Raw genomic sequence first — 144,179 nt, forward strand, 5'->3', positions numbered from 1 at the left:
GGACTCTGACAGGAGCAGAGCTTCAGGAGCAGAAACAGGGACTCCCACCGGAGCAGAGAACGAGGATCAGGCGCAGGGACTCTCACAGGAGCAGAGCACGAGGATCAGGTGCAGGGACTCCCACAGGACAGAGCACGAGGATCAGGTGCAGGGACTCTCACAGGAGCAGAGCACGAGGATCAGGCGCAGGGACAGGAGCAGAGCACGAGGATCAGGCGCAGGGACTCCCACAGGAGCAGAGCGCGAGGATCAGGCGCAGGGACTCTCACAGGAGCAGAGCTTCCGGATCAGGTGCAGGGACTCCCACAGGAGCAGAGCGCGAGGATCAGGCGCAGGGACTCTCACAGGAGCAGAGCTTCCGGATCAGGCGCAGGGACTCCCACAGGAGCAGAGCGCGAGGATCAGGCGCAGGGACTCTCACAGGAGCAGAGCACGAGGAACAGGCGCAGGGACTCTCACAGAATCAGAGCTGCAGGATCAGGCGCAGGGACTCTCACAGGAGCAGAGCACGAGGAACAGGCGCAGGGACTCCCTGAGGAGCAGAGCACGAGGATCAGGTGCAGGGACTCCCTCAGGAGCAGAGCACCAGGATCAGGTGCACGGATACCCTCAGGAGCAGAGCACCATGATCAGGCGCAGGGACTCTCACAGGAGCAGAGCACGAGGATCAGGCGCAGCGACTCTCAAAGGAGCAGAGCTTCAGGATCAGGCGCAGGGACTCCCTCAGGAGCAGAGCTGCAGAAACAGGGACTCTCGCAGGAGCAGAGCTGCAGGATAGGGTGCAGGGACAGGAGCAGAGTGCGAGGATCAGGCGCAGGGACAGGAGCAGAGCTGCAGGATCAGGTGCAGGTACACCCGCAGGAGCACAGCTGCAGGAGCAGAAACAGGAACTCTGACAGGAGCAGAGCTTCAGGAGCAGAAACAGGGACTCCCACAGGAGCAGAGAACGAGGATCAGGTGCAAGGATTCTCACAGGAGCAGAGCGCGAGGATCAGGCACAGGGACACCCGCAGGAGCAGAGCTGCAGGAGCAGAAACAGGGACTCTGACAGGAGCAGAGCTTCAGGAGCAGAAACAGGGACTCCCACAGGAGCAGAGAACGAGGATCAGGTGCAAGGATTCTCACAGGAGCAGAGCGCGAGGATCAGGCACAGAGACTCTCACAGGTGCAGAATTGCAGGATCAGGTGCAGGGACTCTCACAGGAGCAGAGCACGAGGATCAGGCGCAGGGACTCCCAAAGGAGCAGAGCTGCAGGAGCAGAAACAGGGACTCTGACAGGAGCAGAGCTTCAGGAGCAGAAACAGGGACTCCCACAGGAGCAGAGAACGAGGATCAGGCGCAGGGACTCTCACAGGAGTAGAGCATGAGAGTCAGGCGCATGGACTCTCACAGGAGCAGAGCACGAGGATCAGGCGCAGGAACTCTCACAGAATCAGAGCTGCAGGGACTCTCACAGGAGCAGAGCACGAGGATCAGGCACATGGACACCTGCAGGAGCAGAGCTGCAGGATCAGGTGCGGGGACACCCACAGGAGAAGAGCTGCAGGAGCAGAAACAGGTACTCTGACAGGAGCAGAGCTTCAGGATCAGGCACAGGGACAGGAGCAGAGCACAAGGATCAGGCGCAGGGACTCCCACAGGAGCAGAGCACGAGGATCAGGCGCAGGGACACTCACAGGAGCAGAGCACGAGGATCAGGCGCAGGGACTCCCTCAGGAGCAGAGCACAAGGATCAGGTGCAGGGACTCCCTCAGGAGCAGAGCACCAGGATCAGGCGCACGGACACCCTCAGGAGCAGAGCACCATGATCAGGTGCAGGGACTCTCACAGGAGCAGAGCACGAGGATCAGGCCCAGGGACAGGAGCAGAGCGGAAGGATCAGGCGCAGGGACTCCCACAGGAGCAGAGCACGAGGATCAGGCGCAGCGACTCTCAAAGGAGCAGAGCTTCAGGATCAGTCGCAGGGACTCCCTCAGGAGCAGAGCTGCAGGAGCAGAAACAGGGACTCTCGCAGGAGCAGAGCTGCAGGATCAGGCGCAGGGACAGGAGCAGAGCGCGAGGATCAGGCGCAGGGACAGGAGCAGAACTGCAGGATCAGGCGCAGGTACACCTGCAGGAGCACATATGCAGGAGCAGAAACAGGGACTCTGACAGGAGCAGAGCTTCAGGAGCAGAAACAGGGACTCCCACAGGAGCAGAGAACGAGGATCAGGTGCAAGGACTCTCACAGGAGCAGAGCACGAGGATCAGGTGCAGGGACTCTCACAGAATCAGAGCTGCAGGGACTCTCACAAGAGCAGAGCATGAGGATCAGGCACATGGACAGCTGCAGGATCAGGTGCAGGGACACCCACAGGAGCAGAGCTGCAGGAGCAGAAACAGGGACTCTGACAGGAGCAGAGCTTCCGGATCAGGCGCAGGGACAGGAGCAGAGCGCAAGGATCAGGCGCAGGGACTCCCACAGGAGCAGAGCACGAGGATCAGGTGCAGGGACTCTCACAGGAGCAGAGCACGAGGATCAGGCACATGGACTCCCACATGAGCAGAGCTGCAGGATCAGGCGCAGGGACTCCCTCAGGAGCAGAGCTGCAGAAACAGGGACTCTCGCAGGAGCAGAGCTGCAGGATCAGGTGCAGGGACAGAAGCAAGAGTGCGAGGATCAGGTGCAGGGACAGGAGCAGAGCTGCAGGATAAGGCGCAGGGACACCCACAGGAGCAGAGAACGAGGATCAGGCACAGGGACTCTCACAGGAGTAGAGCATGAGAGTCAGGCGCATGGACTCTCACAGGAGCAGAGCACGAGGATCAGGCGCAGGGACACCCGCAGGAGCAGAGCTGCAGGATCAGGCGCAGGGACACCTGCAGGAGCAGAGCTGCAGGAGCAGAAACAGGGACTCTGACAGGAGCAGAGCTTCAGGATCAGGTGCAGGGACAGGAGCAGAGTGCAAGGATCAGGCGCAGGGACTCTCACAGGAGCAGAGCACGAGGATCAGCCGCAGGGACTCCCTCAGGAGCAGAGCACAAGGATCAGGCGCATGGACTCCCACAGGAGCAGAGCTGCAGGATCAGGCGCAGGGACACCTGCAGGAGCAGAGCTGCAGAAACAGGGACCCTCATAGGAGCAGAGCTTCAGGAGCAGAAACAGGGACTCTCACAGGAGCAGAGCACGAGGATCAGGCGCAGGGACTCCCTCAGGAGCAGAGCACAAGGATCAGGCGCAGGGACACCTGCAGGAGCAGAGCTGCAGAAACAGGGACCCTCATAGGAGCAGAGCTTCAGGAGCAGAAACAGGGGCTCTCACAGGAGCAGAGCACAAGGATCAGGCGCAGGGACTCCCACAGGAGCAGAACACGAGGATCAGGCGCAGGGACTCTCATAGGAGCAGAGCACGAGGATCAGGCGCAGGGACTCCCTCAGGAGCAGAGCACAAGGATCAGGTGCATGGACTCCCACAGGAGCAGAGCTGCAGGATCAGGCGCAGGGACATCTGCAGGAGCAGAGCTGCAGAAACAGGGACCCTCATAGGAGCAGAGCTTCAGGAGCAGAAACAGGGACTCTCACAGGAGCAGAGCACAAGGATCAGGTGCAGGGACAGGAGCAGAGCGCGAGGATCAGGCGCAGGGACTCCCACAGGAGCAGAGCACGAGGATCAGGCGCAGGGACTCTCACAGGAGCAGAGCTGCAGGATCAGGCTCAGGGACAGGAGAAGAGCGTGAGGATCAGGCGCAGGGACTCCCACAGGAGCAGAGCACAAGGATCAGGCGCATGGACTCTCACAGGAGCAGAGCACGAGGATCAGGTGCAGGGACTCTCACAGGAGCAGAGCACGAGGATCAGGCACATGGTCTCTCACAGAATCAGACCTGTAGGATCAGGCAAAGGGATTCTCACAGGAGCAGAGCTTCAGGATCAGGCGCAGGGACTCCCTCAGGAGCAGAGCTGCAGGAGCAGAAACAGGGACTCTCGCAGGAGCAGAGCACGAGGATCAGGCGCAGGGACAGGTGCAGAGCACGAGGATCAGGCGCAGGGACTCGCACAGGAGCAGAGCACGAGGATCAGGTGCAGGGACTCTCACAGGATCAGAGCTGCAGGATCAGGCGCAGGGACAGGAGCAGAGCATGAGGATCAGGCGCAGGGACTCCCACATGAGCAGAGCACGAGGATCAGGTGCAGGGACTCTCACAGGAGCAGAGCACGAGGATCAGGTGCGGGGACTCTCACAGAATCAGAGCTGGAGGATCTGACGCAGGGACTCTCGCAGGAGCAGAGCTTCAGGATCAGGCACAGGGACTCCCTCAGGAGCAGAGCACGAGGATCAGGTGCAGGGACTCTCACAGGAGCAGAGCACGAGGATCAGGCGCTGGGACTCTCACAGGAGCAGAGCACAAGGATCAGGCCCAGGGAAAGGAGCAGAGCACGAGGATCAGGCTCAGGGACTCTCACAGAATCAGAGCTGCAGGATCAGGCGCAGGGACTCTCACAGGAGCAGAGCTGCAGGATCAGGCGCAGGGACTCTCACAGGAGCAGAGCACGAGGATCAGGCACAGGGACTCCCACAGAAGCAGAGAATGAGGATCAGGCGCAGGGACTCTCACAGGAGTAGAGCATGAGAGTCAGGCGCAGGGACTCTCACAGGAGCAGAGCACGAGGATCAGGCGCAGGGACTCTCACAGAATTAGAGCTGCAGGGACTCTCACAGGAGCAGAGATGCAGGATCAGGCGCAGGGACTCTCACAGGAGCAGAGCACAAGGATCAGGCACATGGACACCCGCAGGAGCAGAGCTGCAGGATCAGGCGCAGGGACACCCACAGGAGCAGAGCTGCAGCAGTAGATACAGGGACTCTGACAGGAGCAGAGCTTCAGGATCAGGCGCAGGGACAGGAGCAGAGCATGAGGATCAGGCGCATGGAATCCCACAGTAGCAGAGCACGAGGATCAGGCACAGGGACTCTCACAGGAGCAGAGCACGAGGATCAGGCGCAGGGACTCTCACGGGAGCAGAGCACGAGGATCAGGCTCAGGGACTCTCACAGAATCAGAGCTGCAGGATCAGGCGCAGGGACTCTCACAGGAGCAGAGCTGCAGGATCAGGCGCAGGGACTCTCAGAGGAGCAGAACATGAGGATCAGGTGCAGGGACTCCCACAGAAGCAGAGAATGAGGATCAGGTGCAGGGACTCTCACAGGAGTAGAGCATGAGAGTCAGGTGCAGGGACTCTCACAGGAGAGGAGCACGAGGATCAGGCGCAGGGACTCTCACAGAATCAGAGCTGCAGGAACTCTCACAGGAGCAGAGATGAAGGATCAGGCGCAGGGACTCTCACAGGAGCAGAGCATGAGGATCAGGCACATGGACACCCGCAGGAGCAGAGCTGCAGGATCAGGCGCAGGGACACCCACAGGAGCAGAGCTGCAGGAGTAGATACAGGGACTCTGACAGGAGCAGAGCTTCAGGATCAGGCGCAGGGACAGGAGCAGAGCGCGAGGATCAGGTGCAGGGACTCCCACAGGAGCAGAGCACGAGGATCAGGCACAGGGACTCTCACAGGAGCAGAGCACGAGGATCAGGCGCTGGGACTCCCTCAGGAGCAGAGCACAAGGATCAGGCGCATGGACTCCCACAGGAGCAGAGCTGCAGGATCAGGTGCAGGGACACCTGCAGGAGCAGAGCTGCAGAAACAGGGACTCTCATAGGAACAGAGCTTCAGGAGCAGAAACAGGGACTCTCACAGGAGCAGAGCACAAGGATCAGGTGCAGGGACAGGAGCAGAGCGTGAGGATCAAGCGCAGGGACTCCCACAGGAGCAGAGCACGAGGATCAGGCGCAGGGACTCTCACAGGAGCAGAGCATGAGGATCAGACACAAGGACTCTCACAGGAGCAGAGCACGAGGATCAGGCGCAGGGACTCTCACAGGAGCAGAGCTTCAAGATCAGGCGCATGGACTCCCTCAGGAGCAGAGCTGCAGGAACAGAAACAGGGACTCTCGCAGGAGCAGAGCTGCAGGATCAGGCTCAGGGACAGGAGCAGAGCACGAGGATCAGGCGAAGGGACTCCCACAGGAGCAGAGGACGAGGATCAGGTGCAGGGACTCCCACAGGAGCAGAGCACGAGGATCAGGCACAGGGACTCTCACAGGAGCAGAGTACGAGGATCAGGCGCAGGGACCCTCACAGAATCAGAGCTGCAGGATCAGGCAAAGGGATTCTCACAGGAGCTGAGCTTCAGGATCAGGCGCAGGGACTTCCTCAGGAGCAGAGCTGCAGGAGCAAAATCAAGGACTCTCGCAGGAGCAGAGCTGCAGGATCAGGCACAGGGACAGGAGCAGAGCACGAGGAGCAGAGCACGAGGATCAGATGCAGGCACTCTCACAGGAGAAGAGCACGAGGATCAGGTGCAGGGACTCTCACAGGAGCAGAGTATGAGGATCAGGCGCGGGGACTCTCACAGAATCAGAGCTGAAGGATCAGACGCAGGGACTCTCACAGGAGCAGAGCTGCAGGATTAGGCGCAGGGGCTCTCACAGGAGCAGAGCACGAGGATCAGGCGCAGGGACTCTCACAGGAGCAGAGCACGAGGATCAGGCGCAGGGACAGGTGCAGAGCATGAGGATCAGGCGCAGGGACTCGCACAGGAGCAGAGCACGAGGATCAGGCGCAGGGACTCTCACAGGATCAGAGCTGCAGGATCAGGCGCAGGGACAGGAGCAGAGCGTGAGGATCAGGCGCAGGGACTCCCACATGAGCAGAGCACGAGGATCAGGTGCAGGGACTCTCACAGGAGCAGAGCATGAGGATCAGGTGCGGGGACTCTCACAGAATCAGAGCTGGAGGATCTGACACAGGGACTCTCACAGGAGCACAGCTTCAGGATCAGGCGCAGGGACTCCCTCAGGAGCAGAGCACGAGGATCAGGCGCAGGGACTCTCACAGGAGCAGAGCACGAGGATCAGGCGCTGGGACTTTCACAGGAGCAGAGCACGAGGATCAGACCCGGGGACAGGAGCAGAGCACGAGGATCAGGCTCAGGGACTCTCACAGAATCAGAGCTGCAGGATCAGGCGCAGGGACTATCACAGGAGCAGAGCTTCAGGATCAGGTGCAGGGACAGGAGCAGAGCGTGAGGATCAGGCGCAGGGTCTCCCACAGGAGCAGAGCACGAGGATCAGGCACAGGGACTCTCACAGGAGCAGAGCACGAGGATCAGGCGCAGGGACTCTCACAGGAGCAGAGCACGAGGATCAGGCTCAGGGACTCTCACAGAATCAGAGCTGCAGGATCAGGCGGAGGGACTCTCACAGGAGCAGAGCTGCAGGATCAGGCGCAGGGACTCTCACAGGAGCAGAGCATGAGGATCAGGTGCAGGGACTCCCACAGAAGCAGAGAATGAGGATCAGGCGCAGGGACTCTCACAGGAGTAGAGCATGAGAGTCAGGCACAGGGACTCTCACAGGAGCAGAGCACGAGGATCAGGCGCAGGGACTCTCACAGAATCTGAGCTGCAGGAACTCTCACAGGAGCAGAGATGAAGGATCAGGTGCAGGGACTCTCACAGGAGCAGAGCATGAGGATCAGGCACATGGACACCCGCAGGAGCAGAGCTGCAGGATCAGGCGCAGGGACACCCACAGGAGCAGAGCTGCAGGAGTAGATACAGGGACTCTGACAGGAGCAGTGCTTCAGGATCAGATGCAGGGACAGGAGCAGAGCGCGAGGATCAGGCGCAGGGACTCCCACAGGAGCAGAGCACGAGGATCAGGCACAGGGACTCTCACAGGAGCAGAGCACGAGGATCAGGCGCTGGCACTCCCTCAGGAGCAGAGCACGAGGATCAGGCACATGGACTTCCACCGGAGCAGAGCTGCAGGATCAGGCGCAGGGACACCTGCAGGAGCAGAGCTGCAGGAACAGGGACTCTCATAGGAACAGAGCTTCAGGAGCAGAAACAGGGACTCTCACAGGAGCAGAGCACAAGGACCAGAAGCAGGGACAGGACCAAAGCGTGAGGATCAAGCGCAGGGACTCCCACAGGAGCAGAGCACGAGGATCAGGCGCAGGGACTCTCACAGGAGCAGAGCACGAGGATCAGACACAAGGACTCTCACAGGAGCAGAGCACGAGGATCAGGCGCAGGGACTCTCACAGGAGCAGAGCTTCAGGATCAGGCGCAGGGACTCCCTCAGGAGCAGAGCTGCAGGAACAGAAACAGGGACTCTCGCAGGAGCAGAGCTGCAGGATCAGGCTCAGGGACAGGAGCAGAGCGCGAGGATCAGGCAAAGGGACTCCCACAGGAACAGAGCACAAGGATCAGGCACAGGGACTCTCACAGGAGCAGAGCACGAGGATCAGGCGCAGGGACCCTCACAGAATCAGAGCTGCAGGATCAGGCAAAGGGATTCTCACAGGAGCTGAGCTTCAGGATCAGGCGCAGGGACTTCCTCAGGAGCAGAGCTGCAGGAGCAAAAACAGGGACTCTCGCAGGAGCAGAGCTGCAGGATCAGGCACAGGGACAGGGGCAGAGCACAAGGATCAGGTGCAGGGACTCCCACAGGAGCAGAGCACGAGGATCAGATGCAGGCACTCTCACAGGAGAAGAGCACGAGGATCAGGTGCAGGGACTCTCACAGGAGCAGAGCGTGAGGATCAGGCGTGGGGACTCTCACAGAATCAGAGCTGAAGGATCAGACGCAGGGACTCTCACAGGAGCAGAGCTGCAGGATCAGGCGCAGGGGCTCTCACAGGAGCAGAGCACGAGGATCAGGCGCACGGACTCTCACAGGAGCAGAGCACGAGGATCAGGCGCAGGGACAGGTGCAGAGCGTGAGGATCAGGCGCAGGGACTCGCACAGGAGCAGAGCACGAGGATCAGGCGCAGGGACTCTCACAGGATCAGAGCTGCAGGATCAGGCGAAGAGATTCTCACAGGAGCAGAGCTTCAGGATCAGGCGCAGGGACTCCCACAGGAGCAGAGCACGAGGATCAGGCGCAGGGACAGGAGCAGAGCTTGAGGATCAGGGGCAGGGACTTGCACAGGAGCAGAGCATGAGGATCAGGTGCAGGGACCCTCAGCTGCAGGATCAGGCAAAGGGATTCTCACAGGAGCTGAGCTTCAGGATCAGGCACAGGGACTCCCTCAGGAGCAGAGCATGAGAGTCAGGCGCAGGGACTCTCACAGGAGCAGAGCACGAGGATCAGGCGCAGGGACTCTCACAGAATCAGAGCTGCAGGAACTCTCACAGGAGCAGAGATGAAGGATCAGGCGCAGGGACTCTCACAGGAGCAGAGCACGAGGATCAGGCACATGGACACCCGCAGGAGCAGAGCTGCAGGATCAGGCCCAGGGACACCCACAGGAGCAGAGCTGCAGGAGTAGATACAGGGACTCTGACAGGAGCAGAGCTTCAGGATCAGGCGCAGGCACAGGAGCAGAGCGCGAGGATCAGGCGCAGGGACTCCCACAGGAGCAGAGCACGAGGATCAGGCACAGGGACTCTCACAGGAGCAGAGCACGAGGATCAGGCGCTGGGACTCCCTCAGGAGCAGAGCACGAGGATCAGGCGCATGGACTCCCACAGGAGCAGAGTTGCAGGATCAGGCGCAGGGACACCTGCAGGAGCAGAGCTGCAGAAACAGGGACTCTCATAGGAACAGAGCTTCAGGAGCAGAAACAGGGACTCTCACAGGAGCAGAGCACAAGGATCAGGCGCAGGGACAGGAGCAGACTGTGAGGATCAAGCGCAGGGACTCCCACAGGAGCAGAGCACGAGGATCAGGCGCAGGGACTCTCACAGGAGCAGAGCTTCAGGATCAGGCGCAGGGACTCCCTCAGGAGCAGAGCTGCAGGAACAGAAACAGGGACCCTCGCAGGAGCAGAGCTGCAGGATCAGGCTCAGGGACAGGAGCAGAGCGCGAGGATCAGGCGCAGGGACTCCCACAGGAGCAGCGGACGAGGATCAGGTGCAGGTACTACCACAGGATCAGAGCTGCAGCATCAGGCAAAGAGATTCTCACAGGAGCAGTGCTTCAGGATCAGGCGCAGGGACTTCCACAGGAGCAGAGCACGAGGATCAGGTGCAGGGACTCTCACAGGAGCAGAGCGCAAGGATCAGGCACAGGGACAGGAGCAGAGCGTGAGGATCAGGTGCAGGGACTCGCACAGGAGCAGAGCACGAGGATCAGGCGCAGGGACCCTCACAGAATCAGAGCTGCAGGATCAGGCAAAGGGATTCTCACAGGAGCTGAGCTTCAGGATCAGGCGCAGGGACTCCCTCAGGAGCAGAGCTGCAGGAGCAAATAGAGGGACTCTCGCAGGAGCAGAGCTGCAGGATCAGGCGCAGGGACAGGAGCAGAGCACGAGGATCAGGCGCAGGGACTCTCACAGGAGCAGAGCACGAGGATCAGGTGCAGGGACTCTCACAGGAGCAGAGCATGAGGATCAGGCGCAGGGACTCTCACAGAGTCAGAGCTGAAGGATCAGACACAGGGACTCTCACAGGAGCAGAGCTGCAGGATCAGGCGCAGGGGCTCTCACAGGAGCAGAGCACGAGGATCAGGCGCAGGGACTCTCACAGGAGCAGATCACGAGGATCAGGCGCAGGGACAGGAGCAGAGCGTGAGGATCAGGCGCAGGGACTCACACAGGAGCAGAGCACGAGGATCAGGTGCTGGGACTCTCACAGGATCAGAGCTGCAGGATCAGGTGAAGAGATTCTCACAGGAGCAGAGCTTCAGGATCAGGCGCAGGGACTCCCACAGGAGCAGAGCACGAGGATCAGGTGCAGGGACTCTCACAGGAGCAGAGCACGAGGATCAGGCGCAGGGACTCTCACAGGAGCAGAGCTTCAGGATCAGGCGCAGGGACTCCCTCAGGAGCATAGCTGCAGGAGCAGAAACAGGGACTCTCGCATTAGCAGAGCTGCAGGATCAGGCGCAGGGACTCTCACAGGAGCAGAGCTTCAGGATCAGGCGCAGGGACTCCCTCAGGAGCAGAGCTGCAGGAGCAGAAACAGGGGCTCTCGCAGGAGCAGAGCTGCAGGATCAGGCACAGGGACAGGAGCAGAGCGTGAGGATCAGGCGCAGGGACTCCCTCAGGAGCAGAGCTGCTGGAGCAGAAACAGGGACTCTCGCAGGAGCAGAGCTTCAGGATCAGGCGCAGGGACAGGAGCAGAGCGCGATCATCAGGCGCAGGGACTCCCGCAGGAGCAGAGCACGAGGGTCAGGTGCAGGGACTCCCTCAGGAGCAGAGCACGAGGATCAGGCACATGGACTCCCACAGGAGCAGAGCTGCAGGATCAGGTGCAGGGACTCCCGCAGGAGCAGAGCCGCAGGAGCAGAAACAGGGACTCTGACAGGAGCAGAGCTTCAGGATCAGGCGCAGGGACAGGAGCAGAGCGCGAGGATCAGGCGCAGGGACTCGCACAGGAGCAGAGCATGAGAATCAGGCGCAAGGACTCTCACAGGTGCAGAGCATGAGGATCAGGCGCAGGGACTCCCTCAGGAGCAGAGCTGCAGGATCAGGTGCAGGGACACCCACAGGAGCAGAGCTGCAGGAGCAGAAACAGGGACTCTCACAGGAGCAGAGCACGAGGATCAGGTGCAGGGACAGGAGCACAGCGCGAGGATCAGGGCAGGGACTCCCACAGGAGCAGAGCATGAGGATCAGGTGCAGGGACTCTCACAGGAGCAGAGCATGAGGATCGGGCACAAGGACTCTCACAGGAGCAGAGCACGAGGATTAGGCACAGGGACTCTCACAGGAGAAGAGCTTCAGGATCAGGTGCAGGGACTCCCTCAGGAGCAGAGCTGCAGGAGCAGAAACAGGGACTCTCGAAGGAGCAGAGCTGCAGGATCAGGCTCAGGGACAGGAGCAGAGCGCGAGGATCAGGCAAAGGGACTCCCACAGGAGCAGAGCACGAGGATCAGGCGCAGGGACTCCACAGGAGCAGAGCACGATGATCAGGCGCAGGGACGCTCACAGGAGCAGAGCATGAGGATCAGGCGCAGGGACTCTCACAGGAGCAGAGCACGAGGATCAGGCGCAGGGACCCTCACAGAATCAGAGCTGCAGGATCAGGCAAAGGGATTCTCACAGGAGCAGAGCTTCAGGATCAGGCGCTGGGACTCCCTCAGGAGCAGAGCTGCAGGAGCAGAAACAGGGACTCTCGTAGGAGCAGAGCTGCAGGATCAGGTGCAGGGAAAGGAGCAGGGCGCGAGGATCAGGTGCAGGGATTCCCACAGGAGCAGAGCATGAGGATCAGGTGCATGGACTCTCACAGGAGCAGAGCACGAGGATCAGGTGCAGGGACTCTCACAGGAGCAGAGCACGAGGATCAGGCGTGGGGACTCTCACAGAATCAGAGCTGCAGGATCAGACGCAGGGACTCGCACAGGAGCAGAGCTTCAGGATCAGGCGCAGGGACTCCCTCAGGAGCAGAGCACAAGGATCAGGTGCAGGGACTCCCTCAGGAGCAGAGCACGAGGATCAGGTGCAGGGACTCCCTCAGGAGCAGAGCTGCAGGATCAGGTGCAGGGACTCTCACAGGAGCAGAGCACAAGGATCAGGCACAGGGACTCTCACAGGAGCAGAGCACGATGATCAGGCACAGGGACAGGAGCAGAGCATGAGGATCAGGCGCAGGGACTCTCACAGAATCAGAGCTGCAGGATCAGGCGCAGGGACTCTCACAGGAGCAGAGATGCAGGATCAGGCACAGGGAATCTCACAGGAGCAGAGCACGAGGATCAGGCACATGGACACCCCCAGGAGCAGAGCTGCAGGTTCAGGCGCAGGGACACCCACAGGAGCAGAGCTGCAGGAGCAGAGACAGGGACTCTGACAGGAGCAGAGATTCAGGATCAGGCACAGGGACAGGAGCAGAGCGCGAGAATCAGGCACAGGGACTTCCACAGGAGCAGAGCATGAGGATCAGGCACAGGGACTCTCACAGGAGCAGAGCACGTGGATCAGGCGCAGGGACTCCGTCAGGAGCATATCACGAGGATCAGGCGCATGGACTCCCACAGGAGCAGAGCTGCAGGATCAGGCGCAGGGACACCCGCAGGAGCAGAGCTGCAGGAGCAGAAACAGGGACTCTCACAGGAGCAGAGCTTCTGGAGCAGAAACAGGGACTATCACAGGAGCAGAGCACGAGGATCAGGCGCAGGAAGAGGAGCAGAGCGCAAGGATCAGGCAAAGGGACTCCCACAGGAGCAGAGCACGAGGATCAGGTGCAGGGACTCTCACAGGAGCAGAGCACGAGGATCAGGCGTGGGGACTCTCACAGAATCAGAGCTGCAGGATCAGACGCAGGGACTCGCACAGGAGCAGAGCTTCAGGATCAGGCGCAGGGACTCCCTCAGGAGCAGAGCACAAGGATCAGGCGCAGGGACTCCCTCAGGAGCAGAGCACGAGGATCAGGTGCAGGGACTCCCTCAGGAGCAGAGCTGCAGGATCAGGTGCAGGGACTCTCACAGGAGCAGAGCACAAGGATCAGGCACAGGGACTCTCACAGGAGCAGAGCACGATGATCAGGCACAGGGACAGGAGCAGAGCATGAGGATCAGGCGCAGGGACTCTCACAGAATCAGAGCTGCAGGATCAGGCGCAGGGACTCTCACAGGAGCAGAGATGCAGGATCAGGCACAGGGAATCTCACAGGAGCAGAGCACGAGGATCAGGCACATGGACACCCCCAGGAGCAGAGCTGCAGGTTCAGGCGCAGGGACACCCACAGGAGCAGAGCTGCAGGAGCAGAGACAGGGACTCTGACAGGAGCAGAGATTCAGGATCAGGCACAGGGACAGGAGCAGAGCGCGAGAATCAGGCACAGGGACTTCCACAGGAGCAGAGCATGAGGATCAGGCACAGGGACTCTCACAGGAGCAGAGCACGTGGATCAGGCGCAGGGACTCCGTCAGGAGCATATCACGAGGATCAGGCGCATGGACTCCCACAGGAGCAGAGCTGCAGGATCAGGTGCAGGGACACCCGCAGGAGCAGAGCTGCAGGAGCAGAAACAGGGACTCTCACAGGAGCAGAGCTTCTGGAGCAGAAACAGGGACTATCACAGGAGCAGAGCACGAGGATCAGGCGCAGGAACAGGAGCAGAGCGCAAGGATCAGGCACAGGGACTCCCACAGGAGCAGAGCACGAGGATCAGGTGCAGGGACTCTCACAGGAGCAGCGCACGAGGATCAGGCACAGGGACTCTCACAGGAGCAGAGCTTCAGGATCAGGCGCAGGGACTCCCTCAGGAGCAGAGCTGCTGGAGCAGAAACAGGGACTCTAGCAGGAGCAGAGCTTCAGGATCAGGCGCAGGGACAGGAGCAGAGCGTGAGCATCAGGCGCAGGGACTCCCACAGCAGCAGAGCACGAGGATCAGGCGCAGGGACTCCCACAGGAGCAGAGCACGAGGATCAGGCGCAGGGACTCCCTCAGGAGCAGAGCCGCAGGAGCAGAAACAGGGACTCTCACAGGAGCAGAGCTTGAGGATCAGGCGCAGGGACTCTCACAGGAGCAGAGCACGAGGATCAGGCACAGCGTCTCCCTCAGGAGCAGAGCACGAGGATCAGGCGCATGGACTCCACAGGAGCAGAGCTGCAGGATCAGGCGCAGGGACACCCGCAGGAGCAGAACCGCAGGAGCAGAAACAGGGACTCTATCAGGAGCAGAGCATAAGGGTCAGGCGCAGGGACTCTCACAGGAGCAGAGAATGAGGATCAGGCGTAGGGACTCTCACAGAATCAGAGTTGCAGGATCAGGCGCAGGGACTCTCACACGAGCAGAGATGCAGGATCAGGCACAGGGAATCTCACTGGAGCAGAAACAGGGACTCTGACAGGAGCATAGCTTCAGGATCAGGAGCAGGGACAGGAGCAGAGTGCGAGGATCAGGCGCAGGGACTCCCACAGGAGCAGAGCACGACGATCAGGCGCAAGGACTCTCACAGGAGCAGAGCACGAGGATCAGGCACAGGGACTCCCTCAGGAGCAGAGCAGGAGGATCAGGTGCGTGGACTCCCACAGGAGCAGAGCTGCAGGGTCAGGCGCAGGGACACCCGCAGGAGCAGAGCTGCAGGAGCAGAAACAGGGACTCTCACAGGAGCAGAGCTTCAGGAGCAGAAACAGGGACTCTCACAGGAGCAGAGCACGAGGATCAGGCGCAGGGACAGGAGCAGAGCGCGAGGATCAGGTGCAGGGACTTCCACAGGAGCAGAGCACGAGGATCGGGTGCAGGGACTCTCACAGGAGCAGAGCACGAGGATCAGGCACAAGGACTCTCACAGGAGCAGAGCACAAGGATCAGGCGCAGGGACTCTCACAGGAGCAGAGCTTCAGGAACAGGCGCAGGGAATCCCTCAGGAGCAGAGCTTTCAGGAGCAGAAACAGGGACTCTCGCAGGAGCAGAGCTTCAGGATCAGGCGCAGGGACAGGAGCAGAACGCAAGCATCAGCCGCAGGGACTCCCACAGGAGCAGAGCACGAGGATCAGGCGCAGGGACTCTCACAGGAGCAGAGCACGAGGATCAGGCGCATGGACTCCCACAGGAGCAGAGCTGCAGGATCAGGTGCAGGGACACCCGCAGGAGCAGAGCCGCAGGAGCAGAAACAGGGACTCTCACAGGAGCAGAGCTTCAGGAGCAGAAACAGGGACTCTCGGAGGAGCAGAGCACGAGGATCAGGCTCAGGGACAGGAGCAGAGCGCGAGGATCAGGCGCAGGGACTCCCACAGGAGCAGAGCACGAGGATCAGGTGCACAGACTCTCACAGGAGCAGAGCTTCAGGATCAGGCACAGGGACTCCCTCAGGAGCAGAGCACAAGGATCAGGCGCAGGGACTCCCTCAGGAGCAGAGCACCAGGATCAGGCGCAGGGACTCTCACCGGAGCAGAGCTGCAGGATCAGGCGCAGGGACTCTCACAGGAGCAGAGCACGAGGACCAGGCGCAGGGACAGGAGTAGAGCATGAGGATCAGGCGCAGGGACTCGCACAGGAGCAGAGCATGAGGATCAGGCGCAGGGACTCTCACAGGATCAGAGCTGCAGGATCAGGCGAAGGGATTCTCACAGAATCAGAGCTGCAGGATCAGGCGAAGGGATTCTCACAGGAGCAGGGCTTCAGGATCAGGCGCAGGGACTCCCTCAGGAGCAGAGCTGCAGGAGCAGAAACAGGGACTCTCGCAGGAGCAGAGCTGCAGGATCAGGCGCAGGGACAGGAGCAGAGCACGAGGATCAGGCGCAGGGACTCCCACAGGAGCAGAGCACGAGGATCAGGCGCAGGGACTCTCACAGGAGCAGAGCACGAGGATCAGGCGCGAGTGCACAAGAGCAGAGCACGAGGATCAGGCGCGGGGACTCTCACAGAATCAGAGCTGCAGGATCAGACGCAGGGACTCTCACAGGAGCAGAGCTTCAGGATCAGGCGCAGGGACTCCCTCAGGAGCAGAGCACGAGGATCAGGCGCAGGGACTCCCTCAGGAGCAGAGCACCAGGATCAGGCGCAGGGACTCTCACAGGAGTAGAGCTGCAGGATCACGTGCAAGGACTCTCACAGGAGCAGTGCACCAGGATCAGGCGCGGGGACAGGAGCAGAGCGCGAGGATCAGGCGCATGGACTCCCACAGGAGCAGAGCACGAGGATCAGGCGCAGGGACTCTCACAGGAGCAGAGCACGAGGATCAGGTGCAGGGAGTCTCACAGGAGCAGAGAACAAGAATCAGGCGCAGGGACTCTCACAGAATCAGAGCTGCAGGATCAGGTGCAGGGACTCCCACAGGAGCAGAGCACGAGGATCAGGCGCAGGGACTCCCACAGGAGCAGAGCACGAGGATCAGGCGCAGGGACTCTCACAGAATCAGAGCTTCAGGATCAGGTGCAGGGACTCCCTCAGGAGCAAAGCACGAGGATCAGGTGCAGGGGATCCCTCAGGAGCAGAGCACCAGGATCAAGCGCAGGGACTCTCACAGAAGGAGAGCACGAGGATCAGGGGCATGGACTCTCACAGAAGCAGAGCACGAGGATCAGGCGCAGGGACTCTCACAGGAGCAGAGCACGAGGATCAGGTGCAGAGACTCTCACAGGAGCAGAGCTGCAGGTTCAGGCGCAGGCACTCTCACAGGAGCAGAGCTGCATGATCAGGCGCAGGGACTCTCACAGGAGCAGAGCCCCAGGATCAGGCGCATGGACTCTCACAGGAACAGAGCACGAGGATCAGGAGCAGGGACTCTCACAGGAGCAGAGCTGCAGGATCAGGTGCAGGGACTCCCACAGGAGCAGAGCTGCATGATCAGGCGCAGGGACTCTCACAGGAGCAGAGCCCCAGGATCAGGCGCATGGACTCTCACAGGAACAGAGCACGAGGATCAGGAGCAGGGACTCTCACAGGAGCAGAGCTGCAGGATCAGGTGCAGGGACTCCCACAGGAGCAGAGCTGCAGGATCAGGCGCAGGGACTCTCACAAGAGCAGAGCTGCAGGATCAGGCAGAGGGACGCACTCAGGCGCAGGGACTCTCATAGGAGTGCTTTCTGAGTATGGAGGGCTTTCTGAATGTGGAGGGCTTTCTGGATTTGGAGGTCTTTCTGGATGTGGAGGGCTTTCGGAATGTGGAGGGCTTTCTCAATGTGGAGGGTTTTCTGAATGTGGAGGATTTTCTGGATGTGGAGGGCTTTCGGAATGTGGAGGGCTTTCTCAATGTGGAGGGTTTTCTGAATGTGGAGGATTTTCTGAATGCGGAGTACTTTCTGAATGTGGAGGGCTTTCTGGATGTGGAGGATTATCTGAATGTGGAGGGCTTTCGGAATGTGAAGTGCTTTCTGAATGTGGAGGATTATCTGAATGTGGAGGATTTTCTGGATGTGGAGGGCTTTCTGGATGTGGAGTGCTTTCTGAATGTGGAGGGCTTTCTGATTGTGGAGGGCTTTCTGGATGTGGAGTGCTTTCTGAATGTGAAGTGCTTTCTGAATGTGGAGGATTATCTGAATGTGGAGGGCTTTCGGAATGTGGAGGGCTTTCTGAATGTGGAGGGTTTTCTGAATGTGGAGGATTTTCTGAATGTGGAGTACTTTCTGAATGTGGAGGGCTTTCTGATTGTGGAGGGCTTTCTGGATGTGGAGTGCTTTCTGAATGTGAAGTGCTTTCTGAATGTGGAGGATTATCTGAATGTGGAGGGCTTTCTGAATGTGGAGGGCTTTCTGAATGTGGAGGATTTTCTGAATGTGGAGGATTTTCTGAATGTGGAGTCCTTTCTGAATGTGGAGGGCATTCTGAATGTGGAGGCTTTTCTGAATGTGGAGGGATTTCTGAATGTGGAGGATTTTCTGGATGTGGAGGTCTTTCTGACTGTGGAGTGCTTTCTGAATGTGGAGGGCTTTCTGAATGTGGAGGGCTTTCTGGATGTGGAGGGCTTTCTGAATGTGGAGGGCTTTCTGAATGTGGAGGGCTTTCTGGATGTGGAGGATTTTCTGAATGTGTAGGGCTTTCTGAATGTGGAGTACTTTCTGAATGTGGAGGGCTTTCTGAATGAGGAGGGCTTTCTGAATGTGGAGGGCTTTCTGAATGTGGAGGGCTTTCTGTATGTGGAGTGCTTTCTGAGTATAGAGGGCTTTCTGAATGTGGAGGGTTTGCTGAATATGAAGAGCATTCTGAATGTGGAGGTCTTTCTGGATTTGGAGGGCTTTCTGAATGTGGAGGGCTTTCTGAATGGGGAGGATTTTCTGGATGTGGAGGATTTTCTGGATGTGGAGGGCTTTCTGAATGTGGAGGGCTTTCTGGATTTGGAGGTCTTTCTGAATGTGGAGGGCTTTCTGAATGTGGAGGTCTTTCTGGATTTGGAGGTCTTTCTGAATGTAGAGGGCTTTCTGAATGTGGAGGGCTTCCTGGATTTGGAGGGCTTTCTGGATGTGGAGGGCTTTCTGAATTTGGAGGCTTTTCTGAATGTGGAGGGCATTCTGAATGTGTAGTACTTTCTGAATGTGGAGGGCTTTCTGAATGTGGAGGTCTTTCTGAATGAGGAGGGCTTTCTGAATGTGGAGACTTTTCTGAATGTGGAGGGCTTTCTGAATGTGTAGTACTTTCTGAATGTAGAGGGCTTTCTGAATGTGGAGGGCTTTCTGAATGTGGAGGGCTTTCTGAATGTGGAGGATTTTCTGAATGTGGAGGGCTTTCTGAATGTGGAGGGCTTTCTGAATGTGGAGGCTTTTCTGAATGTGGAGGGCTTTCTGAATGTGGAGGATTTTCTGAATGTGGAGGGCTTTCTGAATGTGGAGGATTTTCTGAATGTGGAGAGATTTCTGGATGTGGAGGGCTTTCTGAATGTGGAGTGCTTTCTGAATGTGGAGGGCTTTCTGGATGTGGAGGATTTTCTGGATGTGGAGGGCTTTCTGAATGTGGAGTACTTTCTGAATGTGGAGGGCTTTCTGAATGAGGAGTGCTTTCTGAGTATGTAGGGCGTTCTGAATGTGGAGGGCTTGCTGAATATGAAGAGCATTCTGAATGTGGAGTACTTTCTGAATGTGGAGGGCTTTCTGAATGAGGAGGGCTTTCTGAATGTGGAGAGCTTTCTGAATGTGGAGGTCTTTCTGGATTTGGAGGTCTTTCTGGATGTGGAGGGATTTCTGGATGTGGAGGATTTTCTAGATGTGGAGGGCTTTCTGAATGTGGAGGGCTTTCTGAATGTGGAGGATTTTCTGGATGTGGAGGGCTTTCTGAATGTGGAGGGCATTCTGATTGTGGAGGATGTTCTGGATGTGGAGGATTTTCTGAATGTGGAGGTCTTTCTGGATGTGGAGGTCTTTCTGAATGTGGAGGGATTTCTGGATGTGGAGGATTTTCTAGATGTGGAGGGCTTTCTGAATGTGGAGTACTTTCTGAATGTGGAGGGCTTTCTGAATGTGGAGGGCTTTCTGAATGTGGAGGATTTTCAGGATGTGGAGGTCTTTCTGAATGTGGAGGTCTTTCTGGATGTGGAGGGCTTTCTGATTGTAGAGGGATTTCTGGATGTGGAGGGCTTTCTGAATGTGGAGTGCTTTCTGAATGTGGAGGGCTTTCTGAATGTGGAGGGCTTTCTGGATGTGGAGTGCTTTCTGAATGTGGAGGGCTTTCTGAATGTGGAGGGCTTTCTGGATGTGGAGGATTTTCTGAATGTGGAGGGTTTTCTGAATGTGGAGGGCTTTCTGAATGTGGAGGATTTTCTGAATGTGGAGGGCTTTCTGAATGTGGAGGATTTTCTGAATGTGGAGAAATTTCTGGATGTGGAGGGCTTTCTGAATGTGGAGTGCTTTCTGAATGTGGAGGGCTTTCTGGATGTGGACGATTTTCTGGATGGGGAGGGCTTTCTGAATGTGGAGTACTTTCTGAATGTGGAGGGCTTTCTGAATGTGGAGGATTTTCTGGATGTGGAGGGCTTTCTGGATGTGGAGGGCTTTCTGAATGTGGAGGGCTTTCTGATTGTGGAGGGCTTTCTGGATGTGGAGTGCTTTCTGAATGTGAAGTGCTTTCTGAATGTGGAGGATTATCTGAATGTGGAGGGCTTTCGGAATGTGGACTGCTTTCTGAATGTGGAGGGCTTTCTGAATGTGGAGGGTTTTCTGAATGTGGAGGATTTTCTGAATGTGGAGTACTTTCTGAATATGGAGGGCTTTCTGAATGTGGAGGCTTTTCTGAATGTGGAGGGCTTTCTGAATGTGGAGGATTTTCTGGATGTGGAGGTCTTTCTGAATGTGGAGTGCTTTCTGAATGTGGACGGCTTTCTGAATGTGGAGGGCTTTCTGGATGTGGAGGGCTTTCTGAATGTGGAGGGCTTTCTGGATGTGGAGGATTTTCTGAATGTGTAGGGCTTTCTGAATGTGGAGTACTTTCTGAATGTGGTGGGCTTTCTGAATGAGGAGGGCTTTCTGAATGTGGAGAGATTTCTGGATGTGGAGGGCTTTCTGAATGTGGAGTGCTTTCTGAATGTGGAGGGCTTTCTGGATGTGGAGGATTTTCTGGATGTGGAGGGCTTTATGAATGTGGAGTACTTTCTGAATGTGGAGGATTTTCTGAATGTGGAGGGCTTTCTGAATGTGGAGCGCTTGCTGAATATGAAGAGCATTCTGAATGTGGAGTACTTTCTGAATGTGGAGGGCTTTCTGAATGATGAGGGCTTTCTGAATGTGGAGAGCTTTCTGAATGTGGAGGTCTTTCTGGATTTGGACGTCTTTCTGGATGTGGAGGGATTTCTGGATGTGGAGGATTTTCTAGATGTTGAGGGCTTTCTGAATGTGGAGGGCTTTCTGAATGTGGAGGATTTTCTGGATGTGGAGGGCTTTCTGAATGTGGAGGGCTTTCTGATTGTGGAGGATGTTCTGGATGTGGAGGATTTTCTGAATGTGGAGGTCTTTCTGGATGTGGAGGTCTTTCTGAATGTGGAGGGATTTCTGGATGTGGAGGATTTTCTAGATGAAGAGGGCTTTCTGAATGTGGAGTACTTTCTGAATGTGGAGGGCTTTCTGAATGTGGAGGGCTTTCTGAATGTGGAGGATTTTCTGAATGTGGAGTACTTTCTGAATGTGGAGGGCTTTCTGAATGTGGAGGGCTTTCTGAATGTGGAGGGCTTTCTGAATGTGGAGGATTTTCTGGATGTGGAGGTATTTCTGAATGTGGAGGTCTTTCTGGATGTGGAGGGCTTTCTGATTGTGGAGGGCTTTCTGGATGTGGAGGGCTTTCTGAATGTGGAGTGCTTTCTGAATGTGGAGGGCTTTCTGAATGTGGAGGGCGTTCTGGATGTGGAGTGCTTTCTAAATGTGGAGGGCTTTCTGAATGTGGAGGGCTTTCTGGATGTGGAGGATTTTCTGAATGTGGAGGGCTTTCTGAATGTGGAGGATTTTCTGAATGTGGAGGGCTTTCTGAATGTGGAGGGCTTTAGGAATGTGGAGGCTTTTCTGAATGTGGAGGGCTTTCTGAATGTGGAGGATTTTCTGAATGTGGAGGGCTTTCTGAATGTGGAGGATTTTCTGAATGTGGAGAGATGTCTGGATGTGGATGGCTTTCTGAATGTGGAGTGCTTTCTGAATGTGGAGGGCTTTCTGGATGTGGAGGATTTTCTGGATGTGGAGGGCTTTCTGAATGTGGAGGGCTTTCTGAATGTGGAGGGCTTTCTGAATGTGGAGGCTTTTCTGAATGTGGAGGGCTTTCTGAATGTGGAGGATTTTCTGAATGTGGAGGGCTTTCTGAATGTGGAGGATTTTCTGAATGTGGAGAGATTTCTGGATGTGGAGGGCTTTCTGAATGTGGAGTGCTTTCTGAATGTGGAGGGCTTTCTGGATGTGGAGGATTTTCTGGATGTGGAGGGCTTTCTGAATGTGGAGTACTTTCTGAATGTGGAGGGCTTTCTGAATGTGGAGGATTTTCTGAATGTGGAGAAATTTCTGGATGTGGAGGGCTTTCTGAATGTGGAGTGCTTTCTGAATGTGGAGGGCTTTCTGGATGTGGACGATTTTCTGGATGGGGAGGGCTTTCTGAATGTGGAGTACTTTCTGAATGTGGAGGGCTTTCTGAATGTGGAGGATTTTCTGGATGTGGAGGGCTTTCTGGATGTGGAGGGCTTTCTGAATGTGGAGGGCTTTCTGATTGTGGAGGGCTTTCTGGATGTGGAGTGCTTTCTGAATGTGAAGTGCTTTCTGAATGTGGAGGATTATCTGAATGTGGAGGGCTTTCGGAATGTGGACTGCTTTCTGAATGTGGAGGGCTTTCTGAATGTGGAGGGTTTTCTCAATGTGGAGGATTTTCTCAATGTGGAGTACTTTCTGAATGTGGAGGGCTTTCTGAATGTGGAGGCTTTTCTGAATGTGGAGGATTTTCTGGATGTGGAGGTCTTTCTGAATGTGGAGTGCTTTCTGAATGTGGACGGCTTTCTGAATGTGGAGGGCTTTCTGGATGTGGAGGGCTTTCTGAATGTGGAGGGCTTTCTGAATGTGGAGGGCTTTCTGGATGTGGAGGATTTTCTGAATGTGTAGGGCTTTCTGAATGTGGAGAGATTTCTGGATGTGGAGGGCTTTCTGAATGTGGAGTGCTTTCTGAATGTGGAGGGCTTTCTGGATGTGGAGGATTTTCTGGATGTGGAGGGCTTTATGAATGTGGAGTACTTTCTGAATGTGGAGGATTTTCTGAATGTGGAGGGCTTTCTGAATGTGGAGCGCTTGCTGAATATGAAGAGCATTCTGAATGTGGAGTACTTTCTGAATGTGGAGGGCTTTCTGAATGAGGAGGGCTTTCTGAATGTGGAGAGCTTTCTGAATGTGGAGGTCTTTCTGGATTTGGAGGTCTTTCTGGATGTGGAGGGATTTCTGGATGTGGAGGATTTTCTAGATGTTGAGGGCTTTCTGAATGTGGAGGGCTTTCTGAATGTGGAGGATTTTCTGGATGTGGAGGGCTTTCTGAATGTGGAGGGCTTTCTGATTGTGGAGGATGTTCTGGATGTGGAGGATTTTCTGAATGTGGAGGTCTTTCTGGATGTGGAGGTCTTTCTGAATGTGGAGGGATTTCTGGATGTGGAGGATTTTCTAGATGAGGAGGGCTTTCTGAATGTGGAGTACTTTCTGAATGTGGAGGGCTTTCTGAATGTGGAGGGCTTTCTGAATGTGGAGGATTTTCTGAATGTGGAGTACTTTCTGAATGTGGAGGGCTTTCTGAATGTGGAGGGCTTTCTGAATGTGGAGGTCTTTCTGGATGTGGAGGGCTTTCTGATTGTGGAGGGCTTTCTGGATGTGGAGGGCTTTCTGAATGTGGAGTGCTTTCTGAATGTGGAGGGCTTTCTGAATGTGGAGGGCGTTGTGGATGTGGAGTGCTTTCTGAATGTGGAGGGCTTTCTGAATGTGGAGGGCTTTCTGGATGTGGAGGATTTTCTGAATGTGGAGGGCTTTCTGAATGTGGAGGATTTTCTGAATGTGGAGGGCTTTCTGAATGTGGAGGGCTTTAGGAATGTGGAGGCTTTTCTGAATGTGGAGGGCTTTCTGAATGTGGAGGATTTTCTGAATGTGGAGGGCTTTCTGAATGTGGAGGATTTTCCGAATGTGGAGAGATGTCTGGATGTGGATGGCTTTCTGAATGTGGAGTGCTTTCTGAATGTGGAGGGCTTTCTGGATGTGGAGGATTTTCTGGATGTGGAGGGCTTTCTGAATGTGGAGGGCTTTCTGAATGTGGAGGGCTTTCTGAATGTGGAGGCTTTTCTGAATGTGGAGGGCTTTCTGAATGTGGAGGATTTTCTGAATGTGGAGGGCTTTCTGAATGTGGAGGATTTTCTGAATGTGGAGAGATTTCTGGATGTGGAGGGCTTTCTGAATGTGGAGTGCTTTCTGAATGTGGAGGGCTTTCTGGATGTGGAGGATTTTCTGGATGTGGAGGGCTTTCTGAATGTGGAGTACTTTCTGAATGTGGAGGGCTTTCTGAATGAGGAGTGCTTTCTGAGTATGTAGGGCTTTCTGAATGTGGAGGGCTTGCTGAATATGAAGAGCATTCTGAATGTGGAGTACTTTCTGAATGTGGAGGGCTTTCTGAATGAGGAGGGCTTTCTGAATGTGGAGAGCTTTCTGAATGTGGAGGTCTTTCTGGATTTGGAGGTCTTTCTGGATGTGGAGGGATTTCTGGATGTGGAGGATTTTCTTGATGTTGAGGGCTTTCTGAATGTGGAGGGCTTTCTGAATGTGGAGGATTTTCTGGATCTGGAGGGCTTTCTGAATGTGGAGGGCTTTCTGATTGTGGAGGATGTTCTGGATGTGGAGGATTTTCTGAATGTGGAGGTCTTTCTGGATGTGGAGGTCTTTCTGAATGTGGAAGGATTTCTGGATGTGGAGGATTTTCTAGATGTGGAGGGCTTTCTGAATGTGGAGTACTTTCTGAATGTGGAGGGCTTTCTGAATGTGGAGGGCTTTCTGAATGTGGAGGATTTTCTGAATGTGGAGTACTTTCTGAATGTGGAGGGCTTTCTGAATGTGGAGGGCTTTCTGAATGTGGAGGGCTTTCTGAATGTGGAATACTTTCTGAATGTGGAGGGCTTTCTGAATGTGGAGGGTTTTCTGAATGTGGAGGGCTTTCTGAATGTGGAGGATTTTGTGAATGTGGAGAGCTTTCTGAATGTGGAGGGCTTTAGGAACGTGGAGGCTTTTCTGAATGTGGAGGACTTTGTGAATGTGGAGGATTTTCTGAATGTGGAGGGCTTTCTGAATGTGGAGGATTTTCTGAATGTGGAGAGATTTCTGGATGTGGAGGGCTTTCTGAATGTGGAGTGCTTTCTGAATTTGGAGGGCTTTCTGGATGTGGATGATTTTCTGGATGTGGAGGGCTTTCTGAATGTGGAGTGCTTTCTGAATGAGGAGGGATTTCTGGATGTGGAGGATTTTCTGGATGTGGAGGACTTTCTGAATGTGGAGGGCTTTCTGAATGAGGAGGGCTTTCTGAATGTGGAGGGCTTTCTAAATGTGGAGGGCTTTCTGTATATGGATAGCTTTCTGAATGTGGAGGTCTTTCTGGATGTGGAGGGATTTCTGGATGTGGAGGATTTTCTAGATGTGGAGGGCTTTCTGAATGTGGAGGGCTTTCTGAATGTGGAGGGCTTTCTGAATGTGGACGGCTTTCTGATTGTGGAGGGCTTTCTGAATGTGGAGGGTTTGCTGAATGTGGAGTACTTTCTGAATGTGGAGGGCTTTCTGAGTATGGAGGGCTTTCTGAATGTGGAGGGTTTGCTGAATATGAAGAGCATTCTGAATGCGGAGTACTTTCTGAATGTGGAGGGCTTTCTGAATGAGGAGGGCTTTCTGAATGTGGAGAGATTTCTGAATGTGGAGGTCTTTCTGGATTTGGAGGTCTTTCTTGATGTGGAGGGATTTCTGGATGTGGAGGGATTTCTAGATGTGGAGGGCTTTCTGAATGTGGAGGGCTTTCTGAATGTGGAGGATTTTCTGGATGTGGAGGGCTTTCTGAATGTGGAGGGCTTTCTGATTGTGGAGGGCTTTCTGGATGTGGAGGATTTTCTGAATGTGGAGGTCTTTCTGAATGTGGAGGGCTTTCTGAATGTGGAGGATTTTCTGAATGTGGAGGGCTTTCTGAAGAATGTGTAGTACTTTCTGAATGTGGAGGGCTTTCTGAATGTGGAGGGCTTTCTGAATGTGGAGGCTTTTCTGAATGTGGAGGGCTTTCTGAATGTAGGAGGATTTTCTGAATGTGGAGGGCTTTCTGAATGTGGAGGATTTTCTGAATGTGGAGAGATTTCTGGATGTGGAGGGCTTTCTGAATGTTGAGTGCTTTCTGAATGTGGAGGGTTTTCTGGATGTGGAGGATTTTCTGGATGTGGAGGGCTTTCTGAATGTGGAGGGCTTTCTGAATGTGGAGGGCTTTCTGAATGTGGAGGGCTTTCTGAATGTGGAGGCTTTTCTGAATGTGGAGGGCTTTCTGAATGTGGAGGATTTTCTGAATGTGGAGGGCTTTCTGAATGTGTAGTACTTTCTGAATGTGGAGGGCTTTCTGAATGTGGAGGGCTTTCTGAATGTGGAGGCTTTTCTGAATGTGGAGGGCTTTCTGAATGTGGAGGATTTTCTGAATGTGGAGGGCTTTCTGAATGTGGAGGATTTTCTGAATGTGGAGAGATTTCTGGATGTGGAGGGCTTTCTGAATGTGGAGTGCTTTCTGAATGTGGAGGGCTTTCTGGATGTGGAGGCTTTTCTGGATGTGGATGGCTTTATGAATGTGGAGTACTTTCTGAATGTGGAGGATTTTCTGAATGTGGAGGGCTTTCTGAATGTGGAGCGCTTGCTGAATATGAAGAGCATTCTGAATGTGGAGTACTTTCTGAATGTGGAGGGCTTTCTGAATGAGGAGGTCTTTCTGGATTTGGAGGTCTTTCTGGATGTGGAGGGATTTCTGGATGTGGAGGATTTTCTAGATGTTGAGGGCTTTCTGAATGTGGAGGGCTTTCTGAATGTGGAGGATTTTCTGGATGTGGAGGGCTTTCTGAATGTGGAGGGCTTTCTGATTGTGGAGGATGTTCTGGATGTGGAGGATTTTCTGAATGTGGAGGTCTTTCTGGATGTGGAGGTCTTTCTGAATGTGGAGGGATTTCTGGATGTGGAGGATTTTCTAGATGAGGAGGGCTTTCTGAATGTGGAGTACTTTCTGAATGTGGAGGGCTTTCTGAATGTGGAGGGCTTTCTGAATGGGGAGGATTTTCTGGATGTGGAGGATTTTCTGGATGTGGAGGGCTTTCTGAATGTGGAGGGCTTTCTGGATTTGGAGGTCTTTCTGAATGTGGAGGGCTTTCTGAATCTGGAGGTCTTTCTGGATTTGGAGGTCTTTCTGAATGTGGAGGGCTTTCTGAATGTAGAGGGCTTCCTGAATTTGGAGGGCTTTCTGGATGTGGAGGGCTTTCTGGATGTGGAGGGCTTTCTGAATTTGGAGGCTTTTCTGAATGTGGAGGGCATTCTGAATGTGTAGTACTTTCTGAATGTGGAGGGCTTTCTGAATGTGGAGGTCTTTCTGAATGAGGAGGGCTTTCTGAATGTGGAGGCTTTTCTGAATGTGGAGGGCTTTCTGAATGTGTAGTACTTTCTGAATGTAGAGGGCTTTCTGAATGTGGAGGGCTTTCTGAATGCGGAGGGCTTTCTGAATGTGGAGGATTTTCTGAATGTGGAGGGCTTTCTGAATGTGGAGGGCTTTCTGAATGTGGAGGCTTTTCTGAATGTGGAGGGCTTTCTGAATGTGGAGGATTTTCTGAATGTGGAGGGCTTTCTGAATGTGGAGGATTTTCTGAATGTGGAGAGATTTCTGGATGTGGAGGGCTTTCTGAATGTGGAGTGCTTTCTGAATGTGGAGGGCTTTCTGGATGTGGAGGATTTTCTGGATGTGGAGGGCTTTCTGAATGTGGAGTACTTTCTGAATGTGGAGGGCTTTCTGAATGAGGAGTGCTTTCTGAGTATGTAGGGCTTTCTGAATGTGGAGGGCTTGCTGAATATGAAGAGCATTCTGAATGTGGAGTACTTTCTGAATGTGGAGGGCTTTCTGAATGAGGAGGGCTTTCTGAATGTGGAGAGCTTTCTGAATGTGGAGGTCTTTCTGGATTTGGAGGTCTTTCTGGATGTGGAGGGATTTCTGGATGTGGAGGATTTTCTAGATGTGGAGGGCTTTCTGAATGTGGAGGGCTTTCTGAATGTGGAGGATTTTCTGGATGTGGAGGGCTTTCTGAATGTGGAGGGCATTCTGATTGTGGAGGATGTTCTGGATGTGGAGGATTTTCTGAATGTGGAGGTCTTTCTGGATGTGGAGGTCTTTCTGAATGTGGAGGGATTTCTGGATGTGGAGGATTTTCTAGATGTGGAGGGCTTTCTGAATGTGGAGTACTTTCTGAATGTGGAGGGCTTTCTGAATGTGGAGGGCTTTCTGAATGTGGAGGATTTTCAGGATGTGGAGGTCTTTCTGAATGTGGAGGTCTTTCTGGATGTGGAGGGCTTTCTGATTGTAGAGGGATTTCTGGATGTGGAGGGCTTTCTGAATGTGGAGTGCTTTCTGAATGTGGAGGGCTTTCTGAATGTGGAGGGCTTTCTGGATGTGGAGTGCTTTCTGAATGTGGAGGGCTTTCTGAATGTGGAGGGCTTTCTGGATGTGGAGGATTTTCTGAATGTGGAGGGTTTTCTGAATGTGGAGGGCTTTCTGAATGTGGAGGATTTTCTGAATGTGGAGGGCTTTCTGAATGTGGAGGATTTTCTGAATGTGGAGAAATTTCTGGTTGTGGAGGGCTTTCTGAATGTGGAGTGCTTTCTGAATGTGGAGGGCTTTCTGGATGTGGACGATTTTCTGGATGGGGAGGGCTTTCTGAATGTGGAGTACTTTCTGAATGTGGAGGGCTTTCTGAATGTGGAGGATTTTCTGGATGTGGAGGGCTTTCTGGATGTGGAGGGCTTTCTGAATGTGGAGGGCTTTCTGATTGTGGAGGGCTTTCTGGATGTGGAGTGCTTTCTGAATGTGAAGTGCTTTCTGAATGTGGAGGATTATCTGAATGTGGAGGGCTTTCGGAATGTGGACTGCTTTCTGAATGTGGAGGGCTTTCTGAATGTGGAGGGTTTTCTGAATGTGGAGGATTTTCTGAATGTGGAGTACTTTCTGAATGTGGAGGGCTTTCTGAATGTGGAGGCTTTTCTGAATGTGGAGGGCTTTCTGAATGTGGAGGATTTTCTGGATGTGGAGGTCTTTCTGAATGTGGAGTGCTTTCTGAATGTGGAGGGCTTTCTGGATGTGGAGGGCTTTCTGGATGTGGAGGGCTTTCTGAATGTGGAGGGCTTTCTGAATGTGGAGGGCTTTCTGGATGTGGAGGATTTTCTGAATGTGTAGGGCTTTCTGAATGTGGAGTACTTTCTGAATGTGGTGGGCTTTCTGAATGAGGAGGGCTTTCTGAATGTGGAGAGATTTCTGGATGTGGAGGGCTTTCTGAATGTGGAGTGCTTTCTGAATGTGGAGGGCTTTCTGGATGTGGAGGATTTTCTGGATGTGGAGGGCTTTATGAATGTGGAGTACTTTCTGAATGTGGAGGATTTTCTGAATGTGGAGGGCTTTCTGAATGTGGAGCGCTTGCTGAATATGAAGAGCATTCTGAATGTGGAGTACTTTCTGAATGTGGAGGGCTTTCTGAATGATGAGGGCTTTCTGAATGTGGAGAGCTTTCTGAATGTGGAGGTCTTTCTGGATTTGGACGTCTTTCTGGATGTGGAGGGATTTCTGGATGTGGAGGATTTTCCAGATGTTGAGGGCTTTCTGAATGTGGAGGGCTTTCTGAATGTGGAGGATTTTCTGGATGTGGAGGGCTTTCTGAATGTGGAGGGCTTTCTGATTGTGGATGATGTTCTGGATGTGGAGGATTTTCTGAATGTGGAGGTCTTTCTGGATGTGGAGGTCTTTCTGAATGTGGAGGGATTTCTGGATGTGGAGGATTTTATAGATGAAGAGGGCTTTCTGAATGTGGAGTACTTTCTGAATGTGGAGGGCTTTCTGAATGTGGAGGGCTTTCTGAATGTGGAGGATTTTCTGAATGTGGAGTACTTTCTGAATGTGGAGGGCTTTCTGAATGTGGAGGGCTTTCTGAATGTGGAGGGCTTTCTGAATGTGGAGGATTTTCTGGATGTGGAGGTCTTTCTGAATGTGGAGGTCTTTCTGGATGTGGAGGGCTTTCTGATTGTGGAGGGCTTTCTGGATGTGGAGGGCTTTCTGAATGTGGAGTGCTTTCTGAATGTGGAGGGCTTTCTGAATGTGGAGGGCGTTCTGGATGTGGAGTGCTTTCTGAATGTGGAGGGCTTTCTGAATGTGGAGGGCTTTCTGGATGTGGAGGATTTTCTGAATGTGGAGGGCTTTCTGAATGTGGAGGATTTTCTGAATGTGGAGGGCTTTGTGAATGTGGAGGGCTTTAGGAATGTGGAGGCTTTTCTGAATGTGGAGGGCTTTCTGAATGTGGAGGATTTTCTGAATGTGGAGGGCTTTCTGAATGTGGAGGATTTTCTGAATGTGGAGAGATGTCTGGATGTGGATGGCTTTCTGAATGTGGAGTGCTTTCTGAATGTGGAGGGCTTTCTGGATGTGGAGGATTTTCTGGATGTGGAGGGCTTTCTGAATGTGGAGGGCTTTCTGAATGTGGAGGGCTTTCTGAATGTGGAGGCTTTTCTGAATGTGGAGGGCTTTCTGAATGTGGAGGATTTTCTGAATGTGGAGGGCTTTCTGAATGTGGAGGATTTTCTGAATGTGGAGAGATTTCTGGATGTGGAGGGCTTTCTGAATGTGGAGTGCTTTCTGAATGTGGAGGGCTTTCTGGATGTGGAGGATTTTCTGGATGTGGAGGGCTTTCTGAATGTGGAGTACTTTCTGAATGTGGAGGGCTTTCTGAATGTGGAGGATTTTCTGAATGTGGAGAAATTTCTGGATGTGGAGGGCTTTCTGAATGTGGAGTGCTTTCTGAATGTGGAGGGCTTTCTGGATGTGGAGGATTTTCTGGATGTGGAGGGCTTTCTGGATGTGGAGGGCTTTCTGAATGTGGAGGGCTTTCTGATTGTGGAGGGCTTTCTGGATGTGGAGTGCTTTCTGAATGTGGAGTACTTTCTGAATGTGGAGGGCTTTCTGAATGTGGAGGATTTTCTGGATGTGGAGGGCTTTCTGGATGTGGAGGGCTTTCTGAATGTGGAGGGCTTTCTGATTGTGGAGGGCTTTCTGGATGTGGAGTGCTTTCTGAATGTGAAGTGCTTTCTGAATGTGGAGGATTATCTGAATGTGGAGGGCTTTCGGAATGTGGACTGCTTTCTGAATGTGGAGGGCTTTCTGAATGTGGAGGGTTTTCTGAATGTGGAGGATTTTCTCAATGTGGAGTACTTTCTGAATGTGGAGGGCTTTCTGAATGTGGAGGCTTTTCTGAATGTGGAGGGCTTTCTGAATGTGGAGGATTTTCTGGATGTGGAGGTCTTTCTGAATGTGGAGTGCTTTCTGAATGTGGACGGCTTTCTGAATGTGGAGGGCTTTCTGGATGTGGAGGTCTTTCTGAATGTGGAGGGCTTTCTGAATGTGGAGGGCTTTCTGGATGTGGAGGATTTTCTGAATGTGTAGGGCTTTCTGAATGTGGAGAGATTTCTGGATGTGGAGGGCTTTCTGAATGTGGAGTGCTTTCTGAATGTGGAGGGCTTTCTGGATGTGGAGGATTTTCTGGATGTGGAGGGCTTTATGAATGTGGAGTACTTTCTGAATGTGGAGGATTTTCTGAATGTGGAGGGCTTTCTGAATGTGGAGCGCTTGCTGAATATGAAGAGCATTCTGAATGTGGAGTACTTTCTGAATGTGGAGGGCTTTCTGAATGAGGAGGGCTTTCTGAATGTGGAGAGCTTTCTGAATGTGGAGGTCTTTCTGGATTTGGAGGTCTTTCTGGATGTGGAGGGATTTCTGGATGTGGAGGATTTTCTAGATGTTGAGGGCTTTCTGAATGTGGAGGGCTTTCTGAATGTGGAGGATTTTCTGGATGTGGAGGGCTTTCTGAATGTGGAGGGCTTTCTGATTGTGGAGGATGTTCTGGATGTGGAGGATTTTCTGAATGTGGAGGTCTTTCTGGATGTGGAGGTCTTTCTGAATGTGGAGGGATTTCTGGATGTGGAGGATTTTCTAGATGAGGAGGGCTTTCTGAATGTGGAGTACTTTCTGAATGTGGAGGGCTTTCTGAATGTGGAGGGCTTTCTGAATGTGGAGGATTTTCTGAATGTGGAGTACTTTCTGAATGTGGAGGGCTTTCTGAATGTGGAGGGCTTTCTGAATGTGGAGGGCTTTCTGAATGTGGAGGTCTTTCTGGATGTGGAGGGCTTTCTGATTGTGGAGGGCTTTCTGGATGTGGAGGGCTTTCTGAATGTGGAGTGCTTTCTGAATGTGGAGGGCTTTCTGAATATGGAGGGCGTTCTGGATGTGGAGTGCTTTCTGAATGTGGAGGGCTTTCTGAATGTGGAGGGCTTTCTGGATGTGGAGGATTTTCTGAATGTGGAGGGCTTTCTGAATGTGGAGGATTTTCTGAATGTGGAGGGCTTTCTGAATGTGGAGGGCTTTAGGAATGTGGAGGCTTTTCTGAATGTGGAGGGCTTTCTGAATGTGGAGGATTTTCTGAATGTGGAGGGCTTTCTGAATGTGGAGGATTTTCTGAATGTGGAGAGATGTCTGGATGTGGATGGCTTTCTGAATGTGGAGTGCTTTCTGAATGTCGAGGGCTTTCTGGATATGGAGGATTTTCTGGATGTGGAGGGCTTTCTGAATGTGGAGGGCTTTCTGAATGTGGAGGGCTTTCTGAATGTGGAGGCTTTTCTGAATGTGGAGGGCTTTCTGAATGTGGAGGATTTTCTGAATGTGGAGGGCTTTCTGAATGTGGAGGATTTTCTGAATGTGGAGAGATTTCTGGATGTGGAGGGCTTTCTGAATGTGGAGTGCTTTCTGAATGTGGAGGGCTTTCTGGATGTGGAGGATTTTCTGGATGTGGAGGGCTTTCTGAATGTGGAGTACTTTCTGAATGTGGAGGGCTTTCTGAATGAGGAGTGCTTTCTGAGTATGTAGGGCTTTCTGAATGTGGAGGGCTTGCTGAATATGAAGAGCATTCTGAATGTGGAGTACTTTCTGAATGTGGAGGGCTTTCTGAATGAGGAGGGCTTTCTGAATGTGGAGAGCTTTCTGGATGTGGAGGGATTTCTGGATGTGGAGGATTTTCTTGATGTTGAGGGCTTTCTGAATGTGGAGGGCTTTCTGAATGTGGAGGATTTTCTGGATCTGGAGGGCTTTCTGAATGTGGAGGGCTTTCTGATTGTGGAGGATGTTCTGGATGTGGAGGATTTTCTGAATGTGGAGGTCTTTCTGGATGTGGAGGTCTTTCTGAATGTGGAAGGATTTCTGGATGTGGAGGATTTTCTAGATGTGGAGGGCTTTCTGAATGTGGAGTACTTTCTGAATGTGGAGGGCTTTCTGAATGTGGAGGGCTTTCTGAATGTGGAGGATTTTCTGAATGTGGAGTACTTTCTGAATGTGGAGGGCTTTCTGAATGTGGAGGGCTTTCTGAATGTGGAATACTTTCTGAATGTGGAGGGCTTTCTGAATGTGGAGGGTTTTCTGAATGTGGAGGGCTTTCTGAATGTGGAGGATTTTGTGAATGTGGAGGGCTTTCTGAATGTGGAGGGCTTTAGGAACGTGGAGGCTTTTCTGAATGTGGAGGACTTTGTGAATGTGGAGGATTTTCTGAATGTGGAGGGCTTTCTGAATGTGGAGGATTTTCTGAATGTGGAGAGATTTCTGGATGTGGAGGGCTTTCTGAATGTGGAGTGCTTTCTGAATTTGGAGGGCTTTCTGGATGTGGATGATTTTCTGGATGTGGAGGGCTTTCTGAATGTGGAGTGCTTTCTGAATGAGGAGGGATTTCTGGATGTGGAGGATTTTCTGGATGTGGAGGACTTTCTGAATGTGGAGGGCTTTCTGAATGAGGAGGGCTTTCTGAATGTGGAGGGCTTTCTAAATGTGGAGGGCTTTCTGTATGTGGAGAGCTTTCTGAATGTGGAGGTCTTTCTGGATGTGGAGGGATTTCTGGATGTGGAGGATTTTCTAGATGTGGAGGGCTTTCTGAATGTGGAGGGCTTTCTGAATGTGGAGGATTTTCTGGGTGTGAAGGTCTTTCTGAATGTGGACGGCTTTCTGATTGTGGAGGGCTTTCTGAATGTGGAGGGTTTGCTGAATGTGGAGTACTTTCTGAATGTGGAGGGCTTTCTGAGTATGGAGGGCTTTCTGAATGTGGAGGGTTTGCTGAATATGAAGAGCATTCTGAATGCGGAGTACTTTCTGAATGTGGAGGGCTTTCTGAATGAGGAGGGCTTTCTGAATGTGGAGAGATTTCTGAGTGTGGAGGTCTTTCTGGATTTGGAGGTCTTTCTTGATGTGGAGGGATTTCTGGATGTGGAGGGATTTCTAGATGTGGAGGGCTTTCTGAATGTGGAGGGCTTTCTGAATGTGGAGGATTTTCTGGATGTGGAGGGCTTTCTGAATGTGGAGGGCTTTCTGATTGTGGAGGGCTTTCTGGATGTGGAGGATTTTCTGAATGTGGAGGTCTTTCTGAATGTGGAGGGCTTTCTGAATGTGGAGGATTTTCTGAATGTGGAGGGCTTTCTGAAGAATGTGTAGTACTTTCTGAATGTGGAGGGCTTTCTGAATGTGGAGGGCTTTCTGAATGTGGAGGCTTTTCTGAATGTGGAGGGCTTTCTGAATGTGGAGGATTTTCTGAATGTGGAGGGCTTTCTGAATGTGGAGGATTTTCTGAATGTGGAGAGATTTCTGGATGTGGAGGGTTTTCTGGATGTGGAGGATTTTCTGGATGTGGAGGGCTTTCTGAATGTGGAGGGCTTTCTGAATGTGGAGGGCTTTCTGAATGTGGAGGCTTTTCTGAATGTGGAGGGCTTTCTGAATGTGGAGGATTTTCTGAATGTGGAGGGCTTTCTGAATGTGTAGTACTTTCTGAATGTGGAGGGCTTTCTGAATGTGGAGGGCTTTCTGAATGTGGAGGCTTTTCTGAATGTGGAGGGCTTTCTGAATGTGGAGGATTTTCTGAATGTGGGGGGCTTTCTGAATGTGGAGGATTTTCTGAATGTGGAGAGATTTCTGGATGTGGAGGGCTTTCTGAATGTGGAGTGCTTTCTGAATGTGGAGGGCTTTCTGGATGTGGAGGCTTTTCTGGATGTGGAGGGCTTTATGAATGTGGAGTACTTTCTGAATGTGGAGGATTTTCTGAATGTGGAGGGCTTTCTGAATGTGGAGCGCTTGCTGAATATGAAGAGCATTCTGAATGTGGAGTACTTTCTGAATGTGGAGGGCTTTCTGAATGTGGAGGATTTTCTGGATGTGGAGGGCTTTCTGAATGTGGAGGATTTTCTAGATGAGGAGGGCTTTCTGAATGTGGAGTACTTTCTGAATGTGGAGGGCTTTCTGAATGTGGAGGGCTTTCTGAATGTGGAGGCTTTTCTGAATGTGGAGGGCTTTCTGAATGTGGAGGATTTTCTGAATGTGGAGGGCTTTCTGAATGTGTAGTACTTTCTGAATGTGGAGGGCTTTCTGAATGTGGAGGGCTTTCTGAATGTGGAGGCTTTTCTGAATGTGGAGGGCTTTCTGAATGTGGAGGATTTTCTGAATGTGGAGGGCTTTCTGAATGTGGAGGATTTTCTGAATGTGGAGAGATTTCTGGATGTGGAGGGCTTTCTGAATGTGGAGTGCTTTCTGAATGTGGAGGGCTTTCTGGATGTGGAGGATTTTCTGGATGTGGAGGGCTTTATGAATGTGGAGTGCTTTCTGAATGTGGAGGGCTTTCTGGATGTGGAGGATTTTCTGGATGTGGAGGGCTTTCTGAATGTGGAGTACTTTCTGAATGTGGAGGGCTTTCTGAATAAGGAGTGCTTTCTGAGTATGTAGGGCTTTCTGAATGTGGAGGGCTTGCTGAATATGAAGAGCATTCTGAATGTTGAGTACTTTCTGAATGTGGAGGGCTTTCTGAATGAGGAGGGCTTTCTGAATGTGGAGAGCTTTCTGAATGTGGAGGTCTTTCTGGATTTGGAGGTCTTTCTGGATGTGGAGGGATTTCTGGATGTGGAGGATTTTCTTGATGTTGAGGGCTTTCTGAATGTGGAGGGCTTTCTGAATGTGGAGGATTTTCTGGATCTGGAGGGCTTTCTGAATGTGGAGGGCTTTCTGATTGTGGAGGATGTTCTGGATGTGGAGGATTTTCTGAATGTGGAGGTCTTTCTGGATGTGGAGGTCTTTCTGAATGTGGAAGGATTTCTGGATGTGGAGGATTTTCTAGATGTGGAGGGCTTTCTGAATGTGGAGTACTTTCTGAATGTGGAGGGCTTTCTGAATGTGGAGGGCTTTCTGAATGTGGAGGATTTTCTGAATGTGGAGTACTTTCTGAATGTGGAGGGCTTTCTGAATGTGGAGGGCTTTCTGAATGTGGAGGGCTTTCTGAATGTGGAATACTTTCTGAATGTGGAGGGCTTTCTGAATGTGGAGGGTTTTCTGAATGTGGAGGGCTTTCTGAATGTGGAGGATTTTGTGAATGTGGAGGGCTTTCTGAATGTGGAGGGCTTTAGGAACGTGGAGGCTTTTCTGAATGTGGAGGACTTTGTGAATGTGGAGGATTTTCTGAATGTGGAGGGCTTTCTGAATGTGGAGGATTTTCTGAATGTGGAGAGATTTCTGGATGTGGAGGGCTTTCTGAATGTGGAGTGCTTTCTGAATTTGGAGGGCTTTCTGGATGTGGATGATTTTCTGGATGTGGAGGGCTTTCTGAATGTGGAGTGCTTTCTGAATGAGGAGGGATTTCTGGATGTGGAGGATTTTCTGGATGTGGAGGACTTTCTGAATGTGGAGGGCTTTCTGAATGAGGAGGGCTTTCTGAATGTGGAGGGCTTTCTAAATGTGGAGGGCTTTCTGTATGTGGAGAGCTTTCTGAATGTGGAGGTCTTTCTGGATGTGGAGGGATTTCTGGATGTGGAGGATTTTCTAGATGTGGAGGGCTTTCTGAATGTGGAGGGCTTTCTGAATGTGGAGGATTTTCTGGGTGTGAAGGTCTTTCTGAATGTGGACGGCTTTCTGATTGTGGAGGGCTTTCTGAATGTGGAGGGTTTGCTGAATGTGGAGTACTTTCTGAATGTGGAGGGCTTTCTGAGTATGGAGGGCTTTCTGAATGTGGAGGGTTTGCTGAATATGAAGAGCATTCTGAATGCGGAGTACTTTCTGAATGTGGAGGGCTTTCTGAATGAGGAGGGCTTTCTGAATGTGGAGAGATTTCTGAGTGTGGAGGTCTTTCTGGATTTGGAGGTCTTTCTTGATGTGGAGGGATTTCTGGATGTGGAGGGATTTCTAGATGTGGAGGGCTTTCTGAATGTGGAGGGCTTTCTGAATGTGGAGGATTTTCTGGATGTGGAGGGCTTTCTGAATGTGGAGGGCTTTCTGATTGTGGAGGGCTTTCTGGATGTGGAGGATTTTCTGAATGTGGAGGTCTTTCTGAATGTGGAGGGCTTTCTGAATGTGGAGGATTTTCTGAATGTGGAGGGCTTTCTGAAGAATGTGTAGTACTTTCTGAATGTGGAGGGCTTTCTGAATGTGGAGGGCTTTCTGAATGTGGAGGCTTTTCTGAATGTGGAGGGCTTTCTGAATGTGGAGGATTTTCTGAATGTGGAGGGCTTTCTGAATGTGGAGGATTTTCTGAATGTGGAGAGATTTCTGGATGTGGAGGGCTTTCTGAATGTTGAGTGCTTTCTGAATGTGGAGGGTTTTCTGGATGTGGAGGATTTTCTGGATGTGGAGGGCTTTCTGAATGTGGAGGGCTTTCTGAATGTGGAGGGCTTTCTGAATGTGGAGGCTTTTCTGAATGTGGAGGGCTTTCTGAATGTGGAGGATTTTCTGAATGTGGAGGGCTTTCTGAATGTGGAGGGCTTGCTGGATATGAAGAGCATTCTGAATGTGGAGGGCTTTCTGGATGTGGAGTACTTTCTGAATGTGAAGGGCTTTCTGAATGAGGAGGGCTTTCTGAATGTGGAGAGCTTTCTGAATGTGGAGGTCTTTCTGGATGTGGAGGGATTTCTGGATGTGGAGGATTTTCTAGATGTGGAGTGCTTTCTGAATGTGGAGGGCTTTCTGAATGTGGAGGGCTTTCTGGATGTGGAGGGCTTTCTGATTGTGGAGGGCTTTCTGGATGTGGAGGATTTTCTGAATGTGGAGAGCTTTCTGAATGTGGAGGTCTTTCTGGATGTGGAGGGATTTCTGCATGTGGAGGATTTTCTAGATGTGGAGGGCTTTCTGAATGTGGAGCGCTTTCTGAATGTGGAGAATTTTCTGAATGTGGAGGGCTTTCTGAATGTGGAGGATTTTCTGAATGTGGAGGGCTTTCTGAATGTGGAGGGCTTTCTGAATGTGGAGGATTTTCTGAATGTGGAGTACTTTCTGGATGTGGAGGGCTTTCTGGATGTGGAGGGTTTTCTGAATGTGGAGAGCTGTCTGAATGTGGAGGGTGGCTGATTGTGGAGGGCTTTCTGCATGTGGAGTGCTTTCTGAATGTGGAGGGCTTTCTGGATGTGGAGGGCTTTCTTGATGTGGAGTGCTTTCTGAATGTGTAGGGCTCTCTGAATGCGGAGGGCTTCCTGAATGTGGAGGGCTTCCTGAATGTGGAGGGCTTTCTGAATGTGGAGGATTTTCTGAATGTGGAGGATTTTCTGAATGTGGAGGGCTTTCTGAATGTGGAGGGCTCTCTGGATGTGGAGGATTTTCTGAATATGAAGGGCTTTCTGAATGTGGAGGGCTTTCTGGATGTGGAGGGCTTCCTGAATGTGGAGGGCTTTCTGAATGTGGAGGATTTTCTGAATGTGGAGGATTTTCTGAATGTGGAGGGCTTTCTGAATGTGGAGGGCTCTCTGGATGTGGAGGATTTTCTGAATATGAAGGGCTTTCTGAATGTGGAGTGCTTTCTGAATGTGGAGGGCTTTCAGAATGTGGAGGGTTTTCTGAATGTGGAGGATTTTCTGAATGTGGAGGATTTTCTGAATGTGGAGTGCTTTCTGAATGTGGAGGGCTTTCAGAATGTGGAGGGCTTTCTGGATGTGGAGGATTTTCTGAATGTGGAGGATTTTCTGAATGTGGTGGGCTTTCTGAATGTGGAGGGCTTTCAGAATGTGGAGGGCTTTCTGAATGTGGAGGATTTTCTGAATGTGGAGTGCTTTCTGAATGTGGAGGGCTTTCAGAATGTGGAGGGCTTTCTGAATGTGGAGGATTTTCTGAATGTGGAGGATTTTCTGAATGTGGAGGGCTTTCAGAATGTGGAGGGTTTTCTGAATGTGGAGGATTTTCTGAATGTGGAGGGTTTTCTGAATGTCGTGGGATTTGTGAAACTAGAGAAATGTCCTAATGTGGATGAATTTGCCCGTCTTTTTGGTATGTACCACACATGGCCTGTACATGCAACAAGGGCTCTGATCTCATGTGGGTGCAGGGCTGATTACTGCACTTGTTTAACATCTTCAGGGTGGGTGTGTTTTTCCTAAACTTTGTAAGCCCTGGGTGTTGATGCAGGATGCTTCCCCCTAGGTGGGCCTAAAATGTCACTAATGGGATTTGTGGAGGTGTTTTAAAAATGAGAACATTGTAAACATTTTTATTTAATTCCAAGACATGTGTCAACTACTGTCTCCTGCATGTTACATGCTACACATGTGTCATCTTTGCCAGTCCCTGCTGCCCACGCATGCTCCGCTCTTTCTCTTCTCTTAGTAGTCCACCTGCCACGGCCCCCCTGACTCATCGACTGCGGGGGTCCAGTCTTTAGCATGTTTTCTATGTGTACTTTAAGCATGTGGGATTACCACGGAGCTTTTGCAACTCTGCGAATGTGTTGTCGATCTGTGTGTGCATGTGGCCGCACCACGCAGGGTGTGGCACCTATTGTACCATCCCATTTCCATTGCCACTATTGTTATGAGGAGCCGAGTCTCCTTTCTGTTGTTCTGGTTCTCGGTGGGCTGCAACCCATGTGTTAGAAGTGGGTGGGGCCTGATTAAGTAAAGAGTTGGAAGCACAGCTCATAGGCTCCATGTTTTATTTAAAGACCTGCATTTTTTTTTCTGTCACCATGGAAATTAGGATTTAAGAATGGTAAAAGTAAAAGTTTTCAAAAAGTTTGTAAAAAGTAAATTGCCCTTTTAAGATGGGCCATGACTTTGTTATGGCCCAAGCTAATAAAAGGGAGCCCTGCAGGCACGTGTGTTAGAACGGCTGCAGACTCCAGAAGAGGAACTCCTGAGTCTGTGTCTTATTACCATGTAGGCTACAGGCCTACACGTGGAGGCCCAGGCCTGCAGGCGCCGATGCTGTGGGACTCTCGTGCCAGGACAGTGGCAGAAGTCTGCATGGTCAGGGGCCTGGCAGGCTGTGCCCCCACCCCCAATGGTGCTGATGTCCCATAGCGCCAGGGGTCCTGCCGGATGTTCATGGCAGGCAACCCCCAACACCCTCCACGCAGTGCTTTCTGGCATTTGTTGTGTGCTGAAGTGTCCTCGTGGTGATTAGATGCTAGCTAGGCATGTACCCATGCTGCCATGCCCCTGTGTAGTGATGGCACACTAGGCGATTGACACACATGTCATGCAGCGCGGAGTGGGCGGCGCTCTCTGGAGTCGCTCATGCTTGTGAAAAATGCATCCAGCTGATTCTGCAGAACTGGAGCCTGTCGCCGCCACTGCCAAGTTGACATATTTCTGGGCTTGCTCTAGGACGTATGATTCGATGAAAGCCTTGCAGGAGCGCCGGTCTCGCGAGAGGAACTGTACGATAGCCAGAGGCCTGCACTGAGCGAGAAACACTGGTGGAGCTGGTCTCAGACCAAAATCCAGTAGCAATCACTGTGGGAGATGAGATGGAACCCTACCAGCAGGCTGAGAAGTACAACTTCAGAAGAGCTGAACAGCAAGTTCACACCTAACCCCCTGAGCACCAAGGAAACATCGACAAGGCTGTGAAAGACTTCACAATAGCAGTCCAGCAGGCAATCAAGAGAAGCGTTCCGAAGCAGAAGACAAAGCGATGTTCTATCACCTACCGAGAGACATCCCACAGTCAATCGCCGTCAAGAACCGGGCCCGACGCCAGTGGCAGAAGTTCTGCACGCCTGATCTCCTGCAGAGGTACAACACGCTCACAAGACTCCTGCAGGAACAGATCCGACAGCACCGTCAAGAGAAGTGGGAGGCCACAACAGCCAAGCGAAAGGAGGCGGACAACTCAGAATGGAAAATGACTCGTCGCCTGGCGTGGGAGTGCCATCGGCCCAGTGCAGACGTGCTCATAAAGGAGAGGACCCGCTGGGACTGATACCCGCGGTTCGTTGGGTCTTGCGCCGGGCGAAACAGGCCCGAGACACGGCCCGGGAAGGGCGCACGCATATCGCCGCCGGAGGTGGAGGTCAGGCTTCAGGGCAGCGCTCTTTGGGCCGTTCTGCCAAGTAAGTGGGGGGAGTGGCAGGGGGGCAGAAGAGATCGAGTCAGAGTGAAGAGAGGGCCCGCCAAGCGCGCCCCCCCCTACCGCAGTGGAGACAGTTGGGTCTGTGGTGCCCGGTTGTTTGAATATTCATTGGGGGGTGCCCCCCCGGGGGAGTTGTGAGCAGACGGGGCCTTGGTGAGCGGGCCCCGCCACCCCCCCAACACCATTTTCATCTAGTCCTGGCCCCTGGGGGCATAACCCCGACGGGGGAGCAACATCAGGAAAATCAGGCGGGCCCGGACATTAAGGTGGACATTAAGGGGGGCACGGTCCTGGTGGCGAGATTGTCAACCAGCTCCTCTTAGGAAAACTGTGGAGCGCTCTGTCCACTGGGAGGACCCCTAACCCAGGCGGTATGTCGGGAAGTAAATCCAAAGACACCCCCGCCTCAACCAGGATGGCGAAAAAGCACCAGGAGGGGTCCTCCCCGGCCACCTCGGCCTCCACTCAGGAACCACAGGACCTGCCGGTTACTCCATCCCTACTCTGGTCCCTACTTGGGGAAATAGTGGAAAAGATCACAGAAGCAGGACAGAAGCAGATGGAGGCGCTAAGGGAAGATCTGGCAGAGGGCCTACAAGACATAAAAAGGGACCTCAACAAAATCGAAGAGAGGGTGGACACGAATGAGAGGGCCCTACAGGAGTTGGCGGAGTATTCACGAAAAGCAGACTCCCTCTTGGAGACCCTTGCGGCGGCAACTCATAACCTCGAATTGCGTGCAGAGGACAGAACAGATCCAGAAGGTCCAACGTACGGGTTAAATCCGTGCCAGAAGCAGTCCAGGAACAAGATCTGGCTGAAACAATGAAATCAATATTTGGAGTCCTCATGAAAGCGGATCAAAACGAGGTTATTAAGCTAGACAGGGTCCACCTTGTGGGTCCGAGGTGCCAGGAGACAGGAGCGCAGCCACTGGATGTACTCGTGGCGTTCCATAGTTATACCCAGAATGAGACCATCCTTCAGGCAGCCAGGAAGGCGGGACAGATAACCCACAACGGTTCAGAAATCCAGCTCTATCAGGACCTATCTCAATCTACCCTAAATAGGAGACGGCGCATGGGCCCGGTCTTGACTCATCTTAGAGAGAAGCAAGTGTGCTACAGGTGGCTCCACCCATTTGCTCTTAGCTTCCAGTAGCAGGGAAGCAACAAAGAATCACGACCTGCGACCAAGGAATGGCTCTACTAGGCTTCGAGAATGACCCACCTTTGTCAAGACCTTCCCCGCCCGGGAGGGAAGTATTTCGCAAACCTTGGGAATGGTCAGAAGTGGGCCCTAAGAAATCAAGGAGGGAGCATAAGCAACTCCAGCTTGGTTCTCTGGCCCAGCCCCAGACTCTGGAACAAGAGGACCCACCTGGGAAGAGGGGTCCACAAGGAAAACAAGTTGCACGTTCATAATCTCAGTACCAACCCTGGGGAGGGCACACAAAGATGTAACTTTAACGTGCGGATCAAATCATTAAAGGCGTTTGCCTGCATAGTCGCGGGATGCAAAGGGGACATGGAGGGGCCTGTCATCTCGGAATGGGAAGGGGATTTCCTGCTAATTCAGGGTGGGGAGTTCTAGGTTTGTTATTGAGTCCGGCTCTCGTAATTTTGCCGCAAGGGGGGCTTGGTGCCAGTCGGATTCGCCTAGACGGGGGGTGGGGAGGGGGAGATCCAAGGTCTTAGTTGAGAGGGGTCTCGTATGGCTCTGCGAGTGGGCTGCACACTCCAGGGAGGATTCGGCGAGGGGATCAGAGGGCAATCAGGCTTCACGACTTCTTTCCATATGGCTAACCCGAGGTACTTAAATGCTTTCATTAAATGTGAACGGCCTCAATTCCCCGGTAAAGAGGAAGATGGTTGAGAGTTTCCTGAGGCGGGAACATCCTCATGTGGTGGCTATGTAGCAGACGCACGTGCACACCAGGGACACACAAAGGATAAGATTCCGTGGGTACTCGCGGGTAGTACAGGTTACACAAGCCAGCAAGAAAGATGGAGTCCTCATAGCCTTGAGCGATGGGTTAGACCTGACTATCGGGAATACCCAAAAGGATAACCAAGGCAGATACCTTGCGGTGATACTTCAGGGAAAGGGGGAAGTCATCACAGTAGCAACTCTATATGCACCAAATCAAGCTCAGGACCCCTTTATACAAAATATAGTAACCCGCCTAGGGAAATTTGCACAGGCATATCCTCTTGTTAGGAGACTTTAATTTAGCCTGGGACCCCGCCAAAGACAGGTCTTCCGCCACATGGGGATCACAGAGAGGGCCTTCAGGGGATTTGGTTAAGAAAATGGAGGATCTGGCCCTGGTCGACGCCTGGTGACAGCTGTATGGCGATGCTCGGGGATACACATTTTACTCACATGCCCAAAGGTCACACTCGCGAATAGATTACGCCTGGATTTCAAAGCCGCTGTTGGGTAGGGCCTTATCATTGGAAGTAGGGACAATTGCCCTGGGGGACCACGCGCCACTTACCATCTCCATATCCAGGCCAAAGGGGTACCCAGGTATTTGGAAGTGGTGATACCAAATCTCACTGTTTAAGGACCCAGTCCTGGTCAAAGAGATAGAGGAGGGTATTATAGACTTCACTAACCATAACAACTGGGACGACACTAACCCCCAAAAATGGTGGGATGCCCTCAAAGCCACTGTAAGGGGAAGGATCATAGCAAGCAAGGCCAGAACGGAACGGGAGCTTAGATTGGAGGAGCTAACATTGGAAACCAGACTTAAGGAGATCATGTCTCGTATGGGTGGCAGGATGTCAGCAGCCACTAGAAGGGAATATAGGGCCGTTAGCAGTTGAACCTTATGAAGACAAGGGCGGCAGAGCGGAACCTCCTAGCTCTGCGTCAAAGGTTCTACACGAGAGGCAACAAGGCTGACCGACTGCTGGCCAGGAAGCTAAGGAAAGAGGCTGGGGACAGGACAATCTTGAAAATAAAGGGGCAGACAGGGGTCCTCCTTACTAATAATTCGAACATTGAAGGGGAATTTTGCAAATTATATTATTTTATGCCGATCTCTACAGATCAGGGGACCCTATGTCTATGGAACAGGACTCTTACCTTTCTCGGGTGAGATGCAGTAGGATTTTGCAGGAGGAGAGGGATGAGCTCGACGAGAGATTACAACGTACAAGGTTAGGTGGGCGATCAATCACCTACCGCTTGGTAAAGCTCCGGGCCTTGACGGGTTCAGATCTGAATTCAATAAGACGCATAAAGAAGCTTTGATTCCTATCCTTACCAAACTCTTCAACTGTGTAGGCTCAACAGGCATTCTCCCCAATTCGATGAATGAAGCCAAAGTCATTTTAATACATAAGAAGGGTAAAGACCCGACCGACTGCGCTTCATACCGCCCTATAGCTTTGATAAATGTAGATGCTAAAATTCAAACCAAGGTCTTGGCGAACCGTCTGAAAACAGTTCTCCCGAAGCTAATACATAGTGACCAGTCTGGATTTATTAAAGGGAGGCAAACTTCAGATAATGTTAGAAGATTGGCCCAACTGATTGAAAAGGCTCAGAAAAAGAATGTCCCGGCCCTTCTCATGGCGATTGATGCCGAGAAGGCATTTGACCGGGTGGAGTAAGGGTTCCTGTTTGCGGCTATGGCCAAAATGGGGTTCGGTCCGGGCTTCATTGCAAGGGTAAGGGCTAACTACTGTAACCCAGTTATCCGTCGAGCTATAAACGGCCACACATCAGCCCCAATTAAGGTGGGAAGGGGCACCAAGCAAGGTTGCCCGCTGTCTCCAGTACTCTATGCCCTCCACTTGGAACCCTTCCTGCAGACAGTAAGGTCCTATGAGGATATAGAGGGGCTCATGTTTGGTGGAGAGGTTCATAAGATAGCGGCCTTTGCAGATGACATGATATTGTCCCTGACCAAATCGATCACCTCCCTATCAGCGGTGGCTAGGGAATTACATAGATTCGGCCAAGTGGCAGGCCTAAAAATCAATGTCCACCAATCTGAAGAGCTACCCCTCACTCTGTCACCATCTGAAGTCCAGGATCTCAGGAAGGTTTATAAGTACAGGTGGGTTGACTCCTCAATAAACTATCTGGGAGTTTCCCTGACACGGTCCATGGGCGACCTCTATAAAGCAAATTTCTCTCCACTTCTACAGAAGGTGAAATCGAAATTGGTGGACTGGGGGCCCCTGGAAATTTCGTGGTTGGGGAGAATCAATGCCCTAAAAATTACAATCCTGCCCCTGCTCCTTTATCACTTCACGGCACTCCCTGTGAGAATCCCGTAGTCCTTTTTTAAGTCCCTACAAAGGATAACCACTAGGTTCGTTTGGAGTCAAAAGTGCCCGAGACTAGCAGCCGCCCTTATGAAAGCTTCTTCCGACAGGGGTGGGGTGGGTGAGCCGGACTTCAAGATTTACTATCTTGCGGCTCAGATTAGAGTCATTAGGGACTGGCAGAGAAACGATAGGGGGAAGGTGTGGAGACAGATGGATGGAGCGGTGGTGGGGAAGGACTTGGAGGGGGTTTTGTGGGTCCCGAGGCAGGACAGGCCTTCGCGAATGTACTGCAGTGCTATAACTTCACACACAGGTGAAGCATGGGATCAAGCCATTAGTAGAGCTCACGTCACTACCTTCCCCTCTCCGTATACGCCCATACATGGAAATCCACAATTCACTCCAGCACTCATCAACCCACTGGCTTTTCTTCCTTGGTTTCAGGGCGGCTGTCGGATGGTACCAGATATGTTGGAGGGGGGGGGGGTGAAATGATTTGAGCAATGTAAGAAGGACTTTGGCATTGGGGAAAAGCAAAGATATTCTTATCTCCAGATCAGTCATTGGGTCTCTCAGCGGGCGAGTTCTAGTTCTTTCACCGAATTCGAAAAAATACTTAGATACTAATTCTGGGGACAGGGGTGTGGTCTTGTCCATCTATAAAATGATTAAAGGCCAGGAAACGCTGCAAGTGAGGAAGTATATGGTCCATTGGGAGCAGGATGTGGGGGTGGCTATTGAGGAGCAGGAATGGGTGAAACTGTGGTCGCAGATCCCGAAACTCGCCAGATCGATTGGGAGCTATGGTTGAAGCTGATGATGAGGTGGCACTTAACCCCAATCAGGTTAAATAAAATATACCCCAATGTCTTGAGGATGTGTGGGAGGGAATGCGGTGCAGAGGGCTCCTGGGCTCATTTGTGGTGGGACTGTCCCAAAATGGACTCATTCTGGTCACGGGTCCATCATGCCGTTGCCCAGGTTCTGGGAATTCTGCCGATCCAGAACAGGGGCCTGGCCTTACTAGGCCTGAACGACATGCTAACAACTCCTTCCTCGAGAGGGGATCGCAAAATCTACGTAATAATGGTAATGGCGGCGGCAGAGTAATTGCCCGGAAGTGGAGGTCGAGGGAGCCTCCTCAGGAACACGAGTGGGTCGCTAAATTGTGATCTCTGGTGACTGTTGAATGTCTTACTTATTCTATTCAGGGCCAACACCTGCGATTTAAGTCGGACTGGGCTAACTTGCTAGTATACCTAAAAGCGGGAGCCCGTCGGGCCTGGTGGCCCAAAGCTATGGAACCATGGGCATTGTTAGCCCTCAGGACGAATCTGATTTGTGAAGAGTTGGGACACTTACAGCGAGGCTAAGACGAAGCCAGCGTGGGATCCTGATTCCTAGATTCGCCCTGGCTCTCTGGCCGAAAGACTTTATAGGGGAAAGAACTTTGTGTGCAGTTCATATATTAAGAGTTAAAATAGGGGAACTGTTGGATCGGGAGGTGGGCGGGTCAGAGGGGGTAGTTTGGGAAGGGGGGGTGTTTCTTTTGTTTTCGTTTACCATCAGTGATGCTGTTATTGAAAATGTTAAAAAAAATTTATGGTTAAAAAAAATTCTAATTTTAAAAAACAAAAAAAAGGCAGAGGTCCTCGCCTAGACACTAGAGGCTTTGTTCACCCCGAACAAGGCAAGTAGGCTCTCAGACGGAGTGGAGGAAGAAGTTGAGAAGCATCTAGCAGAAGGCCGAACCGAGATGGGAGCAGAATATATCAAGGAGTGCACAAGCTCTCAGGTAGCAGGACTTGCAGAAAAGCTGGCGAACAGCAAGCCACCAGGGAGCGACGGAATAACCAACCTGGCAATCAAGAACCTCGCACCAGCATCAATGGAACACCTCACAGAGATCTTCAATGCATGCATGCGGCTGCAGCACTTCACGAGTTCCTGGAAAGAAGCAAGGGTCATCGTTTTCCCAAAGGCCGGCAAACCACTGAGGGATACAGCGAACTACCGCCCCATCAGCCTGCTCTCTGGATTATCGAAGATCCTGGAGAAGGTACACCTTCGCTCGACTCAGCGACTTCACCTCTGAAAGAAATCTACTAGAAAAGGAAAAGTTTGGATTTCGAAAGGCGCATGCAACGACCCATCAGCTGCTGAGAGTGGTGGACACCATCAGCCACAGATTCAACTTGAAGAAGTCCACGTGAATCTTCTTCCTGGATGTTGCCAAAGCATTCGACCGAGTCTGGCACAAGGGACTGCTGCACAAGATGTTTGGCCTGGGATTTCCTAACTACCTGGTGAAGACGATTGCAAGCTACTTGGGAGGCTGCACCTTCCATGTCGTCATGTGGTCTGAGATGTCCTCATCACATCCCATCCGAGCAGGCGTGCCGCAAGGATCGAACCTCGGACCCTTACTGTTCAACCTCTGCACTAACGACATCCTGACAGACCGACCTGACGCTGTATGCAGACGATGTTGCAGTCATCTCCCAGTAATTCAGTGAAGAGGAAGTGGCGAAGAACCTGCAAGATTCATTGGATGCCATTGCAACGTGGTACAGCGACTGGCGGATACAACTCAACACCAGCAAGACAACAGCAACGCTGTTCACCAGAAAGAAGATCAAGGAGCACCCGCACATCAGCCTCAACGGAGAGACCATCAAGTGGGAGAGCAGCAGCCGCTACCTCGGTGTGACCCTGGACAGCAAATTGAACTGGGGAAGCCATTTCCAGAATACTCAGCAGAAGGCACCAGGAAAGATGGCAGCACTGTACCCACTCCTAAAGACCAAGTCCATGCCCCTCCGGACAAAGATCAACGTCTACAAGGTGATCATCAGACCTAGCCTGACGGATGCCTCCTCAGCATGGATGACCTGCCATGAGCGACACCGGAAGAGTCTTCAGATAGTACAGAACAAGGCCCTGCGGATATCGCCTGGAGCTCCACAAGGATAGCAGACCTTCGCAGAGACCTGGACATCGAGATGTTGGACGAACAACTAGCTAAACTGAGTAAGAACTTCTGCCAAGCACTGGATCAGAACCTGAACCCTCTGATCAGAAGACTCACTGCCACCACTGCAAACCCCTTCGACCGCTACCAGCGGCCCATCACTGTGAAGACCCTGTGACACCAGCCCTACTGTGACATGTCCACACAGACCAAGAAGAATCCTAACCCACGACTACATACTCAAGCCGAGAAGATGGAGTAATGAGGCTCAAGCCTTGGTATCCATGAATCACAGCTGATGGATAAAATCTAACAGCAAGAAGAAGAAGAAGCGCCGGGGGCCAAGCATGTCAACGGTCATTATGTGTCAATCAGATCACCACATAATGGGTGGCGAGCCTGGATCGACACTCGAATAGAGAATAGTCACCGATGCCAGGCAGGTCAGTAACGCAAGAGGCACAATGGCTACCTTTATGCACTATATCTGGGGAGGCTTTGAGAGGTGCAAGTTATGGTCTGTCCGGAAAGAGGCCATGCTTCTATACGCCGCGGGAGTGGAAGGGAAGAGAATATTTGCGGTATTGAACACGGAGCAAGCACTGACCGCAGATGATAACGAGATGACCATTAGGAAGCCATAAAAAGCACAGCTAAAAGATTCACAAATAAGGAGAAAGGGGTAGAGCATAGACTAAGATTTCACACCAGGAAACTAGATGGTTCACGACCGGAGAAGGACTATGCAGCAAGATTAAGGGGAATGGCAGCAAATTTAGAAACACTGCAGAAGCCGTCATGAGCGACATGCTCAGAGTGCACACAACTAAAAGGCTCAAGATCACTTCATCGATAAAGCATCAGAAGGGATGCAAATGTGGCGGAATGAAATGGCAGGAACATGCGTTGCAGGTAGGAAGGACACATGCAAAGAGAAGACCACACATGAACAATAAGTCACGTGTGCTCAGCAGAACTGAATCAGGAGAGTGCTCTCAGTCTGGAAGACGTAGACACAGGGGCACGTTCAGACTCTTTTGACTGGGGTGGCCCAAGGTGGGCACTGACTTATGCATCGGTAACATGAAGTACGAGTGCACACACACACATAATGATCATAGTTTAGGATAATGGGGTGTCACCTGGGGTGGCCAATCAGATTCCAGGGGTAGCAGTACCACCCCAGGCCATTACCTGGAGGTGCCACTGGTAATAACAGGCAGTGCCCAGAAAGGAAACTCAGTGTGAAAGTGAAAGATGTCCTGAAAGGGAACTCTGTGCAAGTGAAAGGTGCCCAGAAAGGGAACTCAGTCTAGGGAACTCTGTGTGGAAGTGAAAGATGCCCGGAAAGGAAACTCAGTGTGCAAGTGAAAGATGCCCTGAAAGTGAACTCAGTGTGCAAGTGAAAGATGCCCTGAAAGGGAACTCAGTGTGGAAGGGAAAGATGCCCAGAAAGGGAACTCAGTGTGTAGGTGAAAGATGCCCAGAAAGGGAACTGAGTGTGCAAGTGAAAGATGCCCAGAAAGGGAACTAACTGTGCAAGTGAAAGATGTCCAGAAAGGGAACTCAGTGTGCAAGTGAAAGATGCCCAGAAAGGGAACTCAGTGTGCAAGTGAAAGGTGCCCAGAAAGGGAACTCAGTGCGGAAGTGAAAGATGCCCAGAAAGGGAACTCAGTGTGCAAGTGAAAGATGCCCAGAAAGAGAACTCAGTGTGCAAGTGAAAGATGCCCAGAAAGGGAACTCAGTCTAGCGAACTCAGTGTGGAAGTGAAAGATGCCCAGAAAGGGAACTCAGTGTGCAAGTGAAAGATGCCCAGAAAGGGAACTCAGTATGCAAGGAAAGATGGCCAGAAAGGGAATTCAGTGTGCAAGTGAAAGATGCCCAGAAAGGGAATTCAGTGTGCAAGTGAAAGATGCCCAGAAAGGGAACTCAATGTGGAAGTGAAAGATGCCCAGAAAGGGAACTGAGTGTGCAAGTGAAAGATGCCCCGAAAGGGAACTAACTGTGCAAGTGAAAGATGCCCAGAAAGGGAATTCAGTGTGCAAGTGAAAGATGCCCAGAAAGGGAACACAGTGTGGGAGGGAAAGATGCCCAGAAAGGGAACTTAGTGTGCAAGGAAAGGTGCCCAGAAAGGGAACTCAGTGTGCAAGGAAAGATGCCCAGAAAGGGAACTCAGTGTACAAGTGAAAGATGCCCAGAAAGGGAACTTAGTGTGCAAGGAAAGGTGCCCAGAAAGGGAACTCAGTGTGCAAGGAAAGATGCCCAGAAAGGGAATTCAGTGTGCAAGTGAAAAATGCTCTGAAAGGGAACTCAGTCTAGGGAACTCAGTGTGGAAGTGAAAGATGCCCAGAAAGGCAACTCAGTGTGCAGGTGAAAGATGCCCAGAAAGGGATTTAACTGTGCAAGTGAAAGATTTCCAGAAACGGAACTCAGTGTGTGTTGGTCTAGAAAAATGGATACCTCTACTATGTGACCGCAAACATATTTTGATGGCCGTGGGCCAACCGTCTCATGCATGATGTGACAAAATATAGTTTTCCGAGTTTGCCATGAACGGCCATTTTGATGTAACAAGAATCACCATTTTGTTTTCTAACCATTGCTCATTGCTTTCTGTTCTTATTGCTTCGCAGTACATTTTTCTGCTTACACTGCTCGACTGTAAAACATTGTTGTCTGCACGTAAAAGGACAAGGCCGCAGGGCCGCGAGGATAACAAGAGTTTGTTGAAACACAACGTAGGCAGCGCCAGGAAGAATGCCCGGCTCCCTCCCGAATCTAGCCTTGAAGCAGAGCTACAGGGCATTTAATAATTTCGCAGCTGCCAGCCAGTCTCGTTATATGGTAGAATATGTTAGAATAAAGCAGATAAAGGCTGGAATTAAGCTCTTCTTACTACGGCCCCCCTTGGCTGAGTCCCGTTAGAGCATGTCGGCTCCCAGGACACGAATAGCACCTCATAGATAGCAAGGTCTGGAAAGCAACTCACCGCCTGTATGAAGCTCGCTTCCAAGAACAGAATCGCTGTGTTCTGTTCAACAACTGAAAGATGCCTCCGCACTCACAAATTGCAAATTGTTACTAGAATAGATGTTTGAAGGTGTCATAGTTGTCGAAAATGTCCATCATCACACCAAGTTCAAAGAAACCCAATAAAGGGGGGTGTTAAACATGTCATAGCTGATTGTTTGATATGCATTCTGTATATATGTAACTGATGTACGTAATTCACTTGCTTGCGTCCCTCGAGGTCTAGAGATACACGTCGCGGGGTGTGAGACCGAGTTAGCCAACTGAGACTTTTGCTTTGCAATAAACCCTAGCATTGGGAATACAACCTCGTGTCTGGCGTATCTATCGTGTGTAGTGATTCGCCTTTTTTCCATATGGGTAAGGGACCCCTAGCGTCCCCTTTCATGAGCAAGTGAAAGATGCCCAGAAGGGGAACTAACTGTGTAAGTGAAAGATGCCCAGAAAGGGAACTCAGTGTGCAAGTGAAAGATGCCCAGAAAGGGAACTCGGTGTGCAAGTGAAAGATGCCCAGAAAGGGAACTCAGTGTGCAAGTGAAAAATGCCCCGACAGGGAACTCAGTATGGAAGGGAAAGATGCCCAGAAGGGGAACACAGTGTGGAAGGGAAAGATGCCCAGAAAGGGAACTCAGTGTTCAAGTGAAAGATGCCCAGAAAGGGAACTCAATGTGCAAGTGAAAGATGCCCAGAAAGGGAACTCAGTGTGGAAGTGAAAGATGCCCAGAAAGGCAACTCAGTGTGCAAGTGAAAGATGGCCAGAAAGGGAACTCAGTGTGCAGGTGAAAGATGCCCAGAAAGGGAACTCAGTGCGGAAGTGAAAGATGCCCAATAAAGGGAACTCAGTGCGGAAGTGAAAGATGCCCAAAAAAGGGAACTCAGTGTGCAAGTGAAAGATGTCCAGAAAGTGAACTCAGTGTGCAAGTCAAAGATGCCCAGAAAGGGAACTCAGTGCGGAAGTGAAAGATGCCCAAAAAAGGGAACTCAGTGTGCAAGTGAAAGATGCCCAGAAAGGGAACTAACTGTGCAAGTGAAAGATTCCCAGAAAGGGAACTCAGTATGCAAGTGAAAGATGCCCAGAAAGGAAACTAACTATGTAAGTAAAAGATGCCCAGAAAGGGAACTCAGTGTGCAAGTGAAAGATGCCCAGAAAGGCAACTCAGTGCGGAAGTGAAAGATGCCCAGAAAGAGAACTCAATGTGCAAGTGAAACATGCCCAGAAAGGGAACTCAGTGTGCAGGTGAAAGATTCCCAGAAAGGCAACTCAGTGTGCAAGTCAAAGATGCCCAGAAAGGAAACTCAGTGCGGAAGTGAAAGATGCCCAGAAAGGGAACTAACTGTGCAAGTGAAAGATGCCCAGAAAGGGAACTAACTATGCAAGTGAAAGATGCCCAGAAAGGGAACTCAGTGTGCAAGTGAAAGATGCCCAGAAAGGGAACTCGGTGTGGAAGTGAAAGATGCCCAGCAACGGAACTCAGTGTGCAAGTGAAAGATGCCCAGAAAGAGAACTCAATGTGCAAGTGAAACATGCCCAGAAAGGGAACTCGGTGTGGAAGTGAAAGATGCCCAGAAAGGGAACTCGGTGTGGAAGTGAAAGATGCCCAGAAAGGCAACTCAGTGTGCAAGTGAAAGATGCCCAGAAAGAGAACTCAATGTGCAAGTGAAACATGCCCAGAAAGGGAACTCGGTGTGCAAGTGAAAGATGCCCAGAAAGGGAACTCGGTGTGGAAGTGAAAGATGCCCAGAAAGGCAACTCAGTGTGCAAGTGAAAGATGCCCAGAAAGAGAACTCAGTGAGGAAGTGAAAGATGCCCAGAAAGGGAACTAACTGTGTAAGTGAAAGATGCCCTGAAAGGGAACTCAGTGTGCAAGTGAAAGATGCCCAGAAAGGGAACTCAGTGCGGAAGTGAAAGATGCCCAGAAAGGGAACTCAGTGTGCAAGTGAAAGATGCCCAGAAAGGGAACTCAGTGCGGAAGTGAAAGATGTCCAGAAAGGGAACTAACTGTGTAAGTGAAAGATGCCCTGAAAGGGAACTCAGTGTGCAAGTGAAAGATGCCCAGAAAGGGAACTAACTGTGTAAGTGAAAGATGCCCTGAAAGGGAACTCAGTGTGCAAGTGAAAGATGCCCAGAAAGGGGACTCGGTGTGGAAGTGAAAGATGCCCAGAAAGGGAACTAACTTTGTAAGTGAAAGATGCTCAGAAAGGGAACTCAGTGTGCAAGTGAAAGATGCCCAGAAAGGGAACTCAGTGCGGAAGTGAAAGATGCTCAGAAAGGGAACTCAGTGTGCAAGTGAAAGATGCCCAGAAAGGGAACTCAGTGTGCAAGTGAAAGATGCCCAGAAAGGGAACTCGGTGTGGAAGTGAAAGATGCCCAGAAAGGGAACTAACTGTGTAAGTGAAAGATGCTCAGAAAGGGAACTCAGTGCGGAAGTGAAAGATGCTCAGAAAGGGAACTCAGTGCGGAAGTGAAAGATGCTCAGAAAGGGAACTCAGTGTGCAAGTGAAAGATGCCCAGAAAGGGAACTAACTGTGTAAGTGAAAGATGCCCAGAAAGGGAACTCAGTGCGGAAGTGAAAGATGCTCAGAAAGGGAACTCAGTGTGCAAGTGAAAGATGCCCAGAAAGGGAACTCAGTGCGGAAGTGAAAGATGCTCAGAAAGGGAACTCAGTGCGGAAGTGAAAGATGCTCAGAAAGGGAACTCAGTGTGGAAGTGAAAGATGCCCAGAAAGGGAACTCAGTGTGCAAGTGAAAGATGCCCAGAAAGGGAACTCAGTGTGCAAGTGAAAGATGCCCAGAAAGGGAACTCAGTGTGCAAGTGAAAGATGCCCAGAAAGGGAACTCAGTGCGGAAGTGAAAGATGCTCAGAAAGGGAACTCAGTGCGGAAGTGAAAGATGCCCAGAAAGGGAACTCAGTGTGCAAGTGAAAGATGCCCAGAAAGGGAACTCAGAGTGCAAGTGAAAGGTGCCCAGAAAGGGAACTCAGTGTGCAAGTGAAAGATGCCCAGAAAGGGAACTCAGTGCGGAAGTGAAAGATGCTCAGAAAGGGAACTCAGTGTGCAAGTGAAAGATGCCCAGAAAGGGAACTCAGTGCGGAAGTGAAAGATGCTCAGAAAGTGAACTCAGTGCGGAAGTGAAAGATGCTCAGAAAGGGAACTCAGTGTGCAAGTGAAAGATGCCCAGAAACGGAACTCAGTGTGCAAGTGAAAGATGCCCAGAAAGAGAACTCAGTGTGCAAGTGAAAGATGCCCAGAAAGGGAACTCAGTGCGGAAGTGAAAGATGCTCAGAAAGGGAACTCAGTGTGTAAGTGAAAGATGCCCAGAAAGGGAACTCAGTGTGCAAGTGAAAGATGCCCAGAAAGGGAACTCAGTGTGCAAGTGAAAGATGCCCAGAAAGGGAACTCAGTGCGGAAGTGAAAGATGCTCAGAAAGGGAACTCAGTGTGCAAGTGAAAGATGCCCAGAAAGGGAACTCAGTGTGCAAGTGAAAGATGCCCAGAAAGGGAACTCAGTGCGGAAGTGAAAGATGCTCAGAAAGGGAACTCAGTGTGTAAGTGAAAGATGCCCAGAAAGGGAACTCAGTGTGCAAGTGAAAGATGCCCAGAAAGGGAACTCAGTGTGCAAGTGAAAGATGCCCAGAAAGGGAACTCAGTGCGGAAGTGAAAGATGCTCAGAAAGGGAACTCAGTGTGCAAGTGAAAGATGCCCAGAAAGGGAACTCAGTGTGCAAGTGAAAGATGCCCAGAAAGGGAACTGAGTGTGCAAGTGAAAGATGCCCAGAAAGGGAACTCAGTGCGGAAGTGAAAGATGCTCAGAAAGGGAACTCAGTGTGTAAGTGAAAGATGCCCAGAAAGGGAACTCAGTGTGCAAGTGAAAGATGCCCAGAAAGGGAACTCAGTGTGCAAGTGAAAGATGCCCAGAAAGGGAACTCAGTGCGGAAGTGAAAGATGCCCAGAAAGGGAACTCAGTGTGCAAGTGAAAGATGCCCAGAAAGGGAACTGAGTGTGCAAGTGAAAGATGCCCAGAAAGGGAACTCAGTGTGCAAGTGAAAGATGCCCAGAAAGGGAACTCAGTGTGCAAGTGAAAGATGCCCAGAAAGGGAACTCAGTGTGCAAGTGAAAGATGCCCAGAAAGGGAACTGAGTGTGCAAGTGAAAGATGCCCAGAAAGGGAACTCAGTGCGGAAGTGAAAGATGCTCAGAAAGGGAACTCAGTGCGGAAGTGAAAGATGCTCAGAAAGGGAACTCAGTGCGGAAGTGAAAGATGCCCAGAAAGGGAACTCAGTGTGCAAGTGAAAGATGCCCAGAAAGGGAACTCAGTGCAGAAGTGAAAGATGCTCAGAAAGGGAACTCAGTGCGGAAGTGAAAGATGCCCAGAAAGGGAACTCAGTGTGCAAGTGAAAGATGCCCAGAAAGGGAACTCAGTGCGGAAGTGAAAGATGCCCAGAAAGGGAACTCAGTGTGCAAGTGAAAGATGCCCAGAAAGGGAACTCAGTGTGCAAGTGAAAGATGCCCAGAAAGGGAACTGAGTGTGCAAGTGAAAGATGCCCAGAAAGGGAACTCAGTGTGCAAGTGAAAGATGCCCAGAAAGGGAACTCAGTGTGCAAGTGAAAGATGCCCAGAAAGGGAACTCAGTGCGGAAGTGAAAGATGCCCAGAAAGGGAACTCAGTGTGCAAGTGAAAGATGCCCAGAAAGGGAACTCAGTGTGCAAGTGAAAGATGCCCAGAAAGGGAACTGAGTGTGCAAGTGAAAGATGCCCAGAAAGGGAACTCAGTGCGGAAGTGAAAGATGCTCAGAAAGGGAACTCAGTGCGGAAGTGAAAGATGCTCAGAAAGGGAACTCAGTGCGGAAGTGAAAGATGCCCAGAAAGGGAACTCAGTGTGCAAGTGAAAGATGCCCAGAAAGGGAACTCAGTGCGGAAGTGAAAGATGCTCAGAAAGGGAACTCAGTGCGGAAGTGAAAGATGCCCAGAAAGGGAACTCAGTGTGCAAGTGAAAGATGCCCAGAAAGGGAACTCAGTGCGGAAGTGAAAGATGCCCAGAAAGAGAACTCAGTGTGCAAGTGAAAGATGCCCAGAAAGGGAACTCAGTGCGGAAGTGAAAGATGCTCAGAAAGGGAACTCAGTGTGTAAGTGAAAGATGCCCAGAAAGGGAACTCAGTGTGCAAGTGAAAGATGCCCAGAAAGGGAACTCAGTGTGCAAGTGAAAGATGCCCAGAAAGGGAACTCAGTGCGGAAGTGAAAGATGCTCAGAAAGGGAACTCAGTGTGCAAGTGAAAGATGCCCAGAAAGGGAACTCAGTGTGCAAGTGAAAGATGCCCAGAAAGGGAACTCAGTGCGGAAGTGAAAGATGCTCAGAAAGGGAACTCAGTGTGTAAGTGAAAGATGCCCAGAAAGGGAACTCAGTGTGCAAGTGAAAGATGCCCAGAAAGGGAACTCAGTGTGCAAGTGAAAGATGCCCAGAAAGGGAACTCAGTGCGGAAGTGAAAGATGCTCAGAAAGGGAACTCAGTGTGCAAGTGAAAGATGCCCAGAAAGGGAACTCAGTGTGCAAGTGAAAGATGCCCAGAAAGGGAACTGAGTGTGCAAGTGAAAGATGCCCAGAAAGGGAACTCAGTGCGGAAGTGAAAGATGCCCAGAAAGGGAACTGAGTGTGCAAGTGAAAGATGCCCAGAAAGGGAACTCAGTGCGGAAGTGAAAGATGCTCAGAAAGGGAACTCAGTGTGTAAGTGAAAGATGCCCAGAAAGGGAACTCAGTGTGCAAGTGAAAGATGCCCAGAAAGGGAACTCAGTGTGCAAGTGAAAGATGCCCAGAAAGGGAACTCAGTGCAGAAGTGAAAGATGCTCAGAAAGGGAACTCAGTGTGTAAGTGAAAGATTCCCAGAAAGGGAACTCAGTGTGCAAGTGAAAGATGCCCAGAAAGGGAACTCAGTGTGCAAGTGAAAGATGCCCAGAAAGGGAACTCAGTGCGGAAGTGAAAGATGCCCAGAAAGGGAACTCAGTGTGCAAGTGAAAGATGCCCAGAAAGGGAACTGAGTGTGCAAGTGAAAGATGCCCAGAAAGGGAACTCAGTGTGCAAGTGAAAGATGCCCAGAAAGGGAACTCAGTGTGCAAGTGAAAGATGCCCAGAAAGGGAACTCAGTGCGGAAGTGAAAGATGCCCAGAAAGGGAACTCAGTGTGCAAGTGAAAGATGCCCAGAAAGGGAACTCAGTGTGCAAGTGAAAGATGCCCAGAAAGGGAACTGAGTGTGCAAGTGAAAGATGCCCAGAAAGGGAACTCAGTGCGGAAGTGAAAGATGCTCAGAAAGGGAACTCAGTGCGGAAGTGAAAGATGCTCAGAAAGGGAACTCAGTGCGGAAGTGAAAGATGCCCAGAAAGGGAACTCAGTGTGCAAGTGAAAGATGCCCAGAAAGGGGACTCAGTGTGCAAGTGAAAGATGCCCAGAAAGGGAACTCAGTGTGCAAGTGAAAGATGCCCAGAAAGGGGACTCAGTGTGCAAGTGAAAGATGCCCAGAAAGGGAACTCAGTGTGCAAGTGAAAGATGCCCAGAAAGGGAACTCAGTGTGCAAGTGAAAGATGCCCAGAAAGGGGACTCAGTGTTGAAGTGATGGACACCTGTCCAATAACGGCAGAACCCGGAAAGGAAAAGGGACTGCGGTAGCAGGGGGCAAGGCAGGCCATTTGGCAAAGGTGTGTGCAGGGAAAGAAAGGGGACGCAACAATATGAAGGTGTCCTCTAAACTTTGCCAGAGTGCCATTTCATCCCAAAGGCCTGGAGCTAGGCTACCTGAGCAGTCGCCAGGATCGAGAGGATAGCTCAGGGGCAACGTGCTCACCTTGGAAGCAAGACGACGTGGAGCAACACAGGTTCAATCCCCGGTTCCGTGCTTAGAAACCTCCGGGTATTAAGCGTGTTATAAATAACCTATGAAATCATATCCACAGTCACGTGCATGCAGGCTTTCTGGCCAAGCCAGAGGGAGTGCGCAAACTATGAGTTCCTTGCAGAAACAGCCCAAGCCTCACATCCCATGGACAAACTATCCACATGGGTATATGTGTCTTTAGATTCACCGGATTTTTCCTGTCAGGGTGAGTCCAATTTGCAGAACCTGCTTCAAAAGGGTTCCTGCTGCGTGGTGAAGGGTTCCTGCTGCGTGGTGAAGGGTTCCCGCTGCGTGGTGAAGGGTTCCTGCTGCGTGGTGAAGGGTTCCCGCTGCGTGGTGAAGGGTTCCTGCTGCGTGGCGAAGGGTTCCTGCTGCGTGGTGAAGGGTTCCTGCTGCGTGGTGAAGGGTTCCTGCTGCGTGGCGAAGTTCCTGCTGCGTGGCGAAGTTCCTGCTGCGTGGTGAAGGGTTCCTGCTGCGTGGTGAAGGGTTCCTGCTGCGTGGCGAAGGGTTCCTGCTGTGTGGTGAAGGGTTCCTGCTGCGTGGTGAAGGGTTCCTGCTGCGTGGCGAAGTTCCTGCTGCGTGGTGAAGGGTTCCTGCTGCGTGGTGAAGGATTCCTGCTGCATGGTGAAGGGTTCCTGCTGCGTGGTGAAGGGTTCCTGCTGCATGGTGAAGGGTTCCTGCTGCGTGGTGAAGGGTTCCTGCTGCGTGGCTATCACAGACATGTTCCACCTGTGAAATGTGATCCATCTTATTTTCCGAGAAAGGCTCTTTGTTTTTATGCAAACGACAGCATTGGGTTCCTTGAAGAGTTTGGGTGCTGTGCGTCCTGTGCTGGGGCTCTGCCCTTAGTCCCACCCACAATGCCCGCAAAGGGGTGTGGGGAGTTTTCAGAGTACATGTTTCCATTTCCAGCACTGCGTATGTCGCATGAAATGTCACAAGGCGGTTTCTCTCGCTCCACACCAGTGGAGGCAGAATAGAGGAGTCTCTGTCAGAAGAAGAGGAACTTAAAGGATTGGTAGTCCATGTGCGGATACAGCAACATGAAGCAAGATGGCCGCCTCACTGCAACACGAAGCAAGATGGCCACCTCACTGCAACACGAAGTAAGATGGCCGCCTCACTGCAACACCAAGCAAGATGGCCGCCTCACTGCAACACGAAGTAAGATGGCCGCCTCACTGCAACATGAAGTAAGATGGCCGCCAGACTCGTGTAATGGCTGGCTCGGTATCAGACCTCACCACATTACCCATAAGCACATACAAAGACATGCTGGGACAAGATACTGTCAGAGTAAAAAAACACGAAAAACCCAAAGTATTTGAAGGTACCGGCAGAGGCGTAGCCAGGATTGTCCAACAAGTGGGCCCTGAAGCTAATGTAGTTGGGCTCAACACAGTGGGCCTCATTAGGACCCTGGCGGAAAGGGATTTACGCCGGCGTAGAGCATGGCGTACCTTTCCGCCTGACTACGAGTTCCCGTAGCGCCATGGTGATATTTTACGCCTGCTTTTTGCAGGCGGAAAAATCCATGGCGCTACGGGACTTGTTGTTAATTACGCCACCGTAATTTACGGTGGCGTAATTAACGCCTTCCCCACTCCCATTATGCCCTATGGGGCAAGAATGGGAATGGGGAAGGGCAAAATGGGGATTGGGGACTTACCGCCCCGCCAAGGTCGGGATGGGGCGGTAAGTCCGCCAACCACCATGGCGGAATTGGCAGCTTAGCGCCATGGACCATGGTGCAAATTGCACCATGGTTCTCCGCCAGGGTCGTAATGAGGCCCAGTGACATTAACAACTGTAAAGGCCCACACTGTGCTGTTGAGTGGGCATTAACAGATTTTGGGTGGGCTTTGCCCGCTCAGGCCCTACGCTGTCTACGCCTCTGGGTACCAGCATATGCTTATTGGGGCACCAGAAGGGCTGCTCCAAGTTCTTAGGGAGAAGGGCCAGAACGAACATTTACTTTACAAAAAAGGTTTCTAGGCCTCACCTGTAATGCCCCGCAAACCACTGAAGAACACAAACCTCTCAATGAGTCTATGTTCCTGCTAATGGTACGCACTGGAAGACAAGCACGAGGCACAGGTAGGAGCGACGAGTTTCCAAATGACCCCCCCCCAGAATGCACAGCGGTCAGGGGCCCTGGGACGCAAAAGATGTGTGGGGCCCCCTAATTTGCAAAAAATTGTGACATCAGTGATGTCACAGAAAATGATATGAAAGAATGAGTCTTTAGTACACAAGGGCATCATGGGAAGTGACATTAAAAACAGCAGAGACATAAAGTGGCGCCCAGTATAGGAATTGGCACTGTGAATATTTGCCTCTGTGGAAATATCAGGAGTGAGGCTTTTTTGAAGTAGCAGACAGTGTGAGCTGAATATTTTGGCAGAGAAGGCCGAGTGAGCACACGCTTTGGATAAGTGGGATTTAAGACCAGTCTGCAATTCTCTTCCAAGATGTAATTGGTAGAAATATTGTTTATAAAAAGTCTTTTTGAAACTTTGCTTTGAAAACACCAGCTGACTGTGGAAGGCACTGCAGAAATATGGTGGCTGTGTTTTGCTATGCTATGATCTGGCATGTATAACGTGGCGCTACACAGGTGTTTCTAGGCGCCATAACTGAAGGTAACTGCTGTAGTTGCAGAAGTTTGGCGATTGTTATTTTTATTCTGTATATATTTGGCCGTAGTGTCCAAACTAGCAATATGCTTTTATTCCAGATGCTATAGAGAAGGATTATTCTGACTTTCAAAAGATATAAACTCCATCCCATGCATATATAGTGGCCCTGCAGTGCGATAGAGCCTGTGCACCTGGGAGGTCTTGAGGCACTCAGAGTCAGGGTCAAATCCTAAACAAAAGTGGGGGCCTCAATAATGTCCACACAGGAGCTGAGTACAGAGGGGCAGTTGCACCTGTTCTCCTTGAACAACGGGGGCAGCAGTGCCATTTTGCCCCAGAGGAGATTCAGCAAAGCATTATCATGGAGCGACCGAAAAGAAATCCGGCCTAATTGCGGCGCTCTTCTAAGCCACGGGCACCCCCTGTTCCGCGGGTCAGGCTTGGTAACGCGTTGGCACGCATCTTGCAAAATGCGAAGGAAGCCCCATCAATATACCCTCTGAGCCTTGGCTGGGGGGGCTCAGCAGGCAACAGCTGTTTGGTGGGTGCGGGAATAGCCCAGGGAAGGAAGCAGGGGCTTCTATAGTAGAATGTTGCAAAGGCAACTCAGCAGGTTACACGCGTGCCTTTCTGCATCGCTCCAGCGGCCTCTGTTTTCAGAGAATGATAATGGCTCTTACGTTCAGGATGATGGAGTGACGTCTGCAGCGTGCGCTGTAACCCATGGAGAGAGGCCTGCACGAGAGCTGCCGTTAAAAGATGGCAACATACATACATACATACATACATACATACATACATAAGCGGAAAACAAAAGAAAGGTGTATTCTAAACGGATGCTGTGGAGTGCTTGGGGTAAGCAGCAGCCTACTGGTAAAGATGGGCTCGGTTCATTTCCAGGAGCAGCAGAATGTTATAAAAGGTCTGATCCAGAGTTATCAGAAAAGGCGGCCAGTTGGTTGTTTTGACAGGCACGCAAGCGCCGCGTACAGCCCATGGGCATCGAGGAGCTACCATAGAAAGATACAGCCAATAAGAGCTTCGAAAGGGTAAGGGCCGATGGGCCGATGGGGAAAATTAGATGAAAACATGGGTTTTGAGTTTCTTTCGGAAGATGTTTCAAGACAGTTCATTTCGCAGGTGGCGGTCGTTCCAGAGGGTGTCAGTGCAAACCGGCAAGCTTGCCCCCTCCACCCTTTTGCGGTGGAATCTGGGTGTGGTGAGGCGATGCTTGTGGGCCGGTCTTAGGGCTCTTGCCGGGGTGTGTCTTTGGAGCTTTTGTGCCAGGTAAGAAGGGGCATCGTTCGATAAGCAGCCGTGGGCCATCGATAGGATCCTGAATTTAATCCGGTCTTTGACCGGGAGCCAGTGGGCGGGTTTCCTGCCCTTTGAGATGTGTTGTGTTTGCCAACGTCCACTGAAGCCTGGAGGGCACTGCTCTGCATAATGTGTAACTTGTCCAAGTTTTCTCCAGATGTGCGGCGCAGCACACAGTTACAATTTGGAGCCGAGGAGGTCACCTGCCATTTCATGTGGATCTAAGTGGATGAGAGCGGCGTGCTGGCATTAATGAGCTCCGTGGCGTGGCCGGACCAGGAGGCGATGTGGTTGGGATGAGTCCAGGTAAACCCCCAAAGCTTTTACAGATGTGGAGGCAAGGATTTTGTGGCTGTCGATGACAAAGGCCTCTATGCCTGGTCTAGTTTGACTTAAATCTCTTGAGATGGAGAAGTGTCACAATCGTAGTACACGGCTGATAAAGACAGCGCTAGGATACCCTCGGGCAAGCGGAGTGGTTGAGCGGGCCAACAGATTTATAAAGGGCTGCACCCAGTTGACACTGGCCTCAGGAACAGATCTAAATGGAATGACAATGGGAGCAGCAGCAGGCCACAGCTTTAGTCCCGATGCCATCTCAGGCGTGTCACCGTTACATATGTAAGGGGCAGCCAGGCGGCATCCATCGCAGTTCCTCTGTGCCAGTCCGAAGGGATAGTGGAGAGATGCAGTGCAGCACATACCCTCGGGTCTGGTGCGCCATACAAATGAATAAACAAACAAACAACAAACATAAGGACAGAAAAGGACAAACGGAACATCTGGCGCGATGGCAGGAGAGCCGCCACGAGACTGCATATCCAAGAAAGAGACTCTTTGAAAATAAAATTGCCTTATATATTCTATAGACCATGCCACCGGATACTGCTGGAGCACTCGCATAAGAGCCGTAGCCATGGGAACCAATCGTGTATATGGAGGATGGGCGTAAATGGAACCTTGCGCGAGCGCATTTTTTGCAAGAGGTAGTAGTGAGCCGCTGTCTGTGTAGGACTGTGTTCAGGTCGGTGCCACGGCACACGAGAGCACGAGGCAACAGCGGACAGAAGTTGCTGGGCAAGATGGAGGGCCTCCAGATGCTGAAGAGACAATGGAGTGCATGTTCCGTGAGCACGTACCGTAAATGAATGGCATAAAAGACTTGCGTAAGGCTTTTTACGCCATGCCTACATGCCACGCCACATATTCAAACATTTGGATGGCAGAGAGGACAGGCAGAATGCAACTTGTGTTTCTGCCACCTCATTCCTCTCCGCCCTACAAATGTTCCATTATCTGCGACGGCATGCTTTTCCATGCCGGCGCAGACGCTGGCGATGCCTATGAAGTCTGCCTGCTCTATGCACCAGCATAAAGCAGGCGTACCGCATAGGGATCCATTGCGCACGCTCCCTGTCTTGCGAGCATAGCAGGAATTGTGTACAATTACAATGAATCCCTCCCCGACATAGGGTTTCATTTCAATTGTGAGCGCCGTTTGCCATGCGACTATGAGTAGCAGCGCTCACAAACAAAAGTAAACGCTGCTTGCAATGCTGGGATATCAGGCAGCGTTTACTCACTTTGCACTGTGGAGTGCAAATGTGAATGGCAAAACACACCCTTCAGGGTCGGATTGACCCATCTTCCATGCGGCCCGTGGCCGGGCAAAAATCATGTGTAGTCCCTGTGGGCCAGTTTATGCCCATGCCTGGGCCAGTTTATGCCCATGCCTGGGCCAGTTTATGCCCATGCCTGGGCCGCGTTTAAAAAAAATAATAATAGAAAAGATTGAAAAAGAAAAAAACTCCTGCAGCGGCATAATTCACACATGTTACCTTGCTTTGATGATGTATGTGCATGCATGATGTGTGTATCCTAAATTATGATGCCTGCCTCATTCACGTGCTGCTGCAGCATGCGGCCATCTTTGCACCAGACCTGCAGATGAACTTAACTGGTCTGCTGTTAAAGCTCAGTTACCAGTTTAATGGTATCCACTACAGAGTAATTGCTTATTTTGCTCAGTGGGTTAAACGCTCGCTGCTACAATGTGTGTGTGATCTGCAGGTTCGAATCCCAGCAAGGCCATCTCAGCTTTTCTTCCTTCTTAGGTTGATAAATGAGTACCAACACAGGCTGGGTGATATTGTGTGCATATTTGTTCTATAAAAAAAGACCTTAGGCATAAGTGCTATACAATAACATATTATCATGTGGCCTTGGACGTTTTCTTGCATTCACTGCAATTTGACAATATGGATCTATACACACAGATATTAGTGATACGTATGGTGATCCATTCTTGTATGAAATGTAAATCACACTAGTGAAATCATAACCATATTTTTTGGAGTGTACTTAGGAACAATGCTATTTGATGCTGTCACGGGTGAGTGCCCTATAAGGCATCTCCCTCGTAGGGTGAACGTCACAGGCGGATGTGACGTGGAGTAGGAGGGAGGATTGCTGGGGGAGGCACTTCCGATTGTAACCTGAATAAAGAAGGTTATGTGTTCCTGTCGCTGGTGTCCTGCGTTTTGTTTGGGGCCTCGAAAACCCCAACATTTGGCAACGAGGACTCTCCATACACCAGCGGTCCTCCTTATCACCACGCCGGGGATCCCCCCGTGTGTGTCCACACAACGATGCCGGTGTTCCCACCGCCGAGCGGATCCCCGCTGCTACAGAGGGGGCGCAATCAGATAAGCGCCACCCTTTCATCCTCTCCTCCTCCTTCGCACGCAATCCCGCGGTGCCTTTCATCCCTGCAGTCCGTTGGTTTCCTCAGTGCACACGCGATCCCGCTGTGCCCACGTGTCCCGAAGCCGAAGGAGACACGTGCGTTGCTGCCGTACACCGGAAGATCTGCTGCACACAGCCATCCATCAGTGGGAGTGCCACCACAGGGCTCCCACACAACATCAAGTGCCTGGCAGCTATTGTGGAAGGCGAAGAAAAAAAAAAGGATTTTTTCATTTTCCCTCTCATATTACCAATCCTCATTCTGCTGCAACCTTCTCCTCGTCCCAGTACCAATTTTGAATAAGAGCAAACCAGCTCGGAAGACGACACTCATCACTCAACTTGCCGCTGCAGTCAAGTGCTGCACACCACCATGAGTACAGCAGCTGACCAGGCAACATCCAGCTCGACACCGCCACCAGCGCCAGCAATCACGCGATCTACCGCCACAGCATGGCGCATGCCACCCCCGTTTTCAATGACGCCCCAAGCAGACAAAGGTGCAAGGTGGGTGGAATGGCTGGAAGACATCAATAACTTCATTGATGCCGCGGGGGAAGAAATCTCCCCTCAATTACACAGCATGTTCATAAACACGGCGGGCGGAGAGATAAAAACATTAACCTCTTAAATGCCACCGACGAGCCGGCTCGTCGGTAAAAACCGCTCCAGGTTGCCACCGACGAGCCGGCTCGTCGGTGGCACTTAAGGGGTTAATGACGTGGGAGGGTTTTGCGGTGGGTACCGCGATTTTTTTTAAAAAAACGTGGCACTGGGGGGGACAACAATGGGTTAATCAAAACCATTCCATCAATGGAAATGGCTGACTTCGATGTCCTCATAGTTGCCCTAAACAAACGCCTCATCATCGCCCCCAACAGAGACTATGAAAGATATGTTTTCAACCAATGCTCACAGCGCAGCGATGAAACAGTGGATGAATTCCTCACGAGACTCCGCGTCAAAGGTGCACATTGCCAATTTGACGGGTTTTCGCTTGATGAAGCACTTCGACTCAGGGTAATTGAGGGCTGTGTGTCGTCGACATTACAGAAACAACTTCTAAAGAAACCAGTCACTATCGAAGTAGTGAGTGAAATGGCACGTATACTCGAAAGGGTGGAAAAGCAAGCTACGCACATAGCCAGCAATGCCACTGGGAAACGCGACAAAAGTGACACAATAGCTGCAATTCACGCTGGAAATAGAAACATCAATCCAAGTAACACATCGACCCCACGCATGCAGAGACAATGCTACAGGTATGGGATGTAATTTCCACACGCGGGATCCTGCCCAGCTCTCTCTCAAAAGTGTGGCAACTGCGGTAGGGAAGGCCATTTCCAATCTGTATGCAGGGAAGGAAAACCTTTTCCCACCCCACGTGGAGGTGCCAGTTCGCAAGTCAGGCCAGCTCAAAGGTTCTACACAAGCCCACCTCAACAGTCACGGTTCTACCAACAGAGTCCAAGGAGATATGTGCGAGTGGTAGAGGAAGTATACCCGGAAGATGTCAATCAAGAATACATGCCACAAGGACAAATTGCGCAAATAATTGATGAATATGATGGACCGCCAGTGGCACACCGCGAGTCGTCAATCGAATTTCAGAGAGACCATGACTATGACAACACATACGACCCACATGCACATGATGAGTTTGTCAATCTCATAATGGACGAACAGGAAGCCCAGGAAGCAGCCAGAATAGCCATAGACATTTGCGACAAACAATTCTGTTTTCTGATTGACTCAGGAGCGACAGTAAATGTCATGGGAGAAAAGGAATTTCAAACACTCTGCCATAAACCGAGGCTAAACTCGTCAATGTATAAAATCTACCAATGGGGTGCAGACACTCCGCTGCAGAGCATCGGATCGTTCAAAAGACGACTACCGTTTGCTGACAAAACCACCAATACCGTGATCCATGTCATCAGAAGACCCACCAAAGGTCGCTGCCTGCTGAGTTACAAGACGGCATCTTGTTTAGAACTAATTAACATTCTAGTTCGAGAGGGAGATGTCAGATCGTCAGATGGTCAAGTCACACAGCAAGGTCAAGTTCGCGCCGTGACGTCCCATGACACCTCAGTCATCACCAAGGATGACATTGTCCAAGAATTTCCGCAACTGTGTCAAGGTCTAGGGAAGCTGAAGGGCCCACCAATGAAGCTACACATAGACCCGGCGGTTCAACCGGTTCCACCACACCAATGCAGAGTAGGGTTTCACTTGCAAGAGGCAGTGTCCAAGGAACTAAACCAATTACTGCGAGATGACATTATTGAGCCTGCCACAGGGCCGACACTGTGGGCATCCCCTCTTGTAATTGTCCCAAAAGAAGGCGGCCGTCTGAGTTATGTGTAGACATGCGAATAGCCAACACCGCCATACAACGGGAGCGACACCCTGGACCCAAGATGGAGGACATGATAGTCCAACTGAACAAATCAGTTCTTTTCTCCAAATTAGACTTAAATCAGGGATACCATCAGCTGGTACTTCACCCGAGTCACGGCCAATTACCACATTTGCATCGCATGACGGATTATTCCGCTACAAGAGGTTAAATTTCGGTATCTCCTCGGCGGCCGAAATCTTTCACGAAACAATTCGACAAGTCATACGTCCCATAAAAGGAACTCTTAATTACAGCAACGACATCTTGGTCTTTGGGAAGTCTCGCAGTGAAAACGACGAAGCACTCTGTGCAGCATGCTGAGCAGTACAGGATGTGGGACTGACCCTCAATATTGACAAGTGTCGATTCAGCAAAACAAAGCTCAAGTTCTTTGACCATATCTTCTCAGCAGATGGCATGACTCCGGACCCGGCCAAAGTATCCACCATTTTCCACCTTGACAAACCTTCCCAGATCACCGATGTCAGGTCATTTCTAGGGATGGCTGGATACTGTGCTTGGTACACCCCACACTTTGCTTTCATCACTGAACCCCTCAGGCGTTTGCTCCAAAAAGATGCTCCTTTCATATGGTCTGAGGAGTGTCAGGGGGCGTTCGATAACATCAAACACTCTCTGACGGAGGCAAGGAAGTTGGCATACTTCGACCCTGAATGGCATACCGAGATAATGGTAGATGCTAGTCCGGTGGGCCTAGGTGCATTTCTAGCGCAAACCAGTGGCCAAGACACTCACCCGAGGCACATTGTAGCATACACCAGCAGGGCTCTAGCTCTGCCGGAATCTGCATATTCCCAGGCAGAAAAAGAAAGTCTGGCAGCCGTCTGGGAGTGCAAACATTTTCATAATTTCAACATTGGCAAAAAGTTCACACTAATCACGGATCATCAAGCCTTGTTATCGCTGTTTGGTAATCCTAGCACGAAAATACACCCCAGGATTGAGAGATGGGGCATCCGTCAACAAGAGTATGACTTTGACATCATCCATCGACCAGGGGGTGAGCACAACCCTGCAGATTATCTCTCCAGGCACCCTGCAGGCAACCACACTCCAAGACGGGGCGACGCGGAATACATAAGTTACATCACTGCCAACGCACTACCGCCCGCCATATCCATTGAAACCGTTGCTGTCGCGTCAGATGCAGATCCGTCGATGGCGCTAGCGATCAGTTTGAAGGAAAATAACAAGTGGAAAGATTCTCGCAGAGCAGTCCAGAGCCACCCAGGAGCTTGCCGGGATGAGATGGAGCATCTGGCGAGAATACACACGGAGCTAGCAGTTCAGGACAAGTCCATTTTGCTACGAGGATGTAAGATAGTCATTCCCGCCACACTGCGTGCAGAAGTCATCAAGACGGCGCATGAAGGACATCAGGGAGCGGAGAACACGAAACGCCAGCTAAGGTGCAATGTGTGGTTCCCCTTCATGGACGATATGGTCGACGGGTGGGTAAAGAACTGCACAGGCTGCCAGTGCACAGCAAAACCGGAACCACCGGTACCACTCAGAATAACCTCAATCCCTGAACATCCTTGGGAAAGAGTAGCGGTCGACTTTTACGGGCCACGAGAGGAAGGAGACTAATTACTGTTATTCATCGATGAACACTCACGGTTCCCCATTGTAAAACGCGTCAAGTCAACAGCCTTTGCCCATGTCGCGGCAACATTCTTCATCGAGTGGGGAATACCGGACACACTTAAATCAGACAATGGGGCCCCGTTCAGTGGTCATGAATTCGGGGTGTTCACAAAGCACATGGGATTCCGCACATGGGAGTAACACCAAGATGGCCGCAAGCAAACGGGATGGCGGAAAGGTTCATGGCGTCCATCAAGAAGACCATGCAAAGAGCACGCCTGGAAGGACCCGACCCCCATCAAGCGCTATGTAGAATGTTGCGTGACTATCGCAACACGCCTCACGAAGCCACCAACAGAACCCCAGCAGAGCTCATGATGAAATATCAAGTGAGAACCAGAGTCATCAACAACCCAGCAAGGAAGCCCAGAGTAGACCATGAAATCATCAGAAGAGACGAAGCGGTGAAGGAGAAAACTCGTGAACAGACCGACAGGAGAAGGAGAGCACGATCCAAGGAATTCCAAATTGGAGATGAAGTGTGGGTACAAAGGGCTGTAACAAAAAAAAACGGATTCGCAGTTCGCTCCCAAACCGCTCCAAGTAGTGGCGATCAAAGGAACAATGATAACTGCGACGAATGGAGAACAGGAAGTGACCCGCAACAGCTCAAGGTTCAAGCATGTCGTGCAAGGGACAGAAGAGAGACTACCTCAAGAAGAATGCGACCCAGAAGAAAGAGACATTCAAGATGAAGTGTGGGTTCCCCTCGGACCGCAGGTCCAACGCCATGTTTACCCCGAGGAAGACACTGGCGGTGGCTCCAACCCAGAGCCGCGAGGTAGACCCCAGAGGAATCTAAGGAGACCTCCCAGGTTAGTGGAGGAGGGTTAACTGTATTGCCATAAGGCCAAGTTTATGTTAGGTGAAGAAACCTCTGTGAACGTCACTTGAAAGGACATTTGTCCGGGGGTGGTGTCACGGGTGAGTGCCCTTTAAGGCATCTCCCTCGTAGGGTGAACGTCACAGGCGGATGTGACGTGGAGTAGGAGGGAGGATTGCCGGGGGAGGCACTTCCGGTTGTAACCGGAATAAAGAAGGTTATGTGTTCCTGTCGCTGGTGTCCTGTGTTTTATTTGGGGCCTCGAAACCCCCAACAGATGCCACTTCCTGTTTTGCCAAGGGGTGAAAGGTCGTGTTTCATCACTTCCATGGATGTCACTGTGGGTTGGGGGTCAAATGACATCACTTCCGGGGATGTCATCGGAGGTCAAGGGTCGTGAGGCGAGGGTGGGCCACTTTTTTTTGGGCGACCAGGCCTATTTCTTGTCCCAGTGCGACCCTGGCTGTGTGTCAGGCAGCTCACTGATACTACAAGGCACTTTTGGGGAACACAGGGATAGTTGCTTAGTACCGGAAGTGTCTCACTTGCTCTGAAGCACACATCACAGTGCAGGTGTCCATGTGGTAAACCTTAGATGGAAAGCGGGTTTCTCCGGTGAGGCGAAATCCCCCACCCACCCCCCACTAATCCAACCCCTCCCCAGGAACTCGAGTTCCATTCTCAAAAGCCGACCTGACAATCCCAGGAATCCTGGTGAACCGGTATTGCGGGCCCACATGGCATCCTGCACCCCCTGCCCAGCCCCTTCCTGCCGCACAGACGCAAGGACACGCAGGGGTAAAGCTGGAGACCACGCACGCCTCCGCGTCAAAGGCTGACGGGCATGGGCGGCTCTAAGGCCTTAAAAGGTGCTTCGGCTAATGATGTCTCTCCGCTGCTGGGAGCAGGAACCTGGCAGGAAGGGAGCCCCGCCCGCTGAGCTCACCACCGCCCCTGATCATTACTATGTGCACTGCAGCACACCTACCACCAACACACACACACACACACACACGGAAAAAAACACAGAAAGTAACAGAGTCATAGATTCAGACACACAAGAACACGCAAGAACACGCGGGTACACGCGCACACACACACGTGTGGATGCGCAGAGCCAAAGACAGGTGCTCTAGAAGACTTACCCCCCCCCCACGCCTCCGACCTACGCACACACATGCGCTAATGCACACACAAAGAAACATGCTCGGGATCACACTTCAACTGCCCATACACAAACACACGCACACACACACACAATAAAACGTCCCAGAAACAAAGAACCAACCAAATATACACAAAGGCAGCCGCATACAAAAAGAGACACACAGACATGCACAGAACAAACTACACCAATATGGCACAGACAGATCCACCCCAACACACACACACACACACACACACAAACACACACACACTGAAACACGTGACCCCACACAACAAAACACAAACACAGATAAACTAAATTATAAACACAAACACAAACACGCAGAGAGAGACATATGATATGATAGGGCATTTATAACGCGCCTATACGACGCAGCGAGGGAGGGGGAACAAGGGGGGACAGGCAACGATCCTACTAGGCCAGGTATCATTCAGATCGCGCGCAAGTGCGTGGGAAGGAGGGAAGGGGCAGTGCATGGGATGGGTGGAGGGGCAGTGCAGGGGATGGGGGGAGGGACAGTGCATGGGATGGGGGGAGGGGCCGTGCATGGGATGGGGGGAGGGGCCGTGCGATACATAGGATCAACAGTAGAATAAATAATATAAATAAGAATAATAGATAAAAAAGTGGCCAGCAAGTGCAGGGGTAAGTGCAGACATCAAGTGTCAAGAGCTGGTATGCGGGCTGTAGGGATACAGAAACAGCCCCCAAGTCCAGGTGTTGCCCGGGAGGCAGTGCAGGTGTGCAACTGGTGGGGGAGGGGACCTGGGCCTGAGATCAGAGGGAAGCCAGGTGACCAGTGCAGTTTCAGTTTCAGCCAGGGGGTAAGCAGGGGAGAGGAAGAGAGAAACCAGAAGAGAAAGGTCTTGAGGTTCTTCCGGAACTGGAGATGATTTTCCTCAAGTTTCAGGGAGGCAGGGAGGCAGGGAGGCTGTTCCAGGGGGCGGTCGCACCTGAAGAAGTAGATCTACCTCCAACCCGTTGCTTGGAGAAGCGGCTGACCCTGAGGAAGTTGGAGGCGGATGAGTGAAGAGTTTGAGAAGGAAGATATTTAGGGAGAGAGAGTTGAAGGTATTGAGGCCCCAGGGCACAGAAGGCCTTGTGGACAATGCAGAGGGTTTTGAACTTAATCCTTGCAGCCACTGGGAGCCAGTGCTGAGAGTTCACTCCTGCAGAGATACGATCCCTTGGCTTGAGGCCAAGGACAAGTCTCGCAGTCCTGTTCTGGATGAGGGTAGAGAGTAGAAGCAGGCAGACTTAGAAAGAGGCTGCTGCAGTAGTCTAGCCTAGAGAGAACCAGAGATATGAAGAGAGTGAGCTTCTGGGGGAAGGAGAGGAAAGGAAGAATACCTCTGAGGAGGTGTAGCTGGTAGTGTGACTTCTTAGAGACGTCAGAGATGTGAGGAAAGAAGGAGAGTGTGGAGTCAAATATGACACCGAGGTTTTTGGACTCACAGGTGGGAGCAGGAGGAGGGCCTAGAGAGGTCGGTCAGAGAGTGACAGGAAAGGAAGGAACAGGTGTGTGGATGAGGAGAATCACCGTCTTACTGGCATTAAGGCAGAGATCGTCGGCGGCACACCACTCCTGGATAGTAGACAGACAGACAGATGAGGGAAGGAGAGGAGGAGGAAGGGAGCCTGAAAATGAGTTGAGTGTCGTCCGCATAGCACTGTAAGTTTTGGCAGAGAGCAGCAATGCGGTGGGCAAGAAGTGCCAGGTATTGGTTGAACAGCCAAGGAAACAGGTTAGACCCCTGGGGAACATCACAGGTAGAGATAGAGGAGAGGAAAGACCCAAGTTGGATCTGGGAGGGTAGATCAGAGAGGAAAGAGTTCAGCCAAGCCAAGGCCTGATCAGTGATACCCAGGTTATCACAGAGACGGTTGAGCAGGATGGCATGGTTGACCGTGTCAAAGGCAGAAGAGAGATCAAGTAAGATGAAGACACAGGGGTTATTGGAATCGAGGTTTGAGAGCTCACTGATGTTCAGGAGAGCAGTTTCCGTGCTGCTGGCAGCTCTGAAGCAAGACTGGTGGTCATGGAGACAACCAACAGATTCAGTGTGGAGATTAAGCTGGGAGATGGCCAGTTTCTCCAGGAGCTTGCCCAGGAAGGCAGTGTTGGAGAGTGAGCTATAGTTAGCCGGTCAGGAGGGGATGGCTGAGGGTTTCTTAACAAGAGGGAGCACAAGGGAGTGCTTCGGGGAGGAAGGGAATACTCCAGTGGTGAAGAAGTGGTTGCATAAGTCGGCCAAAGCAGGAGCCAGGGTGTCAACATGGTCCTTGGTGGTTTTAGAGGAACAGGGGAGAACCAGTTTTGACGAAACTTTCATAGATCGGACTTGTCTAGAAACCTTGTCTGGGGAGAACAGAGGAAAGGCGGAGAAGGAGGGAGGAGAGGTGGTCACAGAAGGGCCAGAGGAAGAGCAGGGATTAGAGGAACGGGGTGGAGAGGAAGAGGGAGAGGAAACAATGTCCTGAGTTTTAGAGATGAAATGAGAATCCAGGGCCGTGCAGAGGTCCTGAGAGGGGACAGGAGAGGTAGAGACTGCAGCAGGATTGGCCAGCTCCTTGCAGATTTTAAAGAGTTCGGCCGAGTTGTTGGATGCAGCAGAGACACGACCTTGGATGAGGGCTCTGTCCTTAGTGTGGACAGAGAGCCATTATTGCCTTTGGAGCAGGCGGCAGGACAGTTTGTCAAAAGATGTACAGGAAGCACGCCATTTCCTCTCAGCCACCTTGCATTTGCATTCAAGGGTCACGAGGTCTGATTCGTACCAGGAGTTGTACTTGGCTTTAGGCTTCAAGCGGATCCTCATGACAGCGGCAATAACATCAAGAGTATCAGATACAGTAGAGTGAAGAATAGAAAGGGCTGTGTCAGGGTGTGAGTCAGCCAAAGCGGGGGCGGGGGCTGAGAAAGTGGTGGCGTAAGCTTCAACTGACACATGCTTCATGGGTCGGATAACCAAGAAGGTAGGTGGCAGTGCTGGAGTTGACTTGGTCTGAGTGGTGGAGAGAGTGAGCTGGGAGGAAAGGAGAAAGTGATCACTCCAGGAGAGAGGAGTGGTGAGGTGAATAGAGAAGGGGGAGGTCTGTAGAGATCAGAACATTCAGAGTGGGCCCTGCAGAGTGAGTCGGGCCAGAGGAGAAGATAGAAAGAGAGAGAGAGTCTCAGAGGTCATGAAAGAGTCTAGATGAGGGACAGGAAGCGTCCAGGTGGATGTTAAAGTCTCCAAGAAGGAGGAGTTGAGTGGTCGAGACCAGGAGGGAAGAGGAGGGGTACGCCCACTCAGAGAGGAAGGAGGAGATCAGACCAAGTGGCCGATAGATGGTAGCCACAGTAAGGGAATGGCTAGGAGAGGGAGAGAGCCTGCAGACGACATGTACACACCCCTCCATCTCCCACACACAAAAGTAAAAACACAAAGGCACAAAAACACAAGCACATACAAACAGGGCCGGCCCTGGGCATGGGTATTCTGTGCCATTGCTGAGGGACCGAGGATTGGTCACCAATAGATCTCAAACTAGTGTACAAACATATAGTATTGAAACCAACACTGCAAGGACATATGTTCCTGACCCATCTATATATAACTGTACAATAACCAACTAATATCCACTAGACTGTCCTGATTATGTTTCATTACAGCCTTATCCTAGTGGGGCATCTCTTGAAATTGATGAAAATGTACTCCTAACTATTGATGCTTATGTTGACCTCTGTATTCTTTTGTTCAAGTTATAATGTTATGTGAAAAATGTATGAATACAACTTAGTTGCTTCCTTCTCCTTTTCTGTTTCTTTGACTGCAGAATAGACTCGAGACCTAGGCTCTATTTCTATCTGCTTATTTATTAATATATCAGGACATCATATCTTGTGTTTTTGTTTTGATAAGAGAAGCTTTTTGTAATAAAATTGCATCACAAGAAGCTGCTTCTCCCATTTAGATTGAGTAAACTTGTACAATGCAAGATATTGATTAGGCTCGCCCTTTAGGGCTTACTAGACTGCATCACTAGTATAAACCATGGGTGATTCATTGAAAAACACCAGGTATTTAACTGTAAATAATTACATACTCAATCTATAGTATGTTCCAACGTTGTGTGGCGGCTACCCCTCTTGTGATACACTGATTGCTGAGGGACCAGCTGGCCCGTGATCCCAATAAAGAGTCCATTTAGACAGGCTGGGATGCCTGGCAGTGCAGTCACCTTCCAACCCACTGTGAGGGTGAGACACTTCAGACACAACCCCCGCCCTCAACCCAGTGGCCAAGCAAAAGTTGCACAGCAGGCCCCACTTGGGCCTGCAAATTGCTCAGTACTTAACCCTCTCTTTGTTACACTAGAGCATTTAAATACAAAGCTGTTCGTAGGTGACGGTTCTTTTGAATAGCCATTCATTTCAACAAGACTTCAAGTTTAAATGCGTATGGCATAAGAGAGGCAACCTGGGAGGGCACACATAGCACCAGTGTAGGGCATAAGAGCGGCAACCTGAGAGGGCACACGTAGCACCAGTGTAGGGCATAAGAGCGGCAAACCTGGGAGGGCACACATAGCACCAGTGTAGGGCATAAGAGCGGCAGCCTGGGAGGGCACAAATAGCAACAGTGTAGGGCATAAGAGCGGCAACCTGGGAGGGCACACATAGCACCAGAGTAGGGCATAAGAGCGGCAGCCTGGGAGGGCACACATAGCACCAGTGTAGGGCATAAGAGCTACAGCCTGGGAGGGCACACCTAGCACTAGTGTAGGGCATGAGAGCGGCAGCCTGGGAGGGCACACATAGCACCAGTGTAGGGCATGAGAGCGGCAACCTGGGAGGGCACACATAGCACCAGTGTAGGGCATGAGAGCGGCAGCCTGGGAGGGCACACATAGCACCAGTGTAGGGAATAAGAGCGGCAACCTGGGAGGGCACACATAGCACCAGTGTAGGGCATAAGAGCGGCAACCTGGGAGGGCACACATAGCACCAGTGTAGGGCATAAGAGCGGCAACCTGGGAGGGCACACATAGAACCAGTGTAGGGTGTAAGAGCGGCAGCCTGGGAGGGCACACACAGCACCAGTGTAGGGCATAAGAGCGGCAGTCTGGGAGGGCACACATAGTACCAGTGTAGGGCATGAGAGCGGCAGCCTGGGAGGGCACACATAGCACCAGTGTAGGGCATGAGAGCGGCAGCCTGGGAGGGCACACATAGCACCAGTGTAGGGTGTAAGAGCGGCAGCCAGGGAGGGCACACATAGCACCAGTGTAGGGCATAAGAGCGGCAGCCTGGGAGGGCACACATAGCACCAGTGTAGGGCGTAAGAGCGGCAGCCTGGGAGGGCACACATAGCACCAGTGTAGGGCGTAAGAGCGGCAGCCTGGGCGGGCACACACAGCACCAGTGTAGGGTATAAGAGCGGCAACCTGGGAGGGAACACATAGCACCAGTGTAGGGCATAAGAGCGGCAACCTGGGAGGGCACACATAGCACCAATGTAGGGCATAAGAGCGGCAGCCTGGGAGGGCACACATAGCACCAGTGTAGGGCATAAGAGCGGCAGCCTGGGAGGGCACACATAGCACCAGTGTAGGGCATAAGAGCTGCAGCCTGGGAGGGCACACATAGCACCAGCGTAGGTATAAGAGCGGCAACCTGGGAGGGCACACATAGCACCAGTGTAGGGCATAAGAGCGGCAACCTGGGAGGGCACACATAGCACCAGTGTAGGGCATAAGAGCGGCAACCTGGGAGGGCACACATAGCACCAGTGTAGGGCATAAGAGCGGCAACCTGGGAGGGCACACATAGAACCAGTGTAGGGCATAAGAGCGGCAGCCTGGGAGGGCACACACAGCACCAGTGTAGGGCATAAGAGCGGCAGCCTGGGAGGGCACACACAGTACCAGTGTAGGGCATGAGAGCGGCAGCCTGGGAGGGCACACATAGCACTAGTGTAGGGCGTAAGAGCGGCAGCCTGGGAGGGTACACATAGCACCAGTTTAGGGCATAAGAGCGGCAGCCTGGGAGGGTACACATAGCAGCAGTGTAGGGCATAAGAGCGGCAGCCTGGGAGGGCACACATAGCAGCAGTGTAGGGCATGAGAGCGGCAGCCTGGGAGGGCACACATAGCACCAGTGTAGGGCATAAGAGCGGCAGCCTGGGAGGGCACACATAGCACCAGTGTAGGGTATGAGAGCGGCAGCCTGGGAGGGCACACATAGCACCAGTGTAGGGCATGAGAGCGGCAGCCTGGGAGGGCACACATAGCACCAGTGTAGGGCATGAGAGCGGCAGCCTGGGAGGGCACACATAGCACCAGTGTAGGGCATGAGAGCGGCAGCCTGGGAGGGCACACATAGCACCAGTGTAGGGCATGAGAGGGGCAACCTGGGAGGGCACACATAGCACCAGTGTAGGGCATGAGAGCTGCAGCCTGGGAGGGCACACATAGCACCAGTGTAGGGCATGAGAGCGGCAGCCTGGGAGGGCACACATAGCACCAGTGTAGGGCATAAGAGCGGCAACCTGGGAGGGCACACATAGCACCAATGTAAGGCATAAGAGCGGCAACCTGGGAGGGCACACATAGCACCAGTGTCAGCCTGGGAGGGCACACATAGCACCAGCGTAGGCATAAGAGCGTCAACCTGGGAGGGCACACATAGCACCAGTGTAGGGCATAAGAGCGGCAACCTGGGAGGGCACACATAGCACCAGTGTAGGGCATAAGAGCGGCAACCTGGGAGGGCACACATAGCACCAGTGTAGGGCATAAGAGTGGCAACCTGGGAGGGCACACATAGCACCAGTGTAGGGCATAAGAGCGGCAACCTGGGAGGGCACACATAGCACCAGTGTAGGGCATAAGAGCGGCAACCTGGGAAGGCACACATAGAACCAGTGTAGGGCATAAGAGCGGCAGCCTGGGAGGGCACACACAGCACCAGTGTAGGGCATAAGAGCGGCAACCTGGGAGGGCACACACAGTACCAGTGTAGGGCATGAGAGCGGCAGCCTGGGAGGGCACACATAGCACTAGTGTAGGGCGTAAGAGCGGCAGCCTGGGAGGGTACACATAGCACCAGTTTAGGGCATAAGAGCGGCAGCCTGGGAGGGTACACATAGCAGCAGTGTAGGGCATAAGAGCGGCAGCCTGGGAGGGCACACATAGCACCAGTGTAGGGCATGAGAGCGGCAGCCTGGGAGGGCACACATAGCACCAGTGTAGGGCATAAGAGCGGCAGCCTGGGAGGGCACACATAGCACCAGTGTAGGGTATGAGAGCGGCAGCCTGGGAGGGCACACATAGCACCAGTGTAGGGCATGAGAGCGGCAGCCTGGGAGGGCACACATAGCACCAGTGTAGGGCATGAGAGCGGCAGCCTGGGAGGGCACACATAGCACCAGTGTAGGGCATGAGAGCGGCAGCCTGGGAGGGCACACATAGCACCAGTGTAGGGCATGAGAGGGGCAGCCTGGGAGGGCACACATAGCACCAGTGTAGGGCATGAGAGCTGCAGCCTGGGAGGGCACACATAGCACCAATGTAGGGCATGAGAGCGGCAGCCTGGGAGGGCACACATAGCACCAGTGTAGGGCATAAGAGCTGCAGCCTGGGAGGGCACATATAGCACCAGTGTAGGGCATAAGAGCGGCAGCCTGGGAGGGCACACATAGCACCAGTGTAGGGCATAAGAGCTGCAGCCTGGGAGGGCACACATAGCACCAGTGTAGGGCATAAGAGCGACAGCCTGGGAGGGCACACATAGCACCAGTGTAGGTATAAGAGCTGCAGCCTGGGAGGGCACACATAGCACCAGTGTAGATCATAAGAGCGGCAGCCTGGGAGGGCACACATAGCACCAGTGTAGGGCGTAAGAGCAGCAGCCTGGGAGGGCACACATAGCACTAGCGTAGGGCATAAGAGCGGCAGCCTGGGAGGGCACACATAGCACCAGTGTAGGGCATAAGAGCAGCAGCCTGGGAGGGCACACATAGCACCAGTGTAGGGCATAAGAGCTGCAGCCTGGGAGGGCACACATAGCACCAGTGTAGGGCATAAGAGCTGCAGCCTGGGAGGGCACACATAGCACCAGTGTAGGGCATAAGAGCTGCAGCCTGGGAGGGCACACATAGCACCAGTGTAGGTCATAAGAGCCGCAAGCTGGGAGGGCACACATAGCCCAGTGTAGGGCGTGAGAGCGGCAGCCTGGGAAAGCACACATAGCACAAGTGTAGGGCATAAGAGCGGCTGCCTGGGAGGGCACACATAGCACCAGTGTAGGGCATAAGAGCTGCAGCCTGGGAGGGCACACAGCACCAGTGTAGGGCATAAGAGCTGCAGCCTGGGAGGGCACACATAGCACCAGTGTAGGTCATAAGAGCGGCAGCCTGGGAGGGCACACATGGCACCAGTGTAAGGCATATGAGCGGCAGCCTGGGAGGGCACACATAGCACCAGTGTAGGTCATAAGAGCGGCAGCCTGGGAGGGCACACATAGCACCAGTGTAGGGCATAAGAGCTGCAGCCTGGGAGGGCAGACATAGCACCAGTGTAGGGCATAAGAGCGGCAGCCTAGGAGGGTACACATAGCACCAGTGTAGGGCATAAGAGCGGCAGCCTGGGAGGGCACACATAGCACCAGTGTAGGGCATAAGAGCGGCAGCCTGCGAGGGCACACATAGCACCAGTGTAGGGCATAAGAGCGGCAGCCTGGGAGGGCACACATAGCACCAGTGTAGGGCATAAGAGCGGCAGCCTGGGAGGGCACACATAGCACCAGTGTAGGGCGTAAGAGCGGCAGCCTAGGAGGGCACACATAGCACCAGTGTAGGGCATAAGAGCGGCAGCCTGGGAGGGCACACATAGCACCAGTGTAGGGCGTAAGAGCGGCAGCCTGGGAGGGCATACATAGCACCAGTGTAGGGCATAAGAGCGGCAGCCTGGGAGGGCACACATAGCACCAGTGTATGGCACGAGAGCTGCAGTGGGCTGGGGGGAGGGCACACATAGCACCAGTGTAATGCATAAGAGCGGCAGCCTGGGAGGGCACACATAGCACCAGTGTAGGGCACGAGAGCTGCAGTGGGCTGGGGGGGGAGGGCACACATAGCACCAGTGTAGGGCATAAGAGCGGCAGCCTGGCAGGGCACACATAGCACCAGTGTAGGGCACGAGAGCTGCAGTGGGCTGGGGGGGCACATATAGCACCAGTGTAGGGCATAAGAGCGGCAGCCTGGGAGGGCACACATAGCACCAGTGTAGGGCATAAGAGCGGCAGCCTGGGAGGGCACACATAGCACCAGTGTAGGGCGTAAGAGCGGTAGCCTGGGAGAGCACACATAGCACCAGTGTAGGGCATAAGAGCGGCAGCCTGGGAGGGCACACATAGCACTAGTGTAGGGCACGAGAGCTGCAGTGGGCTGGGGGTCGGGGAGGGCACACATAGCACCAGTGTAGGGCATAAGAGCGGCAGCCTGGGAGGGCACACATGGCACCAGTGTAGGGCACGAGAGCTGCAGTTTACACATAGCACCAGTGTAGGGCATAAGAGCGGCAGCCTGGGAGGGCACACATAGCACCAGTGTAGGGCACGAGAGCTGCAGTGGGCTTGGGGGGCACACATAGCACCAGTGTAGGGCATAAGAGCGGCAACCTGGGAGGGTACACATAGCACCAGTGTAGGGCATAAGTGCGGTAACCTGGGAGGGCACACATAGCACCAGTGTAGGGCATAAGAGCGGCAGCCTGGGAGGGCACACATAGCACCAGTGTAGGGCGTAAGAGCGGTAGCCTGGGAGGGCACACATAGCACCAGTGTAGGGCATAAGAGCGGCAGCCTGGGAGGGCACACATAGCACCAGTGTAGGGCACGAGAGCTGCAGTGGGCTGGGGGTCGGGGAGGGCACACATAGCACCAGTGTAGGGCATAAGAGCGGCAGCCTGGGAGGGCACACATAGCACCAGTGTAGGGCATAAGAGCGGCAAGCTGGGAGGGCACACATAGCACCAGTGTAGGGCATAAGAGCGGCAACCTGGGAGGGCACACATAGCACCAGTGTAGGGCATAAGAGCGGCAGCCTGGTAGGGCACACATAGCACCAGTGTAGGGCGTAAGAGCGGTAGCCTGGGAGAGCACACATAGCACCAGTGTAGGGCATAAGAGCGGCAGCCTGGGAGGGCACACATAGCACTAGTGTAGGGCACGAGAGCTGCAGTGGGCTGGGGGTCGGGGAGGACACACATAGCACCAGTGTAGGGCATAAGAGCGGCAGCCTGGGAGGGCACACATAGCACCAGTGTAGGGCACGAGAGCTGCAGTTTACACATAGCACCAGTGTAGGGTATAAGAGCGGCAGCCTGGGAGGGCACACATAGCACCAGTGTAGGGCAGGAGAGCTGCAGTGGGCTTGGGGGGCACACATAGCACCAGTGTAGGGCATAAGAGCGGCAACCTGGGAGGGTACACATAGCACCAGTGTAGGGCATAAGTGCGGTAACCTGGGAGGGCACACATAGCACCAGTGTAGGGCATAAGAGCGGCAGCCTGGGAGGGCACACATAGCACCAGTGTAGGGCGTAAGAGCGGTAGCCTGGGAGGGCACACATAGCACCAGTGTAGGGCATAAGAGCGGCAGCCTGGGAGGGCACACATAGCACCAGTGTAGGGCACGAGAGCTGCAGTGGGCTGGGGGTCGGGGAGGGCACACATAGCACCAGTGTAGGGCATAAGAGCGGCAGCCTGGGAGGGCACACATAGCACCAGTGTAGGGCATAAGAGCGGCAGCCTGGGAGGGCACACATAGCACCAGTGTAGGGCATAAGAGCTTCAGCCTGGGAGGGCACACATAGCACTAGTGTAGGGCATAAGAGCAGCAGCCTGGGAGGGCACACATAGCACCAGTGTAGGGCATAAGAGCGGCAGCCTGGGAGGGCACACATAGCACCAGTGTAGGGCATAAGAGCGGCAGCCATTGAGGGCACACATAGCATTAGTGTAGGGCATAAGAGCAGCAGCCTGGGAGGGCACACATAGCACCAGTGTAGGGCATAAGAGCTGCAGCCTGGGAGGGCACACATAGCACCAGTGTAGGGCATAAGAGCTGCAGCCTGGGAGGACAGACATAGCACCAGTGTAGGTCATAAGAGCCGCAAGCTGGGAGGGCACACATAGCACTAGTGTAGGGCATAAGAGCAGCAGCCTGGGAGGGCACACATAGCACCAGTGTAGGGCATAAGAGCGGCAGCCTGGGAGGGCACGCATAGCACCAGTGTAGGGCATAAGAGCTTCAGCCTGGGAGGGCACACATAGCACTAGTGTAGGGCATAAGAGCAGCAGCCTGGGAGGGCACACATAGCACCAGTGTAGGGCATAAGAGCTGCAGCCTGGGAGGGCAGACATAGCACCAGTGTAGGTCATAAGAGCCGCAAGCTGGGAGGGCACACATAGCCCAGTGTAGGGCATAAGAGCGGCAGCCTAGGAGGGTACACATAGCACCAGTGTAGGGCATAAGAGCAGCAGCCTGGGAGGGCACACATAGCACCAGTGTAGGGCATAAGAGCGGCAGCCTGGGAGGGCACACATAGCACCAGTGTAGGCCATAAGAGCGGCAGCCTGGGAGGGCACACATAGCACCAGTTTAGGGCATAAGAGCTGCAGCCTGGGAGGGCACACATAGCACCAGTGTAGGGCATAAGAGCGGCAGCCTGGGAGGGCACACATAGCACCAGTGTAGGCATAAGAGCTGCAGCCTGGGAGGGCACACATAGCACCAGTGTAGGGCATAAGAGCTGCAGCCTGGGAGGGCACACATAGCACCAGTGTAGATCATAAGAGCAGCAGCCTGGGAGGGCACACATAGCACCAGTGTAGGGCGTAAGAGCAGCAGCCTGGGAGGGCACACATAGCACTAGCGTAGGGCATGAGCGTGGCAGCCTGGGAGGGCACACATAGCACCAGTGTAGGGCATAAGAGCAGCAGCGTGGGAGTGCACACATAGCACCAGTGTAGGGCATAAGAGCTGCAGCCTGGGAGGGCACACATAGCACCAGTGTAGGGCATAAGAGCTGCAGACTGGGAGGGCACACATAGCACCAGTGTAGGGCATAAGAGCTGCAGCCTGGGAGGGCACACATAGCACCAGTGTAGGTCATAAGAGCCGCAAGCTGGGAGGGCACACATAGCCCAGTGTAGGGCGTGAGAGCGGCAGCCTGGGAAGGCACACATAGCACAAGTGTAGGGCATAAGAGCGGCTGCCTGGGAGGGCACACATAGCACCAGTGTAGGGCATAAGAGCTGCAGCCTGGGAGGGCACACAGCACCAGTGTATGGCATAAGAGCTGCAGCCTGGTAGGGCACACATAGCACCAGTGTAGGTCATAAGAGCGGCAGCCTGGGAGGGCACACATAGCACCAGTGTAGGGCATAAGAGCGGCAGCCTGACAGGGCACACATAGCACCAGTGTAGGGCATAAGAGCGGCAGCCTGGGAGGGCACACATAGAGCCAGTGTAGGGTACAAGAGCAGCAGCCTGGGAGGGCACACATAGCACCAGTGTAGATCATAGGAGCAGCAGCCTGGGAGGGTACACATAGCCCCGTGTAGGGCATAAGAGCTGCAGCCTGGGAGGGCACACATAGCACTAGTGTAGGGCATAAGAGCAGCAGCCTGGGAGGGCACACATAGCACCAGTGTAGGGCATAAGAGCTGCAGCCTGGGAGGGCACACATAGCACCAGTGTAGGGCATAAGAGCTGCAGCCTAGGAGGGCAGACATAGCACCAGTGTAGGTCATAGGAGCCGCAAGCTGGGAGGGCACACATAGCCCAGTGTAGGGCATAAGAGCGGCAGCCTAGGAGGGTACACATAGCACTAGTGTAGGGCATAAGAGCGGCAGCCTGGGAGGGCACACATAGCACCAGTGTAGGGCATAAGAGCACCAGCCTGGGAGGGCACACATAGCACCAGTGTAGGGCATAAGAGCGGCAGCCTGGGAGGGCACACATAGCACCAGTGTAGGGCATAAGAGCGGCAGCCTGGGAGGGCACACATAGCACCAGTGTAGGGCATAAGAGCGGCAGCCTGGCAGGGCACACATAGCACCAGTGTAGGGCATAAGAGCGGCAGCCTGGGAGGGCACACATAGCACCAGTGTAGGGCATACGAGCGGCAGCCTGGGAGGGCACACATAGCACCAGTGTAGGGCATAAGAGCGGCAGCCTGGGAGGGCACACATAGCACCAGTGTAGGGCATAAGAGCGGCAGCCTGGCAGGGCACACATAGCACCAGTGTAGGGCATAAGAGCGGTAGCCTGGGAGGGCACACATAGCACCAGTGTAGGGCATACGAGCGGCAGCCTGGGAGGGCACACATAGCACCAGTGTAGGGCATAAGAGCGGCAGCCTGGGAGGGCACACATAGCACCAGTGTAGGGCATAAGAGCGGCAACCTGGGAGGGCACACATAGCACCAGTGTAGGGCATAAGAGCGGCAACCTAGGAGGGCACACATAGCACCAGTGTAGGGCATAAGAGCGGCAGCCTGGGAGGGCACACATAGCACCAGTGTAGGGCGTAAGAGCGGTAGCCTGGGAGGGCACACATAGCACCAGTGGAGGGCATAAGAGCGGCAGCCTGGAAGGGCACACATAGCACCAGTGTAGGGCACGAGAGCTGCAGTGGGCTGGGGGTCGGGGAGGGCACACATAGCACCAGTGTAGGGCATAAGAGCGGCAGCCTGGGAGGGCACACATAGCACCAGTGTAGGGCATAAGAGCGGCAGCCTGGCAGGGCACACATAGCACCAGTGTAGGGCATAAGAGCGGCAGCCTGGGAGGGCACACATAGCACCAGTGTAGGGCATACGAGCGGCAGCCTGGGAGGGCACACATAGCACCAGTGTAGGGCATAAGAGCGGCAGCCTGGGAGGGCACACATAGCACCAGTGTAGGGCATAAGAGCGGCAACCTGGGAGGGCACACATAGCACCAGTGTAGGGAATAAGAGCGGCAACCTAGGAGGGCACACATAGCACCAGTGTAGGGCATAAGAGCGGCAGCCTGGGAGGGCACACATAGCACCAGTGTAGGGCGTAAGAGCGGTAGCCTGGGAGGGCACACATAGCACCAGTGTAGGGCATAAGAGCGGCAGCCTGGGAGGGCACACATAGCACCAGTGTAGGGCACGAGAGCTGCAGTGGGCTGGGGGTCGGGGAGGGCACACATAGCACCAGTGTAGGGCATAAGAGCGGCAGCCTGGGAGGGCACACATAGCACCCGTGTAGGGCACGAGAACTGCAGTGGGCTGGGGGGGGAGGGCACACATAGCACCAGTGTAGGGCATCAGAGCGGCAGCCTGGGAGGGCACACATAGCACCAGTGTAGGGCACGAGAGCTGCAGTGGGCTCGGGGGGCACACATAGCACCAGTGTAGGGCATAAGAGCGGCAACCTGGGAGGACACACATAGCACCAGTTTAGGGCATAAGAGCGGCAACCTGGGAGTGCACACATAGCACCAGTGTAGGGCATAAGAGCGGCAGCCTGGGAGGGCACACATACCACCAGTGTAGGGCGTAAGAGCGGTAGCCTGGGAGGGCACACAGCACCAGTGTATGGCATAAGAGCTGCAGCCTGGGAGGGCACACATAGCACCAGTGTAGGTCATAAGAGCGGCAGCCTGGGAGGGCACACATAGCACCAGTGTAGGGCATAAGAGCGGCAGCCTGGGAGGGCACACATAGCACCAGTGTAGGGCATAAGAGCGGCAGCCTGGGAGGGCACACATAGCACCAGTGTAGGGCACGAGAGCTGCAGTGGGCTGGGGGTCGGGTAGGGCACACATAGCACCAGTGTAGGGCATAAGAGCAGCAGCCTGGGAGGGCACACATAGCACCAGTGTAGGGCACGAGAGCTGCAGTGGGCTGGGGGGGAGGGAACACATAGCACCAGTGTAGGGCATCAGAGCGGCAGCCTGGGAGGGCACACATAGCACCAGTGTAGGGCACGAGAGCTGCAGTGGGCTCGGGGGGCACACATAGCACCAGTGTAGGGCATAAGAGCGGCAACCTGGGAGGGCACACATAGCACCAGTTTAGGGCATAAGAGCGGCAACCTGGGAGTGCACACATAGCACCAGTGTATGGCATAAGAGCTGCAGCCTGGGAGGGCACACATAGCACCAGTGTAGGTCATAAGAGCGGCAGCCTGGGAGGGCACACATAGCACCAGTGTAGGGCATAAGAGCAGCAGCCTGGGAGGGCACACATAGCACCAGTGTAGGGCATAAGAGCGGCAGCCTGGGAGGGCACACATAGAACCAGTGTAGGGTACAAGAGCAGCAGCCTGGGAGGGCACACATAGCACCAGTGTAGATCATAGGAGCAGCAGCCTGGGAGGGTACACATAGCCCAGTGTAGGGCGTAAGAGCTGCAGCCTGGGAGGGCACACATAGCACTAGTGTAGGGCATAAGAGCAGCAGCCTGGGAGGGCACACATAGCACCAGTGTAGGGCATAAGAGCTGCAGCCTGGGAGGGCACACATAGCACCAGTGTAGGGCATAAGAGCTGCAGCCTGGGAGGGCAGACATAGCACCAGTGTAGGTCATAGGAGCCGCAAGATGGGAGGGCACACATAGCCCAGTGTAGGGCATAAGAGCGGCAGCCTAGGAGGGTACACATAGCATTAGTGTAGGGCATAAGAGCTGCAGCCTGGGAGGGCACACATAGCACCAGTGTAGGGCATAAGAGCGGCAGCCTGGGAGGGCACACATAGCACCAGTGTAGGGCATAAGAGCGGCAGCCTGGGAGGGCAGACATAGCACCAGTGTAGGTCATAGGAGCCGCAAGATGGGAGGGCACACATAGCCCAGTGTAGGGCATAAGAGCGGCAGCCTAGGAGGGTACACATAGCATTAGTGTAGGGCATAAGAGCGGCAGCCTGGGAGGGCACACATAGCACCAGTGTAGGGCATAAGAGCGGCAGCCTGGGAGGGCACACATAGCACCAGTGTAGGGCATAAGAGTGGCAGCCTGGGAGGGCACACATAGCACCAGTGTAGGGCATAAGAGCGGCAGCCTGGGAGGGCACACATAGCACCAGTGTAGGGCATAAGAGCGGCAGCCTGGCAGGGCTCACATAGCACCAGTGTAGGGCATAAGAGTGGCAGCCTGGGAGGGCACACATAGCACCAGTGTAGGGCATAAGAGCGGCAGCCTGGGAGGGCACACATAGCACCAGTGTAGGGCATAAGAGCGGCAGCCTGGGAGGGCACACATAGCACCAGTGTAGGGCATAAGGGCGGCAACCTGGGAGGGCACACATAGCACCAGTGTAGGGCATAAGAGTGGCAACCTGGGGAGGGCACACATAGCACCAGTGTAGGGCATAAGAGCGGCAGCCTGGGAGGGCACACATAGCACCAGTGTAGGGCACGAGAGCTGCAGTGGGCTGGGGGTCGGGGAGGGCACACATAGCACCAGTGTAGGGCATAAGAGCGGCAGCCTGGGAGGGCACACATAGCACCAGTGTAGGGCACGAGAGCTGCAGTGGGCTGGGGGGGAGGGCACACATAGCACCAGTGTAGGGCATCAGAGTGGCAGCCTGGGAGGGCACACATAGCACCAGTGTAGGGCACGAGAGCTGCAGTGGGCTCGGGGGGCACACATAGCACCAGTGTAGGGCATAAGAGCGGCAACCTGGGAGGGCACACATAGCACCAGTTTAGGGCATAAGAGCGGCAACCTGGGAGTGCACACATAGCACCAGTGTAGGGCATAAGAGCGGCAGCCTGGGAGGGCACACATAGTACCAGTGTAGGGCACGAGAGCTGCAGTGGGCTGGGGGTCGGGGAGGGCACACATAGCACCAGTGTAGGGCATAAGAGGGGCAGCCTGGGAGGGCACACATAGCACCAGTGTAGGGCACAACAGCTGCAGTGGGCTGGGGCGGGGAGGGCACACATAGCACCAGTGTAGGGCACGAGAGCTGCAGTGGGCTCGGGGGGCACACATAGCACCAGTGTAGGGCATAAGAGCGGCTGCCTGGGAGGGCACACATAGCACCAGTGTAGGGCATAAGAGCTGCAGCCTGGGAGGGCACACATAGCACCAGTGTAGGGCATAAGAGCGGCAGCCTGGGAGGGCACACATAGCACCAGTGCAGGGCGTAAGATCGGCAGCCTGGGAGGGCACACATAGCACCAGTGTAGGGCATAAGAGCGGCCGCCTGGGAGGGCACACATAGCACCAGTGTAGGACACGAGAGCTGCAGTGGGCTGGGGGGTGGGGGAGGGCACACATAGCACCAGTGTAGGGCACGAGAGCTGCAGTGGGCTGGGGGGGGGCACACATAGCACCAGTGTAGGGCATAAGAGCAGCAGCCTGGGAGGGCACACATAGCACCAGTGTAGGGCACGAGAGCTGCAGTGGGCTGGGGGGGCACACATAGCACCAGTGTAGGGCATAAGAGCGGCAGCCTGGGAGGGCACACATAGCACCAGTGTAGGGCATAAGGGCGGCATCCTGGGAGAGCACCCATAGCACTAGTGTAGGGCATAAGAGCGGCAGCCTGGGAGGGCACACATAGCACCAGTGTAGGGCACGAGAGCTGCAGTGGGCTGGGGGGGAGGGCACACATAGCACCAGTGTAGGGCATAAGAGCGGCAGCCTGGGAGGGCACACATAGCACCAGTGTAGGGCATGAGAGCGGCAGCCTGGGAGGGCACACATAGTACCAGTGTAGGGCGTAAGAGCGGCAGCCTGGGAGGGCACACATAGCACCAGTGTAGATCATAAGAGCGGCAGCCTGGGAGGGCACACATAGCACCAGTGTAGGGCACGAGAGCTGCAGTGGGCTGGGGGGGGCACACATAGCACCAGTGTAGGGCATAAGAGCGGCAGCCTGGGAGGGCACACATAGCACCAGTGTAGGGCATAAGAGCGGCAGCCTGGGAGGGCACACATAGCACCAGTGTAGGGCGTAAGAGCGGCAGCCTGGGAGGGCACACATAGCACCAGTGTAGGGCACGAGAGCTGCAGTGGGCTGGGGGGGCACACATAGCACCAGTGTTGGGCATAAGAGCGGCAGCCTGGGAGGGCACACATAGCACCAGTGTAGGGCATACGAGCGGCAGCCTGGGAGGGCACACATAGCACCAGTGTAGGGCGTAAGAGCGGCAGCCTGGGAGGGCACACATAGCACCAGTGTAGATCATAAGAGCGGCTGCCTGGGAGGGCACACATAGCACCAGTGTAGGGCACGAGAGCTGCAGTGGGCTGGGGGGGAGGGCACACATAGCACCAGTGTAGGGCACGAGAGCTGCAGTGGGCTGGGGGGGGAGGGCACACATAGCACCAGTGTAGGGCACGAGAGCTGCAGTGGGCTGGGGGGTGGGGGAGGGCACACATAGCACCAGTGTAGGGCACGAGAGCTGCAGTGGGCTGGGGGGGAGGGCACACATAGCACCAGTGTAGGGCATAAGAGCAGCAGCCTGGGAGGGCACACATAGCACCAGTGTAGGGCATGAGAGCTGCAGTGGGCTTGGGGGGCACACATAGCACCAGTGTAGGGCATAAGAGCGGCAGCCTGGGAGGGCACACATAGCACCAGTGTAGGGCATAAGAGCGGCATCCTGGGAGAGCACACATAGCACCAGTGTAGGGCATAAGAGCGGCAGCCTGGGAGGGCACACATAGCACCAGTGTAGGGCACGAGAGCTGCAGTGGGCTGGGGGGGGAGGGCACACATAGCACCAGTGTAGGGCATAAGAGCGGCAGCCTGGGAGGGCACACATAGCACCAGTGTAGGGCATAAGAGCGGCAGCCTGGGAGGGCACACATAGCACCAGTGTAGGGCGTAAGAGCGGCAGCCTGGGAGGGCACACATAGCACCAGTGTAGATCATAAGAGCGGCAGCCTGGGAGGGCACACATAGCACCAGTGTAGGGCACGAGAGCTGCAGTGGGCTGGGGGGGGCACACATAGCACCAGTGTAGGGCATAAGAGCGGCAGCCTGGGAGGGCACACATAGCACCAGTGTAGGGCATAAGAGCGGCAGCCTGGGAGGGCACACATAGCACCAGTGTAGGGCGTAAGAGCGGCAGCCTGGGAGGGCACATATAGCACCAGTGTAGATCATAAGAGCGGCAGCCTTGGAGGGCACACATAGCACCAGTGTAGGGCACGAGAGCTGCAGTGGGCTGGGGGGGAGGGCACACATAGCACCAGTGTAGGGCACGAGAGCTGCAGTGCAGTGGGCTGGGGGGGGGAGGGCACACATAGCACCAGTGTAGGGCACGAGAGCTGCAGTGGGCTGGGGGGGGGCACACATAGCACCAGTTAGCCATCCAGATGTGTGTCTTCTTGCACAGCAATTCAAGTACGGAATGATCTGCCTTTTTTTTACACTTATTTGAAACTAAAAAGCGTGTATTGTTTGTAGAACATCGCGGTTTGCTCACATTTAGGAAGCACGCCATTGTCATCCAGGTCGCCTTTTTACACATCTTTTCTTGTGAGTCTTGGTATTGAAAGAGCATTTCAAAACAGACAGGACCATGTTTAGTCCCGATATATTGCAGGTCCTTTTTAGCACCATGCCGAACTGCATGTTGGTATTTGCGGTCGTATGTACTTTTCTCTATAAGACAGAGCACGTGGGGCAGGATGGGGCCAGCTAGGAGCGGGCAGGTGGGGGGGATGAGTGGCCATGTCCTTGGTACTGACCTTGTGCTGATCCTCTTAGTATCTAAAGACCTGTGCTGATGTCTTAGCCTCACAAGCTCCAGGCCTCCCTGGCACATAGGCACTGCTTCGGTGCCAGGCCCAGTCCCTCGGGCACAGCAGGAGACATTCTTCAGAGGTGCAGCTTATTTCATGGCTTAAAAATATAATAACACACGTGTATAGATTCATTTCCTTTGCCATCTGTAGCCTCTGATTAGATCGTGTTCCCCCGTCATTGCCAACTCAGATCATATTTTCAAACCAAAGTTGCAAAAGGACCCGCAAAAAACAATCTTTCTGTCAAATGAGACAGTGACGAGCACCTCACGCCAAAGAAAGGAGACGCCCAATTCACAAAGGGCATTTAAATGAGCTCGTTTAGATGCGCCTTTCCCCCCTAATAAGCAGGTGTTTCTGCACATTATAAAGCGCACCCCGAAGTCACAAATGGCAGGTGCTTTTAGGGGGGGGGGAGCGCATATCCTGGGGGGCTGTTTCTGAGGTACCCATGTATTTTTCTAGATGTGTGGCAGCCGAGGTTTAATCCGCGGATTTCTCACTCGCAAGTCCATCCCCCAATCAGGGCGGGAAATGCTTTCGTTTTGTTCGCCTGGTTCTTGGGGGTCTTAATAGCGACGGGGACTGCCCTGAAGACACTCTTCTCCATGTCATCGTCATACGACAGGGTGAGCAGGGAATCTCCTCGGCCTCCATCTTGAAATCAGCAGTAATTGCCTCTTTTGTATGAGAAGGTAGGTGACTCAAAAGAGGTACAAATGAAAAAGGAGTAACTTTCTACACAAAAATACAGAGACAATGGAGGTGCTAGAAGGGGCTAGAGAGGCAAGAGTCTATGCCCCATCCATATACTCACGCCCTCACTTCTACACTCCAGGAAAGCACACAAGACCCTTCTCTTCAAGGAATGGCTCCTTCCCAACACCTAGATCCTCACCCATCCACTCTCCACCATACCTGAGACTGGGTGATCTGATGCCCAGCGTTCCCTCCCCTGCTTGCTGGAGTTCCCTTGCTGCCAATTGCCCGCCCTCCCCTCTTGTTAGACCCTCACTCCCTCGTTTCTCTGCTTCCCTCAGTGTGTTCGTCCCCCTATCATTGGAAAGCACTCGGTTGCTTCCCGAAGCCGAGCCTGCACGCAATAAACACCCTGATGAGAATAATAATAGGCAGTAATGCAAGGGTGACACAAATCAAGGATCGGGAATAGAAATGAGATCGGGGAGATGAAGCAGCTGGGAACCAGAAGAGATGATCCTCAAGGGCTATCGACCCAAGAACAGTCCAAATGATTGATCCATGGGTTCCCATCGGTACCCACTAGATCCGCGGACTCCTCACAAACCCTCCGATACTTTATTAAGTATGTCAGGAAATGTAAACTCAAAAACCCTTTCCTCAGACACTCGTCCACATCCCTGTTAAACATGAAGAATCGGTCTCCACTTACCCTGCGGAGGATATTGATGACCTCAACCTTCTGGTGTCGCTCACTGAAGAGGAAAGACATAGCATACATAAAATCATATATATATATATAAATAAAATGCAGTAAGGACTGAGACAGCGGGGTACCGTCCGAGAATCATGCGGAGTCTTAAGGAAAAGCCCATGAGTGTTTATTACAATAAAAATGGTCCGAATGGCCTGTGATCTCAAGTTCATTGGCTTTCCGGGTCCTCTGGGGTTGGCGCTAGGGGGCCCTTTCCTCTCTCTGCTTCCCTGGGCCTGGGTCCCGCCTCCCAACACCAGACATCATTACCGGTCTGTTAGTAGCTCAATGATTGGTAACCCTATCTGTCTTTCACTTCTCTACACATCAGGTGTTTACTCCAAGACATTGGCTACCTGACTACATGATCTTGACCTACTAAGCATCACAGAAACATGGCTCAATGATGCTTCTTACCCAGCGATTGCACTTGCCCTTCCCCCAGGCTACACCATCATAAGACAAGATAGACAGGATAGGTCGCCCTCATCCACAAAGACTCATTATCCATCAGGCTATCAGACCCTAGCACATGGGATGGTAATGCGATATGCTCTCAGTTAAGCTCACGCTCTCCCCTAATAATGTTATCAATATCCACATCTTGTATAGACCTCCTGGACTCCCAGCGGACTTCCAAGACCACCCCTCTCACCGTCTCAGTAACAACATCACAAAATCCTCTAAGATCCTCCTGCTAGGAGACCTAAACCTAGGATATAATGACCCTAAAGATAAAGCTGCTGCAACCCTAGCAAAAGAACTAACAGACTTAGGATTCTCACAAGGAGTACTCACCCCAACCCACTCTAAGGGCCGCGCCCTTGATTGGGTCATGGATCACAACTGTGCCTCCAACATCTTCTCAAACACTGCCTATCCTTGGACAGACCACACCTGCATTGAATTCCTCATACCTGCTACCCCCAGCCCCAAACCTCTCACTCACGCACCACCTGCAACCACAAGAAGCTCAAAAAAACGTAATGCAGACAACCTCCGACCTCACCTCAATGCACCTTGCTTAACACCCCCTTTCTCCCAGGATCCCAATGTGCTATCAGACATCTTCAATGACACTCTCACCAATGCCATAAACTTAATAGCAACACTTGAAAGTAAGAAAGAAAAATAAGTCCTTTCACTGCAACTCTTGGTTCTCGGACAAACTCCAAACGTTACGCACACAAAAACGTCAACCTCAGAAAAACTGTCAAGCTGAGCCGAGCGACCTCACTAAGAGCCTCTTCAAACAGAAAGCTATCATCACAGCTAAATCAAACTATTTTAATGAGAGGATTGCAAAGGCCACCTCGCAAGCTAAAGAAATATTCACAATCTTCAACGAATTAGTCACACCCCGGCAACCACAGATGAGATCATTAAAGACAAGGCCTGGTGCGACAGCATCCAGTCGGCCATGCTCAATAAAATAAAGCTCCTCCAAAACAAAAGGCCAACCATCCATCGCAAGAAAAGAGGAGTAACCACAAACACCCCCAATTTTCCTTCAGCGATACTACCGAATCCGAGGTCATTTAACTTATCAAAAACCTCAAACCATCTCTATGCGAAGGAGACATATGTCCCCCTAAAATTATCAAGGAATGTGCCAACGAACTAGCCCCCTTGATTACTGCCTTCATTAACGCTTCATTAAAAACTGGATCTGTACCAAACAGTCTAAAAGAAGCGTGGGTGCGTCCCCGCCTCAAAGAAACAACTCTTGACCCAGCGCAGCCTAACAACTACCGGCCTATAACGACAGTTCTGTTCCTTCTGGAAATCCTGGATAAGGCAGCCCATAACCAGATCCAATCATACATTGAAGCCTATTCCATACTGGGCAAAAGGCAATCTGGTTTTCGAGTGGGACATGTAACTGAATCTGCCCTGCTCGACCTAGAAAATCAAATCTCACAGATCATGGACAAAGGTAACCCTGCACTGCTCCTCCTTCTCAATCTATCAGCAGCCTTTGACCTAGTAGACAACAAAACACTAACTACCCATCTCACTCAGGCAGCCCACTTCTCTAAACAAGCAGCGTTATGGATCACATCCTTCCTCGAAGGTAGAGCCATGAAGGTTTTCTCCAACACAGCTAACGCAGACCCTATTAACATCAGTTACGGTGTCCACCAAGGATCAAGCACAGCTCCCGCCATCTATAACCTCTTCACTAAACCTCTGTTCGACCTACTTGACGCACTGGGTGTTGCATATACTAATTATGCTGACAACACACAAGTACTCTTACCACTATCGGGCCTCTATCACCAAGAAGCCTCTGCCCTTCACGACATCTATGCGACTATCCAAGCCTGGATGGCGATCAATGGCCTCTGTCTTAACAGGGAAAAAAGTGCAATCCTTATCCTAGGTCAGAAGAACACAAAAACAAAGCTAAGCCCCAAATACGGAGATAACATAGATAACTCCACCATCAAAGTATCATCCTCCGTTAAGACCCTAGGTGTTTACATTGACGCTAACTTATCAATGAACAAACATGTCAGCGCCATACCCTCGGCGTTAGCCTACAGCACCAAACTTATCAATGCCATTAAACCATATCTGTCTACTCCCAACTGTCTAACAATAGCCAGAGCAACAATAGGCCCCAAACTCGACTATTGCAACGCCCTCCTAGCTGGCACCTCCACTAAAAACCTCCACAGACTACAAACCACACAGAACAATGCACTAAGAGCCGCTATGAGCATCCCCAGAAGAGACCATATATCCCATACTAGAAAAACAGCATGTTGGTTACAGGTCAAAGACTGAATTACCCTCAAAATCCTCACCATCACGCACAGATGCATCAATAACACTGCTCTCGCATACCTATCTGAAGCCATATCAAGAACTACCTCCACGCGCCCTACTAGAACTCCGTACTCCAACCAGCTACACACTCCATGCATTAAGAGAGCCACAGCGGGAGGGCTAGGCTTTTCTTACATTGCACCCAAACTATAGAACTCACTCCCGGCCACACTCAGAGCTGAAAACTCCATCTCTGTTTTCCGCAACAAACAAACTCAAGACCACTCTCCTTAACTAACACCTCTACCATTTCCTGTTCTCCTAACATGTAATTGTAATATAAACTCGCATTTAATATATTATAATGTCATCTTTGTATATATTCTGCACTTCTGCTCTCAATTGCTCATGATGTAACAATGTCTACTTCATATTGTATGTAACTAAGCTTTTTCCTGTAACAAGTGCCACGATGCTCGCGGGCTGTTGTGCACTATATAAATACGAATAAAACAAACAAACTCCCTAAATAACTTCTAGCTTTCCCTCTCCTATCCCCGGTTAGTAGTCTCAGGAAACAGGGAATGGTGCCTTCTATCTCCCAGTTTCAATCTCACTTCTTTCAAACCCTCTCACTCTTCACCCTTTGATATACTGGTCCCTTACGCTGTTATCCTCCCACCACATCACTGTCCCTCTAAACTCTCACTCCGCCTATCAGGTCCCAACGCTGAAATCCTGCAAGAACAGACGAATAGCACACCAGGTCCCCCAAACTGGTTCACCGAGCAATTAATTGAACAATTACTGAGTTGACCATACCAGGGGAAAAGGGGAAGTGGATAAAAAAATGAATGGACAGGATTCCTCTGGTTCCTTCGATTCCTGGTCGTCTCTGAATTCAGGGAAACCTGCAAATACACATCACTGTTTAGCATAAACATACACCCCTGCACCATCAATGATTGGCTCTCCTATGTTCCATTAATTGTTTGTTTGTTTGTTTGTTTATTTATTTATTGTGCGCACCAGACCCTGAGGTAGCAGGGCGCATAAGACAAGAAGACTTACAGCTTGGTTACAGAAGTTACAGATATACAGAGCATGGTACAAACAGTTTTCTTGGATCCACAGGGTGAAGTTAAGGCATTAAGGTGCATGTACAATATGGTGTGCAGAAAGCCGGTCATCATATAGCTGAAGTTTTACATGATAGCAAATCTATATAAGTACAGTACATGCAGGGGATACGTGGGGTGAATGCGGGTTACATAGCATTCTCGGTGAGCCATTTTATTGTGTTCTTTCTGAATTTGTTGAACGTTTGGTCGGATCTAAGAGCATGAGGTAGGGAGTTCCAAAGTTGAGCTGCCCTGACTGGGAAGCTGGACCCCCCAATAGTGGTCAGTTTAAATCTGGGCACTAGCAGGCAGTTGGGACTGGCTGTTCTTGATGGTCTAGTGGAGATTTGTCTAGTAAAACGTTCTGTTAGGTAACAGGGGGCTTTGTTATTTAAGCATTTGTGGATGAGGGAGGCAACTTTGAGGTTGATTTTTTCCTGGGTAGAGAGCCATTTGTGTTTCTGCCTTATTTCTGAAATATGTACTCCTCTGGGAATACCCAGGGCCGCTCTAAGTGCATTATTTTGGAGCACTTGTATTCTGTTGATGGTTTGTTTAGTTGCCCCTATGTAGAGGGAATTACAATAGGCTAATTACCTGATAACCTCTGCTTAATGCTTAGAGGCACTCGTGAAGTGTTACAAGTTCTTAGTCTGCTGATGTAATTTCTCTGTGGCTGTTTTGTAGATCTTCCTCACAATGGTAGTCCAAAGGAAAGTCCATATCTTTCATGCATTTTCTCCTACTTCTGCTACTCCTCTAGACTTATAGATTATTTTTAATTGAGTTGCTCATAGGAACAACATTTACATGGATTCTCTCTTGCTTCTCTTGTTGAATGTCTTAGCACTCCTGAGTTCAATCTTACTCTTTAAACTACTGTAGTTGCTTATGTTCTAAATTATTAAAAAATATAAATACACTAAACTCCATTTCTAGGCTGCCCTCCAACTGGAACTATTTCCTAGTCTCGTTTCCTGGATGCTTGCACTGCCCTTCTGTGCTTATAACTGTCAGGCTTTTGATCCAGTTCCTTGTTATCTTCTGTGTTTACGCTGTGCCTTTTCAAAGCCTCACTGAACCTGTTGCACGCGCACATTGATTTCTTTTGAAATATGTCACTCACCCGATACGGAAAGGAACAAACCTTGCACGCGTGTCTCTCTCAGAAGACGCACTGCCACTGCAAAACAACATGAACCTCCTCCTTTACCATGACGACTGTCAATAACCAAAGGGATGAAAGGGTGTCGACCCCCTCTCCCGAACCACAGAAGCCGAACAGTTCGACCCTCCGACCGTGGTTGGCACGGGCGCCTGGATATTGATAACACAGGAAATCACTTGGCAGGCAATGGGGGTAAGAAGGAGTTTAGGGAAAGTGTGTGGACCGATAAAGGAAAAGCATGGAAGAGAAATCATACATATACATCCTAACTAGCGTACTCCTAAACCTAACCTCCAACGCCCATTAATACTCCCTGTATTACGTAACTTAACAGCCTATAGCTGCTTAATCACCCTAGTTGAACATAAATGTACATGTAACAAAGTCTTAACACACAAACAACATGAAAGTCACATATCACGTGCAAAATAGGAAGCATACACAAAATCAAGCTTTATGGCACAAACAAGGGAAGCTCCCTATGGTGAAACAACAAAACACATGGCCCAAGGGCCTAGCAACATAAAACAATACATTTAGCATAAAACAATACATTTAGCAGCGCTCTTTAGTTTTGCCCTAAAAAGAGGCACCCTGCTCAGCATGTGATAATTACTGTAGCTGCACTGCCCAGGTGCTGGTAATCTCAAAGGAGCGTGGGTACCCCGTAAAGTTAACAGTTCATAGAAAATAGAAATACATGTCTGCAGTTTCTTTTATGCACACATGGCTTTGGTTAAAAAACCCAAAATGACATGAGCTCTATAGGAAACACTTGCCCCAAATGTTTGAAATGATATGTGCCATAATTCTTTCTTATCTGGCATGTAACAGTCTGAAAAGGGCACCTGTTGCCTTTATGTAAATTGCGCACGTGACCCACACAAAACAATGATACTATTTATAACTCGGAGAAACTACTCAGTACTTTTCTGAATGTCCGGGTGCCTCGCAGGAACACCCAGACGCCGTAGAATGAAGCGGAACCGCTGACAGTGCATTCACTGCACACCGCGGGCCGAGCCCTGCATTCGCACACCTCTGATAGAAGAAGGAAACGCGAGGGGTTGTTCATGAGCCGAAGCTCCTCACTACCGCGGCCCGGGAAACAGGATAACTCTTGTAGCTGCATCACGTAACTCCTGGAACTCCTTGCCCACGGCGTGACTGCCTGTGCTGCCATCATTAATTATGTTATGTTATTTTGTTTATAAGGCGCCAAAGCCCAAAGGCGTCCAGGCACCATAGAAGAAGAAAAGGGGAAAACACTATCTAAGCCAGGTGGCAGGTCAAAATCTAAATAAACAGAAATGTCTTCAACTGTTTCCGAAAGGCCAGGAGGCTGATTGTGTTATGTAGAGGAGACGGCAGGGCATTACAAGTCTGTGCGGCCAGCAAATGAAAAGCGTGACTGTTTCCACCAGCTCTTTTAAAACAATCTACTTGCAGGAGGCAGTCTTTGGCTGATCGAAGTGGTCTTCTAGGAATATAAAATCTCAGCTTGTTTTTGAGATATATAGGTGCGTCACCATAAACACATTTCTGACAAATGGTCAGAAGTTTGAATTGAATTCTGGCCGAGACTAGCAACCAGTGGAGAGTCCTCCTGGCTGCTGATGTAGGCTCAAGGCGCTTCATCTGGAAAACAATGCGTACTGCAGAGTTTTGAATCTTCTGAAGTGTCTGAAGATCCACCTTCTTGGCTCCTCCCAAGAGGGCATTGCAATAATCCACTCTTGGTAATATTACAGCCCGGACCAATTTTGTACGGTTTTCCTCTGAAACTAGAGGGGCCACTTGGCGGATTACTTTCAGGTGATAATTAGTACTTTTTATGATTGCATCTACGTGGGCGTTATTCTCTACATTGGCCTCCAAATAAGTGCCCAGAGTTTTGACCTTATGTACTATTGGTACCTGATTTCCATCAACCAGGAAGCTGCTGTACAGGGGTTTCAGTTTCTCTCTAACCTGTTTAGGGCCGTACAGCATTAGTTCTGGCTTTGTGGCATTAAGGCAGAGCCCGTTAGTTGTCATCCAGCTTTTCACCATTTGTTATGCCTGATCCAGGGTTTGTTAGTCTTTATTTTATTTTTTTATTTATTTATTTGTATATGGGTTTTTTCTTTGCATAAAAGAAAATCTTTACAAAATTTCACAAATTTAAAACAATAAGAATAATATTGAAAGAAACAAATTACATTCGCACAATTCAACAGTATACATAAAATAAACTAAAATCATTTCACAGAGTTCTCAAATAAGAGCATTCTATTAATACATTAAGTTCTAAAATAAACACCTATTTAACACCTATTTACCAAAAGAGACGGACTGAAGCTTACTTCATTCTTCATACAAAAGGGCAGGCAACTAGCAATTTTTAACCTTGACTCCTCTAAGCTATACCACATTCTATTTTCAAGAATCTCACTATCGCTATGTGTAAGGGAGTATATTTATCATACAACATACGCCTCCATACATAGTCAGAATTAATGCAATTTACATCTGCAGAAAAATGGCTAAAATAAGAAAGCCTGGGTAAAGACAGTGTAATGATGCCTACCCCCGTGGACCCAGACCACGTCCAGCAACCCCGGAAGCAGGCATCAAGTAATCCTAAGCAAGCCCAACAACCCCTGCTAGGGGCTATTTGGGTCCAGTCCTGGCGCCATAGGCGCCAGGCTCATAGATTAAAACCTATCTGATGCAAACCATGCTGCAAACTTACCTGATGCAGACCATGCTGCAAACTTACCTGATGCAGACCATGCTGCAAACTTACCTGATGCAGACCATGCTGCAAGAGCTCCAAGCCAACAGAGGCTTTGAAGGGACTACTTTACTTCGGGACTATTTTTTATTCAAGTGGGGCTGGGGAGGAATACTTACTCGGACTACTTTGGAGGCTATTTAAACCACGCCCGAAGAGCAGCACACGCTTCGCGTTATTCTGCATCCAGCAGCGTAACGCTCACCGTGCCTGCAGGTCTGCATCCAGCCTTCTGCCACGCCCGCCTCGAGTTTGGAGCTCCTAGAAAAAGGGATAAAGAAGGAGAAAAGGTTAGAACAAGAGCAATACCTTTAATCCTTACCTGAATTCCCGATCCATCGCGCCTTCGAGCTGGAAGAAAGAAGTTATTTTATGCGCGTCGCCTGCTGCAGCGCCGCGCTGAACTCACCGGCCTTCACAGCATATTCACATTCCACCGCATCCTCCTGCATGTTCCCGCCGCATTCCGGCACCTAAGGAGAAGACAAGAACAGCAAGGTGAGCCAAGGGAATACACAGAGGAATATTAGTTACCCCCCCATAGACTTACCTGATTTTACCACCGGGGGTACTATTCCTCTTCATGGGTTGGCGCAGCTTCCACTGCATCTTTGCCGAACCCCGGCTCCTAAAGGGAAACAAAAGGACAGCAAGGTGAAACAAAGGGACTTACAAGGGGAACCCTCCTCACCACAATAGACTTACCTGATTTTACCGCCGGAGGTATTATTCCCCAAGACTTCATACTTTCTCTCAGCGCCTGAATAAGGGAGAAAGCAACAGGTTACATATTGACATTATTTTATCGAACTGTGTTGGAAAATACAAATCCTTACCAGAATACTACCGGTTGCCACGAGGAACTCTTCCTTAGGGTCAAGCTGCAACCTGCAAGGAATCAGACAAGAGTGAAAGTCACGCATTTGAACTCTTATGAACCTTATACTTACGGTGCCTTGCCGGGCATCTCAGAGTCAATATTGTTCTGGAACTCACCAATTCCTTCGAGCCAGTGAAGCAACTGGTTATCAACGTGCCCCTGCGCTCAATGCAGGATGGAGAGCTCATCTTTTCAAACCATCAGGTGAGACTATAAGAGGGGACATCAAAGGCTATCTGTGGGGAGAATAGCAGGGGTGTGGGATTTACGCTCAACTCCACGGGTGGTTAATTCCCTTTCTCCATTTGCAGAAGAATATTCCTACGGGCCAAGCAAAGTCCGTTATCTCGGCCCTACGCGTCACATTGGTGGAGACCACAGCTGTCCAGTTCCGATCGACGCCTCTGTGGGAGCAGGTGAGCGTAACAGACAGTTCCGGGCAATCAATCAGAAGGTGTCTCAGTGTTTCTTTGATTTGATTGTTTTTACAGAAATTACATGGAATAACAGGATCCTTTACTTTATTTCTTGCTGCTATGATTTCTCCCGTGGCGAGAACGGTAAAGCGAAATCTCATAAAGATGTTTCTAGAGTTCCTATTTGGGAAACGAATGAGATAAGGTTCATTGTACCCATAGGTTTATAATAGGAAACCAAGTGAGAATATAAGCCATACTTTGTAAATGTTTGGGTTGTGTTTGCCCAATCTACATTTTGCAGTAATTGTTAAACTTTTTTTGGTTTGGGAGTTAATTTGTGCATGGTAGATGCTGCAGAATTTAGTCATTTTTTTGAAATTTCCGTTAATTTATTAAGAAAGACTGATCTGGTGATATCTGACTTCATATGATGGCCCAAGTCGGAGTATAGAGAGTTCACGCCTCCGCCGTCAGATTGAGAGAAAGGGAAAGACATTTCCATTTAATAACGCTTTGTAAAGATTGTAGGCCAAACTCATATCTCAGTGCGACCAAAGGGACGCATTTTGGTAGGCAGTGAGTCATTTCTCTTAGGATAATGGCTTCCTATGTACTTATATCAAGCTTACCAGCGATAAACGGGATTTCCAAACCATAAGACATGTTTGGTGTTAGTTTTTCTTTGTAATACTTTATCATTGGAGCACAGGAGAAAGCACCAAATTTGCGATGAACTGCTTCATTTGAGCGATACTTTGTTTGGCCTTCAAATTAAAGTGATTTTGTATCTGTAAATAACTTGGGTCATCATTAATCAGAAATTCCAGATATATCATAATGCGATTTGTTCCCAACTTGATCTGGTCCAGAAACCATTTATCCGTAATTTGTGTTCTAATTCGACTAAAGCGCATTACATGGGACTTGGATGGGTTGATAATTAGTCCATTTAGTGCCGTTAAGTTTGTTGGTCTTTATTATGGTCTCCACTAACCTCCAGTGCCAGCTGAAAGTCATCTGCATAATTGCAGAAAAAAAGATCTGAATTATCAAGATCCCTACATAGTGGGATAATATAAATGTTAAAAAGCAAAGGGGAAAGGCAAGCCCCCTGAGGAACTCCACAAATGGTAATCTCGGCATCAGAGGCACTGTCGCCCCAATGCACTCGGGAACTACGTCCCTCAAGAAACGAATTAAGCCAGGTTGTTGCCTCTTCTGAGAGACCTCCCACAGTAGACACCCGATGCAATAGGATCCCATGATCCAGCAAGTCGAAAGCTGCGATAGGTCTAATAACATCAGCAGCCACGACTTGCTAGATTACAAACCTGATAGCATATATGTCTGCAAATTCAATAAGGCACTCTCAGTGCCATGGAAACTACGAAACCCTGACTGTTTTTCGTGAAAAATACAATTTTCTAACACATGTGTCTGTAATTGTAGTGTTGCTACTTTATCCACAAGTTTTAGGAAAAAAAGAGTATTGGTAATCGGCCTAAGGTTAGCGGCATCATTCGGATCAAAGCCGACTTTTTTTAACAGTGGAGTGACAGCTACATGTTTTATAGAAGGGGGGATATGACTTGTGCGGAAAGAGGAGGTTACAAACCGACAGAGAAAGGGGGCGAAGGTGTCCTTATTTTCAAGTATGATTTTCGACGGTAAGAGTTCACCCGGGCAACTTGTGGGGTGCATGGCCCGCATGATGTTACAGATTTCTGACGTAGTGTGTTCTTTAAAGCTAAATTCAGCCTGAGGTAATTGAGAAGGTTGTTCTCCATCGACTGGAGGTTTAGTGGCAGTCTTAAGTTTAGACTGTGTCTTCTTGGTATTATTATGGCTGAAATCTTTATGAATAACAGTGGGGGTTATTTTAACTAGTTCTTGGAGAATTTTCTTTTGAGCCTTTTTTAATTCATCAGAAAATGCTTTTTGCACTTATTTACAATCATCATTAGTAGGTTTAATGACCGAACTTATGCTAGCAGGCACCAGGGCACAACACCAGGCGGTTTTATTAGGCCTTCAATCATACACAGCTGACTAGCCATGCAAAGCCCCAAAGAACTACACACGAGCCCAGAGGATGCTGGGAATTGTAGTTCACAACTGTTTCTTAACCTGAACTTGTCTTTTTCTTCCCCAAAACCAATTCCTGGCAGTACCCCATCTCTCAGGGCTCTTCCCAGGACCTGTCTGGTCCGAATGGCGTAAATGAAATTGTCTTACCAGGCGAGGTGCATGAACAGAACTAGCTGGTTCCCAAGAACAATCCTCAGGTCCATAACCATTCCATTGAATGAGATACCACAACCTTTGCTTTCTCCATCTTGAATCCAGTATCTTTTTAACCTCGTATTCCGTCTGACCTTCTTTGGTGATTGCTGGTGGTCTCTGCACACGCGTCCCAGGAGCTGGGGGTTTAAGCAAAGATACATGGAATAACGGATTTATCCTTAAAGTTGGAGGCAATCGTAATTTGACAGCCACTGTGGACACACACTTCAAAATCTCATATGGTCCAATAAACCTGGGTGTGAATTTCTGAGATCCTACCAAGGGCAAGTTTTGTGTAGACAACCATACTTTATCTCCCACCTTGTACTCAGGAGCTTCACGTTTTTGTTTGTCTGCATATTTCTTGTAAATTTCCTTAGCCTGCTCTAAATGAACGTGTGCCTTTTGTCTGATGGTCAGAAGCAACTGCTTTCTCTCTTGAAGAACTGGAATTCGTTCAACCTCTGGTAAATGTTCAGGCAACATATTTTGCACCTGTCCGTAAAAGCATTTGTTGAGTACCATCCCTAACGAGGCATGCTCTGTATTGTTATACTTAAACTCTGCTAGTCACAATGCTTGAACGCATGAGCCCATGCCATCATGCAAGTAACAAGGCAAATACTGTTCCAGAGTCTGATTGACGTGCTCAGTTTGTCCATCACTCTGGAGATGATAGCTAGTAGATAGAGCACAATTGATTCGTAACCAAAACTTAGAAGTAAATTGGGGTCCTCTATCTGATACAATACTTCGAGGTAACCCATGTAATTTGAATGTTGCAAAAATAATTCTGCCATCTTCCCTGCTCATCTGGAGGCAAATCAGTAATGAAGTCCATGGAAATATGAGTCCATACCTTCTCTGGGGTGGGCAGTGGCTGAAGCAATCCCACTTTTCGAGCATGGTCTGCCTTACTGCGTACATACGTTTCACATCTCTGTATGTATTTAGTAGTATCTGTCTCAAACTTGGCCATCAAAAATACCTCTCCAACATGTCTTGTGTCTTCTTACTATCGTAATGACCAGCCAATGGTGAATCATGACACCAAAACATAGCCTTTCCTTGTAAATCCTGAGTAGGCAAGTATAACTTCCCTGCATAGTAAGGGAGGCCTCCACGAAAAGTTTCTAAAGGGTCCTCCACCCCCCAATTCAACCTTTCCTGTTTTTTCATCTCCTGCTTCAGTTGTCTCAATAATCTTGTCGCAACTGCTACGACCACTCTTTCGGCAGGAATGATTGTTTTTACTTCTGACATTATATTCTCTAAATTGAGTTGCCTTCACAAAGTGTCAGCTTTCCCATTTTGCTTTCTTGGTCTAAAGATCACCATGAAATCAAATTCATTAAAATATTTAGACCAGCGTAATTGCCTTGGGCTTAAAGTGTGTGCTGTTTTAAAGTACTGCAGATGTTTATGATCAGTCACTACCATTGCCTGATGTTTAGCTCCCAACAAACAATGCCGCCATTCCAAAAATGCTGCGCAAATGTCTAACGGTTCTTTATTCGTAATAGTGTAGTTTTGTTCACAACTAGTGAGTTTACGAGAGTAGAAAGCCACTGGGTGCCAAATACCCTCTTCATCTTTTTGTGACAACACTGCTCCTACGGCTTCATTGGATGCATCAGTTTCCACTTGGAAAGGGTTTGCAGGGTCTGGATGTCTCAATACTTGAGCTGTTGTGAATGACCTTTTCAACTATTGGAAAGCTCTTTCTGCTTCCTATTTCCAACAAAAGTTAGTGGACTTCCTTAACGGTTTAGTTATTGGATCAACAATGTGTGAAAAAGTTTGAAATTAACCTTCTATAAAAGTTAGCAAATCTCAAAAAGGACTGGATATCCTTGATACATTGTGGTTCCGGCCACTCAGTGACTGCCTGTACTTTCGTTTTGTCCATCACTATACCTGACGGGGTGAAAATAAATCCAAGAAATTCTACCCGTGTAGTATGAAATGCACACTTTTCCAGTTTTGCATACAACTCATAATCTTGTAATTTCTACAAAACTGCCCTAACATGTTCTACGTATTGATCTGCTGAAGAAAAATACATCAAAATGTAATCTATGTAAATGATAACAAAAACATCCAGAAACTCGCCCAACACTTCCGGCATAAAATACTGGAATGCTGCAGGAGCATTACACAATCCAAAAGGCATAACTAAGCATTCAAACAATCTGAATTTTGTTCTAAAAGCAGTCTTCCGTTCATCCCCTTCCTTTACTAAAATCAAGTGATATGCCCCTCTTAAATCCAACTGAAATTAAAGGCAAGGGATCTCCATTATTGTCTGTCACCTTGTTCAAGGCCCGATAATCAATACAGGTTCTAAGTGTACCTTCCTTCTTTGGGACAAAAAACAAGGGCGATGATACTGGAGAGGTGGAATGTCTAATGAAGCCCTTTTCCAACATATTGTCCAAATATTCTCGTAAATGTTGATTCTCTGTTTCCGTCAATGCATATATCCTGCTACAAGGCAATTTGGCCCCTGGCTCCAGTTTATTCACACAATAATATGATCGATGGGGAGGTAATCTTTCAGCACCCCCTTTGTCAAAAATACTTGCAAAATCACCATACTGGACAGGTATCCCTGGCCCCAAGGCGCCCACCACTTGTGATTCGACTGCCTGATCCGCCAAGAACAAAGCAGGACTAATTTCCTCTTCCATATGACTCTCACACATCACTCCTTCAAAAAATGCTTCCCGTGGGCCCCAATAATCCTCGGGTTATGCTGGACTAACCATGGCATACCTAGAATGAGTCCAAGCTGAGGTGCTGCAATTAATTAAAAAATAATGTCCTCAAGGGGGCGTGGCCAACTGCGCAATGCAGTAGACGTGTGCCTCTGGAGCTCCCGCTGCCGCGGCTTAACATCCTGTTATAAACGACTACTTAAGGACATCTGGTGACCCCCAAAATACGTTCTCCGGTGCGTGATACACCAGGGCACATCTGGGGCGAATTCCAGCCTGAAACGCACCGGGGCTGCAGAGGTGGGAGCTGGGGAAAGAGACGCCGCTGCAGCCCGACGACGAACCAAGATGGCCGACGGAGCGCTGGGCGTGCTTTGAGCGGGGACCGGACCATCCACACACCCTGCAGTGGGTGCCAGCTTGAGTCGGGGACGGAGCTCCGGAGAACTGGTGGGGGCCGGGAGTGGAGGCGAGGCCCCGTGGGACTCTGACTGGCGGAATCAGTGTGCCGGACTCTGAGCTGCCCCGCCCGGATGAGGAGAGACGGGCACGGCCAGTTGGTCGCCACGGCGAAGACCCGTACACAGCGGTGAGTGCCCGGCAACGGACATGGGGAAAGACAAAACTAGGCGGCCCACCATGCAAAACAGAATCGAACAGTACACAAATCCTCCATCGCAACCCCCCGATTCCCAACCGTTGCTGTCAGTAGAGGAGGACTCGGCACCCGGACTCTCCTTGAGGGACGTCATGGCGGCTATAGCAGACTCCCGCACATCGATGGAGCAGAAGATGGACGGAATCAGCCTGGATGTGTCCCTCCTCCGACACGACTTGCAGAAATTGTCAGCACAAACGGATGAGGCGGAACAGCGTATTTCCAACACAGAGGATGGGTTGCACGCAGTGCAACAACAGCTTCAAGGAGTCTCCGCCAAACTCAAAACTCTGGAAGCCAGAGTCGAAGAAGGGGAGGGCTGGTCCAGACGCAACAACATTTTAATTCTAGGTATTCTCAAGAAGGCTGAAGGTCCCTGTATGGAGCTCTTCTTGGAGCAGTGGCTGATGGACCTGTTCAACCAGCAATCCTTTTCCAAATTCTTTTCTATAGAGAGGGCACACCGAATGCCCACTGGTACACCAGTGCCTGGTGCTTCCCCGCGAACGGTGATAGCAAGACTATTGAACTATCGGGATCGAGATGCGCTGGTGCACCTTGCACGAACCAAAGGCACGATCACTTTTAACGGCTCCAAGATAGCCTTCTTCCCAGACTACACGCGAGAGGTCCAGAAGGCAAGGCAATCCTTTGAAAAACTTAAAAGACAGTTGCAAGCGATGGGAGTCAAATATGGCCTGCTCTTCCCGGCTCAGCTGAAAATCTATCATAAGGGCACAACGGTCCACTTCAATGACCCAAAGGAGGCCTGGCGATGGGCAGAGCAGTATATCGAGGGAGACTGGTCGGCACCTCGAACCAAAAGTGGAGACCGCAGCTGTCCCAGAAATCCCAGACCACCGGCGGGCCACCCTCCGGAGCTGGACCTGCCACCCTTACTGAACCAACCGGCGGAGGCTGGGGACTGACTCTGGCGGGCCCCCCGCGGGGGGGTCTGATCCCACAAGTGGGTGTAAGACCGAATTGATACTACTGACTATGCTTGGTGGTGCCACGAAACTGCTGTAAGTCGTTTATGTCATTAATACTGTGGCTAGCGGTGGCGTACCTCCATCGCACCTGGGAAAAGGCTACGGGGGACCCCCCCTAACTTCTTTAGTTTTAACCTGAACAAGGGTTCGCAAGGTTGACACCCTACCTTTTTTGAGTGTCAGCGATGTTGGGGCTACAGGACCTTCGTGTTGGGGTGGAGTATGGGGAAGGGGAGGGAAGGGAAAGTTATAAGGAGTTTTCTGTTACACTGGGAGCAACGCATCACTGCAAACTCTAATGTTTGTTGAGGTTCATGGTAAGACGAGGCTACAGATGGTCCAGACAGTATAATACTCTTTACTCCAGGCAAGCACCGCAATACATCACCATTAACGGGGATACCCTCCTCGTGAAACACCCGCCCAACCCTTTATCCCGATTCTTGGATGGAATCCATACAACCCCAGTCGATCCTGACTGAACGCCCCAAGTCTTTCAAGGTGCTCACCTGGAATGTAAATGGGATGGGCTCCGCGATCAAAAGGCGCTTGGTTAAGCAACTACTCAGTAGACACTCCCCCGACATGGCCCTGCTATCCGAAACACACCTAGCGGGATCAAACTGTGCTAATTTCCAACGCACAAACTACAGGGCTGCCTTCCATGCGGGATACACAATGGGATCCAGGGGTACTCTCATTCTTATACACAAGTGCATTCCTCTTGCCATTCAAAGCCTCGAACAAGACCATAGGGGCCGTTATGTGCTGATCCTGGGAACGCTTTGGAATGAGAGGGTCGCTTTTGCTTCAATGTACTCCCCACCCGGACTGGGGCAGGAATTGCTGGAGGATTTGACTGCCCTCATAGGTAAACACCAACCTGATAGGTTGTTTCTGGGGGGAGATTTTAATGATATCAAGTGAAATACCACTGACCGTACACATCTCAGACAACACAACCCGGACACCCCTACGAAGCTGTTTAACTTTGCATCCGCCTTGGGTTTGGGTGATGTATGGCGAGAGTTACACCCGGACACCAAGGGGTACTCCTTCCACTCTGAAGCCCACGGCTCCCTCTCCAGGATTGACTATCTCTTTGTCCCACACACAGATCTCTACAGAGCACGGGCGGCCGACTTCCTTCCCCGGGGCATCTAAGACCACTCACCCCTACTTGTGAAAATTCGCACACAGGGTCCTCCCTCCCTCTAGAACATGGATATTAAACAATTACTACCTGGGTTTCCCCGAGCTAGTTGACCACCTTATGAAGTCTCCACTGAGTACTTTGAATTTAATGACAACAGAGAACAGGACCCGGTGGTGGTCTGGGAGGCCTATAAGACAGTCCTACGGGGCGCTTTAATCTCCTGGGTGGCGAACAGGAGGCGGGAGAGACTACAAGACATAGCAAAAGCAGAGGGCGAACTGACCCAACGCGAGAACGAACACATCCTTGACCCATCCCCACAGACCCAGCTCTCCCTTAAACGTGCCAGTGAGTGGCTCCAAACCTCTTATTGGACAATGCTAAACAAGCCCATTGGGACTCTCGAGCCAGAATCTATGAACATGGGGACAGAGCCGGCAGAATGCTAGCTTGGCTGGAGAAAAGGGATGAGGGACAACGCTGCGTTCACGAGATTGTCACCTCACGGGGTGAAAGGTGCACATTGGACGCAGAGATAGCCGAGGCCTTTGCCCAATTCTATGAAACACTCTATCGGGCACCGACCCCGCGGCTGGACCCAACCCTCCTTAATGACGTACTATTCCCAACTCTCTCAGTACAGCAAAGGGCGAGTCTGAACTCTGCCCTCTCGGAGACCGAGGTGACCGAAGCACTAGCCCAACTGCAGACCGGGAAAACACTGGGCCCGAATGGGTTCCCAGTTTAAACCTGGCTGAAGCTGGAGGGGGCCAACATTACATCTTCCCTCCATAAAATGTTTTTGACTGCCCGGGAACAGGGCACCCTCCCGCAGGACCTCTGTAAGGCCACCATCCTGGTCATCCCTAAATCTGATAAGCCCCAGGAGCAGTGCGCCTCCTATAGGCCAATCTTGCTAATCAATGGCGAGGCTAAGGTCCTCGCCAAACTCCTAGCCAACAGGTTACAACCGGTAGCTGATGCCCTAATACACCCGGATCAATGTGGCTTTATGCCACACAAATCGACCCGTATGAATCTGCGTCGACTTCACTTGGCGCTAGAGAGGGCTCCCACCATTAACAACCCGCTTGCTCTTCTAGCGATCGACTTTGTGAAGGCCTTCGATTCGGTCCGATAGAATGGCCTCTGGGAGATCATGGAACGCATGGGCTTCGGGGAGGGGTTCCTGGGATGGGTGAAACTGCTGTACACAAATATCCGGGCGGAGGTCAAGGTGAATGGGTGGACCTCTTGCTCTTTCCGATTGGGCACAGGTACACGGCAGGGGTGCCCCCTTTCCCCCCTTCTCTTCGCTCTCGCAATAGAGCCGTTGGCCATATGGCTTCGCCAGAGCACATCCTGGATGGGATTCAGATGGCCAGAGGGACACGAAGACTGGATATCCCTATAGGCGGACGACCTCCTGATATACCTGGGAGAGCCTGTCCGAACCTGCCCCATAGTGACCCGGATGCTTGTCCAATACGGGGAATTTAGCAGTCTAAAGATCAATTGGAAGAAATCCGTTTTCTTCCCAGTGAAAGGAGGGGGTCAGCCCGACCCATCTGACTGTCCATACCATATAGAACAGTTTGGCTTCCGATACCTTGGGATCAGGCTAACAACAGATTTTACCAGTTATAGCATGCACAATCTTAAACCGATCATGGACCGATTCTCCAATGATGTATAACATTGGAAGCTTCTCCCCCTGACCCTCATGGGTAGAGCCGCCCTTTTTAAAATGTTAGCTCTCCCGCGATTCCTTCATGTCCTTCAAAACGCCCCGTTGCGGATCCTGGGGGCTGGATTTGGCCAGGTGGAAACCCTCCTTAGAGAGCTCCTATGGGGCAGAGGACAAACACGTATAGCCCTGGCCACACTTCAGAGGTCGGTCTGGGAGGGTGGGATCAGAGTGCCTCGCCTTCAGACCTACTATTGGGCCTCCCAACTGGTGGTGGTCAATGACCTACTGCACGGAGACCGGGAACTACCCCATATCAAAGCCGAGGTGGGAACTATGCACGACACCGATCCATTGCAGCTATTGTACCAAACCCCCCCCAAAATCCTCCCCACTAACAATGAAGGCACAGATTATTACCATCTGGAGGAACCTACACAGGTTTGTGGGGTGGGGGAACAAAATATCAGCTGCGCAACCCCTATGGCGAAACGCCAATCTGAAGGAAATTGCGAAACTCAAGCCTTGGCCGTGCTGGGATCCAGAAAGTGGGGGATGTCTTGAAAGATGGGAATATTGCCCTGTTTGCGGACCTACAACACAGGTTCCAGCACCCAGAGAGATACCATCACATGCAAATGTCCCACGCCCTGAGAGTCGACAGAGGACAATATCCCGGCATGCTCACCTATTGAACACAACATTTTTCCTGAATATATCCCCTCCAAATGCAGATCCATTCTTTATAATGCTATCACTTCCTTCGCGACTCCTGAGTTGACCAGTCTAAAGGCCAAGTGGGAACTAGATGTAGGGGAGATCGACCCTGAGGACTGGATCCGGGTACTAATGCACCCACGGGAAGCCACCATCTCCTCGAGACAACTTAAAATACTGCATAGAGTGTGCTATCCTAGAACTGCACTGTTTGAGTGGGGGAAAGCAACGAACACGAACTGTCTCAGATGTGGGGATGAGGAGGGGACCTTCTTTCACAGTCTATGGTCCTGTCCCCGCATCCGAACTTTCTGGGAGGCCATTTGTCGGGAACTGGCCCGGATACTCTCCAAAACAATAGAAATGGACCCGAAGGTCCTAATCCTGGGAGCACCGGGGGAGCATGAATTGAATAAATGGGAAGAACTGCTCTTGCATACGGCGGCCACCCTAATCAAGCGCAATATTGCACAAAAATGGGGAGCCCGGACTCTCCGACACTGGAGCAATGGGCATTGGACATGCACACATGTGCTATGATCGAAAGAAGGATCTATAACGCAAGAGGCTGTCCCAACAAAGCTTCTAAAATATGGGCGGCATGGGAGGAGGGAGGGCCCTGATGTATATGGACTCAGGGGATGTTACTCGGAACACTTATAAGGTGAACTGTAATCGTATTCCATGAGAATGCTGATGGAAGACATATTACTACTGTAAGACGCGCCGTGTCAGCCCCATTGGATATAGCTGCCTCGTCTCTCTCTTGTTCCTCCCCCTTTGGTTTTGGTTGTTTTGTTTATGTTGTAACCAATTGATAATAAAAAATGTTTTATAAAACAAAAAAGAAAATGTCCTCCACATGCCCCGACCTCCACCTCATCTGAATTGGTTGAGTCTGTTGAAAAATGGGCCCAGAAATCAAAGGTGATCCATCCACTGACTGCACTCCTTCCACCTGTGCTTTGTCCCTTAAAGGCAACCCCAGTGTTTTGGCCATACTGCTATCAATGACATTTCCTGTGGCTCCTGAGTCCACCATGGCTAATACCACCTCTTTGGTACAGGCACAAAATAGTGTCACCAAAATGTACAAGTGGGACTGCCTGTTTTCTACCGTATTCGCTACCCAACTGGGGAACTTGTTTCCTGCTGGGCCTGACGCCTGAGTTCCCCTTAAGGCTGGACCAATCCTCTTCCGACTCCTTACATCCCTCATTCCTTGTTGCTTTCTTAGGAGTGTTAGGGCATGTCCTGATATAGTGTCCTGGTTGCCCACAATACAGACATAGATTATTCACCTTACGTTGCTCTTTCTCTGCTGCTGCTAAGGGGCTCCTTACGCCTCCAATCTGCATAGGCTCACCTTCTCCACCCCAACCTCCCCTGCCCTTGTCTAACTGCGCAAAAGGTACCCCCTCCGGTCTCCTCTTATCTCCTTTCCTCTCATTCATGCGGTGGTCCAATCTCAAAGCTAAATCAATCGTCGCCGCACACAAACTAGGTTGGGGTTCTACTTGTGCAATAGCATCCTTTCGCTCCTCTCTCAGCCCTTGATAGAACAAAGCAGTCTGTTTACTTTCCGGCCAATCTGTTTCAATAACCAATCTATTAAACTGAGTCACATATGAAGCCAAATCTCGGGTTCTCTGTCTTAAAGCTAACAATTCCTTGTCCTGTGCCAACGAAACCTCCCTACGGTCAAACAATCTTCCAAATTCTGCCAGGAAACCATCCCAATTATATAGTAAAGGGTCATCTTTTTTGTACTAAGGGCATTGCCCAAGCAGCGGCATTTCCGGTTAAGTATGAAATTACAAATGCTGTCCTGGCCTGAATACTTTCAAAAGCGGTAGGTTTACATAGGAAATGTAACCTACACTGATTCAAGAAGGTCATATATTTCTTTGGGTCCCCAGTAAATCCTTCTGGCGCTGCCAGCGGCACACTACTGGGAGGCTGCTCAATTACTGTAGATGGCCTTCCGGCTGCACTTCCTGTGGATGACCCAGCTCCCTCCAGAGGTATACCTTGCGCTAACCGCTGCACCTGAGCTTTAAGGGTACCTGATTCCGGTCTTGCGTGAGCTAATTCAGCTTGAATGTCCTGTAAAGCCTTTAGCAGTTCTGCTAAAGAGGGAGCAGTCGACTCCATTTGGCCTGGGCGGTTCACTTTACTCAACCACCTCCTGTTGTGCCTCCCGCTCTACCTCTCCTACCTCTGCTACTAGCACCACCTCTCTACTACCGCTGTCCTCCTCAAGGGAGTTGATGCCCTGCACACCCCTCTATTACCGACTACCACCCCACCAGCTCTATCCTTCTCTTACTACTCCCACCTCCTATCTTTACTTCCAACTACTTCTACTAACTTCGCCACTACCTCTGCTCCACTCCACTACTCCTACTCCCACTCTTCTCTCTCTCACACAAATACTCCACAGACCCTCTCACTAATAGTTTCTGCAATGTGTTCTGCTTTCGCCTCCTCCGGCCTCTTGGACGTCCTTCTCCAACGCTGGTCCTCACCCAACTAACCCACGCCACCCAAGTCACATTCACCTTCTTAAATAACCCACCCCCTCTTAGGATTGGATATTCACCCTTTCCAATCACTTACCTGGCTCATGGGGGTGTGACAGGGGGAGTGCTTATGGAGGCTTCAAAAAGGGCTTGTAAGCCCCGCCCCTTTTCTGCAAGCACCTCTCGCAAGTGAAAGTTGCTGAGGAACTGGAATCACTGTTTTATAAGGCGTTCTGATGGGTCTTTCAATCTTAATGTTTCTGGTAAGCTGGTGGGAGCCTCATTTATAAGGCCTCCTTTTCTGAATGGCGTGTAGATCCCTTGAGACTTTGCTGCACCCCTGTGCTCCATGGCCTGCATGTGTGATCCCGGATTGTTTCATATCCACGGCAATGAAGTCCATGTTTCCATTGAGAAGGGGCTACATTAAGCAACCTTGACAATTCTGTTTTCTACCAGAACCTACTGGATGGATTGTGTGTTGTGTTAAAGTGAACACTTGCTTTGGGTTACTAAATTGACTACCACACGGTAAATTGCTAATTTAGTATTTAGTGCATTGTGTCCTTGAACATTCTGCCGTGGGCGCACACGTGTGTGTGTGTGTTTGTGTAAATGTATATATATATATAGAGAGAGAGAGACTACATGGGTGCAGAGGGGGCAGTTGCCACTTTACTCCTATCTACCGGGGCAGGAGTGTCATTTTGCACCCTGTGGATATATGGCGTGGTCCATGAGTGATGGTCGCTTGGCGCGACATGGCTTCTGGCTCTTCTACTGCCTGAGGGTCAGTGGGTGTTCGCAGGCATCGTGAAGGATGCCTCATCAATGGACCCCTGAGCCTTAATTGCGGGATGGGGGGGGGGGCCTGGACCGGACAGAGCTGTTTGGCAGGCCCAGGAGAATTGGGGTGAGACGGAGCCCTAAAATCAGAATGCTGAGGGGAGACGGCTCAGCAGGTTAGGTGACTGTGTCCACATGTTGGGTCCGCTTGTAAATCCTATGGCTTTTTTCCAATTCTTACTGTAAAATATGCTGTGTAAGGTGGGGAATGGGTGCGGGTCCCTTTCACTTAGGGTAGGAATTCCTGCCCCTGTGTGGGTGGGTGTGTCCTTTAGTTAGTTTTGTCTCTGTATTGCTACTGCGCGTGCGTTCAGTGATGGGTGTGTAGTTTGCAGATGTGTGTATTTCAGGCACTATGACCTGCATTTCATATGACCCCCAGGGCCAAGTCCGGCCTTAGGGGCAGCAGCGCCCTGGGCGACGCTGGGCGAATTGGGCCCCCCTCCCGCCCCTGGTCAACAGGGGGGCAGAGCCAGAATGTGCCTAATTTATTTATTTATTTTTAACCTCCTCGCTCCCGCTAGGAGGTAATGGTATGAATAGGGCGCGTCAGGTCCCTATTGTCATTAAATGAGCCCGCCGCTGCGGGTGCATTCAATGACAATGAGGCGCCTGCCACCTCTAAGCCAGCTCTCAGGAGCCCTTGAAAGACTCCCCCCCCCCCAGCTGGCGTGGTGGGGGGCTAATGGCGCCCAGCGGGGCGTGGCGCACCCCCGCACCCCCTAAGGCCGGCTCTGCCCAGGGCCTACTGCACAAGCACACAAGTATCGGCAGTTTTGCAGCACCAACAGCTTCAGAGCAAGTCCTACTGAAGAGCCCAATTTCGAGATGTGTGGGGGCAGGGGGGGGGACCAAGCATGATACATCTGCCTCCCTTGGAAAGAGAGCGAGAAAGGGAGGGAGAGAGAAAGAGTGGGAGGGGAGAAGAGAAAAGGAGAGCGAGAAAGGGGGAGAGAAAGAGAGCAAGAAAGGGAGAGAAGGGGGGGGAGAGGAGAAGAGAGGGAAAGGGGAGAGAAAAATAAAATGAGACGCAGGGAGAGAGAGACAGGCTGAAAGAGGGTGAGAGGAGGACAGAGGGAGAGAACGAGAAAAAGACAGTGAGAAATAATGAAGAGGAGAGACAGAGAAAGAAAGAGAGAGAGAAAAGGGCGAGAGAGACATTCAGGGGAGGATATTTGGTCGTAGAGACTGCAAGGGTAAACGGGTGCCAGCCGATTTGGTGAAGACGCCTTTTGGTTGGCGGTACTAAGCTTATAGTGAAAGTGTGAGACCTCAATAGACAGGTCGAGGCCAGTGTCCGAGTTTCATGGAGGAAAGCATTGAAGGGGGGAGCGCTGCCTTTAGCATTCTTTCGAGGGTGTGAGGTCCCTGTAGTGCAGTAATCCCAGAAGAGGCTGGCCTGACAAAAGGTTGGCTTTAGGCAATATGTTATCCAATGCCGCTCCCTTGTGGGAAATCAGAGTACTACTAGCGATTAAAAAAAAAGACCGAAAAAAGAGACTTCGAGGTCAGGACGTCAGCAATGTGGGGGAGAGACGGTGGACGCCCCCACATGACAACGTTATGTTATGTTATGTTAGCGGTACTTATATAGCGCACCGTCACCAACGGAATTGGTCCCCTGGCGCTCTGACGGATCTGTAAACAGGAAGGGGGGCGGGTAGGGCTAGTCGGGAGGGGGGAGCAGGAAAGTGGGAGAAGCGGTGTGCTGTTGGCAGCTTCAGCTCGGTATACACTGAGTGATGGGCTTTGGTGCAAGTATCGGATCGGGCGAGGCCTTGAGTGCTGTAGGTGCTGTCTATGTGTTGTTAATGCAGTGTGGTAAAGTGCGTGCGGATTGCTGGTTGTGTGGGTGGAGTATACAGAAAGTCGAGGGTTGGGTTAGCAGGGTCTGTATCCTGGTTCAGGTGCCTCTGGTTCTGTTTGAGCTGTTTCCCTGTGGGTGGGGTTGTTGCTGGTTCCTTATGGGCCGTCTCGCTGTGGTGGCGCTGCGCGTGTCCAGCTGTGTCATAGTGAGCATTGTATGGGGTGGTGGGTGTGTCTGAACCATTTCTTCGGGTGAGGGACTGAGTTGGTACTATCTGTTCTCTTGTTATCTCATGTGACATTGGTCAGTTGAAGCTTTGAATGGTTCAGGGTAGAATGCTGTTGATGAGGCGTCCTAGTGCGTCCTTCTTGGTCAGCCTGTGTATTCCGTTGTTAGTTTCCTCCTATCATGACTGTCTTTCCGTTAGTTCTTTGGTTTCCGTGGGGTGACTTCCTTAGGGCTATTGTTTAGTTGTGGTTGGTGTGTGATGGTGTATTGTGCTTCCCGCTGTATCTTGGTGAGCATTGTGTAATGTGGGTGCTTATTCTGTTTCGCACCCTCTGGTTTGGAGCTAATGGTACAAGGTGTTCCTATTCCCTTGCTATCTGCCGTGATTAGGTCTATTGGGAATGGCTATAGTTTAGGGTCATGGTCCTATTGATGAGTCGTCCTGGTGTTTCTGTCTTCCTATTTCTATGTATTCAGTCTTTGGTCCTATTACGGGTGTCTCCCGGTAAATCATTTGGTATGTCGTGGGACATTTTTCTTAGGGTTTTTCCATCGATTGCTTGCTGTGGATCAGGGTCTGTCTCTTCGTTCATCGATGTTTGAGTTGTGTGTGGCCCTTTGGCCGGTCTTTCTAGTTATGATGCAAAGAGCCAAGTTTTGAGTAGTTTCCTGAATAGTAGGTGGTTTCTTGTGTTACGTATGTACTTTGGAAGGTCGTTCCAGGTTTTCGGCGCTTGGTGAGAGAAGGAAGATCTTCCAAGTTTTCTTTTGCTGTAGGGCTTCGGTTCCAGGCGGATGTCGTTGCTTGATCTGAGCGTTCTTGTTGGATAATGTAGACCCAGTTTGCCTCAGGAACTCAGTGCCTTCATCGTGTACCGCTCTGTGCGTGATGCACATTGTTTTGAAATACATTTGTTATTTTATTGGTAGCCAATGTAGTGTTTTCAGCGCTGGTATTGTGTGTTCTCTTCGAGGTAGTTTCAGAAGGAGTCTGGCTGCCGAATTTTGTATGCGTTGTAGTTTTTTTTAAGTCGTTCAGGCATACCCAAGTGTAGGCTGTTGGCGCAGTCTACTGTAGACATGACGAGAGCAATGATGGTGTTTTTTTTGTTGGCGAATGATAAGAACGGCCGCTCGCAGGAGAAAGAAGCATTTCTTGAGTAGGGCATTTACCTGTGGCTTTAGGGTGAGATTATTGTCCATCAGCACCCCCAGGTTTTGTACAATCGGCGAAGGTGCTGCGGTTGTCCCGAGTTCCCTTGGCCAAGGGATGAAGTGGTTTTCTCCTCCATTTTTTGTGACAATTATTATTTCTGTTTTGCCTGGGTTGATTTTGAGGCAGTTGGAGTTCATCCAGTTGAATACATCACAGAGGCAGTTTTGTAGCGTTGAATTTATTTCTAGGTTGTCTTGTATTTTGAAGATTATTTGTGTACCGTCAGTATAGTTGTAGCATGTGAGGCCATGACTTTTGATGATTCTGATTAGTAGATATAGATGTCCTTGTGGTACTCCACAGGTGCAATCTCTCGGGCTGGATTTGAAGGGTTTCGTCCATATGGTTTCCATTCTGTTTGTTAGGAAAAATTTGATCCATAGTAGGGCGGTGTCTTTTATTCCAAGTCCTTCTAATCTCGTTATGAGGGTGTTGTGATTAACTGTGTCGAATGCTGCTGAGAGGTCTAGGAGTATCAGAGCAGTGCTGTTGTTCGAGTCTGCGTTCATTTTTTAGATCGTCCCATATTGAGAGGAGAGCTGATTCCGTTCCTCTCATTGGTCTGAAGCCAACTTGTGACTGACTAGCAGGCCGTGCTCTTCTATGAATTCTTGAGTCTTTTTGTATATGTACTTTTCGAACAGCTTGGCTGTGTACGGGATGTTGGAGATGGGTCTGTAGTTGGAAAGTTCCTCTACGGTTCCCGTTGTGTCCTTGAGTAGTGGCCTGATGTATGCAGCTCTGAAGGCTTGTGGCACTTTCCCTGTTGCGATCGAAAGGTTGAGGACGTTCCTGTGATATTCCATGGGCGCTCCTTGTTTAAGAATCGATTTGTATACGTCTGGCGGGCAGGGGTCTTCGGAAGACCCTGAGTTATTACTTTCATTCACCAGTTTGACGAAGGTCTCCACTGATATTTCTGGAAAGCTTTGTAGTTTGTTTGAGTGTTCCTGCTTGGTTGTAGGTGGGGATCGTGGTCAGATCAGGAGGTCTGCTTTGTATGGTCTGTTAGATGCTGGTGATTTTGTTTTTGAAGTGGTCTGCAAGGTTGTTGCAGAGTTTCGTGGATGGAGTTGGTGTGTTGTTGCATCCCGGAGGATTTTTTATTTCATTTATGATTTTGAAGAGTTGTTTTTGCGTGTTTGGTGCTTCAAAGATTTGGTTGTCGTAGTGTATCCTCTTCGCTTTTTGTATTTCCATTTTGTATGCACGGTTGTGTTGTAGAAATTTCAGCTTGTTCGCTGCGTCATTTTGTTTTCTCCTATCCAGTTCTAGTCTTCGGTTTTTCCTTTTCATGGTGCTGAGTAGTGGGGTGAACCATTTTGCCATTGTCTGGTTATGAGAAGGAGTTAAAGGCTTTTCTTTGGCGATGTTGTCTATAGTAGTTATAATCCAGGAATGCAACAGGGCTACTTTTTTGTCCAGATATATTTCTTCCATAAATACTGGGTGTGGTTTGCTGAGTTCTAGGAGTTCAATTAGGTTGGAGTTTTTGATGGTTCTCCTGTTTCTTTTCATAGTGTTCAGTGTTTTGTCTGGTTGACTGTTTATTGGAGTGGTCATTTTGATTACGAAGGGAATGATGAGGTGGTCGCTCCAGAGTATTTGAATTGGGGGTGCCGTGGTAAGGAGTTGTTTGTTTGTGAAGATTGCGCCAAGTGTATGCCCTGCCAAGTGGTTTGCTCCTTTGACTAGTTGTTGTAGATTCATTGCTGCTAATTGGCTGGTTAGCAATTTTTGTACGGTCATGGTTTCTTCTTCGAACCAGATGTTGAAATCTCCGAGGACGATCAGGTGATTCTGTTTGATGGCTAAGACTTAGAAGGCATCTACGAAGGTTGTATCGTAGGTTGGTGGTCTGTATATAAGTATGAATTTCAGGTTTGTTTTGGGGCTTACTCATAGACGTATAATTAAGGATTTGCATTTATCAATGTTTAGTGGGTCTTCCAGTTTGATATCCAGGTGTTCCTTGTTGGATGATTGCCAGTCCCCCTCCCCATCCTCTTTTGGTTTTTCTCTTTTCTCTGACGCATTTGAAAGATTCAGGCAGGCAGTTGTTGAGGGTGATCTTGTAGCGGTCGTCTAGCCATGTTTCTGTTACAAATAGGATGTCGATCCCTCCGTCGCAGAGCAGATCGTATATCACGGTGGCATGTTTGGACATTGACATCGCATTGATTAGGTTGCAGTGGATCTTCTTGGTGTGGTTTTGCTTGTTAGTAGTTCCTGGTTTTGGTTTGCAGTTGTTTGGTTGCGGTGCATCTTTATTGGCGTTGATTGGGGGAGGATGAGGATCAGCGAAGGCTGCATCTTCATTGGAGCGGTCTGCTAGATTGAAAGCTTGGCTGTTCAGTAGCGGTGCTTCTCTATGCATGCTGGTTAGATGAAGATCCGCGAAGGCTTCTTCTTCATTGAATTGGTCAGTTAGGTTGATATTTGGGTTGTTGTCATTGAGTGAGGGAGCCTGGGATGGACAGCTCCAGGGGATGAGAGGGAGGAGGAAGAGACAGGACGGGTCTAAGAAAGGCAGCCTTGCTGGCAGTGGCATTGATAGGGTAGGGTCAGGGGAGCCCCGAGCAACCCCTCTGAATTCCCAGGATCCTCCGTCTGATTCCCCCCCACTATCTGCCACCTGAGCTACTCTCTGCACTGTCTGCAGTGCTGCCTGGCGTCTGCCCGCAAGGCACATGCACGGCCGTAATGCTGCCACTCAACAATGAAAACCAGTTAAGTTCACCCTGCAACCCTCCAATCAGAATGTAGTACAGGAAACCACTAAGTATGGTTTATTAGTGACTTAGTGGTTTCGTGCCTACATTCTGATGGGAGGGGAGGTGCAGTGGAGTGTGGCAATTGGGGTGTGCAAAAGCTTCTCTGCAGCAGTGCTTGTGATGACACACATTCCCTTTTAGCGGCACCCTCCTTACTTTTGTTTTTAGCCCCCTCTGTGCCCCCCCCTAAATGTGATTCCTGGCGATGCCATTTGCCTGCTGGACCCAGACACCGCAGAGTTAGGAAGGAGCATGCCCGTCTATGGCAGTTGTGATTCATACCCTTCTGCGTGGAGAGTGGTCCACCCTAAAGCGTGTCCAGCTGGCCCCTCCCGGGTATGCCACGCACAGATAGTGACCTTCTCTAGTGGCTGCCTGTGCACTACCGCCATGCACGTGCCTTACACAGTGAACCGTCCTAGTGTGCCCCCATGCCTTCCCTGTTAAGCATGCATCATAGAGTGACCCTCTGTAGGGTGCACCCATGCAACACCTGCAAGAAGTCATGCGATCCCTCCAAAGCTGCCAGATCACCAGTTCTACCCATCACCTGTGGAGTCACGCAAGGGTCCATCCTCTCCCCCGTCATCTTCAGTCTTTACATGGAACTGTTCTGCACCCTCCGCGCTCCACACAACAACCATCAGGGGTGCAATGAAACCTACGTTTTGGGGTGGTCTACCTGGTTATGGGAGGGGCAACTTTAGAAAATGGGCGTGGCTAACTTGGAGGCCCTGTCCCAACTGTTCTACTCCCAACGTCTGGTGTTGGGACCAACTATCAAAAAGTACATTTTAAAGTGCAATATGCAGGGAGGCGATGGAAGCCTTTCTTGAAAGTAGCCGCTTTAAAGCTTTTTTTATTTCTTTTATAAATTTATTTTTATTTTCAATAAAACCAAACAAAATAACACACATTACAACTGTTTAGGACGTACATAATCAGCATCAAACCATCACATTATACAGTATAATTCTCCGTCCTCCCCCCTCCCACTCCACAAACTAGAGCCGGCACACTCACGTCATCTATGGGAGCATTATCAGGTATCACAGTGCTTGTGCACTCATCAGAGTCCTCTGATTCGTTATTGTCTTGGTGAGGGTTTGCCTTAGAGGTCGCCAATTGCCTCCAGGCCAATAAGGGCCCTACTTCCTCCTCTCCTCCCCTAGTAACCGCTTCAAACCAAACTACGGATTCCGCCTCCGCCCATCTGAGGAGGTCCGTCCACCATACCTCCACCTTGGGTCTGTGGGCCGCCTTCCAACCCATTGCGATCCTGCGCTTGGCCAGGATGTAGGCTAAGTCCTTCATTTTGCTTATGTGCTTCAAATCCCGTGGCCTGGGAAAAATCCTGAGCATGCATGGCCAAGCTGATCCCACGTCCAGCTCCCCATCAGCCAATTTAGTTTTAATCTCATCCCAAAATCTGTGCACCTCCGGGCAAGTCCAGAACATGTGTAGCAGCCCCGCTTCCACCTCCCCACACCTGGGACATTTCTGTGTAGCCGAGCCTCCAACCTTGCAATTTGCCGGGGAGTCAAATAAGCCATGTGAGTGACATATAATTGGAGTTGTTGGAGTCTTGCATTCCGGGATACCTTTTTATGGTACCTTTGGGCTCTCTCCCATTGCCCATCCGTCATGGGTCCTCCTACTTCCCCCTCCCAGTCCTGCCTCAATTGATGCAGCTCCTTCCCTACCTTTGCTCTTAGAAGCTCGTATATTCTAGATATCTCGTGCCCGCCCTCCGAAACATACATCGTTTCCAGGGAGGCATCAGGGTCATCCGCTAGCACTGTCTCCGGCCATCTCTCCCTTACCCGTTTCATGAGCCTAGCGTAGGTTATATACTGGCCTCTATGCACCCCTGTCTCTTCTTGCAACCTCTGAAATTCCAATGCCTCCCCTTCCTGCCATATGTCCCCAAGGGTGGCCAGGCCCACCGGTTCCCAATATCTACAGACCGCTTTGAACAGTTGTGTGTCGTTCCCGCATAGTGACACCAGCGGGGCCTGCTGAGAGAACGGCTCTATGTCACTCATCATTCTCCACATTCTGCGCCAGACCTCCCAGCCCAGCCTCAACAGCCGCCCTCTTCCCACCAGTTTGTTCTTTTGTAACCACACCACTTCATTCAAAAAGTATGGGGCCGAGTCTTCCCGCAGAAGCCTGGCTTCCGCCGAGTCTTCAGTCGACAGCCACCTGGCCACATACAGCAGCTGCCCCGCCAGATAATAAAGCTCAAAATTTGGCAGGCCTATGCCCCCCTTGTCACATGGGTTCTGGACTTTCCACAGGGCCACTCTATTCCTGGAGTTACCCCATATGAAGCCCCTGCACACGCTATGAAGTCTCACAAATAGGCTCCTGGGAATCAAAAACGGGACATTCACAAAGAAGTGCAGGAGTCTGGGCAGGACCACCATCTTAAGCAAGGCCGCTCTCCCCATCATGGTCAGGGGCAATCTGGACCAAAACACCATGCTGTTCTTGACCCCTCTATTGCTTTCTCTGTATTATGTTGGTGCTCCGCCTCGATCCTGTGGTAAATGTTTACTCCCAAATACCTAAATGTCTCAGTCTGCCATGGTATCGGCAGGCTAGGCAGCCTCTGTAACGGGACATTCCTGTATCTACCCAAGGGGAACAGACTAGACTTCCTAGGGTTCACCGATATGCCCGAGAGGGTGGCATATCGATCCATCACCTCTAGCACATACTGCAAGTTCTCCTCCGGATAGCGCAGAGAAAGGAGCATGTCATCTGCGTACAGCGATACCAGGTGTCTACCACTTACTGCACTAATCCCCACCTCCCCGTATTGTTGCCTCAGACATATTGCCAGCGGCTCTAATGCCAGAATGTATAGCATGGGCGACCAGGGGCATCCCTGTCTGGTCCCCCTGCTGAGTTGCCAGGTATCTGAGAGTATGCATCCTGTTTTAACTCTCGCCACCGGGGTGCTGTATAACAACTGGACCCACCTGATATACCCAGGTCCTATTCCGTATCCCCTCAGGGCTGCTTTCAACCAAGGCCATCGCACCGAGTCAAAGGCTTTGACCGCGTCTAGCGACACGATGGCCAGCTCACCCATATCTTCCTCAGTGTGGTCAATGATGTGGTGTAGCCTCCTATGGTTACCTGTGATGTTCCTGCCGGGGACATATCCCGTCTGGTCTGGGTGTATCAGCTTACCCATCACCCTCTTCAGCCTATTGGCCAGCACTGCCGTAAGTATTTTGCTGTCCTGATTCAGCATGGACAAGGGTCTGTAAGACCCGCACTCTGCGGCCGGATTGCCTGGTTTTAGGAGTGGGATGATCATCGCCTCGCGAAGGGAGAATGGCAGCTCCCCCTGCTCATAGGCCTCATCGAACATAGCAAGCAGTGGCTGAAGCAGATCCTGTTTGTATGTCTTGTAAAACTCGCTAGGCAACCCGTCCGTCCCGGGTGCCTTACACGTGGGCAAATGTTGGATCGCCACCTCCAGTTCTTCCGAGGTGATAGGGGCGTCCAATTCCGCGCATTCTAGGTCATCCAGGGTGGGCAGCTCTATGTCCTCTAACGTGTCCAGTATGTCTTGGCTCCTATCCTCCCCTGCGTCCTCATGTAAGTGTCTGTAAAACTTGAGGAACTCCTCGTTCACCCCCTCCTGGGTATTACAGATGCGACCTTCCTCATCCCTTATCTCACTGATCACTGTGCAGGGGGTCTCACTCTTATACAGCCAGGCCAGCAATCTGCCCGGCTTATCGCCCCCTGCGTGTTGCCTCGCCGTGTATTTCTTGTAATTTAGTCTACATAGCCTATCCCAGAGTCCACTGCAGGTTAACTGTAGGTCTTTTATCTTATTGCTATTCTTCCGGGCAGTATCCTCATGTCTCGTGAGGCCCTCCAGCTCCCTTTCCGTTTCCTGAAGTTCCCTTTCAATGCCCCCTTGGAGCCCTTTAGATTTCGAAATGGCTACTCCACGCACCACCACCTTGAATGCCTCCCATGCTGTGCCAACTGAGCGCACATTGCCCATGTTTATATCAAAATATTCCTCAATGGCCTCCCTCAAGTCCTCCCGGAACCCCTCATCTTGTAATGCCTCAGTCCTAAGTCTCCATGTCGGGATCCGCGCTCTGGGGGGTTGGTGCGAGTGGTCAGATAGTACCCGGGCCTTGTATTCCGCTCCCACCATTTCTCCCGCTATCTCAGCCGCTACAAACACATAATCTAGCCTCGTGTGCAGGTCATGTGGTGCTGCATAGTGCAAATATTGCCTATCCATTGGATGCAACCTTCTCCACACGTCTTCTATTCTAGGCCTTGATCTTTTAACAATGTCCTCAGTGCTTTGGCCGCCGGCGCTGGCTTCCCCGCCCTGTCGACTGACCTATCCATTTTGGGATTCAGGGTGCAATTAAAGTCCCCTCCCTACACCACCGCACCCCCAACCAGGGGGCTAATTTTGCTGTAAAGGGACCTAAAATAAGCCGCTGTATCATGGTTGGGGGCGTACAGATTTATGATATGCACTTCCCTGTTCTCCAGGAGTCCTGTCACCGCCACCATTCTGCCCTCTGGGTCTACCGTTGAGCTAAGCACCTGGAGCAGCACGTGCAGCGCCACCCAAGTGATAACCCCTCTAGCGTACGCAGAATACATAGCCCCCGCAACATGTCCCCTCCATTTTCGCCTGACAACCTCCAACTTCTCCCTTGTGAGATGAGTCTCCTGCAGCAGGGCCACATCAATGTGCATCCTTTTTAGATACAGCATCACTTTGTTACGTTTCAGATAGCTGTTAAGGCCCCGTACATTCCAGGTCACAATTCTGAGGTTACCCGATGCCATCTACTCGGTTTGTTCCCAACCCACCTCTCCCTTCAATGCTTCCCTTGATGGTTTGTTTTCCGGCTCTCCCCCTGCCCCCCTCAACAGTTTCCCCCCTCCCTGTTCCCCAACTCCCATCCACTGCACACAACCCAGCCCCTCCCCCCACCCCACCCTGCCCTGCCCCAACAAATGCCCAGCTCCATCCCTGGATCTCAGGCCCACCCGCGTCTGGTCCTGTCCCATCGCCAAGGACTAGGACCCCGCGGGGCGTCACCGATCTAACAGTGACCTAACTAAGTATATTACTATTGGGTACAAGGGATGCCTCCCAGGAGCTCCCAGTCGTCTATTTTAGGATTGGTGCGTCCAGCGGGTCCAGCCAGTTGATACTACAACACACTCCCCACAAGCTTAATACAACTCTATAATCAAGTCCCAATGTCTTGGCCATGTCACCCTAGGTGCCACAGCCATCCGCTACTTATCTCCTGCAGCTCCCATCTGGACATCCGGTTCTTGAGGTCGGCCCTGCATGTACAGCCAGTCCATTGCCTCGGTCGGCGTCTCGAAAAAAAGGGATCTGTTCTTATAAAACACTTTCAACTTGGCTGGATAGAGCAACATGTAGCGATGGCCTGCTTCCCTCAGCCTCCTTTTCACCAATCCAAAGTTCATCCTACTATGCTGTACAAGCAGCGTATAGTCCGGGTAGGCCGTGATTTTTGCGGAACCCTTTTCAATCGTTCCTCCCCTCCGGAAAAATTCGAGGATCTTCTCTCGATCCCGATAGTTCAGGATCTTTGCGATCAGTCGTCGCGGGGGGGCTCCAGGGGGCGGTCTCCTTGTCAAGGCCCTGTGCGCCCTTTCAACTGCTAATCCCTGGGTCAGCACCTCGCCTGTTATCTCCTGTAAAAGCATGGATTCCACGTATTCTGTGGGGTTTGACCCTTCCATACCTTCCGGCAGGCCCACTATACGGATGTTGTTGCGTCTGGCGCGCCCTTCTGCTTGCTCAGCTATGTCCTCCAGATTGCCCACCCATTGCACAAGGGCATGGAGCTCCTTTCCATGTGCAGCGCACGCCTCCGTGTTCGGGGCCATCTCCTTCTTCAAGGCCCCAGTGCGCTCCGCAATCGTTCGCACGTCCTGTCTCAGCAGGTTCACCTCCTCCTGGACCGCTCCGATCTTGAGGTCCAGGCCCTCCTGCAGCTCTTTCATTGCCTGGCCCAACTTAGTCTCCCAGGCCACCTTTAAGTCTGCGATCGCTGCCAGCACCTCCTGGATCGTGCCCGGTGTTTCCGCCGTTGCTGTGGGGGTCTCCTTGCTCTTGCCCCCTTCCGCTTCTGGGGGCGACCTGGCGTAGGTCTCCATCGTGGACTGTCGGATCCTGGGTCTAACCACTTTAGAGGACATCCTGCTATGTTAACTGGGCGAGGGCCTGCCGTGCCTCCCTCCGCACAAAGGTCTGCGTTGTCACGGACCACTCTCAGCAGGCCAAGCATGTACTTGTATGTACTTGTCTCTTCTCTCGCGCCCAGAGTGGGCCGTCTCTGTCATGTTCCTTCCGTGGCCAGTGCTCGAGTGCGCTCACCTATTCGCCGCACTCCCTTTGTTCCCCCTCTTCCGCAATCCCAAGGCCATCTGGCCTACAATGCCCAGGCCCAGAGGGGCCGCTTTAAGTGCAGGGGATCAGCAATTGTCTCACGTCGGCCTCAACCACTGGCCTGCGCCGATGTTTCGCTGTGGAAAACTGCAGCCACCACCGCCCGCTCGTTCGCGTCAGCCCCAGGATCCGCGGCCACCTAATTGGTGCGCTGCCACAATGAATCCTCCTGGGTTCCACCGGCGTTCGATCCGATTACGCCGCGTGCCCAGCGTCGGTTACCAATGTGCTCGATGAGTCTCGGCAATGTACAGTCCATAGGTTGTACCAGCTCCGGGTACGTGTGCCCACAGATGTGCGCCGCCTCAGTGAAGCAACAGCGCATTTCGGTCAAGTGCCGCGGTCTGCTTCTAATCGCTGGTCTTGGAGTTCGATGCAGGGGCTTTACAGGACCTACATCTTGTGACCCCTGTTGTCCTCTTTGTCTCTGCCGCCATCTTGTTCCACTCGCCGATCCGGGGCCCGCGGCTCGCCGACGAGTATAACTCAGTGTCTTCACCCTCCACTTGCATCAAAGTTTCAGCGAGTGTAGCCATCATCTTCACACGCATGGGCATTATTTTTCAGTGCCGGTCGGTTCCCGTGCATGCAGTTCTCCTCCAGGATCATTGTAGGATCAGCAGAGCTCCACGAGAGCACATCCCTTTACATGGCTGTCCAAGCCACGCCCCAATCCAGCTTTAAAGTTACATTTACTGCACACCGCCAGTTTCAGGAAAGGCTTCCTGCAACTCTAAGCCTAACAAAATGCAAGTGCACACATGCAGGGTGCACCGTGGCTAAGGTTCAGCTAGGGGCTAACCCTTCAAATGTTGGAAGAGGCGCAAACTTCAGGGGCTGTGGGGGTGGGGCAAACTTATTTGTGTAGGGGGCATCTAACTTCTTCACGCATTCTAATGAGACTATTCTAGTGCAGCTTCAATGTTACAAGCAGTAACTCTCTCCTTTAAGTCTAAACGCACCCACTTAAGGACTACTGTGAGAATGAGCTGTCTCCTGTCCCCTTTCTACCCTTCCAATCACTCCCCTGTTTTGCAAGTACTAACCCCACATCACGATGTCAATTGTCTAAAAAGGTATTCATCTGAATGCAGGTGCTTACAATCAAATGCTTTACATAACCAAGATTTCCACAAAGCATTTCAAGGGATAAGACCTCGGGTTCTCCACATTTCATGATGTACCCCCGGACCCAATGAAGAAGATAATTACTCAAGACTCGGGTGCTTCTGACCTGCACCCACCTGTCTGCACTTGTTCTGTTTTCAAATGTAATTTTCCATTTGTGTGACTTTTTGCTGCCCTTGGTTCCTCACACCGTGTTGGCTCGGTTCGCAGGCCGTGTGCTTTGCCACGTCACCATTCCCTCGACCCTTCTTATTGACACCCTTACACATCTTAGCTCCACCCCTAACTCAGTGAGGAGCATTGTCGTTCCATTACTTTTACGCAACACTCTTTATCAAGTTGGCAGCCTTCCTTTTCTTTCGTGCTGTAAAGGACGGGAGAGGAGGTGGTTTAAAAACGCTTCAGCTATGCGCAGCTTGCCACCATCAGGGGCACAGCAGCGAACACCATCTACCATGGCAGTTCGCTGCCTTTCCCCAGAAACGCCTAAGTCCAGGCCTTTGGGCTCTGAGTGTTGGATTTTGAGACCAGCCCCAGAACGTCTCACGTCACCCTCCCTCCCCATTTTCCTTCCTGATGGGACTTCCTAGATTGTTATGCCGAGGTGGCTCCCCTTTGATGCCCAGGTGCCCTGACTGGGTGTCGCCGGTGGATGAGGCAAGAAAGACCGAAGCCCCTTCTCCTGGCCAAAATATGCTAACAACCCCTTTTCTTCATCCCTTCCTTTAAGTGCCTTATTGGTGCCTGAAGCTGCCCTGCCTGTTTCCCCACTGCTTATACCATTGGACCTCTACCTTCATGGCTTCAAAGAGTTAAAATCCTCACGAGCACCGGGACCCAACGGACTGGCCAATATTGTTATGAAATCGCACCCCCAGTTTTGGGCGAGCCTGTTGGGTATATTATTTGAGAAAGTTTTAAAATCGGGTAAAATACCCTGCTCTTGGCAAACGGCAATACTAATACGTGTATTTAAGAAGGGAAATAGACTCAACCCTAGCAACTTTAGGTTGCTGTCTATGTTAGACGCAACAGGGAAGATATTTGCCTCATGTTTGCTTAACGAGCTACAATCTTGGGCAGAGGGCTCGGGTGTATTGTCTAAATTTCAAAGTCGGTTCAGACAAGGATATTCTACCTCCCATAACATAATGGTGATGGACATTTTACGAACTAGAGCATTAAGAGGGGGGGCTGCTCCACTATATGCCCTTTATATTGACTTCACAGCAGCTTTTGATTCCATACCTAGAAGACATCTGTGGAGTAAATTACAACTAATGGGATGCCCGGAAGGTTTAATATATTATCTAAGACTCTTGCACCATAATAATTCAGTCAAACTGAAGCTAAACCAGGAAGGGCATACAACTGATAATGTTGCCCAAAACAGGGGAGTAAAACAAGGCTGTGTCACGGCGTCTCTAATTTACAACCTGTATGTCTATGACATCCCCGAAGCAATAACTGCAGCAAGTAACTGCCCTCCCAAAATTGGCAAAGCCACCTGTCCCGTATTAGCGTACGCGGATGATTTGGTGATATTTGACTATACCATTAGTGGGATGCGAAGATCGGCGGCTGCACTATGGGAGTATGCGGAGGTGAATGGCCTCAGTATTAATCTAGGGAAAACGAAGGTCATGAGATTCACAAAAAAGAAGGTATCCCATGTCCAACTTACAATAGGTTTGGTGAACATCTCCTATGTCCCTCAGTATCGATATTTGGGCATTGATTTTGAAGTTTCTGGTGATTATGCAGCCTGCAAACAATCGCGCAACATCAGAGCAGCACAATTGACTGCCCTACGCCATAGGTTTACTGTTAAACAGGGTGGCTTTACATTGTGGGGCACAGGCCAACTTTACGCACAAGCTTTTTCCCCGGCAATAATCTATGGGCTGGAAGCTCTCCTTGAGTCTGACCTAAAGTGGCTACAGGTGATAGAAGGTAGATTTTGGTGCCGCATCCTTGGTCTATCACCTTGTATGGCCATTATTAGATTAGAACTTGGCTTGACGTCTTTGAAGGCATTAGTACTAAAGAAGCAGGCCTCGTTGTATCTAAGAATCACCAGTACTTTAAAAAATGGATTGTTAACAGCGGTCCATCAGGAAATGGATAAGGAGAATTTGATATGCCCAACTATTGAACAAATGGCCAATCTGTTTCATGAAATAGGCTGGCAACCCAGGGAGGGTTGCTTCTCAGATGAAGCAAATAGAGCTCTGAGCAAACGTATAGATCTCTGGGACTGGCTAGAGAATTTTGAACATCTAAGTGGCCTGAGAAGTTATCAATTCGTCCAACATAGATTATATGGGTTTAAGAAACCTCAGAGATACCTAAATATCTGTGCATCAGCCAGACTCAGGCGGTTTATCTTATTGCTCAGATTGGAGCAACTACCCACAATTATGATCACAGGGAGTAAAGACAAGATTGCTGTCGAGTTGCGAACATGTCATATATGTAAAATCCAAGAGAAACTGGAGACGGCAAAACACCTTTTGACTGAATGCCCTGTTATGGCCAGTACAATTACTCCCCTTCTTGGCAGCTTTGTGCATGAAATTGAGTATATCAAGGACGACCTGTTTTGGCACCATTGTACGAACTTGAACAGTATGCATCTGTTGACAGCTCTTTATACCATTTGGCTGAGAGTTGAAGTTAGATTGGGCATAACTTTTTAGGCTAATTTTGTATAGATAACTGCGAATGTCATGATCTACAGAACATGCCCCTTTTGGACTTCCTGGTCCTTGTCTCAACGGGGCTTACATTCCCTTGTACTCCCAACATGGCCGCCCACTGTGAAACACCTTCCTCGCTCTACACCTTGGACGTAGCGTGTTACGCCTCCCGCGGCTCCGCGCGTCTCAATGCTATTGCGAAGTAGCGACCTGACGTGTGCTCCGTAGCTTGCGGTATTGTTTTCCTTGCTTCTTCCCAACCAACCCCATTCCTAGTCCCTTTCCTTCCTTTCTTGATTCCTGGACTCATGTGCTAGTAGCACACTCTGTAAATTTCCCGGATTCCTGGATCTTTGCATCCCGGAACTTTGAACGCACGCTGGAGTCGGAAGAGACTCGTGGAGCCTTATTCAAGACTCGATCCGTCCGCAAGAAGGCATCGATCAAGAAATCCAGCAAAGAACAAACTTAGGTGAGAAGGGGGGAACTCCTTGACAGTTTGAGACGCCACCCAACCGAACTCGATATGGACATGGAAGCGGCCGTCCACGACCTGATGCGTGGCATGCAAGAGCTATCAACCGAGGTGCAGAATCTAAAGGCGGAAAATGCCGCTCTCAAACAATTAGTTCTATCCCGTGATTCTGCCACAAAAGAAAGTGTGTTGCTGTGCAGCATAGTGGAGAAATACGATGGGTCAGCAAAAACCCTTCGCGGATTTCTGGATTCATGTTTGGTCCACTTTACTTTAAAGCCCTACTACTTTTCAACTCCCAGGGCTAAGGTGGGGTTCAAAATTTCCCACCTTTCAGTAAACGCCTTAACATGGGCTACGCCCCTCGTTAATGCCGGCGATGCTCTCCTAGATGACTATGACGGCTTCTTACAAGCCCTTAAGACCATGTTTGACCTTCCAGAGCAGGTCTATAGTGCCCAAGAACGCCTGTTAGACTTTCAGCAAGGATCCCAGGATATGCTCACCTATGTTACCTGATTCAAGCAATTAGTCAAGGAAGCTGATTGGTCCCCTGAGGCGAGTTTCACCCTTTTCAGGAGAGGACTGAATGAGGAGATTAAGGATGAGTTGGCCAGAGTGGCTCGCCCCCAAACTCATTCCAGGCACTATTGGACCTTGCCATGCAAATAGATTTCTGTATCCAGGAAAGGAAGGCAGAGAAGAAGAAATCCAGAGGTAATCCTCCGAAGCTGTCCTTTGAGAGTACCATCAAGACGGACACAAACCCAGGCTCAGTCTCTGAACCAGAACCCATGCAGATAGGAGCCTTCCGTGGATCTATATCCCCGCAAGAAAGGATGAGAAGGATTCATACGGGTTGTGCATGTATTGTGCCTCAGACAAACACTTGGTTAGGGAGTGTCCTCTAGCCCCTCCTCGGCGTTCGGGAAACACCAGCTCCCGATCCTAGATGGAGCAGAGCTTCGGGAGAGAGATCTTTGCCCCACATCAATTCCATCCTTGAACTCTCCTGGACAAAACAATTTGGTGATACTACAGGCCTCCCTGTCGCCTTCCAAGAATAAGACCTATCCCATTCTGGCCTTGGTAGACTGCGGAGCTATGGGAATTTTCATTGATCAAGACTGGGTTGTTAGTCATCATATTCAATACGAGACACGAAGCACCATGCAGCCGGTGGAAGCTATCGACGGACGACCCCTCACTTCAGGACCCATAAACCTGCAGACAAAGCTTTCCATAAACCATCACCAAGAGCGGATTACATTCGACATCATTAAGTCAGCTCATTACCCCATGGTATTGGGTATGCCCTGGTTACAGAAGCACAATCCGTATATCAATTGGACAGCAGGATCACTATTCCTAGGCTCAGAGTTTTGTATGTCCCACTGTCTATTCCTGGATCCCTCCTCGACACCCCCTAAAGAACCACTAAGAGACCAGCAAACACCACTCATGGTTTCCAATATCATACAAGTCCCAGAGGCCTATCAGGGATATGCTGATGTATTTTCAACTGCCATAGTCCAGGCCTTACCCCCTCACAGACCTTAAGACTGTGCCATAGATACAGATCCCTCAGCAGTGATTCCCTTCGGCAGAATGTTCATCCTTTCCGAACGAGAGAAAAAGGCCCTCCGAGAATACCTGGATACCAACCTTGAAAACGGCACCATAAGACCCTCAAAATCTCCAGCGGGTGCTTTGTTGTTCTTTGTTCCCAAGGAGGACACCAAGGAACTCAGACCTTGCCTCGACTATCGTGGCTTAAATCAATGCACCCTCAAAGATCAGTACCCACTGCCCCTGATCTCGGATATCCTGGAAGCTGTGAGAGGCGCTGTAATATTCACGAAGTTGGATCTCCGGGGTGCCTATCATTTGATTCGTGTCCGGGAAGGAGACGAATGGAAAACAGCCTTTAGAACACCCTTTGGTCATGTGAATATCTAGTCATGAACTTTGGACTAGCTAATGCCCCCGCAGTTTTTCAACGTTTCATGGATAGGGTGTTTTCTGACATGTTATTCCTCTTCGTCATTGTCTATCTGGATGACATATTGATCTTTTCCAAGGATCCTCTAAAGCATGAAGAACATGTAAAGGCAGTACTGCAACGACTCCGTGAACACAAACTTTTAGCCAAGCCCGAAAAATGCTTGTTTCACGTTACTTCTGTTCACTACCTAGGATTCATCCTTAGCCCAGAAGGAATTGGTATGGACCCTTCAAAGGTAAAGGCCATACTGGCATGGCCCGCTCCCACGTCCGTGAAACAAGTTCAATCCTTCCTGGGGCTTGCCAACTTCTACCGGAAGTTCATTTCTACCTTTTCCGAGGACGCTCAGCCGATCGTTGCTCTCTTGAAGAAAGACACCCCCTTTATCTGGTCTACACCGGAAGATAAGGCATTCCAACATTTAAAGACAGAGTTCATGCAAGCCCCCATCTTGGCCCAACCCGACATAAATCGGCCATTCCTAGTGGAAACGGATGCCTCTAACTACGCCATAGGAGCGGTCTTGAAGAAGGAACTTGAGGATAAACTCGAACACCCCATTGCTTACCTCTCACGAACCCTGACTCCCAGTGAGACACATTACTCCGTCCTGGAAAAGGAACTGTTAGCCATCCGCCAAGCCTTCATCGAATGGCGACATCTACTTCTAGGTGCTAGATATCCAGTTCAGGTCCGCACGGACCATCGGAATCTTCAAATTCTACAGTCGTTGGAGTGCAGGAACAGTCGTTAGGCGCGTTGGTCCTACTTCTTTGCCCAGTTCCAAAATCCAAATCACTCATGTTCACAAAACCTGATTGCTGACGCCTTATCTCAATGTCCTGACTATGTAACTACTGAAGACAGGGCCTATCCTAAAATGTTTCCCCACACGATCTTTGTAGCTCAAGCAGTCAACTTCCTGGAAGAAATTTGAGTGCAAACCCAGTCCTCTGACCTCTGGAAGGATATTTCAAGGAAGAATCCATGGAACCTAAGAGTTAAGGAAGGATATTTATTCAAGGACAATGCACTGGTCATTCCTACACAGAAATTACAACAAAGAATAATAAACCTCTGTCATGATACCCTTCACTCCAGACATCGTGGCATAACCAACACCCTCCGTCTCATACAAAGACAGTTTTGGTGGCCTGGAATGAAGACCAACGTACAGCAGTACATCAAAGCTTGTCAAAATAAACATGATAACAAGTGACCGGCGGGTCTTCTACTGCAACCTACACGTCCAACAAGGCCATGGGAATTCATTGCTACAGACTTCATTGTGGAATTACCACCTTCTCGAGGATACACAACCATCATGGTTACCATTCACTTGTTCACTCATATGGCTCATTTTACACCCCTGTGTAAGCTATCATCCTCGTCCAAGCTTGCTGGAATCTTCCTGGAACACATATTCCGTTTACATGGACGTCCTTCCAAGATCATATCTGATCGAGGACCTCAATACGTCTCTCAATTCTGGAAACATCTCTGTCGCATTTTGGGAATCCAACGCGCCCTCTCATCTGGTTATCATCCCCAAACCAACGGGGCCACAGAACGTGCTAATCAGACCCTGGAGCAGTATCTTCGATGTTTCGCCACCAAGGTTCAGGATGACTGGTCGCTCCTGATACCCGTGGCTGAATTCGCCTACAACAATTCTGATCATTCAGCACTTAAGACCAGTCCCTTTTATTGTAGCCAAGGTTTCCATCCATCGGTTCTACCCTCTGTTCTCCCTCCTGAACACCAGTACCTACTGTCGACTCCTGGATAGAAACCCACATCAACATACACCAGGAGGCCAAAGAAAACTTAGAGAGGGCCAGAACACAGACTAAGAGGTATGCGGATTCCAAAAGAAGACCAGGTCCTTCTTATGCAATTGGTGATCAAGTCTGGTTGTCCTCGAAATTACTACCCTGACATCTACGGCCAAACAAGTTGGCCCCTCGGTACTATGGTCCATTTCCCATCAAGGAAATTATCAATCCAGTTTCATACCGGATCAGACTACCAGACTCCTGGAAGAAAATTCACCCAGTATTTCACACATCCTTATTAAAACCCTACACCCAATCCTCCCGGAAATCCTGCCGACCTCCTTCTCTGCTGGTCGACAACCAATTGGAATATGAAGCATCCTGAAAATGTGACTCCAGGTATAAACGGGGTCAGCTTCAATACCTGGTTGAATGGAAAGGATATCCTCCTAGTGAAAGAACCTGGGAACCACTTTCTAATCTCAAGGCCCCTCGACTACTCAGAAGATTTCACCTTATACATTTGGGCAAACCCTGCGGAACGGGTCTTCGGAGGAGGCATGCTGTCATGAACTACAGAACACGCCCCTTTTGGAATTCCTGGTCCTTGTCTCAACGGGGCTTACACTCCCTTGTACTCCCAACATGGCCGCCCACTGTGAAACACCTTCCTCGCTCTACACCTTGGACGTAGCGTGTTCTATTAATAGACCACGCCTCCCGCGGCTCCACACGTCTCAATGCTATTGCGAAGTAGCGACCTGACGTGTGCTCCGTAGCTCGCGGTATTGTTTTCCTTGCTTCTTCCCAACCAACCCCATTCCTAGTCCCTTTCCTTCCTTTCTTGATTCCTGGACTCGTGTGCTAGTAGCACACTCTGTAATTTTCCCGGATTCCTGGATCTTTGCATCCCGGAACTTTGAGCGCATGTTGGAGTCGGAAGAGACTCGTGCAGCCTTATTCAAGACTCGATCCACCCGCAAGAAGGCATCGATCAAGAAATCCAGCAAAGATCGAACTCAGGTGAGAAGGGGGGAACTCCTTGACAGTGAATCAAATGTATGTAATATATGTGGATAGATTTTATATGCTCATTTTCTTTTTTTAGGTAATGGATTTTCTTCTTTATTTGTACTCAGATTTTTATTTAGATTATGTATTAATTTTTATTGTTATTTTAAAGGTTTGTGTAAAGATTATAATTTAAACTATATCACAATAAATATTATGATTGTGGGTGCAAGGACAAACAACTTTGCTGTTTAAAAGACCATGCTCGGAAGCCCTGCCCTCACCTCAGTTTTCAGGGGGGGTGGAGCCCGATTAACTCAATGAGGTTGCATGCCTGACATCCATCAATACGCAGATGACACGCAGCTCTACCTCAAGATATTCTCCATAGAAGACATCCACAGGCTCAAGTCCTCTCATTGATACAGACATGGATGTCAAGTGGTCACCTGAAGCTCAAACCATCCAAGACTGAATTCCTACTGCTGATCAACAACGCTAAACACCCTGACATCCAGACATGGCTCCCTGTTATGAACCTGGAAGGCTTCACACCCTGGCTGGCCCCCTGTGCTAAGTTCCATGGGGGCGATATCGAGAGAAACCTCTCCTTCAAACAGCACATAGCAAGGAAGACACAAATGGCCTGGTACCAACTCTCTCTCCTGCGGAAAATCAAGCCCTTCATCCCAGAAAACAACTTCAGATCTGCTGTCCAAGCCTTGGTCCTCTCCCACCTGGATGGCGGTAATGACCATCTGGAAGGTTTTCCTAAAACTATCCTGGCATGCCTCAAACGTGTCCAACATGGGAGCATGACTCACAGGACTCTTCAAATTTGACCATATCATCCTGAAGCTCATCGAACTGCACTGGCTCCCACAGAGAGTAGTTATCTTCAAATCCTGCAGTGCCATCTGCAAGGCTGTCACCCTGACGTCCTGCACTGAAAAACTGAGCATTTACGGAGGGCTGCAAGGACATGTGCAGACTTGAACGCTGCCAGCGCCGGAAGGAAAGAACCAGAAGATAGGCCTTCTCTGTCTATGCCCCTGTAAAAGAGAAGCTGGGGCACGCTTTAGCAGTCACCCCGACTACCTACAAGAGGATACTTGGGCTCCACCAAACTCCCTGCCAAAAGGACGGAAGACTCATCCATAGGGCACATTTCGCAGTCTTTATTCACAACAAATTAAAGGGATCGCAATTAAACAGTATCACTGTTCCAGAGCTCTCATCTTCCAAACATGGGATACCCCCTTTTAACCATGCATGATGTCACAAAACAAGTTGCTTCCCAGAAAACCTATAGGGGCAGGCGATTGGTCTGCTTAGTAAGGCTACATATACATTTCATACGGGTTAGTAAATCGATTGGATCGACATATCTTGTGGCTCTACCTAGGGTCACCTTGAAATGTCACAATTACAAAGTTGCAAGTTCTCAGAGAAACTATTGGCTGCTGCAATATAATATACTCTTATCAGGAAAGGTAGCTACGGATTGGACAGGACAGGTCTTCCCACCCTTGGGAACCTGGACAGTTACCAGGCTAAATGAAACTACCCAGAAACTGCCAAGGTGCCGTGGGCCCGATTCATGGATTTATTTGTACGGTTCAAAGTGACTTTGCACTGCCGACACAAAACCTGATTCATGGAACTGTGTAAAAAATTCCATGAATCGGGCCCTGTGTGTTCCCAACTAGTTACTCTCTCTGATTGCCTGAGCCCTGAGAAAGAACATCCATCTTTGAACTTATGTAGTAATTGTGTCTTTCCACCTTGTGTCTGGTGGGAACAGCTTCTCTCCACCTGCTCTGAGTGAATAGGCATTGTTCTGCTTTCCTGGGTCACGTGTGTGTGGACCACGGAATTGAGCTCTCTTGCTTGCAATTATAAGGATTTTAGATTTAATTCTTGCAGGTGTTGTGTTTTCTTGGCAAGCTCCAACTGTCTGCCTCGGCTTGTCCACAGTGTGCCTGCGCTGGAAGCTCTGTCTGTCTGGCTTCAGCTGGATCAGGATGTCGGCCTTTCCCTGTATTTCTGAGAGTATCTGACTGTCTCCATTCACTTCAATGTACTTATGGCTTCCATCGTTGTCCTTATGGCCGTTCATATTAGTCGCAATTGAGCATGTGCAAGAGGGTTAAATGTATTCTTTGCTTCTTTCGGTTTCTGTGTAGCAAAATATATGCAAGTCTATATGTGTCAGTCCTCTAACTTATTATGGGTCATAAGCATTTGTTTTGTGACATACATTACAATAATCTAATGTATGTCGCGTAGCTTTGTGCATGGATGCCTATTTGCTTCATGTCTAACGCAGCTACGTCCTGATGTAAGTAGTGATGTCATCAGCTTCTTGTGGTTATAGTCAGTCACCTTGATTGATCAATGACAACAGTACCTCTTCCAGATTGTTGATTGGATATGGTTTGAATGGCTGTCTGAGCCAGTAATGTTTTTCACATCTGCGATATATTGGTGAGGTTGGTGAAGGGCCTAGAAGTGACGTGCACGTCTCGTTTCTCAGTCTTCAAGCTGCGAATCGGGTGGGGGTCTCAATGGCCACATTTGGGCCCCCCTCTAAGATCCCCCTCTGGTTGACCCAACAACCACACTCTCTAAACTATTCTCTCTGTTTACATACATTCTTGGTATACACATTTTCGTCACTCCTCCTAAGTGTCCATGGCACCTTGCATGGTCGTCTAAATTCCAGGTCATATAACTGCAATCTCTACCTGAGTTGCACCATACCCATTTTCCCCAATAGTTGCCTGAGTTGGTTGAAAACACGACCTTGGTGCCTTGTGGGAACTGCTTCAGCTGTGACCTTAATGCATTGAGGGTCTTTGTTTCTTTGTCTTCTGTCTCTGCGTCCAGTAAAACTGTCATCCATATAGTCCTTTCAGTTGTTTTCCTACAATGTGATATTGCTACTCTAATGACACAGAAGGCGAATAGCACTAGTATCAAAGCTGAAACTAGTACCTTCAGTCCATTGGGCATCCACAAGGGTATCCAGGAGAAGATGTAGGATAACCAGTTGTTGCCTGTCCATATGGAGTTTGTCTCTGCTTCCAATTTAGCATGCAATGATGATAGCTGAGAGAGAATGTTCCATTCTCATCATCGTGGGCAGGTTTATACATGCAACAGGAATAGCCAATCTTGGCGCAGCCCCTCTCCCCATAGCAGTGAGGAGGTCTAAAACATATCTATTCTGAAGGGCTATTTACATGACGGCTCTCATTTCCTAATTTATGAAATTGAACCCTTCCGTAGTCGAATTTATTGTCTGCATCAGCTCCCATTGTGTAATTTGGAGCCATTTAGCATTCACGTTGGCTTGGATTGCTGGAATGACAGATGTGAAGAACATTTCAGTTCTGCTGAACAGTCTATGTTAGTCTATGTTCTGGTGGTATTGTGTCTAGTGCATCTTCGGCACATCCATCTCAAGGTGGCCCACTTCCCTTGCAATCGACCTGGAGTTGTGCAGAGAGACGGGTGCATGAGGCACTGTGCTCTGACGGATGGGATTTCAGTTGCTATGAATGTTCTGGATGTACTCATGGAATAGGGGTTGAGAGAGCACACATACCATCTCTCTGTTGTTTCCTTCCTCACATTGGTCATGTGCTTGTACCACATGTTGTTGGCCATATGGGCTAAATCAGTTAGGTACCATTTCAAAATCTATGTTTGCATTGCTTCTAACTCTTTTTACTTCTCTGGTAGCTTCAGTCATCCACCCAGATATGGGTTCCATCACAGCAAGGATAGGTGTTGCGTTAGTAGGGGCTAGAGCGTGTGTGTGTGTGTGGTGTGTGTGGTGTGTGGTGTGTGGTGTGTGGTGTGTGGTGTGTGTGTGTGTGTGTGTGTGTGTGTGTGTGTCAAGTCGAATCGGGGAATGACTTAATAGGGTGATTACTGATGGGTCACCGTGAGTCAGGCACAGATATGTTTGTGCCACATATAGAAGGAATGCATGAAAGAACCATCTGGGAGGGATCGTTCAGCAGTTTTCTACTATAAATCTAATAAAGTGCACTTCAAAAGTGGTGTCCAGGTATGGAATTTATATTTCGAATGGTCCTTTGCATTCATGATGAATACCTAATTTGAGAGGAAAACATGTATTTCAAGTGTCCATTGCGTTCACAATGAATATCTGGTGTGAAAGGAAACATGTGCCTATTCTAGCTTTGTTTCTTGCTTCTCTCTGGCTCTGGTCATGGACCTGTTCTTCTCGGTCTTGTTTTTCTTCTTGCATGAAATCAACTACGCAGTGGCGGAAGGTGGTCTCACCTCAGCCGGGCTTGACATCTCTGATATAGTTCCAGGCTTTCTTGCCCATAAGCTTAACAGCATGATCAGTGACCTGCTCTACTGTTAAGGGACCCTCAAACTTGGCTATGAACCGGGGTCGAACGAAGGTTCGCAGGTATACCAAGTCATTGGGGTACAGAGGTGGCTGTTTTAGTAGCTCGACGGTCGTTTCTGGTGTGTTGTCTTCCTCACTCTTCTTCGACCTCTCCCGCTGTACTCAAAGTGGTCGAGAGATAAAAGAAGCAGTAGCCATCATTAAAGCCAGGTAATCATGCATTTCATCACCCAGAATAACAGCAGTGCAGGTTACAGAGCTTAGTATTGTTTGTATGCATGCGCGAGCCTCGTTCCAGCTCGCGCATGCGGTTTGAAATAAAGAAGGACCGTAAGACGGCATTCGCCACCGGGACCCCAACCAAAGCAGACGTGTCTGTGTCTCATTCCACAAGGTGCGTGTGTGATGCGAGAGGCGGCATGGGGCAATCATGGCATGCTAACATTGGCGACGAAGAAGTGCAGCGCAAGTGTGTGCGAAATCCTCAAGGGGTTCATCATCGGATGAGGCGTTCCGACATGCTATGCAGCACCGAATCCTATGTGGCAAGTTGACCGCCATCTTGGCACATAGGACACGACGGTTGCGGCCCGAAAGGGTGCTCGTGCGCCGTTTGTGCAGTACAAGAAGTCCATTTTTGGAACTTTCATGGCTATCGGACACCCGATGGCTGTGTTTCATGGATTTTGAAGGAGGTTTGGAGACCTCAACTCGCTGAATACACTCATCTAGGCAGTCACAGGCTCCATGGACTAATCCTGCCAAGGAGAGACACGCCAGGTGTCAGGATTGTAAATCTATATATCCAGGTGGCCTGAGAAAAGGATTTCTGCCATGGTAGGGAGGTTACAGAGGGTATTGCACTTCACTCCTGCGACTGGGAAACACCAGCATCAACAAAAAAAAAAAAGAGGAAAGACGCCAACAGAAGGGGCTAGTCAAGCTGGCAAGCTGGTATACCAAGTGGGGAGCCCAACATATCAAGGAGGGGACAGACTTGCGGCCTCCGACATTAAAGTGGGCTGATCGTGCGGTCTGCACGCATGGGAGAACAGGATGGTGCTGCCGTCACTCCAGCGCAAGTGTCGTGCCGATAACAAGGTATGTTGGCGCCCATGCAGGAGTTTGATATTTCGGGGCCCCCTTCTAAACCTGGACCAAAGTGGTTGTCATGGGTTAAAACGCTTGACATGTACTTTAGAGCCACCGGTCAGACAGAGGATGATGCAAAAGTGGCAACAATGCTGTATTCTGCAGGGTCGGAGGTGCACCGGATATTTGACTCATTGAATTTTCAGGCAACCACCTATGCGGCTGTCAAGGAAGCCCTACAAAACCATTTCCTACCTATGGCCAACGTAGATTATGACAGATTTGTCATGTGTGCAGAGAAGCAGCTGGGGATGAGTCCCTGGACCAGTTCTGAGGAAGGTTGAGACATTTGGCCAGAACATACAGGTGGGAGAATGAGGAAGGCATGGTGCGGAACCAACTCATTCAAGGGTGCAGCTCGGGGAAGCTGAGACGACAGATCCTCCGTGAGCCCGGCCTAACGCTAGCGCAGATTTTGGACACTGGACGTGCATACGAGCTGACGAAGAGCAGGGGTGCTCGGATGGACACAGCTGTCTGCCCGGGAAAGAGTGAAGAAGCTTTTGCAATTGGCCGGTCAACTCCTACGAAGGCACGATGGGGCCAGAAAAGGCCTGAGGGCCCCCCAAACTCAAACAACCCGCAATCATGCCAATAGAGTGGATATGATCTACCCCATGTGGGAGAGTGCCTGGCAAAAACAAGAGTATGTGGCAGGTGCAGCACGCCCAGACATTACGCAAGGGTGTGCAGGGCCGCGACTCCGGTGGCCACGTCCAGGGGACCAGCAAGAGTTGGCGGTGGCAACCCCAGAAAGTTCAAGAATATGACAGCGATTGAACAGGGCACACAGGAGCTGGACATAGCGGAGGAAGAGGAGGATGAGGAGGAAGTGTTGTTCATTTCCAACATTGTTACAGGGGCAAAGAAAAGGAGGCAACCTACCTGCATGGTCAACATATGAGACACCCCAACGCCTGTTTTGATTGACACAGGTGCATCAGTCTGTATCCTGGCAGCGGAACATTATGAGGCCCACCCAGGCCCTCCGGGGCTCGAGGTTTCCAAAGCTAGGATCTACACCTTTGGCAGTGACACGCCTTTGCCCATACAAGGTGTCTTTGTGGCGCCCGTCACACACAGACAAAGTACAATAAAGGCCAGATTCTTCGTCACCGATGTGAGCCCTCATTCTTTACTGAGCTGTGCGGCCTCTGAGGCGTTAGACATTGTCCATTTTACCATGTCGGTATACCAAAAAGATGTTGATCGCCTCCTGGAACCGGTCCGATAGCACAGCAAGTAGAGCGCTCGCTTTGACATCTGTGCGGAGCCTGCTGACGCAGGTTTGAATCCCGCAGGGGCAAACTCAGCCTTTCATCCTTCCGAGGTCGATAAATGAGCACCACTGACCGTGGGTAATAATAAGCAGCGCTCAGATACCTGAGGGTTCGGAGCGCTATATAAAAAACAAATTATTATTATTATTATATGCAAACATCTCCCGTTGAGTGGGAAAGCTGAAGGGTGACCCGATCAGAATCCACATTGATGAGACAGTGTGGCCGACGGCACTGAAGCACAGGAGAATACTGTTTCACCTGAGGGCACAGGTCGAAAAAGAACTACAGTCATTGATTGATATGGACATC

Source organism: Ambystoma mexicanum, chromosome 3q (assembly GCF_040938575.1).
Source record: "Ambystoma mexicanum isolate Mex_15411 chromosome 3q, UKY_AmexF1_1, whole genome shotgun sequence".
Classification (NCBI taxonomy): domain Eukaryota; kingdom Metazoa; phylum Chordata; class Amphibia; order Caudata; family Ambystomatidae; genus Ambystoma; species Ambystoma mexicanum.